General features: G+C 40.2%; 3 protein-coding genes across 13 annotated transcripts in view; 1 reads left to right on the forward strand and 2 right to left on the reverse strand.

Annotated features, from left to right (window-relative positions):
* Positions 1 to 31,479, reverse strand: part of axdnd1 (axonemal dynein light chain domain containing 1) — a 134,046-nt gene extending 102,567 nt beyond the window's left edge. Inside the window, exons 1-6 of the mRNA XM_048602234.1 lie at positions 31,448 to 31,479; positions 27,455 to 27,604; positions 21,363 to 21,482; positions 14,067 to 14,242; positions 6,457 to 6,560; positions 1,772 to 1,892 (exon numbers count right to left, since the gene is read on the reverse strand). Coding sequence (XP_048458191.1) covers positions 1,772 to 1,892; positions 6,457 to 6,560; positions 14,067 to 14,242; positions 21,363 to 21,482; positions 27,455 to 27,572 — 639 coding nt within the window. The 5' untranslated portion in view covers positions 27,573 to 27,604; positions 31,448 to 31,479. The remainder of the gene's footprint in view (positions 1 to 1,771; positions 1,893 to 6,456; positions 6,561 to 14,066; positions 14,243 to 21,362; positions 21,483 to 27,454; positions 27,605 to 31,447) is intronic.
* An 11,526-nt stretch (positions 31,480 to 43,005) lies between these two features.
* Positions 43,006 to 104,531, reverse strand: soat1 (sterol O-acyltransferase 1). Of its 6 annotated transcripts, none has more exons than XM_048602036.1 (16): positions 104,373 to 104,531; positions 102,501 to 102,628; positions 77,180 to 77,238; positions 71,253 to 71,398; positions 70,354 to 70,413; positions 69,974 to 70,081; positions 66,441 to 66,723; positions 65,047 to 65,122; positions 60,351 to 60,432; positions 58,458 to 58,503; positions 55,958 to 56,087; positions 55,227 to 55,324; positions 53,003 to 53,101; positions 51,768 to 51,903; positions 46,994 to 47,139; positions 43,006 to 46,695 (listed from the first exon to the last, which is right to left on the reverse strand). In XM_048602036.1, the coding sequence occupies exons 2-16, from the start codon at positions 102,619 to 102,621 to the stop codon at positions 46,639 to 46,641; spliced, it is 1,647 nt and encodes a 548-aa protein (XP_048457993.1). In that variant the 5' UTR covers positions 102,622 to 102,628; positions 104,373 to 104,531; the 3' UTR covers positions 43,006 to 46,638. The 6 variants fall into 6 exon arrangements, with proteins under 6 accessions (XP_048457993.1, XP_048457995.1, XP_048457997.1 ...); XM_048602038.1 differs by lacking the exon at positions 104,373 to 104,531 and adding an exon at positions 103,902 to 103,998; XM_048602040.1 differs by lacking the exon at positions 104,373 to 104,531 and adding an exon at positions 103,671 to 103,693.
* A 37,245-nt stretch (positions 104,532 to 141,776) lies between these two features.
* abl2 (c-abl oncogene 2, non-receptor tyrosine kinase) overlaps positions 141,777 to 144,179 on the forward strand; it is a 119,249-nt gene continuing 116,846 nt past the window's right edge. For all 6 annotated transcript variants that reach the window (XR_007263061.1, XR_007263060.1, XR_007263063.1 and 3 more), the window contains exon 1: positions 141,777 to 142,352. Coding sequence is in view for 2 of the 6 variants with exons in the window: in XM_048602034.1 (XP_048457991.1) it covers positions 142,181 to 142,352 (172 nt within the window). In the remaining 4 variants the exon portion in view is untranslated. The remainder of the gene's footprint in view (positions 142,353 to 144,179) is intronic.

The following is a 144,179-nucleotide window of genomic DNA, read 5'->3' on the forward strand; positions in this document are numbered from 1 at the left end:
TACATCAATCTTACTTGTGATGACTTCCACCAACCTCACTAAATCTCCAAAAGGAATGTGGAGTGAAGCTGCAAACCAAATACATGGCTGAATAAATCCCCAAGATGTTTGAATTTGAATCTTCATTAGACATAGACAAACACTGAAATCTGCAACATTTTAAACTGGAACTCAATTTGTCCCAGATTCGGTTCTTAGCATATCATTCAAGATTCTTAACCAGCTGTGACAAAATTAAATATACTTAAATTGCAGGGTTAAACATTTGGTTTAATAGAATAGTCCTTATTCCTGGACCCCTGAAATTGACTTAGGTACTCAGAAGACAGCTTCAACATTCCACTGGTGTACCTGATGATTGATGAGGTGTACACTGTGTTCAGGTGATGTATTGGATACCAGAGATATATCAAGGCTTCTGAATTGAACCTTGCTCAATCAGATTAAAGTTCTTGTAAAATACTGGCAGAAGACTAACTGCCTTCATAAAAATTTGCTAGAAAAGAAAACCCTGAAATATAATAGTGTTATAATGATGGCTGCAAATAATGTTTCTGCTCCCAAAACTCATTTCAAGAATGATTTCAATACGCCAGTAACATTTTAAAGGTGTCTTTCAAAAATCTTAAGATGGGAGGATATCCCCTTTTAACTAACAGTCCCTTCTTTATGTGGTAATATGTACTTCAAGTAAAGACCTCAAAAATAACAGTTGTTTCTACAATCAGTAAAGTTTATTTGACAATTCCAAAATGTAACTAAAATTGCATTAGTATCACATTGTGCTGAAGTATTGAAACGATGTTGACTGGATGTAAAATATAACAGACTTTGCCACTAAACCATCTGATATCTAAACAGAGATAGTAGATGTCGATGCTGGAGAATCTGAGATGACATGGTGTAGAGCTGGATGGACACAGCAGGCCAAGCAGCATCAGAGGAGCAGGAAAGCTGATGTTTCGGGTCGAGACCCTTCTTCAGAAATGGGGGAGGGGATTCTGAAATAAATAGGGAGGTAGGGGGAGGTGGATAGAAGATGGATAAAGGAGAAGATAGGTGGTGAGGAGACAGACAGGTCAAAGAGGCGGGGTTGGAGCCAGTGAATGTGAATGTAGGTGGGGAGTTAGGGAGGGGATAGGTCGGTCCAGGGAGGATGGACAGGTCAAGGAGATTGGATGAGGTTAGCAACAAACAACTACACCTCCCAGTCGCGAACCATTTCAACTCCCCCTCCCACTCCTTGGACGACATGTCCATCCTGGGCCTCCTGCATTGCCACAATGACGCCATCCGAAAGCTGCAGGAACAGCATCTCATATTTCGCTTGGGAACCTTGCAGCCCAAGGGTATCAATGTGGACTTCACAAGCTTCAAAATCTCCCCTCCCCCTACCGCATCCCAAAACCAGCCCAGCTAGTCCCCGCCTCCCTAACCATTCCTCCCACCTCAAGCCTCACCTCCATCTCCTACCCACTAATCTCATCCCGCCTCCTTGACCTGTCCGTCCTCCCTGGACCTATCACCTCCCTAACTCCCCACCTACATTCACCTTTACTGGCTCCAACCCCGCCTCTTTGACTTGTCTGTCTCCTCTCCACCTGTCCTCTCCTCTATCCATCTTCTATCCGCCTCCCCCTCTCTCCCTATTTATTTCAGAATCCCCTTCTCCTCCCCCATTTCTGAAGAAGGGTCTCGATCCGAAACATCAGCTTTCCTGCTCCTCTGATGCTGCTTGGCCTTGATATCTAAACGTATCAATGTGACTCACAGTGACAGGTTGTTTTTCACGTTGAGCCCGAACTGCGCTCTTGTCCATGGCTACTGACACAGGAGGTAACGACTCTTCAGAACATTTGGAATATACAGCATCACACAAAAATGAAATATCCCTGCAAATAAGATTGGGAAGAGTAAAATCATTACACAATTATCAAATGTCACAAAGGAAAAAAAAAAGCCTAATCTCTAAATAAATAATAATAAAATGTCACCATCCCTGCACTGAAGCAGGAACAAAGTCCACAGGTAAAATACTCAATTATTTGATTTTTACACATGTGAAACAAGCAGGGAGAACAGGGTAATAAATTCTGGCCCAGCCAGTGAGACCCATAGCCCAAGAAAGAACTTTAACATTTTTCTGACAATTTATTAACCAATTAACACTGCTTCTCGCTACTATTTTCATAGTATTTCAAATGCCACAGATGTTGTTGTAACATTAAATGGTCATATTTCAGAATTTCAAGGCCCTTGTCTCACAAAAATACATGTACATGTACATTTTCTAGGTCCCACTGGTTCCCATGCCAATGCATTGTCCTAAATAACCTCATCCTCACTTTCAACCCCTTTATCGTTCAACCAAGTCCATTGATGTCCTCTAACCATGTGTACCTTACTTACATTCTTTCTTTCCTTATTTTGTGCCCATTCTATACCACAATTGGTCATGCCTAATTTTCTCTGCTCCACAGGTAGTGTTCTGACTCTTGGAGCCATTTCCTAAATTGCCTCTACCTTGTTGCCTCTGTCCTCACTTCTGAAAATCTCAAAATCTTTCTCTTTCATCACCTTCCCTTGTCCTTAGTGCTCACTGTAAAGTATTTTAGCTGTGAGTGATTGTGAAGTGTAATTTGTTGTTGTCCCACCTGAATGTTTACATTTTATTCATTGGTTAATAAATAATAAAACAGAATATTGTTTCACTTCAGTAGATTTAAGTAAGCAAACAAGCATTTGTGGATGTATTCTTTCTTAACATTTACCAGAAAAATGCATGATGGCAGACATTGCAATAAGTTTGGATAGTTTCTTTCAGTGAATAATCAATCACCTCATCACTCCTGTGAATAACAAGTTCACGACAATTATCAGGGCACATGCTCCAACGATGACTACTTCTGAGGATATCAAGGACAAATCCTGAAGATCTGGACAGAACTATTTCAAATACTTCACATCAGGATGAACTCAGTGAGATGGGGCACTTCAGTTCAAGGAATAGAGCGGACTATCTATCTTGGGATGGTGTCCTGGGAATCCCAACATGGGGAAATGGAACAAGTGAACAACTCTCCTAAGTCTTTGCACATGCTGGAATGTTGTCAGCCACCAATACCATCTCCAGACAGAAGGCAAAGTACAAAAACACTTGGATGAAACCAAAGTCTAAATACTGGCAACAGATTGCCATTTTTTCAACACTCAGCAGACAACTATAAAATGATGTTATGACCACCGAGGTTGAGAGGAACAGAGTGCTCTGAAGATGACAAGATGCTGTTTTTCAGGATGAATTTACTCTTCCAATATGCGAAAGTTAAATGTGCAGTGGCTGCCATCCACAAAGTGCTGTAAACAATTCAGGGTCAGACTTGAAGTACATCTGACCTCTAAGGAAGATCTGAGTAAAGAAATGACACGGCACGCTCAATCTTCAAATTAACAGTTCTTGAACTGGGAGCACAAAAAAAAACTACCCAGATTGGCTTTATGAAAATGATAACGGAATTCAGAAATTTCTACGGAAAAACTGCAGCATGTTCAGGGAAATAAAAAAGGCATCCACCGCAAAGGAGTCACTGCTGAAGAACTAAAGTAACTTGCAACAGAATATATGTAAGATGCAAGATGCATGGTTGGCCAAACATGAACAAGCCTAGACATGTTCTGAAGAAGAGTCACTCGACCCAAAAAGTCAACTCTGATTTCTCTTCATAGATGCTGCCAGACCTGCTGAGCTTTTCCAGCAATTTCTGTTTTTGTTTACAAATGAGCCTACACTTATCAGCTTGAGCTACTATGAAGTGCTGAGCATTTTGTTTGCTCTTCCCTCATTTGGCTACTTGCCTGCTCTCAGCACTAATGGGGAATCTCTCCTGATTAGTGGGAAAGTTATTGAAGAGTGTTGAGCTGAGCACTTCAGTGGTATACCAAAATGCCCCTCCAAGTGCAGTAGCTATAGACAAACTTCTTGACTTGCCCAAATGTAGGTACTTATATGGAACACTTTGCTGTGGTGGGTGACAAAACCAACAGATTCCTACCTTCAAGGACAGCCCCAGGCTCAGGCGGGATTGCAGGAGAAATTTACAAATCTGGGAGGCTTAGCTAGCCATCAAAAACCACAATCATATCATAACATATCACAAAACATAAAATCATCCAATCAATAGTCAGAAGTCAAAAGATACTTGGATTATTCATTTGTAGAAAGGAAAAGGACAAAAATCAAAAAGGCAAAGGACAAAAATCAAAAAGGCAAAAATCTTATTGCTTGCAATAGTTGGTAAAATTCAAGCGAAAGTTCAATTTAACAGACAGGTAAGCCACATAGCAGAACATGTACTGCCAGAAAGTCAAAGGTACTTGTGATATGATCTTCACCTTTTCACAAATACAAGAGAAATGTTGCATACAAGAGATTGGACTCCACTGTGCCTTTATTGACTGGTTACTAACAATGCCTTTACTGAAAGCCTTCGACCCAGTAAATACAGATGCCTTGTGGAGAGTCTTAGACAAATTTGGATGTCTTAGCAGAGCTATCCATGTGTTTAGTTTCATGATCGAATGGTTGAAGAGTCACTGACTGGGGCGAAATCATTGGCTCCTTTGGCAAAACAGGTGGTGTGAAGCAGGTATTCTTTGCTACCTTGATTTCTGGGGGATTTGATGGGATTGATGGAATATACATTCACATCAGCACAGACGGTGATCACTTTAACCTGAGATGACTGAAATCCTCAGCTAAGATATCAGAGATGATGACATAGACTTTTTATACTTCATTTGTAGCATGTGGGCATTGTTGGCTGGCCAGCATTTCTTGCCCATCCGTAGTCGCCCTTCAGAAGGTGGTGGTGGTGAACTGCCTTCTTGAACCATTGCAGTCCACCTCCTGTGGGCTGACACACAATGCCATTAGGGAGGGAATTCCAGGATCTTGACCCAGTGACAGTGAAGGAATGGCAATATATTTCCAAATCAGAATGGTGAGTGCCTTGATGGAGAACTTGAAGGTGGTGGTATGCCCATATATCTGCTGCCCTTGTCCTTCTAGATAGAAATGTTTGTAGGTTTGGAAAATCCTGTCTGAGAATCTTTGGTGAATTTCTGTAGTGCATCTTGTAGACAGTACACACTGCTGCTACTGAACATCGGTGATGGAGGAAGTGGATGCATGTGGATGTAGCACCAATCAAGCAGGTTGCTTTGTCCTAGATGGTGTCAAGCTTCGTGAGTGTTGTTGGAGCTGCAAGTGAGGAGCATTCCATTACACTCCTGATTTGTAATTTGTAGATGGTGGACAGGCTTTGGAGAAGGTGGTGAGCTACTTTAGTTAATAACTGTGTCCTGTAAACATAGCCTTCAAAAGGATCATAGATTTTTTTCCAAAACTGCTGATGAATATGGACTAATCATCAGTTTAAGGACGGTCAAAGATACTCCATCAATAAATTTTGACTCTATCCCACCTACTACAACAATCAATGATAACAATACTGAAATTAACCTGCGGATAACTTCACAGATCTAGCATCTCCAGAAATGCATAGACATAAAAACAGCAAACAGAACCACTAAGCATACTCAGAATTTGTCCACTTATGTAAGGATTTGAGGTGGAAACAAGGTGTGCCGAACTGTGGTGATACTTACCCTCTTACATGCCTGTGAGACATAGACTACCTACTCCAAACAAATTGAGCAGTTGCAGAAATTCCACTTGAGATGCATTTGGAACATCGTAGATATCAAATGGGAGAGCAAAGTACCAACTCTGAGATACTTCACAGCAAAAATATCAAACTGAAGCACTGGTTATCAGACAGTAGACATGTCATACGTACGACTGATGACAGAATTCCTAAGGTGGTCACGTATTCAGAATGTAAACTTGGAAACCAACTGAAGGGTAAACCAAAACTATAATCAATGATTTCTTGAAGGCAAACCTCAGGAAATGCCACACATTCATAAACTGAGAGAAAAATGCACAAAAACGAACTGACGAGCAATTTCAAGTAGTGGTGTTATTTACTTCAAATGGTAAAGAACACAGGGCTAAGGGCAAAACTAGAAAAACTATGCAGTCTCAGCAAGATCAGACAATTCATCCTTGGCTGCACTGTGAAAAGTCATACAGTGAGGTTCGGTGATCAAGTTAGAACAATAGATGACCCTATGCATGCAAACAATGGCAATGACTGATTATCAAGGGAAACCGAGCATGACAAGATGAGCAACATCCAGGACATTTCATTTACCTATTTAATATATTTCTCCACATTGACTCTGAATGAAGAGTGTACATTCAGAATTTAATAACAAACAAAATCTTACACAAAATGAATTTGCTCTAAATCCCTGAAGTACACTGCACCTTTCAAATATAGTGCAATATATTCTATGTAAACCTCCTCACTTCAGAAAGTTCTATGGACATACCTTCCACCTTGAGCCAGTTGGACAGGCTGATCTATCAAGTACTTGAATTTTGTTCTCCGAATTGGGTGATGCCACACACGATCAGTTGGTCGGATGCCGTGTATCTGTGGAGACAGAGAGTATGAATCATTTGGTGTGGGGCATAGCACTGTGTAACTGGAATAAATGAATGTACCAGAATAACTAAAAACATGCATTTTATTTTTCCTTGACTATTTAAACAAGCTTTACATAAAGACTTCTTTCTAATAAACCTGTGACTCCCATTCCTCGATCACTATCTGCTTCCTGCCTCTCAGTCAGTTTTTGGATCCAATGTGCCACTTTGCATTGGATCCCATAGGCACTTACTTTCTTGAGCAGAGTATCAAGAGGAACCTTATCAAAATCCTTGTTAAGGGTCATGTAAAGCAGATCAAATGCATTACGCTCATCAATCCTCCTGGTTACTTCCTTAAAAAATTTGATCAACTTGTTAAATGCAACCTTCCCTTAAAACCATGCTAACTATCCCCGATTAATCCATAGTTCTCCATGTGTAAATTACTATTCTTCAAAATTCTTTCTAATAACTTCCCCATCACCAAGGTTAGACTTAATGGCCTGTAATTTTCTAGCCTATTCCTTCCTCCCTTTTTTAATAATAGAACAATATGAATAGTCCTTCAATGCTTTAACACCTCACCTGTGATCAGATAGGTTTTCAAAATTACTGCCTACGCCCCTGATATCTTCTCTCTTTCCCCCCTGAACAGCCTGGAATATATCTCATTTGGATCTGCAGATTTACCTATTTTTAAGGCTGCTAAACCAGCTAGTACTACTTCTAACTATTTGTTAATTTTTTTCTAATATTTCATGGCCCTCTAGCCTGATGTCTGTACTGATACAATCCTTTCTCATTGTGAAGACCAACGTAAAGTATTCATTGAGGACTGTGCCCATGTCTTCCAGGTCCACACACATTTTATCTCTCTGGTCCCTAATGGGCTCTGCTCTTTAAATATTTTAAAAACCCATTTGGATTTTTCTTTATTCTCCCTGCCAATGCTTTCTCTTGCATTCTCTTTGCTTTCCTAATTTCCTTTTAAAGGCCCCCTCCTTGTATCTCATTTTTAAAAAAATTAAACCAAATCTTTATAATCCTTGACATCCAGGGTTCTCAAATTCTGGTCCTACCCTGGAAGCTGCCAATTCTGACTATCTTTCAACCAAGTCTCAAACAGAGTTTTAATATCATGCTGCCTATTTGTGACCTCAGCTTGTCCATCATTCTAATGGTGCCTCCACCTTAAATTGGGGCAGCAAGTTGGCTCAGTGGCTATCAGTGCTGCCTCACAGCGCCAGGGACCCAGGTTCAATTCCAGGTGACAGTCTGCGTGGAGTTTGCACCTTCTCTGTGTCTGCATGGGTTTTCTCTGGGTGCTCCAGTTTCCTCCCACACTCCAAAGGTGTGCAGCTTAGGTGGATTAACCATAATAAATTGCCCATACAGTCCAGAGATGTGTAGGTTGGGTGGATTAGATGGGAAATGCAGGGTTACAGGGATAGGGTAGAGGCATGGGAATGGGTGGAATGCTCTTTGGAGGGTTGGCGTGTACTTGTTGGGCTGAATGGCCTGTTTCCACACTGTAGGGATTCTTCTATGATATACCTCAGGCTCCTTGCATTAAAATACATTCCACTTAGCTTTACTAAACATATTTCTTTCTTATCTAACCTCTGTTTCCTCTGCCTTGCAAACTCACCTACTTGCGTTTTAACTTCTAATTCCATCTAAAATTCTCTCCTCACTGAATGATTTGTCAAAATACCAACTCCCTGCTGATCTAGGTTAAATCCACCTCAATAACATTAGCAAACCTCCCTGGAGGATGTTGGCCCATTCCTGTGCAGATGTAACCGGTCCAACTTGCACAGTTCCCACCTTCCCAGATCTAAAGTCCTCCATTCTGTACCATCTCTCCAGCCATAAGACATAGGAGCAGACATAGGCCATTCAGCCAACCAAGTCTTTTCCACCTTTCAACGAGATCATGCATATTCTGATAATCCTCAATTCCTGCCTTTTCCCCATTGCCCTCAGTTTCCTTACCGATTAAAAATCTGTCTATCACAGCCATGAAAATATTTATCCAACCTTAACAGCCCTCTGTAGTAAAGAACTCAACAGATTCATAACCCTGAGAAATGAAATTCTTCCTCATCTCAGTCTTAAATGTGCAACTCCTTATTCTGAGATTTTGCCCTCTGGTCCTAGATTCTCCCAGAAGGGGAAACAATCTTTGCATCTACAACAAAAGGACTACATCTTCTTTATTCCAATGAGTACAGGTGCTATCTGTTCCACTTCTCCTCACAACACAGTCTCTCCATACCTGGCTTGAGCCGAATGAACCTTCTCTGGACTGCCTCCAACGCCAGTGTATCTTTCTTGAGATAAGGTGCACAAAACTATGCAAAGTATTCCAGCTGTGGTCTGACTAATGCCTTATGATGTTTTAGCAATGCATTCATCTGCTCTATCCTTCTATTCCTACACTCACTTCTATAAGACATTTGAAGTAACATAGAGCTTAGTACCTTTGAAGTTCTGCTTTTCAATTTCCAACCTAACTCTCTAAAACTGCTTGCATTATCTCACTTCTCTTTCTTTCCACATCATAAGTCCCAACACATACCTTTGATAGTTCACCCTCCACTTTCAGAATATCCTGCAGCCAGTATGTGATATTCTTGATCCTGGCACCCCAAAAGCAAAATATCATCCATAGTCACGTCTATGGCCACAAGAAAACCTGTCAGCTCCACTCACTAATGAATCTCCAACTGCCATTGTCCTTCCTCACTTCTTCCTTCACCATTGAACAGCTGGACTACTCACAGTGCTATTGCCTTGGTTCGGGCTAGCCTCCACACAAAAACTGCCATGTTTAACCTTTTCCTTAGCTGAGAAATGGTCTGTAAATGAGATGCACTTGGGGATTTCTCTCAAGATCTGCTTGGTCCCCTTCTTCTGTGTGATGGTAATCCATATACATTCTGTCTGCACTTCCTTAAGCCTGCAGTCCACTAACCTCTCAGCTTCATGAATAAGAACATAAAAACATAATAACCAGGAGCAACAGGAGGTCATCTGGCCCTTCGAGCCCACTTTGCCACTCAATAAGATCACGGCTGATCTTCTGAGATAATAGGAACTGCCGATGCTGGAGAATCTGAGATAACAAGGCGTAGAGCTGGATGAACACAGCAGGCCAAGCAGCATCAGAGGAGCAGGAAAGCTGACGTTTCGGGTCTGGAGCCTTCTTCAGAAATTTCCCTTTCTGAAGAAGGGTCCAGACCCGAAACGTCAGCTTTCCTGCTCCTCTGATGCTGCTTGGCCTGCTGTGTTCATCCAGCTCTACACCTTGCTATCTATGGCTGATCTTCTCATGGCCTCAGCTCCACTTACTCAACCTCTCACCATAGCCCATAATTCCCTTACTGTTCAAAAAATTATCTATCTTAGCCTTTAAGAACACTCAATGATGAAACGTCAACTACTTCTCTGGGCAGGGAATTCCACAGATTCACAACCCTTTGGATGAAGAAGTTTCTCCTCAAATCAGTCCTAAATCTGCTCCCCCTAATTTTGGGCTATGCCCTCTTGTTCTAATTTCACCTGCCAGTGGAAACATCCTCCCTGCTTCTATCTTATCTATTCCCTTCATAATTTAGACCTTTAAGATTCCCCCTCATTCTTCTAAATTCCAATGCATATAATCCCAGTCTACTCAGTCTGTCCTCATAAGCCAATCCTCTCAACTCCAGAATCAACCTAGTGAATCTCCTCTGCACACCCTCCAGTGCCAGTACATCCTTACTCAAGAAAGGAGACCAAAACTGTACACAGTACTCCAGATGTGGCCTCACCAGCACTCTACACATCTGTAGCATAACCTCCCTCTAGCAATGAAGGTCAAAATTCCATTTGCCTTCTTAATTACCTGTTGCACCTGCAAACCAATCTCCTGCAATTCATGCACAAAGATATCCTGTTCCTTCTGCACAGGAGCATGCTGCAATTTTTTACCGCTCAAATAAGAGTCCTTTTTACTGTTATTTCTACCAAAATGGATGACTTCACATTTATCAACATTGTACTCTATCTGCCATACCTTTGCCCACTCACTGAAACTATCTATATCCCTCTGCAAACTTTCAAGAGTCCTCTGCACACTTTGCTCTACCACTCATTTTAGCATCATTCACAAACTTGACACACTATTCGTGGTCCCCAACTCCAAATCATCTATGTAAATTGTAAACAATTGCAATCCCAACACTCATCCCTGAGGCATACCACTAGTCACTGATCACCAAACAGAAAAGCACTCATTTATCCCCACCTTGTGAACATTCAGGTGAAGTGCCTTTATTCTAGTTTTTATACCTTCTTTTCAAATTCTAACATCTCCATTAATAATATCTCCTGAATTTTCCTTCCTTTTAACTTCTTTCATAGTCTTGATGTAGTTAAACGCTCCTGCACACATGTTAACCTGCTGCTTTCTTTTCTATTTATCACTGTACTTCCTGCCATTTTCCCTTTCCCTTCCCCCCCCCACCAAGGTTACTAGTTTAAAGTCCCAGTGACCATTCTATTTATACTTTTCGCTAGAACATTGGTTCCAGATCGGTTCAGGTGCAGACAGTCCCAGTGGTACAGACCAGGTCCTGTTCAAAAACTGATGCCATTGTCCCATGAAATGGAATCCCTCTTTCCCACACCACTCCCTTAGCCGCATGTTTACTTCCCTAATTTTCTTATCCCTAAGCCAATTTGCACATGGCTCAGGTAGTAAACGGAGATTATAACCCTTGAGGTCCTGTTCCTTAATTTTGTTCTTAGTACGTGATAATCCCTGAACAGGTCCTCCTTCCTAGCTTTGCCTATGCTGTTTGCCCCAACATGGACCATAACAACTGGATCCTCGTCCTCCCTCTCCAATATCCTTTCAAGCCAGTCAGAGATGTCCCTCACCCTGGCACAGGTCAGGCAAAAAACCATATGGGACTCTCAATCCTGCTTACAAAGGATGATATCAATCCCCCTAATTATAGAATCCCCTACATTACCATTTGTCTTTTGCTCCCCCCTCTTGAATAGCCTCCTGTACTATGGTGCAGTGGTCAGTTGGCTCATCCTCCCTGCAGCCCTTTTCCTCATCCTCACAGAGAGCAAGTACCTTGTATCTGTTGGACAAGGTCAAGAGCTGAGGGTGCTCTGTTCCTGAATTCAGGATCCACCTATCTGCCTCACTTGCAACCACACCTACTGTCCCTGATCGCTGACTAAATTTGAAGTGCTTAATCTACCAGGTGTGACCACCTGCTGAACTAAAGCAGCCACGTACTTCTCTCCCTCCTGGATGTGCCACAGTGTTTGAAACTCATATTCCAGCTCATCAACTCTGAGCCGAAGTTCCTTGGGCAACCAACACATGCTGCAGATGTGGTCACTGCAGCTCACAATGGGAACTGCCACCTCCCACATCATACAGCGACAGAACATCATCTGCCCAGCCATCTTTACTTAGTTAAGTAGTTTATTAATTTGTATAGTTTCTTCTTTATTGATTTATGGGATGAGGATATTGCTGGCGACGCAGCATTTATTGCCCACCCCTAATTGCCCAGAAGGCAGTTAAGAGTCAACCACATTGCTGTGGGTCTGGAGTCACATGTAGGCCAGACCAGGTAAGGATGGCAGTTTCCTTCCCTAAAGGGAATTAGTAAACCAGATGGGTTTTTCCAACAATTGACAATGGATTCACGGTCATCATTAGAGACTCTTAATTCCAGGTATTTATTGAATTCAAATTCCACCATCTGTCATGGCGGGATTCAAACCGACTCCCCAGAACGTTATCTGGGTATCCGGATTAACAGTCCAGCAATAATACCATTAGGCCATCGCCTCCCACAATTTATTAATGAGTTAATTCATTTATTAGTACTTCTTTGCTGTGTTCTTTTCAAATTTAGTGCATATTTCCTACCAGCCAATCAGGCCACAGTTTCCCTGTGATGTGCCTCCAGATTTGTTTTCACAGCTACAATGCGATCTGAGCTCAATTAATTTTATACACATTCTGTGCTACTGCTCCACCCTCTGACTGCTCCCTGCACACTAGGCCACAATCCCAGAGCTCAGTTTGTTTTATACTCACTATGCTGCTGCTCCATCCTCTGACTGCTCCCTGCAAACTAGGCCATGATCCCTGAGCTCAATTAGTTTTATACTTACTCTGTGCTGCTGCTCCACCCTCCAACTGCTCCCTGCAGATTAGCACAATAACGCACTATAATGCTCCTACTGCTGGTTAAACTCTAAAACTCAGAGCTTAAGTTGCTCTGTCTTAAGGGACTGTATGGTCATCCAGACTGACAGAAATAACAAGGCTTTCACACATAGTCCAGAATGTGCATGTCACATGCATAAACTTCCCACAGACCTCAATCAAACAGAAGGTAAAACATTGTTTTATTTTACCCTTAATCCTCCTTAAGTGTCAACTAGAAATATCTTATCTTGCTTACGTCATGGATCCCACTCAGGTCTGCCACCAGTCTGACTGTGTCTCTGTAAAGGTCCTCACCTCACCCGCTCCTCTCCATGTGCGATCTGTAACATGGTCCCCACATCACCTACTCCTCTCAGTAATGCTGACTGACTGTCACAGGGACCCCACCTCACTCACCCCTCTCAGTGATGCTGACCGACTGTCACAGGGATCTCACCTCACTCACCCCTCTCAGTGATGCTGACCGTCACAGATCCTCATCTCACCTGTTCTTCTCCTTTTAGTGTTTATATCATATCCAATTATTGCCTGTTTTACCTTAAAATTAGTTATGAATTTTCAACTTAATTTGGGTAATCTGTGACTCCTGACCCTAAAATCTTACAGGTGAGGTGGAGGGAGGAAAGCAGAAAGGCCTCAATTTTTATGATGCTTTTCATGACCACCAATTGTCTCAAAATGCTTCACAGCCAACTATGTGATTACTGTCATGACCATAGAATCATAGAATCCCCTACAGTGTAGAAGCAGGCTATTTGGTCCATCAAGTCCAAATCAACCCTTCGAAAAGCATCACACCCAGACACACACCCTACTCTATCCATGTAACTCTGCGTTTCCCATGGCTAATCCACCTAACCTGCACATCTTTGGACTGTGGGAGGAAACCAGAGCACCAGGAGGAAATCGGGAGAATGTGCAAATTCCACACAGACATTCACCTGAGAATGGAACTGAACTCAGGTCCCTAGTGCTGTGAGGCAGCAGTGCAAACCACTGAGCCACCATGATGTAGTAAGGAAGTATAGGAATTTTTTTTAATGCTGAATGAAAAACTGTTTGCTCTGTTGTCACAATATCTATATTGAGACTGCCCAAACTCAATTCAAACTGACTGTAAATATTTGAATATTAAAACATAAGAAATGGGAGGATTAATTAATTTAGCCTCTTGGGGCTAGTTTCTCTTTCAATTAAATTATAGCTATTCAGTATGCCAAATCTATCCACTTGCCCTGGTTCCATATGCCTTGTTCTTACTTTATGATCTTTTCGGGCTTTATTTTTTGTCTGTGGTCTAATGGATTCATCACGACAGCATGTATTTGTCATAGTCGTCAAAGCCAGCAGGATTTCTTCTGGGATAAAATCATTTTGGAGAGATGTTGGTGGACGTTGATCAATGACTTGTAGGTTATCCTCAAGTTTGGGTAACTCTGGAAAGACGGGATTTTAAAAAAAAGACATTAAACTACACACTGTTTCTGTAAGCCAATCAACCAGAAATTCAATATAAAACCTTAACGAGTGAGTAAATCTCACTGTTGGGGATGACTTAGCGGTTGTCAAACAGATTTGCACACATGCTTGAAGAGAACGATGCTTCTTCATCGCTGAGCCATGCCAAAAATTCACTGAATTCCTTCACATGCAAAACCAACCAAGCACTGAGCTTTGTTAGTATGAATAAACTGTTATGTGACTGAACGTGCTACATCAATCTACGTTGACCTTAAAAAAAAGTATTCCACTAAATTACGACTCAGACTGTCACCTATCTGGACTTTTCTTAAAAGTGCCTGAGAGAAGGCAACTGTGCAGAACCTGTTTTTGTAACAACATTTCATAGTTCCACTTCAATAAACCAGACTGAGACAGTTTCCCACAACTAAATCTTTTCCTTTGTGATCATACAGGAGGGAATCATCCACCCAAAGTAATTGCTCATTGACAGCCCAAGGCAAATAGCATAAAACACAAGAAGCTTAGACTGAGGAGACAATATTGCCATCCATGAGGTGGCGCTGCTGTCAGCATTAAGTGAGCATTAAGGACAATGACAGCAGCAACATGGTGTAAATGAGTAAATATTCTTGTAGGATCAACTCTACATGAGTGATTGAATCACAAGGCTTGATGGTAATGTGAGAGTGAAGGATATGCTGGATCATGAGGTCACAGATTGTGGTGGAATACAATTCTGCTGCTCCTGATGGCCACAATGCCTCATAGTTTTGAGTTCCAAGATCTATTATGAACCTACCTCATTTCATGTGGTGGTACTGCCATACAGTATAACTGTGGGTTCCTTAGTGTGAGGACAGATATGTCTTCACAAGCAATCAGTAGTGGTTGTTTCTACCAAAACTGTGTTGAACAGAGGCATCTAAAACAGGTAGAACAATTAAAACAAAATCAAATTGCTTTTTCCTTTCTGGTGAGTCCCTCACTGTCTGCTGTAGGCACAATCTGCCAGATTTGTCCTGCAGGCCCTGGTCAGTAGCTTCTTCCTAGAGCTCTTCACCATGGAGGCATACAGATCAATCAGGAGGTGGTGGTAATCAGTGGGAGGTTTCCCAGTCCATGTTTGATCTGATGCCACAAGACTTAATGTGAGTTGGTTTTAAGGTTGAGAACTCCAAGGACCACATTCCTGTCTTCATGGCACAGTGAAAATGGAGTCCTGACAAAGGTTGACTGGATCTGAAATGATGTGGAGGTGCCAGTGTTGGACTGGGGTGGACAAGGTCAGAAATCACATGACACCAGGTTATAGTCCAACAGGTTTATTTGAAAACACAAACTTTTGGAGCCTCAGACCTTCTTCAGGTGTTAGTGAGAGAGGTATATCAGACACAGAATTTATAAAAGATCAAAGGTTCACACCACTGATGAGGATGTACTAAACAAACCTGAGATGTTGTTAAATCATTAATCAGTTAGATTAAAGATCTAATGTAAATCCCTGAATTCCTTACAAATTATGGTCCTGAGAGAACTAAAGGTTTTATCAGTTTAAAGAAGAGGTGACATTTTAGGTCAGACAATGCATGTTAGGTGTGAAGCCTTGTTTAGAATCTGTTTGTGTTTTAGTTTGGAGTCAGACTGGCTTTATTTCTAAAGCAGGAATTTATAAAACGCCGTATTGACTCACTCTCTCTCTCTCTCTCTTCCCCTTCCCTGTCACACACACATACGTTGTCTCCCCACAACCCCCCCTCACACACACACACTCTCCCTCTCTCTCTCCCCACTCACTCTCCACAAACACACACATTCACCCTATAGATTCGCATATTTGCAGAATCATTTTATTTTTGTTCAAAAAACACACAAATAGACAGTCAATCTTTGATCTTTTACTTATAAATTCTGTGTCTGATACTACCTCTCCCAATAACACGTGAAAAAGGACCGAGGCTCCTAAAGCTTGTGTTTTCCGATAAACCTGTTGGACTATAACCTAGTGTCATATGATTTCTGACCTTGAATCTGAAATGTTAACTGCTTTTCTCTCTACAGATGGTGCCAGATCTGAGAGATTCTCCAACACTTTCTGTTTTGGCCTCAGATTTCCAGCATCCACAGTCCTATATTTTTATTTTGATGATGGGGGTATCTGCGCTGTTGGCCGATAGATGTGATTTTGTCAGACTGTTGCTCAATTAGTCTTTGGGGTTTTTTTTGCCACTTTCAAATTTAAGTTTCTACGTTGGTACAATACGATGTAGATGGATTTACTTGTACTACAATTTGTTTTTGTAGCTGTCTTACAACAACAATGAAGTTTTCTGGACTCTTTAAGAGGCAGTTAAGAGTCAACAACTCACAATAAGTCTGGAGTCACATATAGCCTAGAATGGATAAAAGCAGCAGAATTCCTTCTTAAAAGGGCAATTGCGCACCAGACTGGCTTTACCATAACCCAGTAGTTCTAAGATCATTATTACTGATACCAAGGATTTTTTGTTCCAGATTTATTTAATTACCTCAATTAGAAACCCCCAACTACTATGGGGGAACTTGAACTCCTGCCTCCAAATCTTGGGTTCCTGGATTCTTAGTTCACAAATAGAAGCTACCAGGCTATAGTTGTTCAAGGACAGGCCATTGTTTTTGCTGTGATCCCTTCAAAGGTTTAACTGCTTGTCATTAATTATTATCTTGTGTATAAGGAATGGAATTTTGGGTGAGGAGAATTCATGCTCTTCATACCTGCGAATCCATATACCAACAAGAAAAAATTTCAGGAGGATAGCGATATTTCAGTTTAATTCCGAATTGTAAATGATAAATTTGCTAATCCACTGAAATTTACAAGAGCCCAAGATACGATAGAATTGAAGTTTATCAAGAGGCATTGGCCTTATTGCTAGACTATTAATCCAGAAATCCAGCTAATGTTCTGGGGACTTGGGTTCAAATCTCACTATGGCAGATGGTGGCATTTGTATTCAATAAAAAAAACCTGAATTAAGAATCTACTGATGACCACAAAACCATTGTCAATTGTCAGAAAAACCAATCTGGCTCACTAACATCCTTCAGGCAAGGAAATCTACCATCTTCGCATAGTCTGATCTACATATGACTGCACACCTACAGCAATGTGGTTGACTCTCAGCTGCCCTCAGAAATGGCCTAGCAAGCCACTCAGTTGTACCAATCGCTACAAAGTCTTAAAGAAATGAAACGGACAGACCACCTGGCATCAACCTGGGCACTAAAAAAAAAACAACAGAAACAACCCAGTTGATCCTCAGTAACATCTGGGGGCTAATACCAAAACTGGGAGAGCGGTCTCACAGACTTGTCAAGCATCTGCCAGACATAGTCATAGTCATGGAATCATACCTTACAGACAATGTCCCAGACACCACCATCACCATCCCTGGATATGTCCTGTCTGACCAGCAAGACTGAGCCAGCAGAGGTGGTGGCACAGTGGTATACAGTAAGGAGGGAGGCATACTTGCCCTAGGAGTTCTCAACATTGACTCTGGGACCTCATGAGGTCTCATGGTATCAGGTTAAACAAAGGCAAGGAAACCTCCTGCTAATTACCATGTACCGCTCCCCCCCTTCGCTGATGAATCAGTACGTTTTCACGTTGAACAACACTTGGAGGAAGCACTAAGGATGGTAAAATGTACTTGGAGTGGGGGATTTCAATGTGGCTCGACAACAGCGCTACTGATTGAACTGGTCAGGTCTAAAGGACATAGCTGCTAGTCTGGATCTGCAGCACATGGTGAGGATACCAACAAGAGGGAAAAACATACTTGACCTCAAGCTGCCAGCTGCAGATGCATCTGTCCATGACATTACTGATAAGAGTGACCATCACAGAGTCCTTGAAGTTCTGCCTTCATACTGAGAATAACCTCCATCATATTGTGTGGCACTATCACTGTGCCAAATGGGGCAGAATTCGAACAGATCTAACAACTCAAGACTGGATATCCATGCGGTGATATGGACCATCAACAGCCATAGAATTGTACTCCAGCAAAATATATAACCTCGTGGCTTGGAACATTCCCCACTCAACCATTACCATCAAGCCAGAGATCAACTCTCATTCAATGGGGAGTGTAGGAGGGTGTGCCAGGACCAGCGCCAGGGATCCCTAAAAATGGCATGTCAACCTGGTAAAGCTAACAAACAGAACAACTTCCATGCCAAACAGAATAAGTAGCAAATGATAGACAGATCTAAGCTCTGCAGTCCTGCCACATCCAGTCGGGAATGGTAGTGGACAATTAAACAACTTATTGGAGGATGAGGCTCCACAAATATCCCTGTCTTCAATGATGGAAGAGCCCAGCATGTCAGTGAAAAAGAGAAGGCTGAAGCTTTCGTAGCAATCTTCAGCCAGAAGTGCCGGGTGGATGATCTATCTCAGCCTCCTCTAGTGGTCCCCAGCATTATAGATACCAGTCTTCAGCCAATTCGATTCACTCCACGTGATGTCATGCAATGGCTGGAGACACTGGATACTGCAAAGGCTATGGGCCTTGGCAACATTTCAGCAACAGTACTGAAGACTTCTGCTCCAGAACTTGAAGCTCCCCTAGCCAAGCCCTTACAGTACAGTTACAACACTGGCACCTACCCATCAATGTGGAAAATGGCCCAAGTACGTCCCGTATGTGAAAAGCAGGACAAACCCAACCCCAGCCAATTACTATTCCATCAGTCTATTCACGATCATCAGTAAAGTTACGGAAGGTGTCATCAACAGTGCTATCAAGCAGCACCTGCTCAGCAATAACGTGCTCACTGATGCCCAGTTTGAGTTCCACCAGGGCCACTCAGCTCCTGACCTCCTTACAGCCTTGGTTCAAACATGGACAAAAGAGCTGAATTCCAGAGGTGAGGCAAGAGTGACATCAAGGACGCATTCAACTGAGTGTGGCATCAAGGAGCCCTACAAAAACTGGAATCAATGGGTATTGGGGGCAAACTCTCCGGTGGTTGGAGTCCAGCCTTACACACAGGAAATTGGTTGTGGCTGTTGGAGGTCAGTCATCTCAGCTCCAGGCAATCTCTGAAGTTCCTCAGGGTAATATCCTGGGTTCAACCATCTTCAGCTGCTTCATCAATGACCTTCCCTCCATCATAAGGTCAGAAGTGGGAATGTTTACTGATGATTACACAATGTTCAGCACCATTCGCAACACCTCAGATACTGACACAGTCCATATTCAAGTGCAACATGATTGGATAATAAGAGGTATTTCTGCTATAACGCATGTTTCGTTAACGCGAATTAGCTGTAACACGATTGATAAATAGTGGATGCTGTTTAGATAACACCAACTTTCTGCTGTACAGATATAGCGATTTCCCTATGACATGATTTTCTATAGCGTCATTTTCCATAGCTTGAGATCACACAAGAATGCAACTATCGTGTTAGAGGAGAAATACCTGTATCCAGGCTTGGGCTGACAAGTGCCAAGTAACATTTGTGCCACACAAACACCAGGCTATGACCATCAACAATAAGAAATAATCTAATCACTGCGCCTTGACATTCAATGGTGTCACCATCACTGAAACCTCCACATTTAACATCCTTTGGGCTACCATTGACCAGAAACGCAACTGGACCTGCCACATAAACATAGTGGCTACAAGAGCAAGTTAGAGGCTAGGAATACCGTGGCAAGTAACTCACTTGACTCCCCAAAGCCTGTCCGTTACTGACAAGGCACAGGTCAGGAGTGTGATAGAATAATCCCATTTGCCTGGATGGGTGCAGCTCCAACAACATTCCAAGAAGTTTGACATCATTCAGGACAAAGTAGCCTGCTTGACTGGCACCACATCCACAGACATTCACTCCCTCCATCACCAACAATTAGTAGCACCAGTGTACGCTATCCACAAGACACACTGCAGAAATTCACCAAAGATCCTCGAACAACATCTTTCAAACCCACAAACACTTCCATCTATGAGGATACATGCAGCAGATATATGGGAACACCACCATCTGCAAGTTCCCCTCCAAGGTACTCAGCATCCTGACTTGGAAATATATTGCTGTTCCTTCACTGTCACTGAGTCAAAATCAAGGAATTCCCGACTAAACACCTTTGTGTGTCAATCCACAGTAAGTGGTCTGCAGCAGTTCAAGAAGGTGATTCACCACCACCTTCTCAGGGGTAACTAGTGGCAAGCAGTAAATGCTGGCAAGCCAGGGACACACATTCCACGAGGGAATTTTAAAAAATTAAAAGCAGAAGTTAGCTCAAGGACATTTCCGTTAACTCGTACTCCTCAGATACACTGATTGATTTTGAGTTAAAAATATTACATGGATTTCATTGGGTTAGATGCTGTTTGTAATGTTAATGTAGTTAACATACCACTAAAGAATAAATATAACCTGTAATGCTATATCAGTCTCCTCTTGTATTAGAATGGAGATGAATAGGAATATTGCCTGATTCAAGATCTCCTCCAAGTCACATAGTCTCCTAAATTGGAAAATGTCTCCATTCCTTCATTGTCACAAGGTCAAAATCCTGGAATTCCTCCTGACAATGCTCTGGGCATATCTTCAACGCACAAATTCCAATGGTTTCAGAAATGAGCTTACGAAGACCTTCTCAAGGGCAATTAGAGATGGGCAGTAGATGCTGGCCTTACAGAAATGTTGTATCCCATGAATGAATAATAAAGATTCCACTTCTTCCTGTGGGAATCACTAGATAGTGCTCAGTAGCAGGTACAATAGCTCGAGTCTTTCCCAATCTGTAGTCCATTGGCTTCTATAGTAATTACATCATGTGAGTTCACATCCGGACTTACATCAGCAAGTTCACCTAGTACATGCTGGAAACCAAATCTGTTTTATGTGGCTTAATTGAACACCAGCTAGTATCATTACTCACAAGATCAGACCAAAAGAAAAGTTCTGAAAACATCTAAGTAAACAATATCATAATTCTCTCAAGGGGGTTTATATCAAAATGATCAGGATTGAAACATTACATTTTAAATGTTTGACTTCATACGTAATAAGGTTCAATATTTGCACTTCACCTGTTTGTTCCTTTAAAGGCGTGCAAATCTCAGTGTGTGGTTTGTCGCTCTCCCTGTCTTTCTTTCCATCACCAAAACAAGCACATATGTTCAACATCTGTTCAGAAGTTGGACTGGACTCTATTGAAAACAAAGCACAAGTGTGGCCTTCATTAGTTTCAAAGTTGCTTGAAATCTTCATTCTATATGCAGAGCAGACATTTCAACTATACACCAAAGCCCATCTAGTCTCATATAGGTCTTTAATGCTAGTACATTGATCATAGCTGCCCAAGTCAAATTAAATAATTTCCAATTCAATTTTATTTAAGAGTGAATCATTTTTTAGCTCTTCACACAATAACTTGCTTTTGTTATGTGAGAAGATGCTGAAAAACCTGTAACAGAAATATACTGTAAACAGCTGTGAGATGGAGAAATTATATTCTCGAAGGGATCAATATTTTCATCAGGCAAGAATATGAAAAGATTTGGAACAAAGGCAGTAAAGCAATGATTTAATTGAGCAGCAAAACACTTACTTCTGTTTGAATGCTTCAAGTATTGGATAGAAAACAAGGAAAACATCTTTTAAATAAAATAATGCTATGAAATATTTAACACCATTCTGAAATGATCCAAATTGCTATTTGGGACCCAGATTAAATTTATAGAACATAGGAGCAGGTGTAGGCCAATCAGACCTTCAAGCCTGCTCTGCCATTCAATATGATTATGGTGGTCATTGAGCTCAATATCCTAATCCTGCCCTCTCCCCATATCTCTTGATCCCTTTAGCCACAAGAGCTATATCTACCTCCTGATTGAAGATATCATGATTTTGCCTCAACCACTTTCGGTGGTAATGAATTCCACAGGCTCACCAATCTCTAGGCGAAAAAATTTCTCCTTATCTCAGTCTTCAAAGGTTTAACCCTTCTCCTTAAACAGTACTTCTGGTTCTGTACTCCCCCACCATTTCTTGTCTAGTCCCATCAGAATTTTATAGGGTTTCTACGAGGTCATCTACTCAGTCTTCCAAATTCTAGTGAATACAATCCTAACCAACTCAACCTCTCATCGTATGTCATTCATGCCACCACAGCAATCAATTTGCTAAACCTTAGCTGCACTCTCCCTACAGCAAGAACATCCTCTCTCAGATAAGGAAATCAAAACTTACTGCCTGAAAAAATGAATTAGTTGAAGGTTGGTCTGGTATGTATAATGCAGCTCTCTTTCAGTATTGATGGGAAGGATAATCATGCCAAATGATGCAATCGGTTCAAATAGCACTATCACTTCAGATCATAGAATGTAGTAGAAACTTACAGCACAGAAGAATCCCTTTTAGCCCATCATGTCTGCAGCAACCAAAAAGGATTATTATATAATCCCACTGTAGAGATCTTGGCCGTCTTGTAGGTTATGACATTTTAAGTGCGCACCAATTAATTTTAAATGATGGGCACTTCTGTACCCCTGCACCCTTTCACGCAGTGACTTCCAAATGCAATCACTGTCCACAATTTTTCTCATACCTCTCTTTACCTCACCTGAAAATCTGAATTTCCAATCTTGCTTGTTTCTCAGCTATACGCAGCAATAACTATAGTGTCATAATATTACATGTCTTCTGCAATCTCAGCTATTTTGTCTTATTCCCTAGATATCTTGCATTGAAGTATATGCCACTTAGCACTATCAAACTCTATTATTGTTCAAACTTTGGTTTCCTCTGCCTTCTCAACATGTATACCAGTTCAAAATATCTGCCTTCCATTTCCAACTCTTCCCCCTTTGGAATCTACTTCCAAACTTCCAGCCCCTTACCAATCTAGTTTAAAACCTCCCCAACAGCATTGACAAAGCCACCTCTGAGGAGACTGGTCTTGGATCTGTTGAAATGCAACCTGCCTTAGCTTGGTTCATATCTTTGTGTCGTGTTCCTTCATAAAGATTTACCACTTGCACATTGGATTAATGAGGGCATTAGGTAAATTTAACAGACAAAGTAATGAGTTGCTGTGTAACTGCAATTTACCCACACATCCTTAGTCAAGCATGCCGCTGCTTCAACTCATCGTGCTGCTGGTCTTAACATATGCAGCTTTGAAGCAGTAATTCAATAGTTTGTACAGATCCGACAAGCCCACAAGTGATCACAATGCCTCAGCAATCTAATGCACTTTCTTCTCACCATCCCTCCAGCCACAAATTCATTAACTATTATCTTGCCATCCTCCACTTGCCGATAGCACTGGTAGTGATCCAGAGATTTCAATCTCTTTCTTCAATTCCTTTCAGGGTTCTTTAACGTAGGCTGAAGAGGGATACAGTCCTGTAGGCTGTCTTGATGTCAACATGAGTAAGTCTGGTTGTTCACCCTGCCCCTTCTGAATATCCACCTTGCTATCATCATTTCTTTAATCAATATTATGAAGCCTCATTTTCCATTCCCCTCCCTATTTCATCTGACAACCTTGTAACCACGAGTTCCAAAGAACCCAAAACATTAACTCTGCATTCTCACCGCAGATACTGCCAGGCCTGCTGAGTTTCTCTGGCAATTTTCTGTTTTTGTTTCGGACTTCCACCCTCTGCAGTTCTTTGATCTTTTTTGGAAGCAAAAATGCTCAGCATTTCTGCTTTTGTTTCAACTATTACTCGGTAGAAGCCATAATATATTCTCAAATGTCAAATTTCTTCAGAAAGGGTCCTGACCCGAAACGTCAACTTTCCTACTCCTCTGATGCTGCCTGGCTGCTGTGTTTCTCCAGCTCCGCACTGTGTTATCACTCTTGCAAAGCTTTGTTGTACTCCCTCCAAAACCAATATATCCTTCTTAAGGTGCAGTGCCCAGATGTGCTCTCAGTACTCGAAGTGGGGTCTAACCCAGGGTTTTGTATTACTGCAGCATAACACCTGCATCCTTCTTATCCAAGTCTCTAGATATAAAGGCCAGCATTTCATTAGCTTTTATGATTATTTTCTGCAGACATTTGTGACATTTTAAAGATCAATGCACCTGAATTCCCAAGTCTCTTTGGACATCCACTGTCATTAACTTCATGCCATATAGAAAGTATCCTGATCTGTCCTTTATCAGTCCAAAATGGATAACATCACATTTATTTATATTGAACTCCATCTACCACAGTTTTGCCCATTCACTGGGTTATCACTATCCCTTTGTAATTTTATGCTATTATTTACAGTGTCTATAATGCTCCCCAACCTCGCGTCATCAGTGAATTAGGACGTATGACTTTCTTTGCCATTATCCACGTCATTAATAAATCATGTAACTAATTGAGGCCCTGACTCAGATCCTTGTGGACAGCAGTGGTCACATCCTGCCAATTTGAGTACTTATCCCTACATTTTTTCACCTATCACTCAATCAATTTCCCATCCATGTCAGTAATTTGTCCTCAGTTCTGTAGCTTCTAGCTTAGTTAATAGTCTCTTATGAGTGATTGTAATGTCTTCTGGAAGTCCATATAAACATCTATAGACATCTCCCTGTCCATTACCTAAGTCACCTCTTCAATAACTTCAACGAGATTTGTCAGGCAATACCTACCAGTCATGAATCCATGCTGGCACTCCGTGATTAACTGAAATTTACTCCATCCTTGATTATAGACCAACAATTCTGCACTATAATTCCATGGCTTTCCTCTTTTGCATTTCTTATAAAGCTGTGTGACATGTGCAATTTTCCAATATAGAGGGATGTCTCCTGATTCTGGGGACCTCTGAAAGATTACATACCTAAAATGTGCTCCCCTACCTCCTTGAATGGAGACTGTCAGGGATTTGTCACTCTTGAACTCCATTAATTTCCTCATTACTGATGTTTTACTTACATTAATTTCATTCACTCCCTGTCCCTAATCCACTATTAATTGCCTTGGGACTGCTTGCAAGCTATCCTCCTTTATTACTCAAAAAACGGAGGCAAGGAAATTATTCAACATATCTATTTCTCTAAAGTCAATGACAATATCCATGATTTCAGTCCTTAGTGGGCCAATATTGCTCCTGACCTTTATGTAACTATAACATTTCTTCTTATTGATTTGGATGTCCCTGGCAAATTTCCTTTCATGATCCCAATAGTGGCTCTTACAAGCTGCTTTTTGGCCCTTTGTCTTTGGATCTTTCCCATTTAGTCTGATCTGTGCTGCTTTTTGCATTTTTTTGTAAGCCCTTTCCTTTGGCTTTATGCTGTCCCTTACCTCTTTAGCTGTCTGTCCATGGCTGTTTTATCTGTGAAGTGGAACTTTCCCTCTCAGAGGTATAAACTGGTTTTGTATTATTAAATGTTTATTTAAACATTCTCCACTGTTCTTTAGTTTTTTTGCCCACTGGCAGAATTTCCCAGTTTACCATGGATAGTCTCTACCTCATCTCATTAAAGTTGGCCTTACCTAAATCTAAAACTCTCATGGCTGATTCATGCTTATCGCTTTCAAATGCTACATTGAACTGGATCATGTTATGATCACTATTTAATAAATGCTCACGCAATTAATTAAATCAGGCACATTACTCATTATTAAATCCAATATCGCTCATCGTCTTATTACAACCAAGACATATTGCTATACGAAACCATCCCAGACATGCTTTAGAAATTCAGAAACTCAGAAATTTGATTTGATTTATTATTGTCACATGTACTGAGATGCAGTGAAAAGTATTGTTTTGCGTGCTATCCAGGTAAATCATACCTTACATAAGTACATCAGGGTAATGGAACACAATACAGAATATAGTGGTTCAGCTACAGAAAAGGTGCAGAGAAAGATTAACTCTAATATATAAGAGGTCTGTCCAATAACTGATAACAGCAGGAAAGAAGCTGTTCCTGAATGTTGGTAAATGTATTCAAACTTTTGTTTTTTCTGCCCAATGGAAGAGGGTGGTACTGAATATAACTGGGCTGGGAGGGGTCTTTGATTACATTGGCTGGTATAGTGAAGTGGCAAGCAACTGGAAGGTTAAGGTCATTCCTACAGACAGAATTGCAAAGTGGTCACTCTGTCTGTATTTGGTCTTGTCAATGTAAAGAAGACTAATTATAAGCAACAAAAACAGTGGACCAGATTGAAAATGTTCAAGTAAAATGCTGCTTCATCTACAAAGTGTGTTTGGTGTCTTGGATAGTGAGGAAGGAGGAGATACATTTTAGATTTTATTGTCACATGTACTCAAGTACGGAGAACAAGCGTAAAAAGTGCACATTGTCTCCACATGTGGCGCCATCTTAGGTACAAAGTAGCTAGGTGCAAAAATCTTAGTTATAGGAGTAGAAAAATAAAGAAATAAGTTAAAAAGTCAAACATTACAATCCTTTCTTAAGCCATGGGGCTGCCGACACTCCAAGACGGGCTTTCCCCACGAGGGCTCGCTCTCCCCTGCGCCGGGCATGCTTTCATCTGTGTTGGGCCAAGATCCGCCCGTGCTGCCGACCTCCATTGAGCACGCTGGGTTTCGCTGCCGCTCTCAAGGCTTCAGCTCCCAAAAGCCACCGTCCTTTGCGACCGACCACCACTGCCACTATCTTTTGCCGCCACTGTCGTCATCTGGGCTTGCGCTGAGCCACGTCTGCTGCCCATGTCCGATGCAGTGTTCAACACCTCGTTGCAGAGTCCTCTCTGGTACCGCTGTGGATATCGATGAAGCCGCAATGCCACCGACCGTGACCAGCAACTTCGTGACTGACTGTTAATGTCTCCCAGCCGCGGCCTCCACGACCGAGCTCCCTCCAGGAAGTAAGTAGAGAAAGAAAAAACCTAAAGAACTGGAAGAAAGAAAGAAAGAAAAGAGAAAAGAAGAAAGGAAAGCAATCGGAGCGGATGAACTCCAGTTAGGAACCCTACTCCGCCGCCATCTTGCTTATTTGATAAATGGACAATCAAAAGAATTCCACTCACAATTCATCTCAATACTTTCTTTCAAAACAGGTATAAAACTGATTACCATATATTTCAAGAAAAATCAAATCAATGTACTTCTAATGCAACTTACTGGTTGAGAAGCACTTTGAAATATTCTGAAGATGCAAAAGGAGTTAATTAAATGAAAATTCTTTCTTGGCTTACCTGGTTGCTCTTTCAAATATTTGCACACATTTGAATTGAGCTTAGCGCTATCCTCATCGGGTTTTGGCATGGCAGGAAGAACATCATCGCTAGGAATGTCACTAAAAGAATCACACATTTCCGACAGCTTTCCAGTGTTTCTAGTAAAAACTATAAATAAAATTAACTTTAAAATCAATTCAGTACTGACTTTTTTCCACACACAACAAAAACTCAAAATGCCAATAATTATGTAGATTTGCAGAAGCATTTTTTTGTCTAGTCCTGTGACTTAAGTTTAAGATTAATACTTAACTAGTTTACATACACCTTGTCAAGAGTAAACGAAAACACAATATTCAGATTTATCAATGGTCTATGCTGAATTTTAACCTACCTTAAAGAGATATTTTCACCTCCATAAAATTGCCAAGCCCCATCTTCCCTTAGTCTCTCTGGCACTGAAATCTTACAAAATCTTGATCACCTCCAAATGTGACTATTCTAAACATCTACCCTTGTTGACCTCAACCCTCTTGAACACCTGACTAAATGTCTGGTGCACACATTCTTTTCCACATTACATCTCCCTAATCAATCACTGATCATTCTCCAACCTACATTGTTCCCAATTTCTCAATGTATCGCCTTGACTTTGCAGTGACATTGTTGGAACTGTGCTCAGAGAATGTTAGCGAACTCTTACCATGGATTTTCTCTTTCCTGTGTGGTAGTTTAAATCTGGAACCAAGTTAAGGAATTTTTTTTTGTTTGGCATGTAGTAGTAGTAATTAAGCAATCAACCAACCACACTGAAATTTTCATTGTGTAAACAGCACTTAAATATCATTCATCTTTATTTTAAATTTCAGTTAACTAAATATATTACAATTCAATTTAGACAAAAGCTAAAATTAAACAAGAATTGTATTTATAAAAACACGGAATTTATGAACTTAGACGTTCTAGAAATAAGAATCAGTTATTGAGGGCCAGGGATCATGTTTTGCAGTAATTATGAAATTAAAAACCCAGTTACACCTAAACCAACCATTTTAAAAGGCATTTTATTGCAAAACTATAAGTAAGAGAGAGTGCTCTGGACAATTAACTGACTTTCTGATATTGCAATCTGAGAATCATTCAAAAAGTACAATTGGAGAATTGTGGAATCATTGACAATAACGTCTAGATTTCAACGTAATTCCATTGTGTACTGTTCAGAAGTTGCCTTCAGTTTCACTGGAGCAATGACAACAAACACCGTCAGTTTTGTCATCATGGTCAATGCAAAAACCTGGCCAGAAATTTAAAATCCTCTTTTGTATTTAAATCCCTCCAGGTTTCAGACCCACTCTATCTCTTCAATTTTCTCAGCCCGATCTTGACCACCAAACACAATGGCCCAAATCCTGCAATCTGGAATGGAATCCCTATTTCCAACAAATACAGAATGCTGGAGAAACTCAGCAGGTCTGGCAACATCCAAGAAAAGAAACACAGTTAACATGTCAAGTCTGGTATGGCTCTTCTATTTCCAACCTGGATCAAACAAAAAATTACATACTTACCTTTCTACCATTTTATAAGTCTATCTTCTAACACAAAATTTTTAATTACTGACACAGTACAGCAATCCTCACAGACATCAGGGTGAACAATCTTCAATAGAAGCCACACATCCTTTGACTAGCTGTTGTTTTCCACTAAGCAAAAAGTTTGAAATGCCCAAAGCCTCATTGAGAATCTACAGAAACGTGTAAGATAGTATTGTGTTAGATGGGTGGGTGAGGAGCTTGGGGGCATAGTTGGCAGGTGGGTAAGGGGGTAGAGTGGCAGTTGGGTGAAAGGATGGTTGGAGGTTAGATGAAATATGCCATTGGGATAGTTGGGGAGTTAGAGGGTGTAGTAGGGAGTCAGAGATTTTCAGTAGTGTAGTTACCCCAGAGATAGAACTACTTTTAAATCTTCTAAAAGGTTTCCCAAATAACCATCCAGATACACAAGTCAGAATCCTCCAAAGTCTTTAAAGTCAATCTTCGAGTTAGAAACATTCTCGGAGAACCCAGAAGCAGGGTAATTGCATGTCAGAAGTATAAACTTCTCAGACAATTCTGTTTATAGTTACTGCTTCAGGACATCCAACGGCACGGGGTTCATCTGGTATTCAGGCTATCTGGTGTACAGAAGATCTTGGACATTGTTCTTTCTGATTCTGGCTCTTGTAAGGTCCACCTCCCTTTGCCCAATGATAATACAGCCTTTTGCCATCCCCACGCCAATCTTTGGAATTCCATTCAAAAACCACTTCACTGTACCTCATTTATAGAGTCATACAGCAGGGAAATAGACCCTTCAGTCCAACTCATCCACGCCAACCAGTTGTCTCAATCGCCAGCATTTGGCCCATATCTCTCTAAACCCTTCCAGTTGCCTTCTAAATGTTGCAATTGTATCCACCTCCCCACTTCCCCTGGCAGCTCGTTCCATATACGCACCACTCTCTGCTTGAAGAAGTTAGCCCACAGGTCCTTTCTAAATCTTTCCCCTCTCACATTAAACCTATGCCCTCTAGTTTTGGACTCCCCCATCCTGGGAAAAGGACCTAAGCTAATCACCGTATCCATGCCCCTCATGATTTTGTAAACATTTACAAGGTCATTTGTCAGACTCCAACACTCTAGGGAAAAAGGCCCAGCCTATTCAGCCTCTCCCTGTAACTCAAATCCTTCAGTCCCTATAACACCCTTGCAAATCTTTTCTGCACCCTCTCAAGTTTAACAACATCCTTCCTATAGAAAGGTGATCAGATTTGTACACAATATTCTAAAAGTGGCCTCATAAATGTCCTGTACAGCCACAACATGACATCCAAATTCCTATACACAATGTTCTAACCAATGAAGGCAAGGGTGTCAAACACCTTCTTCACTACCCTGTCTATCCACGAATCCACTTCCAAGGAATTATGCACCTGCATGCCAGAGGTCTCTTTTTGGCAGCATCCCCATGTCCCTACCATGACGTGTATAAATCCTGCCCTGGTTTGCATTTCCAAAATGCAACATCTCACATTTATCCAAATTAAACTCCATCTGCCACTCCTCCACCTATTGGCACGTATGATCAAGGACTCAAAGTACTTACTGTCCACTACATCACATATTTTGGAGTCATGTGCAAATTTACTAACCATACCTCCTATTCACATCAAAGTCATTTATACACATGATGAAAAGCAGTGGATCCAGCACCTCTAGACTTCAAAAAAAATATTTCTGGAGACCCATTTCTTGATCAATAAATAAACGAGCACTAACTTCCTAACTCGTGGGATTTTCTTATAACAGCCCATTGGTGCCAGATTAAAACACTTCTCATTAAAATCATGAAACTATGTCATAAGTCATGGAATATCAGTTTCCAACATTTATTTTCTCTTAAGATGCTATTCTACTTTTGACCTGAACAACTATATGAAAATGCTCAACGTTAAACGTAATAATGAATGCAGCGCACTTGGTAGCTGTCAGTTTCTTTTCCTCATCAACTTGTTTGGGCATGTGGTAGTCACACCGTGAAGAGAGGCTTGAAACCGGACACTCTGGCCCAGAGGTAGGAACACTACCTGTCGCACCACAAAACCCGTAGGATGTCAGATTTGTTTGATGGTTTATGAACCAGCAGTAATCAATGCAACATCCAGAATTGGTGTTTCTCCACTGTATAAAACAGCGGTTCCCTCTTGCGGTGCAGTGAGGTTCAAGTCCCACCTGCTCCTGAGGTGTGTAATAATCTGTAGACAGGTGGATTAGAAAAATAGGTTTTAAAAAAAACAACAGCGACACTTTCTCAAAGGCAAGTTGTAGGGACTGGCATTAATTACGGGCCTACAGCCAGCGATGCTCACACTGGAGGAATGAATTTCGACAACGAAAGAAAACACAACGGGGCAAGAGTAGCGGGTCTATGAGACAGTAAACGGTGAGCGAGCTGGAAGTTAGCAACACTTACAGTAACTGCAAAGTGCTGGACTCAGCCCACACTCACCCTTTCCTCTGGGCCGCTCGAGGCTCCGCCCGTTGCCGCCGACCGATCTCCAGGGACGCGGCCGTCCGCCCCGTTACCATGGCAACGACTAAACATCTCCCTCGCCGTCTGCCGGTTTCCACTATTCACAGCAAGGGCGCTCTTGTCAGTTATAACCATGTTTAACAGGTAACGGCCTGGACTGTGGACACAGGGGTCTTACCCGCAGACATGACCACTCACTTCCCCCTCCTCCCCTCCACCACACCGTTCCCACAGGCCGCTGCTAGGGCTGCCCACCCCCCAAATCCAGGTCCCGGAGGCCCCGGGCCCAGCCCGCTCTGCTGTCTCCCTGGTTACCGACAAGAACTTTTACTGTCAAGCTCCTCCACTTATTTTCTCTCCGTTGGACTCCAAGCAAATTGATCAGAAATAGTTGCTCAGCAACATTGAAGACCCGATAATCCTGAGCACACGAGGACTGCTAAGAGGAACAGCAAGTATTTAATGAAATTTCTTGATAAACGTAATAAGGAATGACACAAAAATACCCTGCAATTCCTTAACAGAGAAACGTGCAAGAGCCCACTGAAGTAAATAGGAGTATACCCAGCGTGTGAAAAAAAAGAAATACAAACGGAAAAATTCTCAAACCATGCAACAGTTTTAACAGGCGAGCTCAATAAAATGTGCCTTCTTATCCCAGATCACGAAGTCGAACAGAAAATAAGGCTTTGAGTCTTCCCCGCCTCCCCCATTTCTGAAAAAGAGCCCCGACCCGAAATTCCCGTCTAAGAACTGGAAATAAGTTTTAGGATTTAAGCCACATTCGTGATTGTCCCAACGAATGGACATGGGAGATCCCACTTTCGAACACTCAGTCGTTAAACGGAGTTCTCGCATTGAATAAGAATGCGGGAAACTGCAGTGACACTGCTCGAAATTCCCTCATGCGTCTTCTGGTTTCATTTCAGATATCCAGATGGGCAGTACTTTTATTAGAATAAAATTAATAGACTTTCATATTAGTTAATAACAAATTTCGATTACAAATGTAAGTAAATAAAGATTTCATTATGTAAAGTTCAACTGCCTCGGTTTTTGAAAGTGGACCAATTTCCAGATGGCCTGATTAGAAGAAAAGGTGTATATTAGTGACATTCCCCAATGAAGGGAGTTTTGGGTGTGAAAGAAAGGGAACAGTTGACAGACTGTTGGCCACTTATGAACGTGAAGCGAGGAAGGATTATTTTTCATGTACTTATCCAAATATCTTTTAAACATTGTGAGGAAGGGTAGTTGTAGGTCCAATTCATAGTTCATTCCCCACACAATACCACAAAAGCAAAATCCATCCACTGTTCTAGATTAGTGGCAGGTGTTATAATGCAACTTGTACATCATGTAAGAGTAGAGTTAAGTTTCAATCACTTCTTACCTGTCTACTTCCACTTTGAAAAACCACCCTCTTTGGCAGATCCCTACAAAAACATTAGTTTCTTTCCATGGTCTTCCTTGATGGGCTTTTGAGTCCCACCCTATGTAAAATAGCTCACCTAAGACTACCTTATACGCATTACATCCACTAACACTCCTAATTCTTGCTGCTTTTCAGTTTATTCTTTTCTTCAAATTTTCCATGGCCAGGACTCTTCCATCACTTAGGTTTGCACTTCCTCCACTGTATCAATGATGACAGTAGGTGAATGATCATGGCCAGAGTGAAGCTAAACACTTCTGTCAGAGCTTGTGAAAATAAATTTATGATCAAATACAAGCATTCAGTGTCCCAATCAATGTGGGCTTAGTCAGAAGCAGGCATATGTTTTCACTTATTGAGGATAACAAGAGGAATAGTCAATGATATTTGATCAGATAACCCACTGAAACACAGCTTTTGTATACAGGAGTCTTGAACCTAGTTCAATAAAACCACACAACCCACAAAAGCCTTTGTTAAAAGTTCCTACGAAAAGCTCTTGTTGAAACATTGCTACCCTGGATTAGAGACACAGGAACCAGATTTAACAAGGACAGACACAACCACAAGACAAAAAGGAACAGAGCTACAGTCCATTTGTAACAAAGTCAGAACTGAAACCTGCAGTTTTAAACAAAGCAGTCCTATAATTTATTAGTACGTGAGAGGAAAGAAACTTCAAAATCCTGTCTCAACTGAGATAGTTTAAAAAATTGGATTTCAAATGAGTGATATATGGATGAACTGAACTGTTTTTTGTGATGGTGTTTAATAATTAAAATCTTTGGTATCATGACTTTAAACCACTATGTATCAGAGAGCAGATGACTGACAGACTTCTGTAATACTCATGGAAGTGTACTTATTTTGCAGGGTTTTACAACAAGAGAAAGAAAATATTAAAGTTAGCCGAAGCTGTGACAAGTAAGCTTTTCTTAATTTAGTTAAAAGCTTCTGAATTCAGTTCAAAGGAAACTTGCCTGAAGTCAACTGCAGAATATCTGAAAATGGAATAGCAGCAGGGATTAGAGCATTTGGCCCCTCAAGCATTCAACAAGATCATGGCTACCTCGGTCTCTACTCCTCTTTCGTGCCTGCCTATCATAGGCCTCAACTCCCTGATATTTCAAAAATCTATCGACGTCTTCTTTAAATACTTTGTGATCCAACCTTCATATCGTTTGGCGTTCTCTACCCCAGATATTCACTGAACTGTGGGAGAAGAAATTCTGTTGCATCTCAGTTCGAAATGTAAGTTGTTGTCCCTTCACTCAAAGTCCCTAGTTCAAGATCACCCCACAAATAGGAACACCTTGTCAGCATGAACCCTGTCAATCCCTCAGTGAAAATGATCATATTCAAACATACAATGAAATCAATCTTTTAAACTCTATTGAATGAAGGCCTAATCTGTTTAGCCATTCTTGACATATCAACCACTTCATCTGCAAAAAAAAAACTCTCCATTACCAGTGTATCCTCTCTTCAAATGGGGACCATAACGGTACACAATACTCTAGGTGCAGCCTCACCAACATCTTGTAGAGTTGTACAAGTCTTCCCTATTTTAAGATCCAACCCCTTCTCAAACAGAATCCTTTATGGGCCCTCTTGTAGCGCAGTGGTAGTGCCCCTGCCCAAGAGCAGGGAGGCCCAGGTTCAAGTCCCACCTGCTTCAGAGATATGTAATAAGTTTCTGAACAGTTGGTTGGAAAAATCATACGTATTCCTTTCTGCCTGTCCTCTCAATGTCTAATATTTAGTTCCGAGCTTTGATTTCCTTGTAACCATGTCTCCGTAATTGCAATAAGATCTTACACATTAACCGCTATTTGTGCCGTTAATCTATTTCTTTTGTTCCAAACATGATTCACACTCGGGGGCCATTAATTTGGATTTTTGTAGCCTTTTGGACTCCGAGTTCAATAACTTTAGATTATTAACATTGCCCTTCACTTTGAAGTATTTCTTTACTCACAGCTTCCCCTACCCCTCCAACTCCATCTTATTTCTCTTTTTGCTTTCAGCTGAGCTCACTTTAAATTTGCATTTAACAATTACTCTATCTCAACCTCTCTACAATTAGTTGTGCTATGTACCTCAAGTTTCTAACCCTGCCAACCATTCTGGTGAATCTCTTTTGCGCCAGAATGCCTTCATATCTTCTCTCAAGTGTGGCACCAGATTTGGATGCAATACTCTAGCTGAAGTCAAACCAGTGCTTTAAACAAGGTTAATATAACTTTTTTTTTGTTTCAATCATGTTCTTTATTAATAAAGTCTAGCATGTTGCAAACTTTATACTTCATCTTTAATCTGTTCTGCCACCTTCAATGATTAATGCACATATACAGCCAGCTTCATCTGCTCCTACACATCTCTAGAACCCACCTCACTATCTACTCCTCTGTACTGCTAATATTTTAAACATTTGATCAAAATCACCCTTTAACTTTCTAAATTCCAAGGAATACAACACTAGTTTGTGTAATAACAGGAGTAGGTCATTCAGCCCTTTGAGCCTGTTCTGCCATTCAAAGAGATCATGAGTGATGAGTGGTTTAACTCCATTTTCTTCCAAATTCATTTCCAGGATATGGATATTGCTGACTGGGCTAGTAGTTATTGCTCAAACACATTGCTAGGAGTCTGGAGTCACACATGGAACAGACCAGTAAGGACAGCAAAGTCTCTTCCATTAAGAAGTGAACCAGATTTTTTTTCCCTAACAATCATTTCATGGTAAATAAAAACCGAAAGAATTGCGGATGTGGTAAATTAGGAACAAAAACAGAAGTTGCTGGAAAAGCTCAGCAGGTCTGGCAGCATCTTTATACTTCATCTTTAGTCTGTTCTGTCACCTTCAATGATTTATGCATGTATACACAGTCAGCTTCATCTGCTTCTGCACATCTCTAGAACCCTTCTCAGAAGGGTCACCGGAACCAAAACGTTAACTCTGAAGTTTTCTTCAGAAATGCTGCCAGACCTACTGAGTTTTTCCAGCAACTTCTGTTTTTGTGTCAGTTGTTTCACGGTCATCATTAGACCCTTAATTCTATCTGCTTTGGTAGGATATGAACTTGGCTCCCCAGAACACAGATCTTCAATCTCTCCCTCCTACAAGCCAAAGTCCCCACCTGCTTCAAGACCACCATTATTCGAGTACCTGAGAAAGTACATGCAATACGCCTTAATGACTACCGCCCAATGTCTCTGACGTCCATAATCATGAAGTGCTTTCAGAGGTTGGTCATGGCCCACATCCATTCTAGCCACCTAGCCTGCCTTGATCCCCTACAATTTACCTACTTACGTAACAAGTCCACAGCGAAACACCATTTCCCTAGTCCTGCACTCATCCCTGGAACATCTGGACAACAAAGGACACTTACGTCAGACTCCTGCTCATCAACTACAGCTCCACTTTCAACACCATTATCCCATCCAGACTGATCTCAAAATTCCAAGACCTAGGTCTCAGATCTGCCCTCTGATTCCTGACTCATTGACAGCAATCAGTGAAGATAATCAACTGCACATCCTCCACAATAACACTCGACACTGGTGACAAAGTCTCTCCTCCTCCCGCCCCCGCCCCCGCAAAATGGATGCATTCTCAGCCCCCTACTGTCCTCCCTGTATATTCACAACAGTGTAGCGAAATTCTGAACAAATGCCATCTCCAAGTTTGCTGACAACACCATGGTAGGACAGATATCAAACAACGAGGAGTCAAAACACAGAAGGGAGATAGAAGGCTTGGTAACATGGTGCAATGATAAGAACCTGGCTCTCACAATGTCAGGAAAATTAAAGAACCAATCATTGACTTCAGAAAGAAAGGAGGAGAACACGCCCCCATCTACATCAACAGAGGTTGAGAGCGTCAAGTTCCTAGGAGTAATGCTAATCGACAACCTGTCCTGTACGTCCCATGTAGATGCAATGGTAAAGAATGCACAACAATGCCTCTTCTTCCTTAGGCGGCTTAGGAAATTCAGCATGTCCATAAGGACCCTCACCAACTTCTAAAGATGCACCATAGAAAGCATACTATCTGGTGCAAATTGGCCTGGTACAGCAATTGCTCCACCCAAGACCGTAAGAAACTACAGAAGGTTGTGTGCACAGCCCAGACCATCACGGAAGCCAACCTCCCATCTCAGGACTCCATTTACACTTCTCATCGCCGCAGAAAGGCTGCCCAACATCAAAGATCCCTCCTACCCGGTAATGTTCTCCTAAAACCTCTTCCGTCAGGCAGAAGATACAGAAGTTTGCACATGCACCAACAGGTTCAAGAACAGCTTCTTGACTGCCATTACTAGATTGATGAACAGCCTCTCTAACTTCAAATAATGTTGATCTTGCTTTGTGCACTTCCAATGCATTGTAACCTGTATGCCTCACTCTGTCCAAGTTCTTTTCATCCTATGATCTGCAAGTCCTTGCTTACTTGCATCCTATGATCTGCCTGTACTGCTCGCAAGCAAAGCTTTTCACTGTACTTAGGTACACATGACAATAAATCAAATCAGATCAAATCGGAACATTACCTGAGCCTCTGCAGTAGTCCAGTGACAATGGAGGAGCCATTGCCTCAAAGGAGGCAATGTACCTACCCTTGGCCCAAATCCCTTAATACATTTGCTTAACAAAAAAATGTATTATAATTAACTCCATCCATTTGAAGGTTGAAGGAAACCCTGAACTTTTAACAGTGGGAACCTTTTCCACTTCAATATCATCAGAAAGAAAAAGGAGTCAGATTGTCTTGGCGACCAGTGAACCAATTTAATTGTTCAAAGCCCTGAATTCTGTCAAAACAGAATTGCTACATTTCTGGTCATCTTCAATTTATGAAGTGGCAGTCATGCGTATGTAAAACGGCCTTTTGAAGCATGTATGACAAGTATCCAGTGGAATAAATCAATCTTAGTTTCAAATTTATTACTGTTAAGATTAGTATCTTCATAAACTTAATTGTTTTAATGAGTACATTTCCACTCCTTATTGCTGCAGGCTTCAAAGTTTCCTTTAAGTTTCAGTTGCCTTAAACTGGTTTGTGACCACAGCCACAGACGAAGATAGATATGCCACCATCCCATAGAAAACAGGGGTAGCTTACATAACTAAAATGTGTGATGAAGAACATGAGATTCAGTTACCTTGCCATAATTTTAATAGGGTTATCAAATATATGACAGGTTTTAAAAGATTTGAATGCCAACATTTCCCCCCATAATATCATAACAGTCCGTTTAAATCTTGAATTGGTACCTGCGATTCACTAATAAAAAGATAGATACCTCAGGAGTATATCCACTCTAAAATTTAAATACAATCTATACAGTCACGTGAGAATCACTAAAAATAACACAAAGCACTTGAGTAGAAACAGCAATTTTATTTGTATTTTAAAAGTACAGTTAAAAGTGACTAGACTGTCAAATGCCCATCCTCTTTCATAGAATAAAATAATTTCTATCGTTATAATAGGAATTCAAACTGCTGATAAAATGAAAGTTGAGTCACTTGTGCTGTTTCCTCATGTTTATAGCACCTGATTGTCAATTTGCCAAAGACCTTCCCACAAAGGTTGCATTCTCTCACCCCAGTTTTGACACCAGTTTTATCTCAACTTTACTTCTCAAAAAACACCAAGCTGAATATATTGCCACATGGTTTTCTGTAGATGGATGATTGGTCCGCAGCTGTCCCCAACATGGAAAACATCCAGACAATGTGCACCATACGAATCTTTGGTCTCCAAATCAGTGTATCCAAGATGTGGTTATATTTCAGTCAAATGCCATACGTAACTACTGCATCAGCCTCAAGATTGGAGAAAACAAATTCATACCGTGACAGCATGCTGTCTAGGGAATGCCACCTTTCATGATGGCATAAGTGACATCAGTGCACAGTCAGCGAGTAAATCTGCCTATGACCATCTGCATGATAATGTCTGGAAACTACATAACAAAATCAAACTCCACTAGGCCACTGTCTTCACCTTACTTTTGAATGTCACAGAATCTTTATTTTCTACAGTCACCACAAGCTTTCAAACATTTACAAAGAAAGCTGATGTCAATCACAAGAATTTAACAGCAGGACATAAATAATCAGCGCGATCGTGCTGCAATTAACAACATGGGTGCAACTTCTTTAATATCGTTTAAGTTCAGTGCCATCAAGGGCAAAGCAGCTCTTATAAATAGCACCCATCTACCATCTTGAACATTTGCTTGCTTGACTAATACAGTGGCAGCAGTGTGTACCAGTTACAAGTTGCACTACATCAGCTCACCAAGACTCCTTCAACAACATCTACCACCTAGAAGGACAAGGGCAGCAGACACAGAAATATTACCACTTGCAGATTCCAAGCTACACACCATCCCGACTTGGAACTACATAATAGTTCCTTCACTATCAAATCCGTAAAAAGGACACATAGGATGAACAACAAAAGCTAGTCTTGCTGGCTGCACCCAAATCTTCCCAAAGAGTATTTTTTATTTTAGAAACAGCAAATAATTTAGCTCATTTTTAAGCTAATATATTAAAGTACAGAAGAACCTAATTTTCTGTGCAAAGACCAGCTGTTTGCACACTGTTTCCAACCTCATTGTATAAACTTCAAAATCAAGGCATGGATTCAAAAATTAATTTCATGCAGTTTTTCCCTTCATATGACCTTTTTGGCCATTGCATAATTTTCTTTAGAAGACAGCTCATTTTGACAATTTGTGCCACTACACCTACCTAAGCCAATAGGTCTCTTGTCCCCAGATGGTTTCCCTTCAAACTTAACAGCAATCACAAAATTCTTAGTTGCGATATTGCAAATTATTCTCACCACAACCATTTCAGGCTGATTAATGGAGTTTTAAACCACATTTAATTTATGGCCCCGACATGGTACTCTACTTTAGAAGACCCTAAAAGCACCAATGAAATTGCTAAGTCTCACTTCAGCAAGTAGTTAATTGCTCCTAGAGTTTAAAAAAAAATCCTTTACATCTGTGTTGTCAGTTTTTGAGGCAGTCCTGCCATCCCCTCTCCTGTTAACAGTGCAAAATAACTATCCTTAAAACTATTATTTCAAAACACAATAATCACTCATTCAAATACTACTGAAGTAGATTTCAATCAAGTCAAAGCACAAGTCAAACCAAAGTTAGGAAAATGTTGTTTGCTTGGAAACCAATTGGGAAGTATGACAGTACAATGCCTTTGAGAGAAATAGGTTTGATCCTGTTTCTCTTGCAGAGGTGTTGCCACAGTGGTACTGGAATGAATCTTCCAGACAGGCAGTTGGTAAACAGCTTTGAGTTTTCTCTGGGTGGTTTTTTTTTTAAAAAATGAAACAAAAAAAAAAATCATGGTGGGTGGGATCAGGGCTCTCAGAACCAGGAAGGCTTTTAGCTTTGCTTTCAGTTAGGTTTCTGCTTGTTGCATAAAATGAGAGCCTCCCTCTTAAAAAAAAAAATCAGGAGGGGTAGGTTTCTTTTTTCTGCACTGGAATGAGATAGCATGTGAGAAGCACAGCCGATTTGCTGGATTGCATTTTTGCCAAAGGATGTATTTATGGGATACTGCCTCTCTTGGAACAGTTGCTGATCAGTGGTTAAATAATACTTTATCTTGTTAAGTATTTCAATACAGTAAAGTTGTCAGTTTTTTTAAAAACTGTATTGTAAGAATAAAGTGTGTTTTGATGAAAGCACAGTGGTCGACCAATCGAATCAAATCTGGAACACTGCACCTTACACTTGCCTTTGAATAAATTTAAAAGTTAGGGTCTCGGCCATCTCCTTACAATACTCTGGGCAGGGTCTTGTCTGGTCCATAGCAGAAGTGTTAGAAATAAAGTATATCTGGGTTTTGTTTTTTTGAAGCATTCTTGAATGGTCTACATAAAATGGGACCATGGCTCATACTGAAACATGGGCATAGATTTGCAATTCCCAGCACACTCTTAACCTCAGTGGTGACCAAAAAAAACTACTCACCTAAACAAGAAGAAAGAGTAAGGTTTTAAATACAAACTACAACTCACTTTAATACCATGAGAACTGAGCCAAAAGGTTTAACAGCTTATGGCACTTTTTTCTCTTCACAACATGACATCTAGAAGAATGTTACCAAACACATGGGAACACCAAGTTGAACTTGAAGGCAAATTGTTCTGACTCAAAAAAAAGTAATATTCCTTGATTGCTTTGGGTCTAGTTCATGGAACACCTCCTACAAAAGCATTATGGATATAACCACATTGGGAAGACAAGGACTGCCATTAAAAGTGTTGGATCTCCAGAGTCAATAAATGCCAGCCTTGCTGTGACACTCATTCCATGATTTTTTAAAAATATGCAATGTAGACCTAAAGTCAGAAGAGTGAAACACCATTCCCAATCACATTTGCATACAAAAATTGAAACCCACTATGTCACAAATAAATGCAGTTATCCCACCCCTGGCACAACGTCACTTGCTACTGAAACTGAACAAACTCAAAACCTTGGTAATGAAATATTTTTGATATGTTCCAAGTTCAACTATTTTGCTGGATTATAAATCCTCCGCTAGTAGGCAATAAGACAAAAACGTCATCCTATTTTTAGTTCTATACATAATTCAAGAGTATGTCAACCCTCAAGGACAAGGGTGAAATAGTGGTAGGTGTTCTATACTGCAAGATTGCGATTAAAGTGAGCTTGTTATTGATCTCTTAGAAGTTATAACAGTTAAAACTTCACACTGGCCTTGGTAACATTCACATGTCTGACAGTTCGAATTCAGGCCCCATTTCAGAACCTTGAACACAAACTGAAGTTGACACTTAAATACTGCATTGTTCAAGGTGCTGTTTTTCAAACAAAAACATCAGAGGTTCTTCCTATTCTTGCATGCCTGCTTTAAAGATCCAATGGCATCATTTAATGAACTGCCGTGTCTTGTTTAATGTCCTGATCAATATTTATCCCTAAAACAAAATCATTCAAGATTTGTTATAGTTGCCCATGTACCTCATTGTTAATTGTGCAATCATGCTTGTGCAAGTTTATTGCTTTAGTTTTCTTACATTAAGACAAAACAGCATCATCAGCTGTAATGCAGGCGAGACATGCTGATGTCATGAAAAGCTGCTAGAAAAATCTAGGTTCCATTGTTTCATGATAACTTAGTCTACTGTTGCGCCATGACAATATTCAAAGCTACAAGCTACCATAAAAAAGACGAGCAGACAACATTCTGAACTCTGAAGTATTAGAAGTAAAATAATTCTGCACCCATTACTAAACATTTGAGACAGCAGCTCTTTGGTCAAATTTTTTACTTCAAATATTAACAGAAAAGGTAATGCATTTTAGAAACAAAATTGTCTTGTGCAGTGATATATCAAACTAATGATACTGCATAAGAAAAGACCCATGTAGCAAATTATCACAATACAAGTTTGGGGTCAGTGCAAAGTGATTTTGGTTTTATGTCAGCACAAAATTTGGACTGCAATTTGGATGGCAAGACCTGAAAAGATACTTGCCTTGCTTTACTCTGGCCCCAGACCAGTCCAGACCAAGCCTCCAAAAAGTATCATGTTGCAATTGCACAACTGCAGGGTCCATGCGAAAGAAAACTGTGCCACAACAATGCCAAATTGGAGTGCATCATCTTCTTACAAATGGATCAAAATTGTTGCTTGCTTGAAGTAAAACAAAGTACAAGATGCCAGCAGTTACTTGTATCTCATCAATCCCCTTGTATGGTCCAGTAACATTTTGCAATGGTCAGATAGGCTTTAGGGCAGAGTGCAAATTTCCAACTCTTCACAAATAGCATCCAAATAATAGTTAGGCAACATCTTTGTAAATCTTTCCCAGATAGGTACAGAACTGTGCTTTACACTGCCCAAAAAGGGAAATGGGACCCATCTTTCAATGGAAGATGAGTTTTTAAAATGACAAACAGAACCAAACTTTTTGTGGTGTAGAAGTTAGTGTCATATCTGATGTTGGAAGACTTTCTTTCTGCACTGTGCAATCGGAAATCAGAGGTTTAAAAATATTTATTTTTTCTAAATAAAATACATGCCAAAATGGCAGGATAGAATCCTTCATTACAATTTGTGATATCCAAAAGACATGGCCTAACGTAATCAACTAGCTTGTTGTAGACACGAATTTGAAATAACTTCTGCTCAAAACAAAAATATAGACAGATTACTCACTGAATGGGCTTACAATATTTCAAATGGGTTGGAAGATCAGTACATTGAGCAAACCCTTCATCTTTCCCCTAATTAACCAGGAATTGTGTTTAAACAATGAACAAATGTCCTCCAAACAATGATCATTTTGACAGCAGTCAAATCCCCAAGAGACCCCACTTTAAAACTGGTTGTCGATTCAGTACCAATTACTCATACATTTATTCGCAACAAAATATTTCACAAGATCCCATTCTTGGACACAATCATCCTTCAAAACAGATATTCCAAAAATAACATGCACTCATTTATAATACATCTTTGGATCAACAACTGTGATATAAAATGCAATCATTTCTGTGTTTTAACTCTGAACATAAAGGAGTACGTACTGTTCTTCAAAACACTTCGCCTTCTAGATACCTTTAATGGCATCTCTCAAATCAAATAGTTCCTTCAGAACATCATAGGCCTTATAGAGGAATAAACATAGCACATGTGAAGAAAGGTTCTGAAGTGGACGGGTGGTTGTTGGTTGGCGAAAGAAATAAAAATCAGTCAACACTAATATTACATGTGCCACTATTCAGATTAAGTTACTTTTTCCAATAAAAATCCCAGATTTGATTTGACAAATGGAATAAATGGTTTTTGAATATGGAACTTTGGGGAAGAAAATCATCACCAACATGCTCAATTATGGTCTTGAACAACCAATTTTACCTTTCCCACTGAAATGCCTTTCAATGTGAAGTAATTCTGCACACAATGAACAACAAGTGCACACCCGTAATCTATCATATTTTGACACATGTTGCAAAAACAATGATTTACCAGAAGCAGTTATTAGAATTCCAAGCACCAGCCTGGAATCCATTCATCATCCCTTTGCAGGTAAAAAATTTGAACGTTTCACAGAGCAAGAAAACCTGAACAATTGCAGCTTGACAAAGCTATAAATGTACTTTTTTCAAGAAATAACCAGTAAAGTTCATAATCTATGTTAGTGTACACAGAGAAAAAAAATTGGCACAGAAGGACTTTTCAATGCAGAATCAAAAGAAATGTGCAAATGCATTACAAAACTCAACTGAGGATTTCTAGTAATTAAAAAAAATATTAAATAGCAGGTCCGTCTAGCTCCATCCATTGCTTTTGGCTGGGCACTAAACAGACTTCACACCAATCAGGAGAAGCGAGAAAATTCAGATGAAAAAAGTTTCTCCCCACAATCTTTTACGGTAAATATTGCTTTTAAGTCCCTTTAATTTTCCCATAGAAATCATGTGAAAGAAAGCCACCTTTGGTCAAGAAAGAGGGCAGACAAGGGTTATTTTGTTTACCAAAAACACTGCCAAGGACTGCTTAACAACGAACAAGAGGTACTTGGGTGAGCTGGCAAGTCAGGTGCTTTTCTTCTCTACTCCTCATCCTTTTCTAGTTGAATAATACAAGGAAGTTGTATCAAGTAGGAAGTTGTGCAGTGTAACAGAACCACAAGTAGTTCCAGGCCCAAAACAAAGTATCCGACCAGTGGTAGGTATGAATTACAGTTTTTAGGAGAAATAATTATGGAATTGTTACAGACCTCATTAATCAAAGCAAAGCATTCTTATGGACTCTACACTGCTGCTCTCTGCACCTAAAGCCTCCTAACCACTATCAAAATGTTAACATGCTTTGGAATGGAGGGTGAAGACACAACAAAATGTGTTTAGACTTTACTTATCATCCATTTCAATTTTTAGGCTTCCAATCCAAGATTTCAAAATTCAGACTAAATCCAGAAAATGTAATACAGTAAGTATATGAAATGTCACTTCTAATAAGCAGTCTTGGTTAACATTTCTGTAGTTAGTGGATTCATAGTTCAAATCCAATATTCAAGATACTGACACCTTAACTTAAAAGCCAAGATGCAGTCTGCCCTTTGAAATAGTTGCTTTGGTACCTTTACTACATTAGGACAGGAACAGGCAAGTGTGTTCTTGTATTATTTCAACTAGAGTAACATAAATGAGACAAAATTAAAAAGATGATCAAACCTCGAAGATTTTCAATTCTGAATCCCAACTCTAACTGTGAATCCAAGTACAAAACTTAGTTTTAGTAATTTCATTTTGAAAAACTCAATTACTCTAAGTATGATTAAGCTAGGTCAAGGCCTCCTAGTGCAGAAACATCAGGTGGATTATTGTAGGGCACCACCATAGAAAACATTCCAGAGCATAATCAATCCTATGACAAAATCAGATAGAATGCTTGTCCAATAGGTGGCCAGTGAAGTTGTTAATCATCCAGAATTTCAACAGTACTGTTCTGATATTGGTCAATTATTCTTGTTAGAATTACAAAGTGAATCAGTAAATGCAATATCTAATGTGCAGAGATCAAGAACCCTGCTTTCATTCCCAATGTGATTAGTCAGTTTACCTCAGTTGGACTGGCCATGAGGGTACAGTAATTGATCTTACTGTCAAGAGCAGAAACACAGGTCAAGGTTCTGTGTGCAGTCTTGAGTATCCAGACCAAGATTTTTCAGGGAGGTACCAGAAAATTAAAGACATCCACAGAAATTCGGGTGAGTGTCTTCAGCAAGACACGGAGAGCACATTAAAAAAAACATGCAAAATCCAAAAACCTATTCAAAAAATTCTACATTGTTCAATCGTGATATCTTCTTTTCAAGTTTTTTTTTGATATAGCCAAATAAACAATTAATATTTCAAGCTCAATCAAGTTTGACAACTTTTTAACTCAAAATCAGTTCCAGCCACAATTACTTTTGCCATTTCTTGAGACCAGTACTTTGGGGTACGCTGAAAGGTGGACAACATCAAAGCAGCTTACCAAACAATTTCCTTGTCAATGGAAAGTTCGTAAATGCCTTCCAAAATTGTCTGAGATAAGGAACTTGGCAGGTTTGGAATGCGCAGAGGGGATGGAATGCTGGCCTTTAATCTATCTCTTAGCACCTTCATGGTGCCACATTACAATGCTAAACTAAGAAATGGTCATCCTCCTATACATTTGCATTTTCATGTGAAACAAGAAAATAATACACTTGCCAACTGCTTTCTGTGCATATGCAACACTTTAAGGCATTACAATTCGGTAGTCAAGTCTAATTTATCCTCAGTTTCTATAGGGGATTTTGGGAGGGAATGAAGAAAGAGTGTGATAAGAAAGAAAGAATCAATGTGAATTAAAGATCTAAAACACCTTCCCCTCCAGTCACTTAACTTTGAGCATCCCTCCCATCTATGATGCAGATGGTGGTTGCTTAACACAGTATGTATAGCACTATATTGGCATTTGTCCTGTGATTAGTGATTCTTGGGAGAACACCCAGCTTGATGACCAAAATTTAAGACAGTTCAGGAAGCAGGCACTATCTGGTGTAGGAGAAACATTCATTTGGTTGATGAAAGGTGCAGCTGCATTCAGACCGAAATGTCCCATAAATCACATCCATTACGAGTGCAAGCGACAGGTCCAGGAACGTGGCTTCAACAAGTCCAAGAAAGAGGGCTGAAAAGATGAAATACAATTTGTTTTCAAAATAGAACAACAGTTGGAGAATATTAATGTGGCTGTAACAATAAGAGATTCCAGTAAAGCTTATCAACACTATGGTTGAAGCTACCAAGCACTCTATAAACGTACTGCCATTTACTAAAAAGCTGATTAAATTATTTGAAGTTTTGCTTCCTTTGTTTGCAAAAACTAGTCAAACTGCAACCCACACTCTTGTATCTTCAGTACGCTTATAAAATATTTGAGTACATTAGAAAAAGCCCATCCAATTCATTTTCACACACGGACTTACATTAGTAAGGGGACAGTGCTGCTGGGCATACCACTCTTGTGAATATAGACAAACCAACATGCCCTGGCCCAGAAACAACGACGTCCACATCACCACGTTCCAGACAGGACCTTTCCGGCGATCATGCAGTACGAAATTGAATGCCACTAACAAGAGGAGATATCCATTAACATTTAGCAGGAACTTCAAAACATCAAGACAGTAAATACTGACTATTAAATGCAAGCCATGAGCTACCTACACAGAATAACACCACCATAACTTGTGTTTGCTTCTGCATAGAAATCATTGAGAACGCTTCAACCAAGTGAACTGCTGAATAATCAATACTGTTCTCACATCATGGACCCAATACACCTTCCATTCTACCATTAATATCAAGGCAGGAAATCAAGTTTGGTACAATGAGGAGTACAAAGGGCATGCCAGGAGCAGCACCAGGTGTACCTGAAAATGGAGGTGTCAACTTGGTGAATCTACCAAACAGGACAAATTGTATGCCAAACAGCATAAGCAGCTAGTGATCAACATAGCTAAGTGATTCCATAACCAACGGATCAGATGCAAGCTCTGCACTCCTGAAACATCCAGTCATGAACGGTAGCGACAATTAAAAAGTCCCTGGAGGAGCAGCATCCACAATTATCCCCATCCTCAAATGGTGGGGGAGCCCAGCACATCAGTGCAAAAGACTGAAGCACTTGTAACTATCTTCAGCCAGAAGTGCCAAACAGATGATCCATCTGTCTTCTCCAATGATCCCCAGTCTTCAGCAAATTCAATTCACTCCACATGAAATCAAGAAATGGTTGGAGGCACTAGATACTTAAAGCCACGAAGCTAGATAACATTCCAGCAATAGTACCACAGACACGTATTCCAGAAATTGCCACACACCAGCCAAGCTTTAAGTACAGCTACAACACTAGCATCTACCCAACATGGAAAAGCTTTCATGGAGAGAGGTCAACCTAATGTTGCGAGTCTGGGTGACTCTTCATTAGAACAGAAATGAAGTGTGGAGAGGACAGCATTTATGCTATAGTTGGAGGGGTGGTGGGGGTGGGGTTGGTGGTGTGTGTAGTGGGTGTAGGGTGCTGGTGGAGAAAAGATGTTGATAGTTCAGATTAAGTTATTGGAATGCGAGAATGGCAAAACAATGGTGCGTCTCCTGCCAGATTTGAAAGGACAGACAGTCCCAAAGGGATGGGGGAGGGGGAAGAGAGGACATGGTAACAAGCTAATAGACAGGGAAGAAATGGTTCATAATATGGAGTTCAACACCTTCAAATTAAGTCCAGAAGGCTGTAAAGTGCCTAGTCTGAAGATGAGATGTTGTTCCTCCAGTTTGAACTGTGATTCACTGGAACACTGCAGCACGCCAAGGACAGAGAGCTCTCAGCTTCTTCCTCAACCAGAGGCCTGAACAATGCCCATCCACCACCACTCTCCTCCACCTGGCTGAACTTGTTCTCTCATTGAGCAATTTCTCCTTTAATTCACCTCACTTCTGCCAAGTCAAAAGGAGTGGCTACAGGCACCCGCAGGGGTCCTAGTTATGCCTACCTCTTTATCGGGTATGTGGAACAATCCTTGTTCCAGTCCTACACTGGCCTCCTCCCATAACTCTTTTCTCAGTACATCAACGACTGCTTTGGTGCCGTTCCATGCTCCTGCAAAGACCATGAAAACTTCATTCATTTTGCCTCCAATTTCCACCCCCCTATAACTTTCAAATCGTCCATTTCTGGCGCTTCTCTTTCCTTCTTTTCTTTGACCTCTGTCTCCATTTTGGGGAATAAACTGTCCACTGCCATTCACTGCAAAGCCACTGACTCCCATAGCTACCTTCACTATAGCTCGTCACATCCCACATCCTGCAAAGATTCCATTTCATTCTCCCAATTCCTTCAGCTACATCACATCTGTTCGGATGATGCCACACTCCAAAAGCAGTAGTGCTGACATGGCTTGCTTCTTCCATCCTGCCCACTGTTGTTGACCGAGCTCTCAACCGCATCCAACTTATCACATATGCTTCTGCCCTTGCCCCTTCCCGTCACTCACAACAGCGTGATCAGGTTTCCCTTATCCTCACTTTTCATCCCACCAGCTTCTGCATTCAAAAGGATCATTCTCTGCCATTTCAGACAGCTCCAGCAGAATGCCACCGAACACATCATCTCCTCACTCTGTTGTCTGCATTTCACAGGGATCTTTCCCTCCGGGACATCCTAGTGCATTCCACAACTACCAACACCATCACACACACCACACACCACACCACCTCCCCACTCCAATGGCACCTTCCTGTGTAACCACAGAAGGTTACAACACCTGCCCCTTTCATCTCCTCCCTGCTCACTGTCCAAGGGCCTAAACAGTCTTTCCACGTGAAGCAGCATTTCACCTTTACTGCCTCCAATCTTGTGTATTGTATTTGTTGCACCCAATGTATTCTACATTGGAGAAACCAAACGCTATTTAGGTGACCGCCTCTGGAACATCTCTGATCTGTGCGCAAGCATGACCCCAAACTTCCTGTAGCCAGTCATTTTAACACAGTCTCCAGCTTGCGTGCCAATGTCTGTTCTCGGCATGCTGCAGTGTTCCAGTGAATCACAGCACAACTGGAGGAACAATATCTCATCTTCAGACCAGGTTACAGCTTTCTGGACTTAATATTGAACTCAACACCTTCAAATTGTGAACCATTTCTTCCCTTTTAGCTTATCATGTCCTTTCTCCCCTCCCCAGGGGGACTGTCTGTCCCCTCAGGTCTGGCAGGAAACACACCATTGTTCTGCCATTCTCACATTCAGATTACTTAAACTGAACTATGAACATCTTTTCTGCACCAGCACTCTACACTCCACCCACACCCCCACCAACTCATGAATGCTGCCTCCTCGACACTTCACTTCAGCTCTGATGAAGAGTTGAGACTCGAAACGTAAGCTTGCTCTCTCTTCATGGATGTTGTCTGATCTGCTGTGATATGCTTGTTATTTTGTTATTTTCAGTACAGATTCCAGCATCTGCAGTAATTTGCTCCAACATGGAAAGCTTCCTTGGTGTGTCCTGTACATATTAAAAAAAAAGGGACAAATCCAATTTGGCCAATTGCTGCCTATCAGTCTACTCTCAATCATCAGTAAAGTGATGGAAGGTATCATCAACAGTTCCATCAACCAGCACTTGCTCAGCAATAACTTGCTCACTGATGCCCAGTTTGGGTTCTGCCAGGGCCACTCACTTACTGACCTTATTACAGCCTTGGTTCAAATGTGGACGAGAGAGCTGAATTCCAGAGGTGAGCTTAGAGTGACTGTCTTTAAAATCAAGGCCACATTTGAGGGTGTGGCATCAAGAAGCCCCAGCAAAACTGGAATCAATGGGAAACCAGGAGGAAAACTCTCTGCTGGCTTGAGTCGTACCTAAGACATTGGAAGATAGCTCTAGTTGTTGGAGGTCAGTCATCACAGCTCCAGGCCACGTCTTCATGAGTTCTTCAGTGTCATGTCTTCGGCCCAGCTTTCTTCAGTTACTTCAATGACTATCGCAATCGTAAGGTCAGAAGTGGGTATGTTCGCCAATGATTGCACAATGTTCAGCAGCATTCAGGACTTGAGATACCAAAGCAGTCCACATTCAAATGCAACAAGATCTGGATAATATTCAGGCTTGGGCTGACAAGTGACAAATAACATTCACACCAGAAAAATACCATCTCTGATAAGACACAATCTAACCATCACCCATGAAAAGTCACTATCACCATGGAATCCCCCCCCATCATCCTGGGGGCTTACCATAGACCAGAAAATGAACTGGAATAGCCATTTAAATATAGTGGCTACAAGAGCAGGCCAGAGGCTAGGTATTCTGCAGCAAATAACTCTCCTGACTCCCTAAAGCCTGCTCACCACCTACAAGACACAAGTCAGATGTGTGAGGAATCTCACTTGACTAGATGAGACTAGCTCCAACAACGATCAAGAAGCTTGACATCATCCAGAACAAAATGGCCCAGTTGACTGGCATCCTCAAACAGCCACTCCCTCTACCACCGATGATTAGTAGCAGCCTGTACCATCTACAAAAGGCACAGAAATTCACCAAAGCTCCTTCGAAAGCATCTCCCAGGAGGGCCATTAACCCTGTTGGCCAGCATAATTCACAGACAATCCAGGGGACTGCCTGTTTAGTCTATCAAAAGGTTTGTGTTTACACGATTATTTCTATTTGAAGAATAAAGAACAATAGATTCATAGGAACATCAACTCCTACAAATTCTTCTCCAAGCCACTCACCTTCCTGGCTTTGAAATATATAATTGTTCCATTTGTGTCATAGGAGGAAAAATCTAGGATTTTTTACCCAAACAACAGCGTGGATTTACCCTCAGCACTGCAGAAGTTCAAGACAGCAGTTCACCATCAAGGCAATTAGGGATGATAATTAAGGCTGGTCTAGCCACCAATGTCCATATACTATGAATAAGAAAATTTGCAAAATTGGGATGGCACAATTGAACCTTAGATACCGAGATGCGTCACATTCCCACTGATACCAAAAGTGTTGTTGGGTTTATTAAGCTTGGACATTGACCAAGGACAGAGTTTTTAAAAAAAAAAAACTTGAATAAACTTAAGTCCACAGACTACTATAATATATTCCTCAAGATGTTTAACATAACCATACCCAATGATAAATAATCAGGACTTAGTATGACTGAACAGTAGGCTCAAACAAAAATCACAAAACTACTTACTTCCAAAACACATGAACAGACAGAAGAGGACTGGATAGAAGAACCCAAAGCAAATTGCCAGTACATACTCATGAACTACTGCAGACACTGTGAAGACTGACAACATAGCAGCGGCCCTAAACCGGTGAGTGAACAACTGTAAATAGATAAAATTCAACAGGGTTGTTAGGCATTTGAAAAATTCAAGTTTCAAGAGTTGCGAATGAACAAGTTAATAAGGAGGGTAATTAACCCTGTTGGCTAGCGTAAATCACAGACAATCCAGGGACTGTCTGTTAAGTCTATCAAAGGCTTGTCACTAACCCAAAATTCAAATTAATTTCAGTATTAAACCATTTGATTCCATTGGATAACCCAAGTCACTATTACAATCTATGCCATTCACTACATCACTCAATAATGTAGGATAACATGGAAGAGCTAAGAACTCTGTCTCTCACTTTCCAATCTATGCCAGGTCTGCTGCTTTCAACTAACATTGTACAAATTTTAAACTAGAAGATACATTTTGAAATTATGTGTGTATATATTCGAAAAGACTTGAAATACTGTCAAAATTTTAATATTGTTCTGAATGTTTTAGTTCTTGTAACTCAATTAACTCAGCTGAATTTTACTGTTTTACAAGATCAGGTATAAATGCACATTTTCACTACTTATAAATGGAGTCCAATTTAATAACCAACATGTCAATAACCAATACGTCAATAAGGACAGTATTTTTCAGTTTGGCCATTTTATTCAGTGAAGGGTTCTTGGGAAGCGATGGTCATTATCCATACAATCAGAGTCATACAGCACAGAAACAGACCCTTTGGTCCAACCAGTCCATGCCGAATGTAATCCCAAGCCAAACTAGTCCCCCCTGCCTGTATTTTAAACATTGTAACTGTGGGGGGGATGGGACAGGGGATGGGATGAGATGTAGGGGGTGTCTGCATGGGATGCTCTTAAGAGGGTTGGTATGGATTCCAAATGGCCTGCTTCCACACCTGTAAGGCTGTAAGGATTCTATGATTCTAAACCAATCCTGATTCGGAGAGTAGTTTTCCAAAGTTTCATACCACAGAACAGAGGCTGCCTGAAGATGCAACATTGAAATGATATTTTTGAAAGCTTTACGGTTTAGGGCCAGCTATTGTTAAAAAACTACAACAAGTGTAATTTATTTCTTCCCCCCCCAACTCTTGAGGGACATGTTCTCATAAATCCAATGATTAAAAATAGCTTCTCACCCAGAGAAAATCCTTATATGCATAATAGTACAGCCAGTCATGGACCACTACATTCCAGGTTCGGTAGTAATTTGCGAATGATGTGGAATTCCACCAGTCCTGAATGAAAATTAAGAAGGAAAATTCAATTTGATGGCATGAAGGAAAATTCCACATGCATTAATCCTTACTGAATTGAATTCAGTCAGCAAGTTCACCAAGATGCTGCAAATTAACAGATTTAGAGGTACATTTTTCATGGCAGACAATTTTCCCAGTTTGTGTTTGGAAACAGCTTGCAAACAAATATTCTGCATAAATTCATTTAATACAACATGAAATAATTATCCAGAAGAAAATGTTTGGTTATGGGGATCAGTCTGCCCTGAAAGTCTATCTCCTAATTTAGCCTCCCTCCCCTCACCTTGCTAGTCTTCACTCGACAGCACCACTAAAATACCACCCAAAAAAAAAGCTGGAAAACAGAAATCAGCACCTGTATCCCAACCATGTATTAACTATATACTACATAAATGTTTATAGAAAAGTTCATCCTTTCTAGCACCTTTATCACTTGCAGGAAGCTCAGGAGAAGTTACTGAGTTCAGGAAAAATTTCTTCACCAGAAAAGTGAGTCTGAGGAATTCTCTGCCACTGAACGTAGTTGAGGCCAAAACACTGAAAAGTTTTCAAGAAGGCGCTGGATACAGTTCTTCAGGCTAAAGGGACCAATTTTATCAAGACAAAGTGGAATAGGATATTGAGTATTCAGCCAGGATCATATTTAATAGCCAGCAAGCTGAAATGGCCTATTACTGCTCCTATTTTCTAAGATTCTACCATCAGTATTTTTGTGCCAGCTTCTGCAGGATGCCATATTGTAATCAGATTTGGTTTGGCACGCTTTTTTCTTTATTACTGAAGGCAGAAAGAAGCAAGAGTCTTCAGTTTTAAAAATAAACAGATTTTCTAGTACTAGTTGCTAAAAACAGGTATCACAAAAAATAAATGTTGGCATCATCTGTAGACATCAACCTTGGTTAACATCACCAAATGGAAAATGCCTGTGTAACGTCTGGAGAGATAGATAAAAAGAAGTGCTAACAGATTTTTTTTTTTTTAAAAATAGAGTCATACAGAATGGGAACAGACCCTTCGATCCAACCAGTACAAGTCGACCATAATCGCAAAGCAGACCAGGCCCACCTGCCTGCGTTTAGTCTGTAACCCTCCAATCTTTTCCTATTCATGTACTTATCCAAACGTCTCTTAAATGTTGTAACTGTAGCCACATCCACCACTTCCTCTGGAAATTCATTCCACACACAAACTACCATGTAAAAAATAAAAATGCCTCATGTCTTTTTTAAAATGCTTCTCTTCTCACCTTGAGAATGTGCCCCCTAGTCTTGAAATCCCCCATCCTAGGGAAAAGACACCTGCCATTCACCTTATCGATATCCTTCATTATTTCATAAACCTCTATAAAGGTCACCTTTCAACCAGTTACGCTTCAGTGAAAAAAGTCAGCTTATCCAGCCTCTCCTTATAACTCAAACACTCCATTCCTGGTGTCTCTCTCTGAACCCTCCACAGCTTAATAATATCCTTTATAAAACAGGGAGACCAAAACTGAACACAGTATTCCAAAAGAGGCCTCACCAGCGTCCTGTATAACCTCAATATAATGTTCCAACTCCTATATAGAAAAGGAGTAAGCAATGAAGACAAGTATGCTAAATGCCTTCTTAACCACCCTGTCTATATATTATGCAAAGTTCAAAGAATTATGTACCTGAACCCCTAGGTCTCTCTATTCTACAACACTGCATAAGGCCCTATTTTTAATTGTTTAAGTCTTGTCTTTGTTTTATCAAAATATAATACCTCACATTGATCCAAATTAGACTCCATTTGCCGTTCTTCACCCCATTGACCCAACTGATCAAGATCTCTTTGTAATCTTAGATAATCTTCTTCATTGGCCACTATACCATCACTCTGGGTGTCATGCACAAACTTACTAACCATGAGAAGAAGTGATTCAACTGCATCTTGTGCTCTATTGTATTGCACTCCAGAAGCTCAACAGTACTCATCTATTGAAGCTCAATAGTATTGTGAATGAAGTGGCACTTAAGTAACACTGATATTCCCTCCAGAGAAGCAACATTTGATACGAATGATGAAAACTGCAGTTCAACAAAACATGGTGGATTTTTACGAAGTTAATCTAAAAGGGTACCTTGTAGAACATCCTGTCTGCAAATTGCAGCATTTCCGCAAAGGCATTGAGCCAGCAGTGCAGGAATGCAAAGAAAGCCAGGAATAGTACCAACACACCTGAAACACAAACAGAAAGAGGTTTAGGACAGTTCCAAAAATTAGCCATGTTGTGATAAACAAAACTTAATATTAAATCTTTTGCCGTTTCACGTTTTACTCTCAACAGCAATCCTTAAACTTCACAAGCTGCCAAGCTAAAGAAAAACAAAAAATAAATATAAAGGTGATTAATACCAGGCAAATGAGTTGCAAAAAGCAACCCTTTCCAGGCAATGAAAATACGGTTCAAATATCTGCACCAGACTCATTTTGTAAAACGATATGCTCAAAGTCTCTGCTGGACTCTAAATTCTCAAGGCAGGACTCAGAAATGACTCACTTAAACTTTCACATGAGTACTCAACATATAGGAAATTAAGTACTCTAAAATAGATATCAGTACCATCTTAATCAACCTGCAGTAGGGTAATCTAACAGGTACAGTACTAGATGAAAGATGCTTTCCAATTGACATGCCTTGCTCAAAAATTTTAAAAGTAGGTTTGGTTTGCTTGTGTGGTCAAAACACATTACTGCATCAGTGCCCTGATTTGATTTTGTTTAATAATATACTCGTTGTATCATGCTGAAAAAGCACTTCCTACATTATGCTTGATGTTTCCACTTTCAGCGTGTAAGTATGATCCACACCTGGCAAGATGGAGTTGAAGATGCAAAGAACGAGGACTTTCAAGCTAAACGGCTCCTTGCTGATATTTCGGAACAACGGAATACAGAGTCGTACAAAGATGTAGTAGGCATAAAACAGACAGCCCAGAACCTGAAAAACCAAAATGTCAAATTAAAAGAGCAACGTGGCCGTTTATGCATGGAACTACAGATGGGTGAGATACTAAATTAATACTTTGCGTCAGTGTTTACTGTGGAGATGGACATGGACATGGAAGCTAGGGAACTTGGATAAACAAATCGCGAAGTCTTGGAAAGAGTTCACATTATAGTGGTGGTGGTGGTCCTGGAGGTCTTAAAATGCACAAAGATAGATAAATCCAGAGACCTGATCAGGTATTCCCCAGAACTTTGTGGAAAGCTAGAGAATAGATTGCTGGGCCCCTTGCTGAAATATTTGTATCATTGACAGCCACGAGTAAAGTGCCAGAAAACTGTGGGGTGGCTAATGTGGTGCCATTGTAGAAAGGCATTTTTGCAGGACAGTGGGTGGGAGGAGGTGTATTCTAGGTAGCTGTGGGAGTCGGTGGGCTTGAAATGGAATGCATTTTTCCTGCAAAAATGCCATCCCCTATTCCCAATTCCTTCACCTCCGCCGCATCTGCTCCCAGGATGAGGCATTCCACTCCCGTACATCTCAGATGTCCTCGTTTTTCAAGGACCGCAACATCCCCCCCTCAGTGGTCGAGAATGCCCTCGACCATGTCTCCCGCATTTCTCGCAACTCATCCCTCACACCCCCTCCCTGCAATAACAACCAAAACAGAATCCCCCTCGTCCTCACGTACCACCCCACCAACCTCCGGATCCAACGCATCATCCTCTGACACTTCCGCCATCTGCAATCCGACCCCACCACCAAAGACATTTTTCCCTCCGTGACTCCCTTGTCCGCTCCACACTCCCCTCCAGCCCCACCACACCCGGCACTTTTCCCTGCAATGCAGGAAGTGCTACACCTGCCCCTACACCTCCCCTGTCCCCCCCATCCCAGGCCCCAAGAAGACTTTCCACATCAAGCAGAAATTCACCTGCACATCTGCTAATGTGGTATACTGCATCCGCTGTTCCCGTTGCGGCCTCCTCTACATCAGGGAAACCAAGCGGAGGCTCGGGGACTGCTTTGCAGAACACCTACGCTCGGTTCACAATAAACAACTGCACCTCCCAGTCGCGAACCACTTCAACTCCCCCTCCCATTCCTCAGATGACATGTCCATCCTGGGCCTCCTGCAGTGCCACAATGATGCCACCCGAAGGTTGCAGGAACAGCAACTCATATTCCGCTTGGGAACCATGCAGACCAATGGTATCAATATGGACTTCACAAGCTTCAAAATCTCCCCTCCCCCTACTGCATCCCAAAACCAGCCCAGCTCGTCCCCGCCTCCCTAACCTGTCCTTCCTCCCACCTCAAGCCCCACCCCCATCCCACCCCCTTGACCTGTCCGTCCTCCCTGGACTGATCTACCTCCTTCCTAACTCCCCACCTACACTCACCTTTACTTGATCCATCCCTGCCTCTTTGACCTGTCTGCCTCCTCTATCCATCTTCTATCTGCCTCCCCCACTCTATTTATTTCAGAACCCCCTTCCCCTCCCCCATTTCTGAAGAAGGATCCAGACTCGAAATGTCAGCCTTCCTTTCCTCCGATGCTGCTTGGCCTGCTGTGTTCATCCAGCTCTACACCTTGTTATGTCAGATTCTCCAGCATCTGCAATTCCTACTATCTCCGAAACACATTCCTGGCCTTACTCTTGGTTACTGTTTACTACATGAGCTTTCTCTGCCCACAATGACCCATCCTCACAGTATGTACAATTTTCTTGACAAATGAATCCACGTGAAAGCTTCATGTTGTGCCTTGTTACGAAACACAACACACCAATCTATTCTAACAAACAATTTATCATTGAAACCCACAAAAGATTCCAAATCAAATTATGTTATTTGCACAATATTTTTACCTGCATTCACATTTCTGGGTTATTTACTCTAGTAGAAGGATTTTAGATGCAAGGAAAGTTAAAACAAATTGGGCTTATTTGTACGTCAGTAACTAGGGGTTACAATTTCATGATTGTCACCAAGAACTTCTTTATTCAATTGTTAGCATTTGGAATGCACTGCCTGGGAGAGTGGTGGATGCGGATTCCGTAGCAGGTTTCAAAAGAGAACTGGATATATATTTGAAGAAGTTTAGAGGGGTATAGAGGTAGGGGTGGAAATTGGGACCATCTGGGTTGCTCTTTCAGGAGTTGTTGCAGGCATGTGTCGAATGGTCTCCTTCTGTACTGTAAAAATCTATGATTCTGAGGGTAAATTGGAGATGCCTAAATATCTGCCAAATTCTAATTGCCACCAGACAGACTTCTATTGCAGTAGATCATTGAAGTCCCGTTCTATTACAGAAATATCACCCAGCTTGTCAGAAATTACTTGGTTTTAGAAAAACTTTACCTGAGCAAATTTTGTAGCAACATAGCTCCACCTAATTGTAGGATTCCTGTATTTTAAAAAAAATCCAACAAATGTCATAATAAATAGCTTGTTTATTTCAATACCGAATTCTTGTTCAAATTCAAAGAAACCGAGCTTTATTTTAAAAAAAATTCATAGTTACTGCAGTTATTCCGACTCAAGTCATGATTTAAAACAGATCCAAAAACACTTTTTGCAACGGCTCATCAATATTTAAGCTGGCCCCAGCTTCCTCTCTGCAGGACACAGGCTAGGAACAGTGCCTACACCTGTATTCCATTGCATCAAATAAACAACTAACAGATGAGGACAGGATCAGGCTTCACCAAGAAAAGTGATATGGTTTCAGTGTAAAACTACAACGAAGCTAGGCTATTGTAGAGTAAATCTTTGAGGTCTACAAAATCTTTAAGTAGAGATTTTACACCATGAGCCTATTGTGACAATGCTGTCACTTTAACAGGTTATTTTGTCCTGTTTTTGTTTTAAGAAAAAGAGATATTGCAAGGCAGAGGTAATGACCGGTCTCTAAGAAAGTAAACAATTTGAGGGGTCTTGGGGTTCTTTATAAAAGTTGGAACAGGAGCAGTAGCCTGGGTGTGGCCAGCTCTCACAGACCAGGCTTTCTAGATTTTATTTTAAGTTTTTAGGTTTCAGTTTTAATCAGAAGTCTTTGGGGTGTCAAGAGAGTTGGAAGCTTCAGTGAATGACTCCTAGCTGCTTGGCACTGAATTTTCTCGATCTTTTTTCCCACTCTTGGATTGGATAACTGCATGCGAGAATCTGTGTCTGAATTTGTCTTTTTGCCAATGCGTGTGTTTATGGGAACAGTTAATCAGCAATAGGCACTATATCTATTATTCAGTTAAGTTTTCCAATAGTTAACTTATCCTAAACTCCTCTTTCTTTTGTTTGTATTTTAATTATAGTGTTTAAATAAAGTGTTTTGCTTAACATCGAGTATTCTGATCAGTTGCATTGCATCTGGAACACAGCACTTCACATCTACCTTTAAAATAAGAAAAAAAGTTATGGTCTAGGCTACCTTCTTAATATATTGACAGGGTCTGGTCAATAACTTGGAATCAAGCTTGTGCAGGGAATCCAGAACAAGAGAACATCATCTTAAAATTACAACTAGGGCATTTCAGAAACAAAATCAGGAACTTAGTTCTTCAAAAAGGCTGAAGACACATGCAATTTCACATATCAAATTTAATATTTATAAGAGTATCAAAGAGATATGTAGCAAATGTAAGGATACGGAGAGGATATACAATCTGGTCATGTCCCAACAGAATGCCACAACAGGTTTTATTAGGTAAATGGTTTACTCCTGTTCTGACCAAAAACACAACTTCAAATGGTTTCGCAGATTACAAATTACACTACGCAGGCAATATTCACTCGGTCAAAGGTCATGTTCCATTGTCCTACCAGACCACAGGGCTGCTCTCTCATTTGAGGGGCACATCTGGTGACGAGTTAAACCTGAGGGTCACCACACATCAGGCAAGGAGAGGGTTTGAGAAGGGGAGTCCTTCAGGATAACCACTGCCGATGCGGTAATTAAATCCATGCCGTTGACAGAACTCTGCATTGTAAACATACCATCCTGGTCCCCAGGGGGCTCGCTAGTGCAGTTGGATGGACAGCCGATTTGTAATGCAGAGCGATATCAATAGCATGGGTTCAGTTCCTGCACCGGCTAAGGTTAGCCTTGAAGGACTCTTGTTAACCTCTCTCCTCACCTAGTGAGCACAGCTGTCTGCCGTGGTAATACTATGGTGACTTCACCTTTACGTTAATAGTTCAAAAAAGATCTAACCATTACTCATTCAATCTTTCTGATAATGGTCTGACTGAGTTTACCTGGGATAGCTGTCCCGATATATAAGTGTAGGGGCAAAAAGAAAGTACAGATAATGGGAAAACTGTGGTATCTGAATGTCACCTAAGGGAAAGATAAAATCAAAAGATTAGGATTTCAATGAAACATTCAAAAGCAAGAAAGCAGCCTATCTGAATGCAATGCTTCTGCAACATACAATAAATAAAACAAGTTTCATGTAAAATATTGAAAATCACTACTATTTGAGTAGGTACATGACACGTGAGGGCATTGGTTTCCTTCACAGTTCTTGATTTTCCTTGTTCTTGGCCAATTTGTCTCAATCAGAGATCACAGATCAAGGCTGCAGGTTGCAAGAGCCATTTTCTTACTTGTAAGAATAACTAAACACACAAAGCAGCAACAAAGAAATAGCTTGTTTCACTTCTGCTAAGGTAAGCTTTGACCCCATGACTAAGAACTAGATCTTAGCCTGAACAATTTTACTGCATCAGCATAATCAATGCTGATAATGATCAATAGGTTGGGACCTTCAACCTGAGCAAAAAATTAACCATAGAGTTTGCTCCTGCAATATCTGTATGGTGAGTTCTTAACTTCAGCCACATTAGCACATATGATTTCCCAACTGAAGTGTACAAAGAAAAGTCTAGCTACCACATAAAAATAGAAACATGGAAAATAGGAACAGGAATAGCCCATTCGACACTTTGAGTTAGCTCCATCATTCAATATGATCATGGTTGATCATCCAACTCAGCACCCTGCTCCTGTTTTCTCTCCTACTCTTTGATCTTTTTATCCCTGAGAATCATAGGATCCCTACAATGCAGATAGAGGCCATTTGGTCCATTTAGTATGCACGAACCCTCTGAAAAGCAAACATCCTATCCCCATAGCCCCACATTTACCGTGGTTAATTCATCCAGCCTGCACACTACAGTACAATTCAGCATGGCTAATACACCCTTCACAACTTTGGATTGTGGGAGGAAACCAGAGTACCCAGTGGAAACCCACATAGAAACACAAAGGACGTGTAAACTCCACACAGGTAGTCACCCAAGGCTGGAAACGAACCAGAGTCCCTGGTGCTGTGTACTAACCACCGAGCCACCCCACAGTGAAGAACTTTGATCAATCGTAGAAAGGATGCAATATATTTTGCTCCACTGCTGGCAACGCAACTCCTATTCGACTGTCTCCCAAAAGTCAGACATCCTCAATCAAATAATAGTACATTACTAGAAGATGTCATTTAGTCCATCAAGTCTGTGCTGGTTCTTTTGAAGGAAAATCAAGTTAGTTTGTTTGATTCTTTCATCCACTTACCAAATTCCCTCTGAAATCTGGGAATTACACAGCAAACCTTAAACCACTTATTGTGTAAAAGAGGTATTATCACATTACAGAAAACAGGAATATGTCAACTGATCCATTGAGCCTGCTCTACCATTCAACATGATCATGGCTGATCCTTCACCTTGTGCTCTCTCCATATACCCCTTGACACTTTTAGACCCCAGATGTCTTATTTTCTCTCAAATATATTCAGTCGTCCAGTTACCAGAACCTTACATGCTGGAGATTCCATAAATTCCTACCCTGTGAATGAAGGCATGTGTCCTAATTCCAGTCTAAAATGCTTACCACATACACAGAGACTAGGAACCTTCATAGAGTTGTAATCATATTGTTGACCATATCCCCAAATGAGAGAAAACATTATCCATGCATCCAATCTATCCAGAATAGCTTTTGTTTGAAGGATATCCCCGCTGATTCTTCGAGAACTGCAACAAAAACCAGCCCGGTCAATCCAAACCCTGGCCTCATACAATAAACCTACCATCCCAGCAATCAGTCTGAAAAACTTTTGCTGCACTTGCCTAATCACAAGTACATCTTTTCTTGTGTAAGGAGACCAGGACTGCAGATAATAATCCACACGTAGCTTCATTAAGCCCTGTGCAGTTGCAGAAAGACGCCCTTGCCCTTGTAATCAAATGCTCATGCAATAAAGGCCAACATACCATTTACCTTCATTAGCACTCTGTTGTTGGAGTGGTAGTTGCCCAACCTCTATGTCCATTGCCTATCCCTCCTAAAAGATAGAACATGCTTTGATACTGAATTGCTAACTTTGGTCATCCCACAGCCATGCCTCTAATTGTTATCACACCATAACTGTTTACAACTAGTTGTACGGTTTGTCTAACTTATTAGATGGAATGTTTGCAAGGAAATATTTTACCATTAGACTGGTCTTTGACATTTTCTCTTTACTTGGACTATGGCCCTAATTGCTGCTTATCCTTGTTTCATCGGACTTCCATTTTTCCTCTCTCGCATTGATATGTTTCACTAATTTATGTCTTTGCACTCAAGTTCAAACTCTTCCCCACATTGTGAAAACGCCCCTGAAAGGATATGGTTCTTGGCCCTGCTGGGGCACAATCTGTTGATTTTGCCCAGAATCAGTCCAAAGCCTCAAGAATATAAAATTACTCCCTCCTATACCATCCTGCCAACTATTCATCCAGTCTGTTCTCTTACTAATGATCATACTAGCACATGACAATGGCTGTAAAGCTGAGATTACTGCCAGCTCTGCTTATAGGACCTGATCCCTCGTTTTGCAAAAGTCACTGATATCAATATGGACCATGACTTCTGGCTGCTCTTCCTTCCCCTTTGGAATATTCTGCAGGAGTTCAGTGACAGCCTTGATCCTGGGACCAGGAAAGCAACACATCATCCTGCTGTCACACTTGTGGCTGCAGAAACATCTGTTCCCCTTTGAAACAGAACCCTCTCTCTCTCATCTCTTATCCTATCTTGTGCAGCTCAGCTACTCCTGGTGCAATTGACTGTATTGCCTTGCAAAACTATCTTCCTCAGCAGTATTCAAAACAGAACAACTGTTCAAAAGGGACACGGGCCCAGGCAATGCCTTCACAAACTTGCCTGATGCTTTTACTCCATCCACTCCTTACCTGGACTGCAATCATCTCACTGTATTGCCATCCAGAAAGATTACGTCCTTGCAGATACTCTACAGTCATTCCACCCACCACTCCAGATCCAAAACATGGATGTTAGTAGCTGTAGCTGGAGACACTTCCTACCCATTACCCCAGGTCATTTTGTCAATCACCTTAATCTGTTCCGTCTCATTAATGACCCTTCAATCATTACAAAATGTCCTCTTATCAAATCTCCTCTTAGCTTTCCCTCCTCCAAAGGGAACAATCCAAACTGTTATTGTTTAACAATCTACTGTGAGCTCCCATATCTGGAATTTCCAGTAAATCTGAGTCTTAAAACCTTCACCCAAAGTCTTAAAAATTCTGACACGCAATGTCTTTCCTCAGTCTTCATTTCAAAATGCATCATCTCTCATTTCTCTGCATTGAATTTAATCAAGAATAGGCTTCAGCTTATAGGTGTTTTCAAAATTCATTGGAAATTATTTGCCTCAGTGTATTAAAAATTCTGCTTTCTGGTGCAAACAGACATGAAACATGGTGTTGTATGTTGATGTGGCCTTGTAATAGTTGGAATGTACATTTCGGAACATTACAAAATAGCTCACTGTCATTGACACAAAGATAAATAAGCACGAATCTGTGTTCTGTCAGCCCCTTCAAAAGCTGATACAAGGTTCTTTGCCCCAGAGTTCTGCTGCACTATGGCACATATCTCTCTTGTCCTTGTATTGGAGCCCTCATGAGTTTATTTACATATAAAGGGAATAGCAAAACACAACTTTAAAAAACTGTCCTCACCTCAAAAATATTTTGTCAGTGCTCTGACCTTGTTTGCAAATAATTTGTCCTCCCCTAGAATGCTGGCCATTTGAAGGTCGAGGGGATAAGACCAGAATTGGAAATTGCTTTAATGCTGTGCAGCTGACTTCAAAATGTATCAGTCTTCTCACTGTCAAGAGGCCAAGGCCATGGTGATGGAAATTCTCTGGTGCCCTTACTGCTACTGATATACAATTCAGGTTTTATTGCAGTACGTGTGTGGTGACAACAACTGCTCTGCACAGTCTGTAGTTGACTTGCAAAGACCCTTGTCATCAAACAGTCACTGCCATAGTTTGTAGAATGCTGAACTAGCAATGCTGATCCAGTATTCGATCTCTTTTGTCAAGTGATCCTTGAGGGGAGTATGGAAAGTGCTCAACATACACCAGGGTCTATCCTTCAGAATATATGGAAAGTGGACTATTTGGGTGACCAAGTATGAGTTAACATATCCGTTTCATTTTAACAACATTCCAGGGCTTGTGGGATTGTGAATTATGAAAAGTTCAATTTCTCGGGAAAGAGGAGACGACACCAGGAATATAAAGTCCTGACAAGAGCTAGGGAAAGTCAAGGGATAAAGCATGATTGGTGCCCAAGTGTTCCCCAAAGTGAGGGAGACAGGAACAAAGAAGCAACAGAAATAATTAATCAAGAAAAACAAAACCAGATCTGACATTCAAATCAGCTGTACAAATATAAGTATTGGATAAACAGACAAGTCATTAACCATAACAAATCTTGATAGGTTATTTTCATTGAGGTTTTCAGGAGATGCAACCTTAGAAAATGCATTATTACAGTACAAGTCACTTTCCAAGTTGTCTGAAAGGACTGAATTTGAGGTGTGAGGACACTCCCACCTCACTCCTTTAAAAGAAAAAGGTCAAACTATAACACTCACTGTTCCTTTCTTTATTTGATATCACTCTGCTGAAGTTTTCCCGTATGAAGGAATGTGCTTTCATCATCAAGCGGACCTGAGGAGATTAAACAGACCATTGCCATGAATCTCAAGCCAAGCCACTTTGGGATTATTATATAACATTTGATTTACACACATTTCACACTTAAGTTACAAATGGTAGGTGCTTGCAATGTCACTGCCAGCTAGACTTTTTGGCTAGAACAGCAATGGATCTTTATCTATTTGAATACTACGGGCATACAACACGGGAAACTGACTAGTACTATTATTCAGTGGGAAAATCCCCTCAAAGTAAAATCAGAAATCTGGAAATTATAGACTGCATGACAAAATACAAGTCTTTAAAAACACAAATAATTCATACAGTCCTACATTGGCTAGGCCAGCATTTATCACGTATCCTTAATAGCCCCCAAAGTGGTAGTGAGCTGCCTTCTTGAATTATCAAACCGAGTCTCCCTTTCAAGTCAGTTCACTGATTCTGCACAAGGAACCACACATATGCATAAAAATACATACGCCTCAAATACCATGTCAGTTTAAATTGCTTATTGTATTCACAGTACATTACCTACTTGCTCAGAGAATTCTCTAGGTGGTACCAGGCTTTGTCCACAATTTTGCAGTTTTAATGTGTGCTGTATGTTCAAGGGAGGGAAGGTGAAGGACATTGATGTGTCCCCACTCCCATAGGAATAGGTGCTTGGATATAATGAGGTCAGGGAAGGGGACTGTTGGTTTTGAACAGCACAATTTGGAAGCATGAATTTCCCAAGATGTAATTATCACAACCAAGCATGATCAAATGAGGAGAATGGAAGAGGTAGCACGTGTATGGAATGAACTTCCTGTGGAAGTGGTGGACGCGGGTACAATTACAATGTTTAAAAGACATTTGGATTAGACCACGAATAGGAAAGATTTGGAGAGATATGGGCCAGGAGCAGGCAGGTGGGACTGGTTTAGTTTGGGATTATGGTCAGCACGGACTGGTTGGACCAAAGGGTCTGTTTCCACACTATATGACTCCACAACTTTTTAACAGTGAATAACAATATCCAGCATAAAAAAAAGTCAGGAAATACTGGAAATGCTTGGGTCAGAAACTTACGAGATGTCATCAACCTGAAACATGAATTCTGTTTAACTCTCCACAGATCTTACCAAACTTGCTGTGTACTTCCAGCACTTCTTTTTTGTATAATGGAATTGTTTTTCTCCTAAAGTTTCTTCAGTATTCTTCCTATGGATCATTAGGTAGTAAACCCAATTCATAAATCCTCACAAACAAGACTTATCAGCATAAATGTCAAAAACAAGCTCAAAAATCTGAATTACAAACGTACAAAATGCTATTAGAGAATACACACCTGTTCTAATATAACAATGAAACGGGAGGCTGGAGGTAGATGAAAATGAATAACTGTGTAGACTGGGGCAGCCCAAAGGCCCACTATCTGGAACAACAAAAACAATGCACCAAAGAACACTGTACGTAAAACTTTATGTTTTGATGCATAGTATCCGAATGCCCATTGCAGAAACAAGCCATATGGAATGATTAGTGTAGACAGGAACATGCAGAGCCAGGTGGAAATGACAATGGGAAATCTCCCAAAGGCATAAACCAACAGATCGAAGTCAAGGACCAGCCTGCAAAAAGAAACAATGCGATCAAGTTAAAGACAACCAAGATATTAGATACATATATACATATTTTGCTTTTGTAATTCAGTAACAGTATTACAGTGTCATTATGTTAAAACTTGATATAACAGTTCAAGTAATAGTTCACCATCAACTTCTCAAATGCGGCAAGGAATAGCAGTTCACATTTTTAACAAAATGTAATAAAAAATGCTATAAAAATTGACACCTAAACCAAATTGTGTACCATTGCATCAACTGTATGATGCTCTACTTCACACTTCAGAGTCCGCCCAGTACTGCACATATCCATGTGAAGACAGCAGTCACCAACACTTCACCTTGGCACTGCGCAACTCAAAATAATACCATTGACATACAACCCTGAACTGAAGGGGATAGTACAAGTTTAGGTACACATCATTACAGAATACTACTGCCAATTTTATGCATGAACACAAAAGATAGAATTTCTTCCACCCAGACCAAAACATCAGTTCAAGGGAAACATGCTATTTCTTAAAAAAAAATAGATGCAACAGAACAGCTATACATCTTCCACCAGTTAGTGGCTCCATTGATCTGATTAATTAGTCATACAGATCTAGGTGGTCCAACTTTTCTAGTTGGTCCAATAGCGACAGCTTGCCTCATCGGTCATTTTAAAATTGGATTGAGACAAAAATATGCAAGGAGGTTAATATACAAAAGAAAAATAGTTGTTTGTATATAGTACCACAGTTGTGAGAGAAATGGTCAGGTACAGCTGAGGGCCCCATCAACCACCTGGTGGGGAATCCACAGCTGAGAAAAAAAAGGTGCAAATTTCTGAGTACCCTCCCATGGAAGTGGCATTAGCAGACAGATGCAACGGAGACAGAAAGACAGGGAGAACAGAATGGAGTCTTTATCAGAAGTAGGGTAAGAGGGTGACCGCCAAGTCAGTGGATTTGTAGTGGATATCAGTGGCCAGTCTATTCCCAAAAATGGGAGCAAAGATGTTGAGGAAGGGAGGAGTCAGAAATAGACCAGGTAAAAGGTGAGGAGTAGAAACTGGAAGCAAAATTTATACATTTTTCCAATTCCAGACGAAAGAGGGAAGTATCACCGATGATGTCATTGATGTACTGGAGAATGAATTGTGGGGAGGGACTCCAAATAGAATTGGAACAGGAAATATTCCACGAATCCCACAAAGAGACAGGGATAACTGGGGTCTGTTCTACACCCATGACCACACCTTTGATCTAAGTCCGCACTCCCCACCCACCTGCATGCAGATCCAAGAGGATTATAAGTCTGCATTTCCATCACCTGCAGCAGGATGCCACCACAAGATGCATAGTTTCCCTCCCCATCCTCGTTAGCATTCAGCTGGGGCATTCCCTCAGACATCCTGGTCCTCTTCTCCTCCACTCCCAACGTCTCAGAGCTTAATTTAGATAAACAGGAGGCGCTGCATTTTGGTAAGGCAAATCAGGACAGGACGTGTACACTTAATGGTAAGGTCCTGAGGAGTGCTGCCAAACAGAGATCTTGGAGTGCAGGTTCATAGTTCCTTGAAAGTGGAGGTAGACAGGGGAGTGAAGGCAGCGTTGGCTATGTTTCCCTTTATTGGTCAGTGCATTGAGTATAGGAGTTAGGCGGTCATGTTGCAGCTCTACAGGATACTGGTTAGACCACTTCTGGAATACTGCATTCAATTCTGGTCTCCGATGTTGTGAAATTTGAAAGAGTTCAGAAAAAAAGATTTACAATGATGTTGCCAGGATTGGAGAGTTTGAGCTGTAGGGAGAGGCTGAATAAGCTGGGGCTATTTCCCCTGGAAAAATCAGGGGCTGAGGGGTGACCTTAAAGAAGTTTTATAAAATCATGAGGGGCATGGATCAGGTGAATAGCCAAGGTCTTTTCTTCCCCTCAGGGCAGGGGAGTCCAAAACTAGAGGGCACAGTTTTAAGGAGAGAGGGGAAAGATTTAGAAGCAGCCGGAGGGGCAACAACTTCACGCCGAGGTGGTGTGTGTATGGATTGAGCTGCCAGAGGTGGTGGTAGAGGCTGTACAAATACAACATTTAAGAGGCATCGGATGTGTTTATGAATAGGAAAGGTTTAGAGGTCTATGGGGCAAATGGAATTAGATTAATTCAGGATATCTGGTAGGTGCAGACGAATTGGACCGAGGGGTACGTTGCCATGGTGTTCATCTGTGATTCCATTACAATTGCAGATGTAACACTTGTCCGTTTACTTCTTCCCTCCTCAGCATCCAATGCCCCAGACACCTTCCAGATGAAGTAGTGATTTACCAGCATTTCACTCACTCAATCCAGTCTACGGCATTCACTGCTCACAATTTGGTCTCCACTACATTGCTAAGACAAACCAGGCTGGGTGACAACTTTGCAAAACATCTACGTTCTGTCTGCAAAAACGACTTGAGTTTCTGGTGCCTGCCACTTCAAAGCATCAGTGTTCCTTGGCCAACATTTCTGGCTTGGGCCTGCTGCAGTGCTCCAGCGCTCCAGCGATGCTCAGTGCAAGTTAAAAGAATAATATCTTATTTTACATTCGGAGACCCTGCAGCTTACAGGTCTCAATAATGAGTTCAGTAATTTCACAGCCTGAACATCATCTTCCAAGACCCTATCCCAAACCCCACATCTGTGGCTTTCATCGCAGCCAATCCATTTTCACCTCCTAATGGTCCCTATTACCAGCTTTTCTTTCTCCCCAGCTCAGCATTGTCCATCTCTTAATCTGCCTAACCGCTGTTCTCTCTTTGGGTTCCATCTTCATCTATCATTTACTTCTTTACCCTACCCAACACCCCACCCTCACCATATATATCACCTTTTCCTAATTACAAATCGGTTCTAAAGGAGGGTTCCAGGACCCAAAACATTGACGCTATCTTCTCACTACAGATGCTGCCAGACCCCTCCAGCAATATGTTTTTGCCTGAGAACTTAAAAGTACACTGTCCAATAGACTTGTACGTCTAGTGATGAAACAGCAACTAAAAGTTATGCTATGAATTCATCAAGGCTTCTAATTCAGTGATGCAGAAAATATATTATTCTAAACTTGTATTCCATATTATCAAGTTTAAATTTGCTCAGCTGTCAGTATTTTTATTTGTTGAGCCCTTATTTGGCCATGTATGCAAGATCATTTGCAAATATACATATGGTTCAAGGTCTTAAGTTAAAGCCAATGTTTATTCTTTCTGCCCTCTTATTATTTTCCTGAATTCTTACCTTCCTTCATCAATGAAGTCCATCACCAGGGTACTGACTATAAATAAGATGAGTAGAGCGATGAACATGTGATAGATAGTCCGGATGTGATTCACTTGAAACAGCTCACTGAATGGGGAACAGAGAAGCACTTTTAATCTGTGGTATGTTGCAACATTGTTGCACTGAGAATTAAAAACAAACAAATTACTTAGGATAAGGGAAACGAAATTCAATTGCTTAAGCACAAGTTTAGAAATGCAAACTCAAGGCAATCGAGAGGACAAGAACTGAAAATCAAGTACATTTCCACTTCTGGCATTTTCAATATTTGGCAGCTGTTTCCAGTTGCAAAAATTCGGAGAGTTAGGAGGGTGGTCACACACAAAAAGTGTACTCACTCAAGCAGAGATCGCCGAGATATGAAGTGCTTTCCCTTCTCTGGAGGTGCCCTTGCCTGTCTTTAACCAGATATATTTAAATTAGAACTTAACAACACAAGACCTTGAATTAAGATTAACTTCAACTGAATTATGTCAAAAGTCAAGGTTAACAATGACAAGTCATCAGAATTTAAAATCCCTTTCAAAAACTAAGAAATGAGTCACCATTCAGCAAATAAGTGCTGAACTTACATCACCCTCTTTACACACTTTACTGTATGCACCACGTAACCATCTCTCCATGGATCCTGAAGCAAACATTTGTTCTTGCTTACTGTTTCACAAAGTAGCACCCACGAGAGACAAAAAAGATGGCACCCCACACTACTCTCCCACAAAATTTCTGGAACCAATGCTTGAAATGTACCACACTGGCACAAACAGTACTAGTTCCATGTCGGTAACGTAGTTTGGAAAACCTCAAGTTCTTCTCCTTAGAGACGAGGAGACTTGACTGCAACGTTAAAAAAAGTCAAATCTATAGAGCATACAGAGGGAAAGCTAAACCTTCTGTCAGCAGGACTAACAACCAGAGGTCATTGGTTCAACGTAATTGGCAAAAGAACCAAAAAAAAGGAAAAACCAAATCACAGAATGATTATAATGTGAAATGCACTGCCCAGAGGGGTGGTGGAAGCTGATTCAATAATGGTTTGCAAAAGGAATAAGTACGTAAAAGGGAAATAATTTGCTGTGCTACAGAGAAAAATGGAAGGCAATAGGTCTAGCTGAATTTCTTATCCAGAAAATTGGCAAAGAGTTAGGTAAAATGGCAGCCTTCTCTGAAGCTGACTCTTTAGCCTGCTTGACCTTTCATGTACATTGCCTCTAGTGTTCATATTTCCTTCATTCCTTACCTGTGAGCTAAAGCTGTCAGTTCTTTATTCACTGATGCACATAAGAATGGAGAAACAGAGTCTAGGCTGGTTGATTCATCGATCAGATTATCCACAAAATGGTTAAATTGAAAATCAAACTGCTTCAACAAGTCTGTCTTCATTTGCTTTAAAAAAATAAAAATGGAATTAAAATCCAAAGTACAACTTTGATTCATAAGATTCTTTTCAATTTAAAAAACCCAAAAGGAACTACTCAGGTGCTATGTATCTCACATGGTTCTCAACACAATTTTAAAAGGTAAAAACAGAAATTGCCAATGAAACTCATCATGTCTGGTAACATGTGTGGGAGTTAACATTTCGAGTATGGTGACTCCTCAGACTGGTAGCAGCTAGGACCAAGTTATTTATGTTGAAAATCAAGTTCCAGAACAGAATGGAAGGGAACTTGTGCCATTGTTGGAGGAAGAATCAGCGAGGATTAAAATCTGTTCCATGAAACATGATAAAATCATGCTGTGTAATGAAGAATTGTTACAAATGTATCAAAAGCAGCTCATGCTGAATTCTTTCATTCTAAAAAAGTCTGCAATATTGACTGTTACAATCTAACACAATATATTACAAACTTTATGTTCACAAAACTTCAGTAACCAGAAAAGCTAGAACTACAATATTTAGTACTCCAAGTGATGAGAATCCAGCAGTGCGAGTATAAAGGAAACCAATCCAAAATTACGAGACCAGGTTAAGGCCACAAAAGGTTGTTAAGAACCACACACATTGAACCATGAACTTGAAGGAAAAAGGAAAAAAGGTCCATCATTAAGAAAGAAATAACAGGACATTCACAAAAACTGAATGCAATCAAACAGTCAACATAGCTTACTGTGTAACGATGCTGTTGCTTTTAAAAAGGTTATTTTGTCCTGGCTTTTCTTGAAGAGAGGTTGTAAAGGCAGAGGGAGACGGCCTAAGTCAACCATCAGAGCAGGCCTTTAGGTTTTTTAAAAAAACAGTTGCAACAATGGAAGGGGAGTGACCAGTTATCTCAGATCAAGCTTTCTAGTTTTTTTTAAAAAGCTGTAGCAGTCAGAAGCTGTTTGGGTCCCAGAAGGTTGGAGCTTCAGTACAGTAATTCCTAGCTGCTACAGTCTCTGAAACCTCTTGATGTTGTTTCCTCCTGGATTGCAGAATTGTCTGTAAGAATCCATGTCTGAATTTACCTTTTTGCCAACGGGTGTTTATAGGATGTTACTATATTGAACAGTCAATTAGAAAAGGCACTGTATCTATTATTTGGTTAAGTTTTCCAATAGTTAAGTTATCTAAATTCCTCTTTCCTTTGTTTGTATTTTAACTATGGCATTTAAAAAATTGTGTTCTGCTTAATGTTGAGTAGTTTGACTAGTTAGATCACATCTGGAATGTGCAATTCACATCTTTCTTTAAAATAAGAAAAAGTTAGGGTCTAGTCTACCTTAACATATTTTGAGGGGGATCTGGTCTAGTCCTTAACAAGTGAAAGACAAATAATGTTTGACAAATTTGCCACTGTTCTTTCAGGATATAACAAGCAGCGTTAATAAAAGGGAAACAGTAAACATAGTGCATTTGGATTTTCAAAAGGTATTTAATAATGTGCGATCAGCTTTTATGTGGCACAAGACAGATGATCACAGTATTAGGCGTAATATATCTGCATGGACCGACACACTGAAGACCAGGTAAGGATTAGAGAGTCTTTTTCAGATTGGAAAGGTATAACTAGTGGAGTGCCACAGGCAAAGTCTGAGGGCATCACTCATTTACTATCTTTATCAGCGACTGAGAGGGGATAGAGTGTACTATATCCAGATTTGCAGACTACACAGAAATAGATGGGAGGGCATGGGGACAGATAGGTTAAGTGAGTGGGCCAAAACTTGGCAGATGGACGTAGGAAAGAAAGCAGTCAGTCAGTCATTCACTTTGGTTGGTAGAATCAAAAGATAGATTAATCATGTAATGGAGAAAGAATCTAGAGCAATCTGTGTTCTTGTGGCTGTAAGTGAGTTAGCATGCAGGTCCAGCAAGTAATGAAATTCACAAATAGAATTTTGAACTTTGGGGGTTGGAGTTTAGAAATAGGGAAGCCTTATCACAACTGCACAGGATGTTGGTGAACTTGGAGTACTGTGTACAGTGTTGGTTTGGTATTTTAAAAGGGATATACTGAATGCAGGCAGTCAAGAGAGATTCACTAGGCTAATTCCACAGATGGAGGGGTTAACTGATCACGAACAGCTAAACAGTCAGGCCTTTATTTTGTAGCGTTTACTACAATGAGGAATGATGTGACTGTTTAGTGTAAAATTGTCACAACATTGAGGGGTCTTGACACAGTAGATTTGAGATAACACTTCCCAACTGTGGGGGAATCTTAAACAATGGTACATAGTTATAGAATAAGGGGTCACTCAGTGAGATGCAAAATCATTCCTTCTTCAAGAGGGTAGTGAGTATCCAGCATTAGCCTCCACAGCTATCCAGAGAAGATAGATCACTGAAAGAATTCAATGAAAAGGCAGATTGACCAGAAATATCAGGGAGTCAAGAGCAATGAGAAGTTGTGGCCTGAGGCAGATGAGTCATGATCTTGTTGAACAGGAGTCAGGCCTGAGGGGCTGAATGGCCCACTCTTGCTCCTATTTCATGCTCCTTATTGAAATAAACTTTATTAAGCAGATTTTAAATTAGATGGCTGGCCTGCGCAGCATTTAGATGCAGACTGGAGAGAAATGAACCAACTGTGGTCAGATAGGAATATGGAATTCACAACTACAGTGATTGAGGAGAACAGAGAAATTTTTCATAAAGTACATCAAAAGGGTGAAATGAACTAAATTGAGTGGTAGGACATTGGTAGAGAATAAAGAAACATCAGAAACCTGCTAAGCCCAAAGATTTTTATTCTGTTGCAAATTTCATACAAAATATCTGTAGCAACGGACTGACCAAGTCAACAAAACATCATGCGGGGCTGGAGAGATATGGCACTACGCTGTGCAGCAAAATTGTGGGGCCACACAGATCAGGTGATGGTGACATAATATTATTATTATTATTATTATTATTATTATTATTAACAACAATAACAACAACAACAACATTAGTGGACTTGTCAACCAGAAGCCCAGGCCAATGGTCCTGAGACATGGGTTTGAATACCATCAAGGCAGCTGAGATAATTTAAACTGAATTAAAAGAAAAACCTGCAGTTGAAAGTTTATGTTAATAATGACCATGAAACAATGGTCAAGTGTTTTAAAAACCTTCCTTTATGCAAGGAAATGTGTTATCTTTAGCCACTCTGGTCTACATGCAATTCCAGACCTACAGCAATTACAGTTGCATTCAAATTAGTTTCTGAAAATGGCCCAGCAAGCCATTCAGTTCAAGGGCCAAGAAAGATAGGCAAATCATTTGAACTACATTCTTCCCTCTCTCTCCTTTCAGTCACACACTTGAATCTTTTCTGATGTAACTTGTTCTGCTCGAGTTAAAAAGATTTTCTTTAGATGCAAACCACGCAGTCAGTAGAACAATGCAACTCAAACCACACGGTTCAAGGGTAATTAAAGGATACCTACATCCTATGAAGCAATGAAGAAAGCAGACAGTGTCCATCACAATTAGAGAATCAAACCATCCGCGCTTGGTATTCAACGGTATTAACATTGCTGAAACCTATACTAACATCCTCGGGGTTACCATAGGGCAGAAACTGAACTATGCAAAGAAGAAAGAGGCAGTGAATTCACCTCCTAACTCTCTGAAATCTGCTCACCTTGTATAAAGCACAAATCAATACTCTCCACTGGTCTACATGAGGCCAATTTCAACATTTAAGTTTCAATATGAAACATCACAATCAAAATCAGCACCCCATCCAGTACCTTCAATATTCAATACAACCACCACTGACACAGGAGCATTAATAAGTCACTTTATACTTCCACAATCACCAAGCCTCTGTTGACAAGACTATGCAAATCTATGACTGACACCACTGAGAAGGACAAAGCCAGGTTTATGGGAAAAACCATCAGCTGTAATGTCTCCTACAAGCCACATACCACCTCAATTACAGCTGCATCAATGCTGCTGGATGCAAATCTTGAAACTCCCAACCCAACATCATTATGGGTATATCTACACTTGTTAGATTGCAGCAAGTTGGTGGTTCAGCACCACCTTCAAGGGCAAGTAGTGATGGGCAATAAACGCTGACCCAGCCTTATCAATGACATTCACATTATAGAAGTGAAGAAAAAGAGAACTAACACAATGAAGGCAGTGTACTAATAATATTTTTTGATACCAGTGAAGAAAATCTAATGGTATGTCTTAAACTGCATTTATGAAGTGCTTAGAGTGTCCTCTGAACACAGGCATTTTTTTAACACTATCTGAAGGTAATTTTGATCTTTCCCACAGCTTCCAACATAGTTTTATGGCTGGTACAGTTTTGCTGCATGGCAGGGCATAAGTGGTAGCTGCAGTGTAAATACACAACACAATTTACACATGTGTGTTTTATTTTATAGCTTCTCGCAATCATTAAAACACTGCATTTAAAAACTGATATGAATACTGTCTGAATCACAGGATTTGTTATAAAATAGTTTCAAAAACCGAAACAACATTCAACGCAGACTACATCATACACTGAAGAATAGGAAACAAACTCTTATTTAATTTTGATGTATTTCACCTCCATAGAAACAGCAAACTGGAATTCAACCGAATCACAACTGTCATGATTTTGAGAAGGAGGTCATTCAGCCCATGGTGCCTGCCGTGGTTCTGTTAGCTAATGCCTAACTCCAGCTGTTTTCCCCCATATCCCTGCACACCATCTCTATCCAAATTATCATCCAATAACTTCTTGAATGCCTCAACTGAGCATACATCCACCATACTTCCAGGTAGTGCATTCCATAACTAACTACTTGCTGAATAAAAGAGATTCAAGTCACATCACCCTTGCTTCGCTTGCGCAAGTTTAAATCTATGCCCTCCCGTCTTGTTCCATTTACAAGAGACTGAACAGCTTCTCCCAAACTACTGTCCAGCATACTCAAGGCTTTGAGCATCATCTTCAAATCTCCTCTCAACCTCCTCCTCTCCAAGGAGAGCAGTCCCAACATCTCCAAACTATCCTCATAGTGGAAGGTTTTCATTCCTAGAATCATTCTTGTAAATCGCTTCAGCATTCTTCAAAATACATTCGCATCTTGCCTATAACGTGGTGCCCACAACTGTCCGAAACACTCCAGCTGACATCTAACAAATGTTATGCAAGTTTAACAGTGCCTCTCTTTTTAACTTTGTGCTCCTATCGATAAAGCCAAAAACACTATATGCTTCATGAATTGTTGTCTCCACCTGTCCTTCCATCTTCAGTGATCTGTGCATTGATACACCCAGATCCCTCTGCACCTGTAACCCCTACCTCATACTGTATGTACCAATGCTCTTCCTACCAAAGTGCACACTTCTCTGCATTGGACCTCACCTGCCAACTATCTGCCCACTCCAACTTGTTCATGTCTTTTGGAATTCCATGCTATGCTCCTCACAGCAAACTTGGAAGAATTGTAAACTATCATCTGACCAACTTCAAAATTGGCTTCTATACACCAAGATCCAGGTCATTAATATACATCAGGAGAAGCAAGGGACCCAATACCAATTCCTGGTGAACTGCATTATAAATCTTCCACCAGCATGAAAAATATCCATTGGCCATTACTCTGTTACCTATTAGTCAGTCAATTTTGTATCCACTAAATGAGTTTAGCACAGTCATGCAAATGCACAGGATTGGCCTAGTTAAAAGGGGAAAACGGCTGAAGTAAATCATGTTGGAAATCATTTCAATCAAATATTAGAAAGCTTACCTCAGCCTTTTGCTTGAGCTGCAATTTTCTATTTATCACATGTTCAGCATCTATTTTTCCTGAAAAGAGAGAGAAATCTTTTTACACTCAAACGGAACAAAATCAGTTTCACCAGAAAAGATCATGTTGTTTGAGGTACTGCACACAAGAGTCTATCAAGCTTGCTCCATCAATGTGATCACACTTCCTGTGGGCTCATTGCTAATGCAATTTCTAACATTCAGCCAGCTGTTATTTAAACTCATAACAGTCCTTGTCAAATTAAAAATTTTCCCAAGAGGTTAGTAATACATTTTCTTGCAATCTTTTAAAACAAGTGACATGTCATACTGTGCAAATTTAGGCTCTGTCATTATATCAAACTTTGACGCAGGAACTTACAAATGCTTTTACTTACAAACACAATCAATCACATACAGGAGTCTAATAAAGATCTGGCATGCAAACAGTCCCTGTACTTACGAATGGCTCCTTTATATTGTGTTCCAACTTGGGTACAAATTGACTCGCAAATGCACTCAAAAACGGAACCTGTTTGCAATACGGGCTAGGGGGTGTGTGCACTGCCTGTAATCTCCTGTCCTCACTGAATCGAATTAACAGAGTTTTAATTGTTTTTTTAAGTAAACGTTAAGAGAAAAAAAGTTATTCTTTGAGAAGTTGCCAAGTACAAGAAGCTGGCTCAAATTGCACTACAGATTGAAATGAAAAGTCATTTGTCATAACTGCCCCCGTGAGACCACACAATCCCTCCTACTTATTGCTTTCTCTCTTCATGACATGACAATAGGATGACTGGCAAAAGCAACTATTCAAAAACAAAGATTAGAATTAACCTAAATTTGTATAACTAAGTTTTAAAGAAATAAACAAACAAACAAACAAACAGTCTGATGTTCCTTATTAAAAAAACAGGATGTTGGGTTCAACATTGGTCCTAATAACTAAGCAATACTTGAAATAATTTGAAGTTAAATGTGATAATTGAAATCCGAGTATTCATCTTGGAATTTCAGCATGCTTTAATTCAGTTGTTCCATACCTAGATTAGCTCCAGCTATTTGTTGAGCATTATTTTGGGAAGTACAAATGAAATTCAGAACCTCAATGGGAAGTTTTAGGCATTCTATGGAACCAGAGTTTGACATCAGTTCAATGTTGAGTGGTTCAATGCCTACAAGTGTTACTAAAATGAAAATCAATGCTTTGTTAGAAAATAAAAGGGTTTGTATACAGATCAAGAAGCTTGGATGTAGTCTTGCTCTATGAAGGCCTGTCTTTTCAACTGTTTTTCTTTCAAGGGAAACACTCAAGAGATGGATGCTTGGTACTCAAAGACTGCAGGAAATGCAGGAGTAAACACTAAGTATAAACAAAAAGACTTTGGCAGCTGTAATTGTATGTTCTGTTTCTTATTTATGGGAGTGCACAAAATGTGTGAATTAAATTTGCTGTAAAACAATACTTTCAATTAATTCCTGAGGTGCAAAGAAAAATTATGAATTCTGTCTGCAAGGATTTAAAAAAAAAAATCATGAAACAACAGCTGCATATATAGAACACAAGGAGATTATTACCACATAGACGCTTTGCAAGTTTAATACATTAGTGACAACCCTAATTTAAGTTAAATCATGATTTTGTTATTAGTGAGTGAGATTGTTATATGACCTGCAAATTGCATTTCCTGCAGCCTGCGTATGAAAATTAACATCATTTCAATTTAATGCCAACAAGTTGACAAAAAAAAACTTAGAGAAAAGCTGCTTAAATGCATTACATCATGTCAAATTAATCTAAACAGTGTGGGGATCAGAAGTATAGGAAGGAACATTTAGAGAGAAGGAATTTATTGCCAAGTTACTTACATATTCTTTATTCCTAGTTACAGATTAATTAATGAAGTCTGCATTAAAAACTGACATGGTGGTTCCCTAATGCAACTCAGATAAATGCTGCTCTATAATTAGAGCAAAATGTTGAAAAATGAGAAATTCATAATCTGAGGAATCAGCCTGGAGGACAAGAATGTGGGAACTACTAAATGGGACAATGTTTTAAATGCTGTAATTTTCCATTCCTTCAAACATAAAATTTTGTATCTATTATTAAAGAAAACATTCCCAACTTGTTAATTTTCCATGAACAGCATTTGACATGAGCTTTATGGGTTTAAGTACCAATTATATAGTTATCTAGAACTCCTCTACAATATCTCAAAATTAAATAAATTTCTACTTAAAACAGATTCTCTGAAATCCTACACCAAGAAAATGTGGAGTAAGAAGAGCCCACAATGCTTCCTTCAAAGTGCAATTGCTGCACACCACTGACATCATGGTTCCATGTTTTGGGTTTATTATGCCACACAAACCACAAAATCCAAATTTAAATTTCAGTCCATTATGGAATCAACTGCTTTCAGTTGGAGTGCAAGTATAACAAGTTCAATTTAGTGTGCTGTGGAGTTGGGAGAATGAAGGGTAAAGAGGGATAATGCTAGATGAGGTCAATCAGCATCTGAACTAAGAACAGCCAATCTTAAATTCGAGAGATGCCTCAAGTACACTAGTGACACTGAAAAGGATATGACTATAACGTCCACTTGTTCGAACAGTCCAGTAACAAGTAACAAGTACCGGTATCTATGCAAAATTAGACAGAAAACTTATTTTTGCCTCAAGCTTACTTTTTCTTGTTCGCTAAAGAAGAAAAAACAAATCTAAAACTAAAAGGTCAATCAAGCAGCAGGAATACATTTTGCAAATTAAACATCCACAAGCTGTTCTAACATTTCCAACAAACTCAATTATGTACAATTCCCAGACAGAATGCATCGAGGGTTGTACTTCACACTAGTCAGCCATTCTAAATCTTGCCTGCAATCCATGAACTCAAAATCATGTGAGATTTTCTGATAATTTTTTGAGCTAAATATTGCTATCTTTTTGAGCCAAGTATAGCCACTCATTTTCATGGAGGAGAGGAGGTTGAAAATAACGGGGAATTTAATGAAGAATAATCAATGCAGTCCAAATGCTGTCATACAGAGGCTACATCCAGGTTCCTTCAGCCTACAACATCATGATGTCATGGCTAAGAGTTAACAATGCCTCTGGAGGACTGAAAAGCATCACACTACGGAAATAATCCACCTTCACTGTAAGCCAATTCAAACCAGTCATTGCTGTGGGAACAGGGAGAGGAAGGGTTAAAAAAACAGTTTCATTTCACTATTCTTAATGACAATCTGCCAGAAATATGTATTTTGTGAACCTGCTCCAAAGAAAGGAAGAAAAAAATTCTACAACTGTTGTTTTGAATAAATATCAATGCCTGTCTTCAACTCTTCTGCTGACAACATATAGAATAGTTACTGTAGTAAATGACAAGAGAACAAGATGTATAGGAATAGCAAACCCATAATTTACAGAAAATGTTAAAAATTGTGCACTGAGTTGTAATTAAAAAGAGGATATAGAAAGTGTTTTTATTGTATGTCATAAGATACACACAAGGCCATCAGATGCACGATCCCCCACAAGTTGAGGCAACCACAAACGATTCATGATTAACTTCTAATTTTCCTATTGCATTTATAGCAGATTTGGGGCTGTTGGTTGAGAGCCACATGCAAGTTACCTGATCTATTTACACTAACTCTTATAAGATTTTATCCTCAATGGTGAAATCAGGACAAATTAGAAAGCAAAATGAGAAGCCCAAAATTGTCAAACTAAACACTGATCTTACCCAGTTGGCACTGTTTTGTCTTTTCAACTGACAACTACCCAGGTAGTTTGATTAACAATAACACTATACATTTAAAACACTTTAAAAAAACAGCTAAAAAGGATTACACAACAGGCTGTTTTACTAGTGCTATTTTATTGAATTGCCACACCTAATCTGATTGAAATCGGTGTTACATGAAGTTGGTTTTTAAATAAAAACAATACACACCTCACAGCTGATAGTAATGAACAAGTCCAGACGTACTGAAAGAGGGACAACCATCTCATTGTTAAGTATGTGTGAGGTTTGTTTAAAAAACATTTTTCAGTTTCCCATTTTCATAGCACCTATATTCCACTTTTACAGTGTTCAAAGTAACTACCCTTGTGTCATACATATGGCCTCCCCATCGACAACACAAAAAACATCTATACATTAAACAAGCATGCTATTCAGAATGGAGTTGAGTTCTGTTCTTCAATTCCAAGAGAGGGAAAGCAGAACACCTAAGATATTTTAATGCCCAAGTTGTAACATAAAGGAAAAGGAGGAGGAGGAAAAGAAAATGAAGACTACATACTGCTGAAAATTCAAAGGGTTAGCCTTTGATACAAATGAAATGCTGTACTCAAAGATAAGTCACCTACTACAGACATGTGGCTGAACGGGAATCCTGACATGCTTAATTGCATTTTAGGAATAAAAAAGACAAATAATACAAAGTCACCGAGCATCATGATATTTGCATTTTAACTGCTGTAATGGCTTATCTCAAGACAAAGAACTGTTAAGAAGCTGCTGGATGTTGCAAAGAAAAGATGGCAGGTGCTGTTACTTTAATAATTAGAGATCAGCCAGGTACCTATCTTTCAAAATTAAGCAAATAACCATCTTTAGGATAAAGCGTAAGCAGATAGCCAATTGGATACAAAATTGGCTTGAAGGTAGAAGAGAGAGGATGTTGGTGGAGGATTGTTTTTCAGACTGGAGGCCTTGAATCAGTAGTGTGCCACAATGATCAGTGCTGGGATCCACAGCTTTTTGTTATTTATGCAAATAATTTGGATGTGAAATATAGGACGCATAATGATCAAAGAACAGTAGAGCACAGGAACAGGCCCTTTGGCCCACCAAGCCTGCACCAACATATGATGCCTTTCTAAATATTTAAGATTTTGCTTCTATGCAGTCCGTATCCCTCTATTCATTGCCTGTTCGTATATCTGTGAACATGCTTCTTAAACTTGCTATTGTATCTACGTTCACCATCTCCTGTCGCAGTATATTCCAGGCACTTAGCACTCTATGCATAAAAAAACCTGCCTTTCATCTCCTTTAAATTTATTGCCTTTTACCTTAAATGTACGTCCCACTGTAACTGACATTTCTACTCTTGAAAAAAAAGAAAGACTCCAACTATTCATGCCTCTCAATTTCGTAAATGTCTATCATGTCGCCCCTCATCCTTGAGCATTCAATAGAAAACAAACGAAGTCCATTTAATCTTTCCTCACAGCTAATACCTTCCAATCCGGGCAACATCCTGGTAAACCATTTCTGTACCTCTCCAAAGCCTCAACATCCTTCAGGTCGCGTGGCGACCAAAGCAGTACACAATATTCAAAATGGTTACAAAATTTGTAGATGACACCAAAATAGCTGTAGTGGACAGTGATTAAGATTATCTTGGAGTACAACGGGAGCTTGATCAGATGGGCCAAGGAATGGCAGTTGGAGTTTAATTTAGATACAGTAAATGTGAGGTGTCGCATTTTTGCATAGACAGACCAGGGCATGACTTATTCAGTCAATGGTGGGACTCAAGCAAGACTTTAGGGGTGCAGGTGCATACTTCCTTGGAAGTCGAGTCACAGGTGGACAGGGTGGTGAAGACAGCTTTTAGCACGCTTGCCTTCACTGGTAGTGCATTGAGTACAGGAGTTGAGATGTCGTGTTGCGGCTTTAGAGGACATTGGTGAGGTCACTTGTAAGATACTACATTCAATTCTGGCCTCCCTGCTAATGAGGAAGGATGTTGTTAAACTTGAGAGGGTGCAGAAAAGATTTACAAGGATGTTGCTAGAACTGGAGGGTTTGAGCTATAGGGAGAGGTTAAATAGGCTGGGGCATTCTTCCTCTGGAGGGTTGAAGGCTGAGGGTTGACCTTATAGAGGTTTATAAGATCATGAGGACCATTGATAGGGTGAATAGCCAAGGAATTTTTCCTGGAAGTGGGGGGTGGGGGGGGGGGGGTAGTCCAACACTAGAAGTCACAGGTTTAAGGTGAGGTGTAAAGGAAAAAATATTCTAAAAAAGGACCTGACGGAAAAAAGGACCTTTTTTCCATGCAGAAGGTGATGTGTATATGGAACGAGCTGCTGAAGGCAGTGGTGGAGGCTAGTACAATTACAACATTTAAAAGGCATCTGGATGGCAACATGAACAGGAAGGGTTTGGGTGATATGGGGCAAATGGGACTAGGTCAGATTGGGACATGTGGCTGACATGGATGAGTTGGTGAAGGGTCTGTTTACGTGCTGTACAGCTCTATGACTTTTAACTATTTTGATAATTAGCTTTCTGGTTGACACATCCTCAGCAGCATTTCTGAGCATCTTGACAGGGAGAAAACCAATAAAGGGGGGGACACAGAGTGGTACGCTAAATGGTAACTTTGTATGCAACAGGAGCAAAAAACAGCCTGTACAACTTGCACCTTTGCAATTATATGGCCAGAAACATGAAACAGCATATTTCAGTTAGTTTAGCATACCTCGATCTCTCTTGTATTTCCAGGTAGAATTAAATAAAATCATTATCGGATAATGCCTTTCAACCCTTGCATCTCAATTAAATTTTCTTTTGCAAATATTTATTAAATTCTTTTAAAAATCATATTCTTCTCTCATCTGTAATGAAGCATTTCATTTCAAAAATTCAACTTCTTCCTTCACTCAAAGCTCATAAAAATAGTACTCTACCCTTGCCAAACTTAAAAATTTTGAAGGGTCCTATAATACCTCAATTAAACATCACCACCTCAACAAAAAGTTCCAATTTGGAATATTTATTATTCCTAATGTTATTCTATCAAGTCTAAGAGAGCATTTAAAAATAACCAACATATTTCCTGTGAAAACCTTGCCTTAAAAATCTTACAGAAACAGCCTACCTTGCAAAATAACTTCGTATTTTGAAAAGGAATTGACAACGAAAATATTTAGCTTCATGTGACCTCCATCAAATGAAGAACATAACTTAAATTGCAACATAAAGGAAAGCATTATTAAACTGTTTATCTTTTTGTACTTTTATCATTTGCAACCAAGTGGAAGGTTATAAGACAATGGATAAGTTCCAATTTTGCTTTCACACTATAAGGTCAAAGCTCAAGTAGCAATATGATGCTAAGATAATGCCTCAGTTCATAATTCAAAAGGTATAATGGTAACATAGTGCGTAAAATGCCATATAATTTTTCTACACAACTGGTCACCATTGTCATGCACCCCATGGGATCTTGGAGGTGCTGAGGGACAAACACCAGTGACTGAGGAACATAATTGATAGAGAAAGAAAAGCTTTCTGGGCTTAGTCACCTTTGGAACTATTCTTCATCCAGATAAGGACGTATTTGACTCATGTAATAGTTCAAGGAATCAAACGCTTTCCAATCACTCCTATTTAAGAATTCACAAGCTAAGCACAACTTAATCAATGATAGTATTATTGCAGAACTGTTCACGCTTGATGCTCAGGCTTTAAATTTAATGCCACAAAATTTCAGTTTGACCTTAAATGTAATTGTCTACTCATAGACATTGCCAGCTTTTAAATTCTTCAATCCTTGGGATATGAAAATAACTAGCAAGACAAATATTTGTAGGACATGAGACAGAGACAGACAATAACATGGTCGTACAGCCTCTAACTTTCAACTGCTGCAGCCTTGTGTTAACATATTCAGGCAATGCTGTTATGGTGGTATAACGAAGAAACACAATCAGATGGTGCGTGATTCAGGGAACAGGGGTGGGGGGGGAGGGATGTCACAGAAAGAAAGCAGTCTTAAAACTGCATGGTTATCCTCAAAGTCCTATGACTGGAAGTAATGACAGCTTGTAATTTGCTTGGATTGGATCTTTGCCTTAGGCATTTCTTGTTAATCACAGTCTGAACAACAGTTCATCCATGCAGCTGTAAGATAAATGGAAAAGCAGAATGGACTGCTACCATTACCTGATTTTGTTCGAAGTTTTATTGAACTTACACTAACATAGTTAGGAAACTGGTATATTGGAATGTCTCAGCTCTTCTATAGGTATTGACACATCTTGCAATGCTAATCTGATCATTTTAACTGATGTGATTTCTCCTCAGGCAAGCTCGCTCACCGTTTTCATCCAATTCCAATAACATCATAACTCATGAGCACAAACCAAACAAGTCAGCATACTTCAAAAAAAGTTACTAAAAATAACCAGAAAATTCTCCATTCTAGACTAGACTCTCTCTTCCCTTTATAGGAGTCTTAATGGTTACTTGCTTCTTCTGAAGAAATTCTCGTTCTGAGTAAAAGATGTCCTTTTCATATGCCAATTCCAATAGTTCTGGGGTCTTGTACCACAGTCATCATGTCTCTTCCTCTGGGCTGGGGGCCAGGATACAAGACCCACTTGCTCGAGATGTGTGTCACAATATCTCTGAACAGGTTGATTATAAAACTGTTTCAAAAGCTTAATGTATTTCTTCTAAGTATCACCACGCCCTCAAGATCTTTTCCAGAGTAAGGTAGCCAACTTTAACTTAAAGCAGAAATTTCTCTTGGTTTAACATCATTTGTTTTCATAGTCATTGCCCCCATTCGTGATTTGTGCATCTGATTTGCTCCTCGACTCACTTCACAGTTTGATCTATAATTTATATTACACACAGACATATATCCTCTTACTCATCCTTACAATACACATCTCATTTCTACATGCTTACATTCATCATGCATCTACTCAAGCCATCATTTTACTGACAGTGCCTAGATCTCTTCAGTTATATCACATTGTTGTGAGTGAAATTTAATATTTTGATCTCAATAAACAAGTCCAGATTTTTAATATTAACCTTGGTCCAGTAGTGGCCAAGTTCCACTCCAGAGACTTGAGTATATAATGTAAACCAAGACTTCAGGACAGCATTGAATGAATACTACAGAGGAGAAATATTTCTGAAGAGACATTATACTCAGATGGTGCCCTCTCGGGTGAGCATATTCCACAGCAAAACCAATTTTGACCAAAACGGTGCCTCAATAGTTTTCTGCCATGTCGGATTTCAAAGATGTCTCACATCATCGCACTAACATCTCTGACTTTATGATATCCACCAATGCAAACTTGATCAAACACTTTGAAAACCTATATATTTTTAAAATCTCCTTGCATCTATTGAAATATCAGAGACCATGTCCACAAATCTACATTGCCAAATAAAGTCAGTGGCAGACAAAGTGTTAACTCTGAAGATTATCAACCCAAGCACATCAGCTATTGATGATCTGAAGAGAGAGAGACCACTAACTTCAATAAGTAAACTTGCAGTTGTTACCCAAATGATCTGTGCAAAAAGGTTTTACACTTTAAACTAAAAAGTTTACGAGACAAGGGAAAAAAAAAACAAGGCAAATACTACTAACTTAATATTGATAAATGCATATAACTGTAACCTGAAATTTTTAACATACTACTTCCTATTTAATTCTTAGTTGCATATGAGACTTTATCAATACTTGCAAACATGCTGAGCTTCTTTCACTTCAGAGACCAAACCAAAAGTCTGTTCTCAGGAAAGCACTTGATTTTCCACAATTTCCCAATCTAGCTCTTCCTCTGTAGGGTACTCGACTACTGTCTTCCATTAGATCTACCAGGTCAACCAGCCAATTTATTAATTTCTTGTAAATTTGGATTTCTCATCACATCGCAATTCCTACCCAGTGAGGAGGTTAGGAATACCCGCAGTTCTCAATAAGCTCCATGCTCCTTGTCACAAATTCACCACTGTCTTCTCACCATCCTCAAGTGACTGCTGTTCCTATGCAAAAGGAAGATTGTTTCCCTGCAAATTTGTGTTTACATCTACCTGTTCAGAATTATTATACCCCAATGGAGACATCAACCCAGGAGAAAGGGACACTACCATTTCACCACAACAGGCCCTTCCCTCCCTGCAATCTTTCCCTGCAGCAATGTGACACAGTTGCCCCAAATAGAAATTTAACAAGCAACTTTAACTGTCAAAACTCATCATTGATTTGGAGGTGACGGACACAGTCGCCCTTTTGTCTAAATGTACGTGAATTATTTAAACACCTTTTGAAGGCAACTGTAAATACAGGTCTTCACCAACGCTTTAAAAAAAGGGCCACCTATTACTCACTGTCTACACACTTCTAATTATAACCCTTTTAAGTAAATACAGACCATCATTTGAATTGCATTCACATTACACTAGATTTTACCAGGTTTCTGAAACTCAGGTTTTACCTCCATTTATCTCACATTTACAATGTCAACTCTTGAAAAGTTATATTTCCAAGAAATATCAAAGATGAAACTACATATTCATAAACTGAACATGCATCTCATTCCATGCGACAAATCCTCAAATGTGGTGCACAGTCGTAATACAATATTAAGATATTCAAAAAGTCTGTCGTCAAGTCTGCTCCAGCTCCCATCTAATGTTTATACATGTGCACATTTCCCAGTTGATTCACTGGATACTGCTCACTAACAGATTGAACCTCCAACGATTCAGAAGTAACAGAACTCACTGTAGGATCCCAACTATCTTCCTAGTAAGAACCTAATAAAATTTTGAATCTAGGAGGTTTCAGTTTTGATGCTTAATGTAGCAGTGGATGGTATCCTTATTCAACATGTTATCAGAAAAGCTAGGATTTACTCAAAAATAAATTTGATTAAAGCAGACAATATGACCTCATTTGAACTTAAAAGTGGAGTTTTCCCTCAACACTACTCAAACTTCTTTATTTCTCCTTTTGTCCTTGTCAAATGCACTGCAAAGATGGAAATCTCTGGGAATCACAAAGTCAAGCCATTTTTGGGCATATTGTCTCCTCAATGAATGACAATTTACCAATCAACCTATTCGAGACATTACTACATACCTTTGGAGCAGGTGGGAGTTGAACCTGTGCCTCCTGGCTCAGAGGCAGGGACACTACCACTGTGCCACAGCGCTCCCATCCCATTGCATTTTTACCATAAGCATGAAAATCACCCAATTACCAACAGGCAGTTGGATGCAGAATCAGTTATCTGTTAATTGCAGATGGGAAATTGCATAGACAAGTTTACACAGCTTTCCAAAATTGTTAATTTCAGCTCAAGTTCATGGCAAAACACTACTTGGCAAGTCAATTTATTCACAAGAATGCTAATAATGAATTACACAACAAAAACTGAATGAAGCTTTGTCTTTTTTTTTTAAAAAGAACATGTTAACAAATTTCAAACTTCTTTTGGAGAAAATACATCAATAGTAGAATGCTAAATGAGGGGCTAAAAAGAACACTTTATCCTTTCAATACTTCGGTAAATGTGCAAGCTACCATTAGTCAGAGCAGAAACGCTTGGTTATAATCCACAATAGATGCAGAATTACTGATGTCATTGAACGTCAACTGTGTCTAATAATATGATTTGATTGAGAACAAAGATTTGACAGGGACAAGGAAGGCATTTTAAAAAAAAAAGTAGCAGCCTGACTTCACACTCCTGGTTGCTAACCCTAAGTAGAGAAAACAGTTGGGGTGTAATCTATAAATGCAAAAGCTTCACAGTTCACACACGTTAAATTTTTGTATGATCAAATTTAAAAATCCAATCCTCTCTGTTCGTACACCAAAATAAAAATCACTGAGAACAAGTTCAGAAAATAAACATAACCATTTAATAGTTCTATTGGTGTACAGCTTGTTAACTTCTAAATAAATGAAAAACTTCAATGCAACAAAATTTTCACAAATTGCATGGCACCCGCACTGCAAAAATCAAATTCACAGAGCCTTTGTGAACTGATGCAAAGTACACAGGATCTCTCAAATTTGAGATGAAGGTGTGACCAGTTTCAATGATGAGACCTAAACAGATGTGTTTGTAAATATCACAATGCTGGCATGATTTTGGGCACTATATTCAGAATTTTGACGATTCTGCACCCAGCAAGTCAATTTCACGTTATACTCTAACCCTTGGTTACTGCTGCTGAAAAGGGTATGGACATCAAGAACGGTCAGCAACAGGCTCAGCTGCGATGTTCCAATGACTTGTTTCAGATCAGACCTTAACAACGACCATAGTGGCAGGCTTCAAGTAAGTCAGCACACAATCTTCCATCAAAGGTTAGGTATCTGGGAAATGAAATCCAAAGGGGCCCTCAAATGAAAACAAAGATTTCATTAAAACCAATACCCACATGGACAAAGTTCACCATATCCAGCAACAACATAACCCAAAGACAAAAAAAAAGTGAACCTTTTCAGCTTGGATAAAATTACATATTACATAGAACACAGAGTTCAACAAATGTTCATTTGAAAAGAAGCCTGCTGAAGTTGTTCAGCAGCGGGAGTCCAGGAGAGAGTGCGAGGGCAGCCAGGAAGGTAAAGCTTTCATTATAAAAGTCATACCTCGCGTGACTGCGGCCTTCAGTTGTTCAGCGGAGAAGGAGTCCCAGAGCGGGTGCGAGTGGTTAGCTGGGTAACAGTTATCTTTCACCCAATAAATTTGGGAAGTAACTAAATTGGGAAGTAACTGTGGCAAAACCGGAGTCTGTTTGAGTATATAACGGAGTAAACTTACTGGCGCAGAGAACACTTAAAGAGACAACATTGCGAAACTAAAAAAAACTAATTAATTTTAAATAATTAACTAAGTAGAGATGGCAGGTCAGGTGATGTGTTGTAGCTGTATGATGTGGGAGCCAGCTGATCCCATTGAGAACGGCAGTGACCACATCTGCAGCAAGTGTTGGCTGCTTGAGGAGCTCCGGCTCAAAATTGATGAGCTGGAATCCAAACTCCAAACACTGCGGCACATCCGGGAGGGGGAGAGATACCTGGATGCTGTGTTCCAGGAGGCAGTCACACCTAGTAGATTAATTAATGTTAATTCGATCAGCGGCCAGGGACAGCAGTGTGTGACTGCGAGTGAGGCAGGTAGAGGGACGCTGCAGACAGGAACACAGGAGCCGCAGCCCTTGACATTGCCCCACAGGTATGAGGCACTTGCTCCCTGCGTGGATGAGGAACAGGGCTGCAGGAAGGATGAGTCAACTGACCATGGCACCATGGTTCAGGAAGCCATTCAAAAGGGGGGAAGCTAAAGGACAGATTGTAGTTGAAAGGGATTCCATCATCAGGGGGAGAGACAGTATCCTTTACAAGCAGGATAGAGAATCCCGCATAGCGTGTTGCCTGCCTGGTGCCAGAGTGTGAGACATCTCTGACCGGCTTGAGAGGATACTAGAGAGGGACAGGGAGGATCCAGTTGTTGTGGTCCACGAAGGTACCAACAACGTAGGCAGGACTAGGAGAAAAGACCTGTTTCGGGATTATGAAAAGCTAGGAACAAAATTAAAAAACAGACCTTCAAGGGTCATAATCTCTGGATTGCTGGCCGAGCCACGTGCAAATTGGCACAGGGAGGCGAGGATCAGGGAAGTAAACACGTGGCAAACAGAGTGGTGTGGGAAAGAGGGTTTCTTTTTCATGGGGCACTGGCATCAGTTCTGGGATAGGAGGGATCTATATCGTTGGGATGGACTCCACCCGAACAGGGCCGGGTCCAGTGTTCTGGCAAAAAGGGTAAATAGGGTGGTCGATAGTACTTTAAACTAGTAAGGTGGTGGTGGTGGTGGTGGTGCGGGTGGTGAGCATACAGGGAGTATAACAATTAATGGAAGGCAAAGCAGCAGGTTAGCAGGTGACAAGGAAGATTCAACTCCATTGAAAATTAGGAAAAAACCTAAAGGGAAGGAGAACTCAAGACCTGTTAGTAATGGAGGTGATAGGACTCAAAAAGAAGGTGCAAAAACTGGCATAAGGGCACTTTATCTGAACACTCAGAGCATTCGAGACAAGGTGGATGAGTTGACGGTGCAAATCATGGCAAATGGGTATGATTTAGTGGCCATTACAGAGACATGGTTGCAGGATGGTCATGTCTGGGAGTTAAATATCCAGGGGTATCAAACTGTTTGGAAGGACAGACAGGAAGGTAAGGGAGGTGGTGTCGCTCTGATTTTTAAGGATGATATCAGGGCGGTAGTGAGAGATGATATAGGTTCTACTGAACAAAAGGTTGAATCAATTTGGGTGGAAATTAGGAATAGCAGGGAAAAGAAGTCACTGATAGGTGTGGTCTATAGGCCACCAAATAATGACATTGTGGTAGGGCAGGCAATAAACATGGAAATAGCTAATGCATGTAAAAATGGTACAGCAATTATCATGGGGGATTTTAATCTACATATCAATTGGTCAAACTAGGTTGGTCATGGCAACCTTGAGGAGCGGTTCATAGAATACATCCGCGATAATTTCCTTGAACAATATGTAATGGAACCTACGAGGGAGCAAGCTATCCTAGATCTAGTCCTGTGTAATGAGACAGGAATAATTAATGATCTCACAGTTAGGGATCCTCTCGGAAGGAGCGATCACAGGATTTAAAATTTAAAATACAGATGGAGCATGAGAAGGTTAAATCCAGTACCAATGTCCTGTGCTTAAACAAAGGAGTCTATGATGGGATGAGGGAGGAGTTAGCTAAGGTAGAATGGGAGCAAAAACTTTATGGTGGGTCAATTGAGGAACAGTGGAGGACTTTCAAAACAATTTTTCACAGTTCTCAGCAGAAGTATATTCCAGTGATAAGGAAGAACTGTGGCAAAAGAGATAGTCAGCCATGGATGTCTAAGGAAATAAAGAAAAGTATCAGATTGAAAAAAAAACACATACAAAAAAGCAAAGATTAGTGGGAAACTAGTAGACTGGGAAATCTTTAAAGGCCAACAGAAAGCCACAAAAAAAGTTATAAAGAAAAGTAAGATAGATTATGAGAGCAAACTAGCTCAGAATATTAAAAAAGGCAACAAAAGTTTCTATAAATATGTAAATCGCAAAAGAGTGACAAAGGTAAACATTGGTCCTTTAAAAGATGAGAAGGCCAATTTAATAACTGGGAATGAGGAAATAGCCGAGGCATTAAACAGTTATTTGGTGTCGGTCTTCACAGTGGAAGACACAAATAACATGCTGAAAACTGATGGCAAGAAGGTTATAGCAGGTGAGGACCTAGAAACTATCATTATCACTAAGGAGGCAGTGCTGGGCAAGCTAATGGGGCTAAAGATAGACAAGTCTCCTGGCCCTGATGAAATGCATCCCAGGGTACGAGAAGAGGTGATGGGGGAAATAGCAAATGCACTAGTAATTATTTCCCAAAATTCACCGGACTCTGGGGTGGCTCCTGCAAATTGGAAAACAGCCAATGTGACGCCACTGTTTAAAAAAAGGAAGTCGATAAAAAGCAGGTAACTTTAGGCCAGTTAGCTTAACCTCGGCAGTGGAGAAAATGCTTGAATCTATCATTAAGGAAAAAATAGCAAGACATCTGGATATAAATTGTCCCATTAGGAAGACCCAGCATGGGTTCATGAAGGGTAGATCATGTTTAACTAATTTGGTGGAATTCTTTGAGGACATTACTTGCATGGTGGACAATGGGGAACCTGTGGATGTGGTGTATCTGGATTTCCAGAAGGCATTTGACAAGGTGCCACACCAAAGGCTGCTACATCAGATAAAGTTGCACGGGATTACAGGTAATGTATTGGCATGGGATAGAGGATTGGTTGACTAGTAGAAAACAAAGAGTAGGGGTAAATGGGTGTTTTTCTGGTTGGCGGTCAGTGACTAGTGGTGTGCCTCAGGGATCAGTGTTGGGACCGCAATTGTTTACAATTTACATCGATGATTTGGAGCTGGGGACTAAGTGTGGTGTGTCAAAATTTGCAGATGACACTAGGATGAGTGGTAGAGCAAAGTGTGCAGAAGACACTGAAAGTCTGCAGAGGGATATAGATAGTCTGAGTGGGCAAAGGTCTGGCAGATGGAGTACAATGTTGATAAGTGTGAGGTCATCCATTTTGGTAGGAATAACAGCAAAATGGACTATGTTTTAAATGAAACAAAATTGGAGGGGGTTTGAGGAGATGTGAAAGGCAATCTTAATGCAGCTGTGTAGGACCTTGTTCAGATTACACTTCGAATGCTGGTGCACTTTTGATCTTCTTATGCAAGGTGATACACTTGCTATAGGTGGAGTGTAGCTAAGGTTCACTAGACCGATTCCTGGGATGGCAGACTTGTCCGAAGAGTAGAGATTGGGATTGTATTGATTGGAATATGGAACTGTGAGGAAATCACATGAAGTGCACTAAGATTCTGACAGGGCTGGACAAAGTGGATACAGGAATAATGTTTCCCCAACCAAGGCATCTAGAATAAGTAGTCACAGTCTATGTGGTAGGCCATTTTGGACTGAGATGAGGAGAAAATTCTCCACTTAGAGCATGGAGGAACTCAAATTCTATACCTCAATATGCTGTAAAATCACTGAATATATTTAAGAAATAGGTTTCAGAAGGGTTCAAGGGATATGGCAAGAAAGTGGAAATATGGTATTGAGGTAGAGGATCATCAATGATCATGTTGAATGGCAGAGTGGGCTTGATGCTCCCTATTTACTATTTCTACGCAAAATATAAACATCAAAATGATGTTACATTCATTAAGCATAGTCAACTTGAGCATTACCACCTTTCCAAGGAGGGACAAACTCCAAAGTTGAAGGGGTAGGAAGGGGAAGCAAGGAGAGTGGTCTGGAAACCCTGACTAAGAATCAACATGATTATCACTTCTTATGGCAAAGGTATGTCCCAAGATGTTTCAAAAGAAGCATTAGACAGAAATTGGCACCAGGTTAGGAGAGTTAACCAAAATTATGGTCTCAGATGCAGACCTTAAGTATGTTAAGAAATGAAGAAACAGATTTGGAGGGAATTCCAAGACCTAGCGCTGAGACTGATGAAGACACTTTAACCGATGGTTTGGGGAAAGGAATAAAGAATATGCAAAAAGTCAGAATTGGAGGAGTAAAGATTCCATGTGCTGCAGGGCTAAGAGGGATTGCAGACATCCTAAGAGCTGTGGCCGTGAAAGAATATTAATAGAAGAGGAAAATATTTGATTTGAGGTGCTGGAGAATTAGAACCAATAACATAGATCAACGAGCAGAGGCTAGTGAATGACAAGACTTGGCACAGGTTAAAACATGGCTTCAGGTATTTGGATAAGTGAGAATTTGCAAATGGCAGAAGTTAGGACGTTGTTAAGGAAAACACTGGTATTGTTGCATCTTGGCAAGGAACAAACATAGCACAAAAAGAAAACTGAAGTGGTTTTGTAACAGACCACTGAAGGGCAGAAACTTTGTGACGGTAGTGCCCAGGTGTTTTCATCACACTATATTAGATGAGGAACCTCAAGCAGAATTAAAATGAAGCTTACAGGCTCACTTGCAGTTATAGCAGTGATTAAAATTTCTGACTAACATAAGACACAAGTGATGTTCACAGAAAGATTATACTAAAACACTTCTCCATACTAAACAGTTGTACAAGATTTGAAAGGGTAATGCGTACACAGGTCATATAGCAGACAGAAAGAATAAAGGAAGTTGCACAATAGGAATTCTGACTCCATCTCTACACTACATTGTGAACACAAGTGAAATTTCAGTAGGATTGAGGGCTTCAGCTTGCATGAACCACTGGCAACTTTTGCTTAAACAAAAGCTTTGAAATAAAATTACTAACTCCATAATTTAGTCAAATTGCTCGTACAAACAATAAACAATGAGAACAGTCTGATGGCAACCTCATCCAAAATATTTACCCCAACATTCACTGACCTGTTGTACATGTCAATCTTCAATTCTACAAAATGTCCAAATATTGATACAAGAGGGCAGAATAAAATGTAGCTACTGTGAAGCTGCCTGGAACAGGCAGGAAGTAATTATTTGTTAAGTTTCCAGTCAGGATTCAGGACAGAGAATGGTCAGCCTTTTTATTTCTCAAGTCTCTTTCCTACTTTTGGTTTCCTTCACACATTGACTTCACATGGGAGTTTGGCAGTCACTGAATTAACACCCACAGTTTTATTTGCTCTGTAACAGTTTTTTTTTTAAAAAAAGAACTGCTATGGCATTCTGGAATTAAAAATGAAAATGCCTTTAAATACTTCAGTGTTCTTATCTGAAGTCCTGTCATAACCCACAAGTATTAATAAAATTCTTGCACAAGATAACCAGACCTAAGGCAGCCAAAAAAAAAATTTACGCACATTCAATTCTAGGATTATAACTAATCGGTCAGGATTCTCAAACAGGGATCCGAGAGAAAATTACGAGTCTGCCAAAACTTCCAGATCATTACTGAAATGATTACACATACATTTCTTATCACTTTTGACAGTATTATCACAACTGTAACAGTATCACTAGTCAATTACAAGATTTCTTAGAACTGATTACCTCTCAGCTTTAAATGATTGGTAATCACCAACTCAAGTTCAGATAGGTCTTAGCATGTGACATAGAAGAGATAAGTTTATGAGATGGCAGCCTACAGCCTGGGTGGATGAAGGAAACAATATCGCCAATCCAGTCAAGCTTGTCTTTCAGTACACCATCATACTGAGACACAGACTGGGGAACAATGAACATTGCTTTTTTGGGTAACATGTTATACAAAATGATTAACTCCTGAATATATGACAGATGCAGAGGGAATCACCAAGTGTCTTATTCTGACAAGTGCTGTATTGATCACTTTGAAGTTTTACAAAAACACAATCTTATTTCTATATACAAACCAAATGCCCACAAAATAATTTACCAAATCTGCCTGTGTAATGCAGCACCACACTGTCTGGCTTTAAACTGAATAGCAATACCAGAAGTATTGATTGTGTGCTAACAGTTTGACAAATGTTGGAGCACAACTGTCTAGTCTCTGACAACATGTGGCCAATATAAAAATAGGTTCCTTCTGAAAAAATTAGTATCGCATTTCTTGATATGAAGAACACGAATTCTTGGCCAATTAAGCAACATACCACAATCTGCCTCAAATTATCAATCCTACTTTCACATCACCCCATTTAGCTCTCGTATGGTTTGGTATTCAGCATAATTTCAGACACATGCAACAGAATCCGAATTTATTATTGTGAGACTGCTACAATGGGACAGAGTTTAAAATCTGAATCACTGCAAGAATTCATAGCTGTTTTGCAGTCAGGTATTAATAAAAAGGTGCCGATTACTAATTCACAAATTGTCAGGTTTATCTTTATTTTTGCTCGTGTGTCTACTTAGTGAAAAAGTAGCAAAAGTGGTGTTCTGCCACGTGTGTTAACAAAGCCTTTTATTTTTAAAACAGATTTACAAGCAATATTTGGAAATTTAAGGAATTTGAAGTGATATCAATATTGTACTGCAAGTCAAATATTCCTCTCCCATCCTGACCTGAATTTACTAGAATTTATCAAATCTTGCAGAAATTATGTACTGTCTCTTCATGGAGGCTGAGCAGTTTGAGTTAGTTAATTACATAAATCTGGAATAAGCAGCTAATACTGGTAATGGTAACCACGAAACTACTGGATTCTCATGATACCCATTTGGTTCATAAACATCCTTTAGGGATGGACCACCTGGCACTGAACATAAAAATAATCCCTTCTGTGAGGACTGTGTCTTTATTTTTCTGTATTTTTAAAATGGTGGACGGAAATGAGTAAAGAACTATGTTGAAACCAAGGATTGCCAGAGGATTCACGTACCTTTGGAAAACCAGTAACCTGATGAGCTAGAGCCAAGGTACTATGTATAGGTGAAGCTTAGTTTCGTACAAGTAGCTGATTGATAATTGGTCACCAGTCCATAGACTAATGATAAAGGCACTGTCTGGCAACAACTGTGATTCGGTCTCCGAATGGGGCTATGAATAAGATACAGAAGTCAACAGACCACCACTAGTTCAGGAGCTCTCTGCTCTCTGGAGTGAAAGCCATTTCAAATCTGAAGAAAACTAATTTGCTCTAAGCCTGACTTTTACCTAATTAGTCAGAGACCTTTCTACAAGTACGAACTGGTCTCATGTATCTACTGCAAACCAGTAAAAACATCAAGAAGGAAGACGGAAAAACAGCATTCTGGCCAGCAGAAGCAGCATAATTATCTCAGCAAACACGTAAACAGAAACTACTAATCTGCCAACCCAGTCTTTCCCCGCCTCAAAGAAACAGCCATCTTTTTTGTTTCATGTGTGTATGAGGAAGAGTTTGGTGGGGTGGGTGGGGTGGGGGTTTAGAGATTTAATGAGTTATATGCTGATGGTTCATAATTGATTACCTGTAGCTAGAGTCTATTTATTTCTAAACACAGAAAACTGGTCTCTGCTTTCTGTAAATCTGGGTCTGCAAACCAGGCGAGTTAAAAGAATTGTGCATTTAAAAAAAATGAATCTAATTTCTGTGATGAGCCAGGAACAGCAAGACTTGATTTTTGGTGTGCTACCTTTGAGGCATAACAAAGTCCAGTTAACCCTGCCAAATTCTCTTCAGTAACATTTTGGGATTTTTCAGTTGTGAAATTATGTTGTGCCAGAACTGTGCAAACACTTTATACTTTACCAACAATGTCCCAAACTCTTCCATCACCATTCCTGAGTATATCATGTCCTGCAGGCGGAACAGCTCCGTTAGAAGTGACAGTGTAATTGGATAAAGTCAGGACAGGATAGCGTTAGAAGTTTTCAATATTGGTCCTGGCCCCATGATATCGTTTGGTAGCAGATAGCACAGGAAAACATCCTGCTCGGAACACCTCCTGCCCTCACTTAGCTGATGATTCAACAATCCATGTCGAATATTATTTGTAAATTTTAAAAAAAAACTCAGTGACAACAGCAAAATTTATTTTCAGTGGGGGGCTTGAGCATCCATGATCAGCAATGACTTGGTAGCACCACTGCTGATCAAGCTGGCAGAGTCATGGCAGACAGACTGGGGCTGTAGCAGATAGTGACAGAATTAAATTAAAAGGAATATCTACTTGACTTTATCCTCACTGCAACTGCCACAGAGACATCCTCCTATGACAATAATGGTAGAAGTCATCACCACACATTCTTTGCAGATACAAAGCCCTATTTTCATACAGATGAGTGCACTCCAGCTTGTTGTTTGACACTACTACACTGGTAGACTCAGAAGTTCTCACAGCTCAAAAACAGACATCCACGGGGCACTGTTGGTCATCTTTAAGAACACCGAATACCACTAAAATGTAGTCTCATGGCCCAATATATACCTCACTTTTTCATTACTAATCGAGTGAGGAGACTGTTCTGGTTCAACGAGGATACAGCAGTGTATACAAGGAACAACACAGGTATACCTCCAAATTGAGTTGACAGCGTACTGACACAAAAATACTGAATGACACAGGTGCCAAACTGCAGAAGTAGTAAGTTATAAGCAGGCCTTATCTAATCACAACCAGCAGTTCTAATCTAATTTCTTGTGGTACTGCCACATGCAAATGAGTAACACCGGACAACTCAACAAATAACCAAGGGAAACAGCTCCACGAATATCCCTGTTCTCAGACTTCGGTGTAGCCAGTATGTGGTTATAAAAACAAGGTTGTAGGGTTCAGAAATTTTGAATTGATAATCCATGTCAGTTTCCTTCCAGGGACTCCACCATCACACGGACTAGTCTTCAGTCAATTCAGTTCACTTCCCTTCCCAAGATAAAGAAGCAACCAAGCATGTTGGAAACAAAGGGTTGTTCAACATCTTAGCTGTGCTGGTGGATAATGTGGTCTCAAACTTATCATATCTCTAAACAAGCAGCCACCTGCCCAGCAAAATGGGAAACAGCATGGTTTTGCTCAGAGCACAAAAGGCTGGGCAAATATAATCCACCTGAATTATTTCCTTGTCAGTCTAACAACAAAAGGGCATCACCAGTGCTATTAAGCTGCAAGTACTCAACAACCACTTGGTCAATGAGGTTCAATTTGAGTACAATCAGGACATCCTGCTCCTTATGTCCTTGGTCTAAACATGGATAAAATGGCTGAATTCCAGACAGGAAGGCAGCATTAGACCAAGTGTGATAACACAGAGCCTGAGCAAAACTGAAACCATTGAAAACAAAAAGAGAAAACCTCTTCACTGGCACAGCAATCACCTAATCCCCAGTATACCACTGCAAGAATTTCTCAATGTTCACAGCCCAACATCTTCCACTACTTTAATCAACAACCTTCAATGTGAGGCAATGCTGAGTACATCAACTGACGGCTGCAGTGTTCTGTTCTTTTCACTTCTAAGATATTAAAGTAGTCTATGCTTGCATGCAGCAAGACCTGATCAATATCAAACTTGGGCTGATAAGTAACATTTGCACATACAAGTGCAAGAGAATCCTGATCAACAAAGTCAAAACGCTTTCCTTTCAAATTCAACTACATTACCACTGCCAATACTCCGTTACCAATACTTTAGGGTCACCATTGACCAGATATGGAAATGGGCCAGCCACATAAATATTGTGGTCACAACAGCACAGCAGAGGCTGGAAATTCTGCAAGAAACTCCCCAAGTCTTCCCACCATCTACAAGACAAGTCACAGGTGTGACGTAATATTTCCCATTTACCTGAATGGGTGCAGCAACAATAGCATTCATGAACTTCAACATAATCCGGGACCAAGTAACCCTTTTCAATGGCACCACAGCCACTATCTTCAGCATTCACTCCCTTTACCACTGAGAGTGACTGCACTGCAAATTCTTAATGCTATTTAAACTGCAACTTTGAGATGGAGCCTCTGCCATCAAAAATAAGGGCAGCAGACACATAGCAACATCACCAGTTGCAAGATTCCCTCCGGGTCTCACTCCATCTTAACTGGAAACTAAAGTACCATTACTTTTTGTCACAGAGTGAAAATCCTGAAATTTCCTACCTCACAATAGGAGGTCCGACACCATACAGACTGCAGAGGTTTAAGGAAGGACAGCTCACGACCATTTTTCCCTCAAGGGCAATAAAAGCTAGCATTACCAGCGACACCCCAAACAATGAGCATTTTTTTTTAAACAGAAAAACTTGCAATAAGTTTCAAGCAGTATTGTTCACATGGGAGGAGTAATTCAAAAGCAAAAAAGTGTTCAGAACCCTTTCCATAAACCACTCCAATATCTGAATTGTGAAAATAAACATATTTCACAATACTGAAAAGCATGAAGTCCACCAGATCTAGATAGAGCTCCATTCTAGTACTTCAGTGTGCCATGGCTAGTAAAGTATGTGGTACATAAAATTATGCAGTACCTAAAATTCTGAGGGACGTAGATAGGATAGATCGTTAGAATCTTTTTCCCATTGCAGGCACGTCTGCGACCAGAGGTCATAGGTGTCAGATATGGACTATATTGTAGAGAGATCAGAGGAAGAATTTTTTTCACCCAGAGGGTGGTAGAAATGAAACACACTGCCTGAGAGGGTGGTGGATGCAGGTATCTTCAAAATTTTAAGCATCTGGACATGCACTGAAAATGCCAGGGGATAGTAAGCTATGGGCCAAGTGTGGGTAAGTTGGATTAGCATAGCTTGGTGTTTGTTGGCATAGACATGGTGGGCCAAAGGGCCTGTTTGTATGACTATAAATTCTCAATTTTGAACACTGGCATCACTAATTAAAGTTTGGATTTTAAAATTCATCTGCTTTATCCAACAAGATGGACTTATTTTAAACAAAGCAAGGTGGATACAAAATTGATTCTGGCAGGAAATAAACAGTTATTGTTGACTGGTGTTTTTGACATTGGAAGGCTGTCCCTAGTGGCATTCCACAAGCCTCAATACTAGCCCCTACTTTCTGCGACATTAACAACTTGGGACATGATTGACGACACAGAAATTGGTCATATGGCTGCTAGCTAGGAGGATAGCTTCAGAAAGATCAATGGACTGGTCAGGTGGACAGAAAGGTGGCAAATGGATTTCAACTACGAGAAATGATGCATGCCAGTAGGTCAAATAACGCAAAGGAATACACAATTCAAGAGTAGAGAAATGGAAGGGCTTTGAAATGTACATCTGCAGATTCTTCAGTTCTGAAATGGTTAAAAAGTATGGAATCTGTCCCTTTATTAGCTCAAGTATAGCATATATAAATATGGAGTTTATGCTGGATCGGTCCAAATCAATAATTAGGCTACATTTAAATACTGTTTGCAATCTGGTCACTTCACCACAAAAAGGATTAATTGCAGCAAACAGGGTACATGGGAGATTTCCGAAGATGTTGCCAGGACCAAAAAACACAGCTATGGGGAAAATTGAATTGTCTACTGTTGTTCACCTTGAAACAGTAGTACCCAAGGAAGATTTGATTCAAGATGTACTGGGGAGGGGGTGCTGGATACAATGGACAGGATGGGGTCCACTTATCTTAGTAGAGACGTCAATAACAAGGAGATATCAACTTTCTACCGATCGTTTAAAAATTAGAGGGGAGTTAAGGCAAAGTTTTATCAATGGGATTGAATGAATCAATTAATGATTTTACTGTCACATTGTATTTTATAGTGAGAAAAACAGTAAACTAGTGAAAAATGTTGCAACTGTCGCTAAAATCTGGTGCCAATGGAACGTTCTGTCTCCAAAGGGTGCTGTAGCAGAAACCCTAAGCTTATTAGCCTGCAGACAACAGCCCAAGTGGCTTCTTTCTGGGCTATAAACTTTCAAATATTCTACTTTATGATTCATATATAAACAGTAGTGTTAGCCAATATATCAACCGCTGCAGCTAACTTGGAATCCACATATGATTAGTCGCACTTCTGATTCAATACATAAAAACAGAGCAACAGTTTTGAAGCATGTGATCTTACTACTCATAACTTCCACGACATGAAGCACGCTTGTATTTGGTGCAGTTAAAATTAAAGATAACTTTTTTTTAAAATTACAGCGTTTCAATTTCCTTGATTAATAAATTAAATATATTTAGTTCTGCATACAAGTAGATCCTTACTGTAATGAGTGAGTGAATAAAATTGTTTCTCCTCGGTAGTTCCGATTGAATGCTAGTCTGACAAAGGTGACTGGTACAACTTCAATGATTTTCACTCGCCAGAAGTCGTATGAAATATTTTTATGGATGGCCGCCAACTGCACTGACGTCGTATACCTCACCTCCATGACATAAAAAAAATCTTCCCCCTTCGGTAACACTTCTCATTCTTTTGTAAATACAGGGCTTACAACGATCGCAACAATGTGACGATGGCAGTGGATGTAAAGCTAATCGCCTCCATTAGAAAGGAGTCTATCGTGGAGGAAATTACTCACCATTGCTGTCTGATCGGACATAACCATCATCAGGCCCCTCAGAACTCCTCGGACTGTCTTCGTTCGTGGATTTCGCGGAACTACGCCGACCCCTCAGCGTCACTCCCGTCTCACTCGCCATTAGCTTCCTGCCAATGGGCAAAGAACAACAGAGGAATCAGCGACAGAGCAAAGAAATTGACAAAGGAATTTAAAATCCTTAACAGATCGCACTTAGTCCTTAAAACTGAGCACTAACAATCCCGTTGGATGTAGAATTTTTTAAAAAGCATAATTCAATGTTAAAATCTTGTATTTCATCCAAAAAGGACGAGAATAAATCACAAGGATCAAAACAATTTTAAAAGATGACAAGACGACAAAAAAACACATTTTCTCTTCAACCGGATCTTTAATTCTGAGTTTGAAAAGGAAGTAAGTGGTATAAATGTCTCAACTAGCTGCTTAGCAAAACAAGCCCTCAGTGAGAAACTCCTCGACCAGTTGGAACTTCTGATCCTGGGCCAGAGAATTGAGGGGAGGGGGAGCACTAGAGTACCCCAGAGCCGGCAGACACATCCTGTCAGCCGCATTAGAGTAGTGCGGAGCGGCTCCTAAAATGTGAAAGAAGGGGAAATGAAACAGGACCGGCGACAACATCCCGCAATAATCAAGGATTCGACTCCTCGCTGCATCTGCTGTGTAATATCTCGATCCCACTGTTAATAGCTAGCGCTCTGAGCGGACCCCCACCGCAGTGAAATGCAGGTATGAGAGCCAAACCCCAGGAGTCTACAAGCTGCCTTCCCTGCTCACCTGCTCCGGCAGTCGATACAAACACCACCGCAAGTCCCCGCGTTCGGAAAGGGAACGTGACCTGAACAGCGTGCGCCGCATGACGCGCTAAGAAAGGAAGAGGGGGTGGAGAGACGTCAATGCGCGTGCTTCTGTGGGGCTGTCTATCCGCTTGTCACCCCGTCTTCACGGATACAAATGTACACGAATATCGGCTGTGTGAAGCCGAATCAAAGGGAAACGGGATAGAAGGAAGAGGTAAAACAGCAAACGAAAAGGAAGGAGAAAATTTTAAAAACTGAATAAACATACAAGTCCTCTTTACTGCAATAATTAACGTTTACTTTTGAGAAATCAAATTTTCACTCCAAAACCGCGTTTCACTCGGTCTCTTACTCTGAAGTAATATTTCTCCCCCAACGGCAGAACTCCTTTTAATGACTGCCTTACTCGTCCCTTTTTATGGTTCTTGTTTCCAAGAGGTTGAACCGAGGTAGGCAGCCTTTTTAATCACCTTACTAAAGATTGTGCAGAATAAACTCTGAAAATGCTCAAGTGGTCAAACTTCTGTCCTCTTGCTGGCTGACTGATCCAGGATTCCCAGTTTTTTTTTTCATTTTATATTACCTATATTCGCGCCTTTTTGCTTCAGAATTGTCAGAGAATTTGAAGTCCTTAACACAGAAAGCAAAGTGGTACCAGAACGTTGGGGCATTTAAACCTCGACGATATTGAAGAGAGGAATCAAACAACGAAAAACTGCGGATGCTGGAGATCTGAAACAAAAACAGAATTTGCTGGAGAAACTCAACATATCCGGGACCATCTGTGGACAGAAAAGAGAGTTAACTATCCTTCTTAAGAATAGTTTTGAATAAAGAGAGGGAATAGTTTGCGCACATCAAATCTTTCTCTTCCACCCAGAGACGAGAATTTCTGTAGCAGGTACATTTTCCTCGTCTGACAGAAAACTAGTTCTGAGGAAGGGTCACTCGACCCGAACTATTAACTCTGATTTCTCTCCATAGATCCTGCTAGGCCCGCTGAGCTTTACCAACAATTTCTGTTTTTGTTTCTGAGTAAACTAGGGTCCTTGACCTGGTAAAGCCATGCTAATCCAACAAAAAGGTCAAGCGTTCCTTGGTTTGACAGAGGTCAGGAAAACGCATTTTTTTTTCCTGTTTTCACGGATAGAATCAGAGGTTTTCCATTGGCGAATGGAGAGCAGGAAGTGCTGGACATCAGTGCTATTTCAGCTTTCCAAAGCATCGAAGATTTCGACGGTCCCAACTGCCTGGACATGGAATTAAATATCACACATGCGCATGTGACACAACATTCAGTTGTGTTAATAACAGTGTGGAGCTGGAGGAACATAGCAGGCCAGGCAGCATCAGAGGAGCAGGAAAGCTGACGTTTCGGATCGGGACCCTTCTTCGGAAAGGGGGCTCTGAAACAAATAGACTTGGGGGGGACATTTGGGGTAGGAAAGGTAGGTGGGATGGTGACAGCAGGTAGATAGTGCTGGGGATTGGTCAGCGGGGTGGGAGGAGCGGATAGGTGGGAGAGAAGACGGACAGGTCAAGGAGGCAGGGATGAGAAGGAGGGTTGGTCTTGGGATGAGGCCGGGGGGTGGGGAGATTTTGAAGCTAGTAAAGTCCACACTGAGGCCATTTGTGTTGGTTTGATATCAACAATAATTGAAACATGATCATAGTACCAAGTGGCAACATTCTTGCCCTGCCACTATCCATTCATCTTTTTTTGCCGGGGCCTACAAATGTGCATGAGCGGATGATGGACATTGCCAATGAGGAACGCTAACAGGAGCTGATTCCTTCTGAAGGTCAAACGTCACAGGATTTGGGTTTACAATGCAACAATAGAGATATTCACACTTCAGTGAACAAGGTCAAAAATCACACGACACCAGGTTATAGTCCAACAGGTTTATTTGAAAACACAAGCTTTCGAAGCTCTGCTCCTTCCTCAGGTGTAGTGTGGAAATGGAGGTATACCAACACAGAATTTATAAGCAGAAAGGTAACAACCCTAAAAATGAGATAACAAGGTGTAGAGCTGGATGAACACAGCAGGCCAAGCAGCATCAGAGGAGCAGGAAAGCTGATGTTTCGGGTCTGGACCCCTAAAAATGGCTCACTGACCACCTCCTGTTGAATCTTTAATCAGTTCGAAAGGAGATGCAGGGTCACAGTCTGAGGTTTCAGGGTAGACCATTTCGGATGGAGATGAGGAGACATTTTTTCACCCAAAGAGTGGTGAGCCTGTGGAATTCATTACCACAGGAAGTAGTTGATTCCAAAACATTGAATGTATAAAAGAGGCGGCTAGATACAGCACGAGGGCAAATGGGATCAAAGGTTATGGGAGAAAGCAGGATTAGGCTATTGAATTGGATGATCAGCCATGATCGTGATGAATGATGGAGCAGGCTCAAAGGGCCAATTGGCCTCCTCCTGCTCCTATCTTCTATGTTTCTATTGATTAAAATGCAAATCCCAGAATTTCTTTCAAGTCATTGCCCCAATCAGTGTATACAAAAGGTAATGCCGCAGGTCAGACAATGCATTTTAGGTGTGAGGCCATATTTAGAATCTGTCTGTGTTTTAACCTGGAGTCAGGCTGGGTTTTTTTTAACACAATAGAATGTATCTGCAAATACACTAACATATTGGATGAAATAATTCACCACATAGATTTATATGTATGTGCATCTGTATGCGAATGTGTGTGTGTGAGAGAGAGAGAGTGTGTGTATGTGTGTGTGCGCTTGAGAGACTGTGTGTGTGTGTGACGGAGTGTATGTGTGTTAGGGTGTGTGCGCAAATGTGAGAGAGGGTCTGTGTGAGTGCGTTTGTGTGAGACAGTATGTGTGTAAGAGTATATAGTGTGGTGGGATCACCTGCAGCGTGACATGAACCCAAGATCAAAGGCTGTCCTCATGGGTACAAAACTATCAGCCTCTGTTCAGCAATTTTGCGTTGTTGTGTATTTCGAAGTCCACCTCGGAGAATGCCTACCTGAAGATAGGAGGCTGAATGCCGTTGACCGCTGAAGTGTTCCCTGACTGGGAGGGAACACCCCTGTCTGGCTATTGCTGCGTGGAGTCCATTCATCTTTTGTCGTAGCATCAGCATGGTCTTGCCAATATACCATGCCTCGGGCATTCTTGCTTGCAGCATATGAGATAGACACCATTGGCCGAGTCACATGAGTATCTGCTGTGCACGTCGTGGGAGGTGTTCCTACTTGTGCTGATGGTATACATGTCAATGATCTGACATGTCTTGCAGAGGTTACCATGACAGGGTTGTATAGTGTTGTGGTCGATGTTGTCCTGAAGGCTGGGTAGTTTGCTGTGAACAATGGTCTGTTTAAGGTTTGGTGGTTGTTTGAAGGCGAGAAGTGGAGGCAAGGTGCTCATCGTCATCGATAATATTTTTAAGGCTGCGAAGAACATGCCGTAGTTTCTTGGCTCCGGGGAAGTACTGGATGACAAAGCGTACCCTATCAGTCGTATCCTGTGTCTGTCTTCTGAGAAGTTCATTACGGTTTTTCGCTGTGTCACATCGGAACTGGCAATCAATGAGTGGAGCATCATATCCCATTCTCACGAAGGCATCCTTGAACACCTTTAGGTGTCTGTTGCTGCAGGTAAGGATGCCCTGAGGCATGGTATATTGGCGAGACCATGCAAATGCTATGACAGTGGATGAATGGACACCGCACAATTGCCAGACAGGGGTGTTCCCTCCCAGTGGGGGAGCACTTCAGCGGTCAAGGACATTCAGCCTCCAATCTTCAGGTAAACATCCACCAAGGTGGACTTCGACGTACACAACAAAGCAAAATTGCTGAGCAGAAGCTGATAGCCAATACCCCATAAGGACAGCCTCAGTCATGATCTTGTGTCTATGTCATGCTACAAGTGACCCCAGCACACTATATACTCTCACACACAAACACACTCGCACACTCACATACCCTCTCTCTCACACACACACACGCACACTCTCACACACATACACTCTCACATTCACACACTCTTTTTCAAGCACACAAGCACATGCGCGCGCCTGCACACACTCTCTCTCATACACACACATGTATGCACATGCATATAAATCAATGAAGAGAATTATTTCATCCAAGATGTTTGTGTATTTGCAGATACATTCTATTTTGTTCATAAAATAAAACCAGCTTGACTCCAGGTTAAAACACAGACAGATTCTAAACAAGGACTCACACCTAAAATGCAGTGTCTGACCTGAGATGTTACCTCTTGTATATACTAATAAAACCTTTAATTATCTTCGGGAAATGACTTGAAAGAAATTCTGGGTTTTGCATTTTAATCAATAAAAAGCTGTGTCTCCTTACTAACTGATTAAAGATTCAACGGGAGGTGGTCAGCGAGCCATTTTTAGGGTTGTTACCTTTCTGCTTATAAATTCTGTGTTGGTATACCTCCATTTCCACACTACACCTGAGGAAGGAGCTGAGCTTCTAAAGGTAGTGTTTTCAAATAAACCTGTTGGACTATAACCTGGTGTCATGTGATTTTTGACCTTGTCCACTCCAGTCCAACACCAGCAGCTCCACATCACACTTCAGTGAGATCAATCATACGGATTAAAACAGAAACTGCTGGAAGAACTCAGCAGGTCTGGCAGCCTCTATGGAGACAGTTAACGTTTCAAGTACAATGTGGCAGTTCCAAAGAATCATAGAATTGTTACAATGGAGAACGAGGCCATTTAGCTTATCATGTCTGCACTTTCTCTCTGAGCAATTTACATTTCTACTAATCCCCTGCCATTTGCTCATAACTCCGCACATTGTTTTTCTTTAAGTAATCACCCAATGCCCTCTTGACTGCTTCAATTGAACCTGCAATCTCCACACATACGGGCTGTACATTCCAGATCTTTTTTTCTCTATTCATTTGTGAGTTGTAGGCGTCGCTGGCTTGCCAGCCTTTCTTGCCCATCCCTAGTTGCCCTTGAGAAGGTGGTGGTGAGCTGCCTTCTTGAACTGCTGCAGTCCTCCTGCTGTGGGTTGACCCACAATTCTAATAGGGAGGCACTTCCAGGATTTTGACCCAGTGACAGTGAAAGAACAGCGATATATTTCCAAGTGAGGATGGTGAGTGATTTCGAGGGGAACTTGCAGGTGGTGGTGTTCCCATATGTCTGATGCCCTTGTCCTTCCAGATGGAAGCGGTCGTGGGTTTGGAAGGTGCTGTCTGAGGATCTTTGGTGAATTTCTGCAGTGCATCTTGTAGATAGTACACACTGCTGCTACTGAATGTTGGTGGTGGAGGGACTGAATGCTTGTGGATGTAGTGCCAATCAAGCTGGCTGCTTCATCCTGGATGGTGTCAAGCTTCTTGCGTGTTGTTGGGGCTGCACTCATCCAGGCAAGTGGGGAGTAGTGCCTCCCAAACATTTTTCTATTGTGATCTTATTTAATGCTTCAAACTTGGTGAAAATCGAGAGTGACAACTACAGAGGTTGAGGGAGAGAGCAGTGCAAGGGTTCATACAACATGGGTGCAGACACAGAACACAACACTAATAGTTTGCAAGCTCTGTCATTGACCAGGCCTCAAAACTCTTTGGATTAGACACCATGCCCACAGGAAAAAAAATGCCTTTAATTGGGTCTTACAAGATCCCTACTCCATAGTGGCGGAGTAGCAGTGTTGCTCCTGGCCTGGAGCTCGTCTGCTTCTAACCATTTTCTTCATGTTGTTTTCTTGTTAATTTTACTTTTTTCTTTTGCTCCTTTCTTTTGCTCTATTTTTTCTTTCTTTCTCTCTTTAAAAAGCCTTTTCAGCGTCTTTGGCAGGGCAAGGGTGGGCGCAGCCTCCCGAGCATGCTTGGGGAGATTGAGCCAAGCGAGCCCAATGTGGAGGACAGTGAGCCCTTAGGAAGCTCGCGACAGCAGTGAATATGGGCCCAGCGGCAAAAGATGGCACCGGAGTGTGGCGACTTCAACGTTGGTAGACACAGAAGTGAAGAACTCAAAGCAATGGCAGCAACACCAGCTTTCAAGATAGCGGCAATGGCAGAGTGGCCTCTGCGGTTGGTGGAGAAGGTGGCATCCATGGTCAGTGTTAGAATCAGGATGCTGGGCTTCAGTTGCAGCGATGTGATAGGCCTGAATCAGTTTTCTTGGCGGATCCATGGGAGTGGCATTTGCATCGATGATAGTGTGATAGGCCCGGTGTGGTACTCCTGGAATGCAGTAGTGGCCATTGTGGCCCTGGAGTGAGACCCCTGGAATGGACTATGATGCGAGGGCGTTGGTAGGCCCAGAGCCCGTTGTGGAGACCCCCATCCACCCCCGTACCCGTTGTCGAGCACAGCACGAGAAGGGAGGAATAACTCTGTTTTTAGTTATAGTCTGGTTATATCTTAATATCTTCTGTAAGTCAAAATGGCACCGGAGCACGGCAACATATTACACTTTTCACTGTATTTATTTGTTAAATACAAGTGACAATAAATCATTCATTCATTCACCAGCCTGTATATCTACCTTTGAGCTCGCAGCCCCATCCCATGTCCCCACTGGGTGACACAACTCATAGTTTGGGAACCACTTTCCTATAGGCATTAAAAGGAAAAGATTAGAAAAGAGAAATGTAGGTCGATTGGAGGCAAAAACATGAGAATTTAGAATAAGAAAGAGAAATAGTGTGCAAGTCCATAATTACCTTACAATTGTTTTCACAGCAGAAGTTTCCGGGGGTTCACCTACATTATTCTTTAAAATTTGAGTCACAGGTAGACAGGGTGGTTAAGCAAGCATTTAGAACGCTTGCCTTCATTGCTCAGACCTTTGAGCACAGAGTTGGGACATCATGTTGAGGTTGTACAGGCCGTTGGCGAGGCCTCTCCTGGAGTACTGTGTACAGTTCTGGTCACCCTGTTATAGGAAGGATATTACTTAACTGGAGAGAGTTCAGAAAAGATTTTCCAGGATGTTGCCAGGAATGGAGGGTTTGAGTTGTAAAAGTAGGCTGGACAGGCCGAGTCTTTTATCACTGGAACGTAGGAGATTGAGAGGTAACCTTATAGAGTTTTATAAAATCATGAAAGGCATAGATAAGATGAATAGCAAAGTTCTTTTCCCTAAGGTGGGGGTGTTCAAAACAAAGGGGCATATTTTTAAGATGAGAGGAGAATGATTTAAAAAGGACATGAAGGGCAACTTTTTTTTACACAGAGAGTGGTTAGTGTGTGGAATGAACTGCCAGAGGAAGTGGTGGATGCAGATACAGTTACAACATTTAAAAGGCATTTGGATAAGTACATGAATAGGAAAGGTTTGGAGGGATATGGGCCAAAAGCATGCAGGTGGGACTAGTTTGGTTTGGGAACATGGTCAGCATTGACTAGTTGGACTGAAGGGCTTATTTCCATGCTGGCTGAATGACTGCATAAATAAAGGCGATTCAACTAAGAATGAGGAACTGAAATAAATTAGTATTAGTTATAAAGGTAGCATTGGAGAAATTAGTGGGACTGAATGTTAACTAATCTCATGGACTTAATGATCTACATCCCAGATTGTTGCAAAGGGTGATTGCATTCATGGGTGGTCACCTTTTAAAATTCTACAGACGCTGCTCAATGCCTGTAGATTGTAAGATTACAAATATCACTACACTATTTAAGAAAGGATAAAGGGAGAAAACAAAGGAAAACAGACCTGTTAGCCTGACATCAGTAGTCAGGAAAATACAAGAATCTGTTACACGAACATACAAATGAGGTGCAGAAATAGGCCATTCAACCCCTCTTCAAGTAAATGGTAACTGGCCAATTAGAAAATTATTATCTGATTGTGCACAGCCAACATAAATTTATGATTGGGAAATCATGTTAGACAAACATTACAGTTTTCAGAGAATGTTACTAACGTAGCAGTTCAAGGGGAACCAGTAGATGTGGAATATTTGGATTTTCAGAATGCTTTCAGGAAGGTTACATGCAGGAGATTAGAAAATAAAATTAGGATACATGGGACACTTCAACGTACAGCCACAGTTTGAGGATTAGTTAATAGAAAGAAACAGAAAGTAGGAAAATTGGTGCAGCATGGTGGCTCAGTGGTTAGCACTGCTGCCTCACAGCACCACGGGCCTGGGTTTGATTCCCCCTCAGGCAACTGTCTGTGTGGAGTTTGCACGTTCTCCCCATGTCTGCGTGGGCTTCCTCCGGGTGCTTCAGTTTCTTCCCACAATCCAAAGATGTGTAGGCTAGGTGGATTGGCCATGCTAAATTGCCCATAGTGTTCAGGGATATCTAGATTAGGTGGGTTATAAGGGGAATGGGTTTGGGTGGGATGTTCTGAGGTCAGTGTGGACCTGTTGGGCCAAAGGGCCTGTTTTCACATTGTAGGGATTCTATGGGAATAAATAGGTCATTCTCAGATTGGCTGGCTATAAGCAATGGAGTCATAATATTGAGTGGCACTACCACAGTGTTATATGGGACAGATTTTAAGAAAAAATTAATACCCAAATTTGGGCATCCATGAGGTTCTTTGAGCCATTAGTAGCGGAAGAATTACACTCAACCACAATTTTTAACTTCATGGCATAGTGTATCTCACAGTCTATCACTACCATCAAGCCAGGAGATCAACACTGGCTCAATTAACATGACAGAGGGGCATGCTAGAAGCAGCAGCAAGCAAAATTTTAAATAAATTAATAAAGTGGTGAAACTACCACACAGAATTAACTGCATTAATTGTAAACTGTGCAGAGGACACAAAGAGGCTGCAAAGAGATACAACAGATAGGTTAAGTGAGCAGCAAAATGGGAGGTGAGGTATAATTTGGGAAGTTATTCACCTAAGAAACGAATCATGAGACCATAAGAATAAAAAACATTTTTTTTTAATGAGTAATTTGTAAGCATTGACTTTCAAAGAAATTTGTATGTGCATGTACAAGGATTGCGGGAACAGCAAGCAATTTAGAAGGCAAATAACTTGCTGGTCATTTATTACAAGAGGATTGGAGTGCAGGAATAAAGAATTCTTGCTACAGAGCTTTGGTGAGACCATATCTGTAGTATCAGGTATATTTGTATTGGAGGTGGTGTTGCAAAGGTTCATTAAATTGGCCCCTGGGATGAGGAGGTTGTCTAATGATAAGAGGCTGAGCAAATTTGGCCTATATTTTCAAGGATTCAGCAGAATGAAAGATCTCATTGAGATAAAAACATTTCTGAAAGGGCTCAGTAGCATAGATACCAAGAGGTTGTTTATGTTGGTCTCAGAGTCTTAAACATGAGGATCAGGGGCTGCTTGCTTAGGACTGAAATGAGGAAAATTTACTTTACTCAAAGGACTATGAAATTTTAGACTTCTCAACTCCAATGGGTTGCGGATGTTCTATTGTAAAATATATTTCAGGCTAGAAAAGACATATTTTTGTTCTTTCAGCAAATACAGGGGAAGGGGGCAGAAAAGTGAAGTTGAAGCCCAACATGAACCATGATCATGTTCAATGGCAAAGCATCTCAATGGGCCATATGAGCTTTCCAGCTTCTACTTCTTGTGTTCTTGTAGAAAGATCATATTCATTACAATATCCCATGCAGTTCATTAACCTGTCAACACCCATGCTCTAACATTTACACATTATGAATAATCACTACGCCAACAGCAACGCACAGTTGCAAGACAATATCCCAACAAGTTTCAGGAGTGCAAGCAAGAAAGATCTGTGTACACAGAGGGAAAATTGGACAATGCTGACTCAACTGAGCCAATGGTCTTCTGTCTTCCTGGTTCTGAATCAGGACGTTTTTGTCCATCCCACGTTAATAACAAATAATCTGTGATACAGATGAATTTAAAAAACAAAACAGGGAAAAAACCTTTAGAAAACAGCAAGTGCAACTCCTCCAAATAATTCATGAGAGGACATTTAATGCTGATCCTATATGAATTGCCTAGAATTGAAATTCCCCAATGAAAATTGGAAAATTGAATTTCTCACGATAGTAAGTAACTACAGAACAAGACTCCATTCTCAGAGAATTGCAGGTTTTAAAGTTACAGGATTTGTAATTAAAACAAATTTACAATTCTTAAGGTAAAAAAGTCCTTTGTTTTTACTTCTTGTTGAGATTTCTTGTAAAAACTACAATGGGCTCAATAAATCAATGAAATAAATAGCTGTGAAAATTTGCTTGCTAACCCTTGACAGCAGGATATCCTAGTCGTGTATCACTAAAGATTGGCCCATATTATCTGAATGGAGCAGTTGCACTGTTTTTCTTTTGGCTTTGGCTCGAATAACCTCCACTAAAAGTTACTGTTACACGGAGCAAGGATTAACATTGAAAATGTTTGTCAAATCTGAATTCAGATTATTTCAAATGATGAACTCTATACTGTATTAGGTTAGAATGCAACTGTTTCACTTCTAGGATTTGTCACTGAGTCAACTTGAGCAGAGGAGAAGGTGTGGGGAAATCAGGCATTTGTGGTACTTTACCTGAGAACCTGGATTAAACAGTTGGTGATTAATATTGTTCTACATAATATAAGTGAGTCATATATTCATCTTACTTAGCATTAGTATTGAAGACTTGTGCTTCAGAAATAGAAAACACCAGAAACTAGAAACAATACTAGTGGTCCTGAACCAAGGTTCACAATCTTTGGATACAAGATAGGCAATATAGGACTGAGATGAGAAGAAATTTCTTCACCCAGAGTGTGGTGAACCTGTGGAATTTTCTGCGACAAAAAGCAATTCAGGTCAAAACACTGAATGTTTCCAAGAAGGAGTTAGACATAGTTCTTAGGGCTGGGTCAAACAGTACAGAGAGAAAGCAGGAACAGCAAGCTAAGTTGGCCAATCAGCCATAATCATATTGAATGGCAGAGCAGGCTTAAAGAACTGAACAGCCTACTTCTTTTCCTATTTTCTAGGTTTCTATATTTAATACAAACCAGAGTTGAACAACAACTGTGAATGAAACATCTTTGAACAAAATCTCTTCCAGAGAAGCTACTAGAACACTCTAAGTCTCCAAAAATGTTTTTTACGGCCAGTAATTGGAGAAACAAGCTTTAAAAATTGCACTAACCGTAAAAATATGAATATTTGAATTTGAATTTATCGTCATGTGTACTTTTACAAGAAAAATACAATGAAAAGTGTTATAAGTTGCCTTACCATGGCTCATGTATTAATGACAGAAATCAGAAGTAGAGGAAAGGCAATGGCCTAGTAGTATTATCGCTAGACCATTAATCCAGAAACTCAGCTACTGTTTTGGGGACCTAGGTTCGAATCCTATCAATCTGAATTCAATAAAAATCTAGAATTAAGAATCTACTGACGACCATGAAACCATTGTCAGAAAATCCTATCTAGCTCACTAATGTTCTTCAGAGAAAAAAATTTGCCAGCCCCACCTAATCTGTCCTACATGAAACTCCAGACCTGTAGCAGTGGGGTTGACTCTCAATTGCCCTCTGAAATTGCCTAGCAAGCCACTTGGTTGTATCAATTGCTATGAAATCTCAACAAAAAAATGATGTGGTCTGTAATGGCTCAAGAAGACAGCTCACTACTACCTCCTCAAGGGCAACGAGGGACAGGAAATAAATGCTGGCCGGCCAGCCCTGTCCCACCCGTGAATAAAAAAATTCACTTGCAGTTAAGAGGAGAATTCTGGACTGAGTTCATTAGAAAAGATACTGATTATCAGACACCCAAGGCAGATTCGATCTCTTGAGGGAAGGGATATACAGTTCTGTTTGTTCTGTTGGCAAACTGGTCTGAGCACAGTTAAGACTGCAAGCAGTGAGCTAACAAAATTACTGAACTATTTACTCAATCACAAAATTAAAACAATGAGTTGAGACAAGTCTTCAGGTACAAGCTAAAGAAAGTCAATTGGAAAGAGGTACAAACAGGAGCAAAAAATTGTTATTGCAAATTGAACTGTCAGAAAACTAACAGTGAAGTTAGTAAAATTTATTAATTCAATGGTTTGAATCATAAATTCAAGTTTTATTCAACAACTAAAAAGTTTTATCAATTGCATTTATGAAAATACCAAAAAAAAGTTAAAGAAACAGGTATATCTTTAATTCAACTCTGTGAAGATACCATATTAGTAAAGGAAAGCTGAACTTTACATTAAGAACTGCAGAAACAGCTTTTAGTTTTGGTACTACAAGAAGGAATACAACAAAGCTGCAAAACAATGCAGTATAAGGAGATCAAAATCCTAACAATATACTTCCAAATCAGAAAAACAATCAAAAACTTCATGTGCATATCAGTAATTAAACAATACAACAAAAATTTCCTTTACTAGTCTTATCACCATACAAGGTTAAGCTTTTAGATCCAATTGATAGATCAACAAATTGGCAGATATGACAAGCATAGTTCCAAAGATTTTGAACAGCATTAGCATTAGACACAACATCAAATTCAGAATAGGATAGCGCCATCTCAACGACAGGAGAGGATCATGAGATCATGTGTTACACAGATAACAGATAAATGAGAAGCAAATTATGTTTTACAACCTTCTAACCTTTGATCATATTTCACTTCATGAGAGATAGGACACTGGCGAACTCATTTTTCCAGATTAGATACCAACTTTCTGGAGGTGGCCTGATTAATGACCTGCATGTATTATCTGAATCTTGCAGCAATGAAAACTTACAAATGCTCATTTGTGAGCGAACTGTATAACCCCTTAGACTGATCTATCGCTGGATTTCTTCAGTCTACAGATATACTAGGTCTAACTTATATTTAGATCTGTTAAGGACTAATCTATCTACTTTGTGGGTCCATGTCCATATGTGTTTCTGAGTCTTCCAGCCTCATTTCATTAGATATGGCCAAGTAATTTTCATCAACAACATTAGACCAGTGAGACTCTTTACATCCCAACTGAAAAGAAGGATAGTGGCAGCAAATCTATCGACTATCTGTCACCAAGGTGACTGTTGTGAGTCCACCACTTAACAACCTACTCCAAAAAGCAATGGAGCATGAGTCACTGAATTTATTCAAGGTTGAATCATAAATTTTTGAGATGCAAGGCAGGTGAGATAGGAAGGTAGATGTTGAGACCACAATCAGACCAGTAATCTTATTGACTGGCCTGTTCCTGCTCCTGTGGTATGCTTCTAACTCTTGAAAACTCTGTAGTCTCTGTGCTATTTTTCAAGAAGTTCCATTCAGCAGACCTTGCTTTCATCCCTGAACAATATTACGGCCTGGTTTACCCATGCATTACATATAAAATTTTAATTATGTTTAAATCTCTTAATGACCTCATTCTAATCCTTGTACTGCCACTGTTGCTTGATCTCTGGACTCATCTACATGCCATTCATTCACCCCACCAGCAACGGGATTGAAAATCATTGCAACCTTCCACTAGGAACTATGAAAGCGAGGCCAAGTGAGGAGAAGACCTGTGGCAGTTTACTGCCTTGGAGATTACAACTCCAAAATTTTTACTTTGTGACCTCATTTGTGACCAATTTAGGAAGCTCTGGATCAATGAGTCTCAAAGTATGATCAACTTTCACACCAGACTGATGAAAATATCTTTGGGACCTGTATTAATCCATTCAAACACAATTATAACTGGCAGAGAAGAGATATTCTTATGCCATTAATCCAGGTTGATTTAGAACCCTGACGATGAAGCCACAAGGACTATTTTAGTCAATTGCCAGAACTTGCCAACATCACAGAATCATATGTTGAGATGCCAGTGTTGGGCTGAGGTGGACAAGGTCAGAAATCACACGACACCAAGTTATCGTCCAACAGATTTATTTGAAAACACAAGCTTTCGAAGCCTTGCTCCTTCTTCAGGCGTTATTGAGAGAGGTAGAATCAGACACAGAATTTATAAGTAAAAGATCAAGGGGTCACACCACTGCTGAGGATGTATTAAACAAAAATAAGATGCTGTTAAATCTTTAATCAGTTAGAAGGTTTTAATTGATTAATATGTATATGTAAATCCCTGAATTTCTCTCAAGTCACTGCCCTGAGAGAAGTAAAGGTTTTATCAGTGTAAAGAAGAAGTGACATTTTAAGTCACACAATACATGTTAGGTGTGAGGTCTTGTTTAGAATCTGTGTTTTGGTTTAGAGTAGGACTGGTTTTATTTCTAAAATAGGAATTTATAAAATGCCACATTGGCTGACTGTTTATAAATTGTGTGCTTTTTGAACAAAAAAGAACATATCTGCAAATACAAATTCACCCCATGGATTTACATGTGCATGTGTGTGTGTGTGTGAAGGAAAGAGTGAGTGGATATGTTTGAAAGGGAGAGACAGAGACAGAGTGTGTGTGTGTATGTGTGTGTGTGAGACAGAGAGACAGAGAAAGAGTGTGTGTTTGTATGTATGTGCGTGTGTGCACATGTATGTGAGGGAGAGAGAGACTGTGTGTGTGTGTGTGTGTGTGTGTGTGTGTGTGTGAGATGAAGGGAGAGAGAATGTGTGTGCATGTGTGATCCCGCTACATGATACACACACACACACATAAACACACGCATACATTCACACACACTCACTCACACACAAACATGCACACTCACACAGATCCTCTCTCATACACACACTCACTCTCTCTCTCTCACACACATACATGCAAACACACACACACGCGTGCACTCACATGAATCTATTGGGTGAATTTGTATTTGCAGGTACATTCTATTTTGTTCAAAAAGCACAATATTTATAGACAGTCAGTCAATGTGGCATTTTATAAATTCCTACTTTAAAAATAAAACCAGCCTGACTCCAAACCAAAATGCAAACAGATTCTAAACAAGACCTCACACGTAACATGGATTGTGTGGCCTAAAATGTCACTTCTTTACACTGATAAAACCTTTAGTTCTTTCAGGACACTGACTTGAAAGGAAGTTAGGGATTTACATATACAAATTAATCAACTGAAACCTTCTAACTGATTAAAGATTTAACAGCATCTTATTTTTGTTTAATACGTCCTCAGCAGTGGTGTGACCATTTGATCTTATAAATTCTGTGTCTGATTCCACCTTTCTCACTGACACCTGAAGAAGGATCGAGGCTCTGAAAGCTCATGTTTTCAGGTAAATCTGTTGGACCAAAACCTAGTGTCATGTGATCACAGAATCACCTAGTGCAGAACAGTGACATCTAGTGGTAACATTGTACAAAACTGACATCACACTTCAGTGAATTACGACACAGCTAAAAATACACATGACACCTGGAAGAACAATGGTAAAAAATCAAAATGCTGGAATGGGCCACTTCAACTAGTTTTCCTAGCAATCTAACTTTACCCAATCAGTATCTGACTGCACTTGAAATTCATTACCTTACCGGGAAGATTGTGTCAAACATTTATCATGGTTAGGTAAATAAATAATTTCTAAATTCAAATTGTCTAATATCATTCAACAAACTAATGGGGCGAAAGGCAGATAAGTCCCTGGCTCTGAAGTGTTGCATGCAAGGATCCTAAAAGAAGTAGCTGTAAAGTGCATGCATTGGTCGTAATTTTTCCAAAAATCCATGAATTCTACCAGAGGATTGGAAAACAGCCAATATGGCACCCCTATTCAAAAAGGGAGGAAAGCACAAAGTAGGTAACTATAGTCTGATTAGCCTAACATCTATTATTGGAAAAATGTTGGAACCAAAAGTTAAGGAAGTAATAGTAGCACATTTAGAAAATCCTAATCTAATCAGGCAGAGTCAGCATGGCTTCGTGAACCAGAAACTGATTAATTTACAAGTTTTTCAAAGAAGTCTAAACCAGAGTGGATAGAGGACAACCAGTAGATGTGCTGTATTTGGACTTCTAGAAGGCATACAACAAGGTACCCAACAAAAAATTAAGCCCTGAAGGTCCATCTTGTTGGAGGTGGTATATTGGCATAGATAAAGAATTGGCTAATAGGCAGGAAACAGTGAGTGGGGATAAGCAGTTCTTTTTCAGGTTGGCAACCTGTAACCAGTGGGTTTCCACAGGGATCAGTGCTGGGACCAGAACTGTTTACAGTAAATATTAATCACTTGGAGGAAGGAAGGGAATGTACTGTAGTCAAATTTGAAGATAGAAAAATAGGCGGAAGGGGGAGTTCAGAGGGGGATATAAACAGTTTATAGACAGATAACTCAGTGGGCATAAACTTAGCAAATGAAGTATATGGAAAAATATGAAGTTGTTAGTTTTGCAAAGGGAGAACAAAAGAACAATATTATTCAAATAGAGAAAAACTGCAGAAAGCTGCAACAAAAAGGGATTTGGGGATACTGTGCACAGTATACAGAAAGCTAGCTCACAGGTGCAGCAGGTAATCCGGAAGGCTAGTGGAATGTTGGCCCTTATTTCAAGGGGGTTGGAGAATAAGAGTAGGGAAATCTTACTGCAACTGTACAAGGTGCTGGTGAGACCACATCTGGAGTACTGTGAGTCATTTTAGTTCCCTCATTTAAGGAAAGGCAGTTGAGAAAGGTTCATTCGGATGATCCCTGGTATGGAGGGATTGTCTTCTGAGCAAACGAGTTGGGACTCTGCTCTCCAAAGTTTAGAAGAATGAGAGATAATCTCATTGAAACATATAGGATTCTTAAAGGGCTTGACAGATAAATGTTGAATGACTCCCCTCATGGGAGAGTCTAGGACCAAAGAGTGCCAATTTAAAACGGAGGTGAAGAGGAGTTTCTTCTCTCAAAGTGTTGTGAATCTTTGGAACTCCTTGCCACAGACAGCTGTTAGGAAAGACTCCTTGTGTACAGTTAAGGCTGAGATAAATAGATTCTTGACCCGCAGGGGAATCAAAGGTTTTGGGGAAAATGCATGAAAGTGGAATGTAGGATCAGCCATGATCCTATTGAATGATCGAGCAGGCTCAAGGGGCTGCACAGGATACTCCTGTTCCAATTTTTTTGGTCTTATCTACTTTGAATTAAATTTGAACTAATTTAAATTCATAACCACTGTTTAAACTGGCTTAATTATTTTTGAAGTAATATCCTGAATTTGTACTGCCGGTTTTCTATTACCCAGTGTTTGTCTTAACATAAAAATCTATTGAATAACTGTTGCAACTGACAATATCACACACTTCATTAAGAACCTGATTTTTAGCTGAAAGTCTACTGCAGCAAAGACCAGTGATTTATTTCAGCAAAATCTATTCACTTATGAAGGGTTAAAATCTGGCCCAAGGAAAAATCGAATTAATTTTTTAAAAGAAATATAATATCACTCTACAGTATTCCAAAATTCCTATCATTATTGGGAAAGGAAGCTTCATTTTACTTTGAATTGGCCTGGGGTTGATGCACCTACAGAAAACCGTATCAACACCACTGTAGATCTGATAAATTTACAAAGCAGTCCAGAAGCTAAGCTAGCCCTCCGGTTCTGAGGAAGGGTCACCAGACTCGAAACGTTAACTCTGATTTTCTCTTCACAGATGCTGCCAGATCTGCTGAGCTTTTCCAGCAACTTCTGTTTTTTTCCCTCCAGAAGCCACTTCTGCTCAATTTAATTTGCCAGACCTTGCAACTGATTCACAATTTAATAGTTACATCCTCATGCTGATCAAGCTGCTCTTTTTTTCAAAAACGTAAACACAAACACTTAACACTTATGAACAAAAGAAAATGGAGCAGGTCAGATCCCTTGAGTCTGCTCTGCCATTCAATGCTTACTGAGAGTGCACACAAAAAATGAAGAGGGAAAGAAAATTTGGATAAAGACAGAAAAGAAAGACAAAGGAAAGTTAGAGAGTGTTGGAAAATTACCAATATAATACCATTTTTCAAAACTGGAGGGAAACAAAAATACTGGTAAACAGGCCAATTAACTTAGCATCTGTCATTAAGAAAATAATAGAATCTATTGTTAAGAATGTAATAGCAGAACATTTAAACAACATAACCAAGCAATTCTGCGTGGCTTCATTAAAGGGAAATCATGCCTGACAAATTTATTATAGTTATTTGAGGGTAGATAAAGGCATTTGATAAGGTACTGTATATAAGGCTACTTCATAAGATCCCAGGATGTTGGGGTGGTATATTAGCATGGATAGAGGATTGGCTAACTAATATAAGACAAAGAATTGGGATAAAGGGGGCATTTTCAGGATGGCAAACTATAACTAGTGGAATGCCAGGAGATCAGTGCTGGGGCCACAAATATTTACAATATATATTAATGACTTGGATGTCAGAAGTGAACATACTATTGTCAGTTTGTGGATAAAACAAAAATAAGTGGGAAGGTAAATGGTGAGGATGACTAAGGAGGGATACAGACAGGTAAAGTGAGTGAGCCAAAACTTAAGAGATGGAATCTAGTGGGTAAATGTGAGGTAATGCACTTTGGCAGGAAGAAGACCTAAATATTATTTAAATGGAAAAAGACTGCAGAAAGCTGCAACACAGATGAATATACAGGTCCTTGTGCATGAATCACAAAAACCTGACATTCAAGTTTAGTAGGTCACAGAAAAGGCAATGGAATGTTGGTCTTTAGTTCAAAGAGAATGAAGTATAAAAATAGGGCTGTTTTCTAAAACTATATGGTGCACTAGTCAGATCACAGTTGGAATACTCTGAATAGTTTTGGTTCCCTTATCTAATGAAAGATGTATATGGCTTTAGAAGCAGTCCTGAGAATATTCATAAGGTTGATCCCAGGTCCGAAGGAATTTCTATATGAGAGGTTGAGTAGGTTGTACTTGTACTCAGTGGAGTTTAGAAAATGAGAGGAGACCTTATTAAAACATAAGTTTCTCAGAAAATCTGTCAAGGTAGAATGTGCAAAGGTTGTTTCCTCTTATAGACGATTCTAGGATGAGAGGGCATAATCTCAGAATAAGGAATCGCACATTTAAGATGGACATAAGCAGGATTTCTTTTTCTTTCAGAAGATAACGGATCTGTGGAATTCTTCTGCACAGAAAGTTGTACAACTTGGGTGATTAAGTAAAATGGAAAATTTTAACCCTCTGACCCCTTAAAGACCAAACAAAGCTAAGGCTTAATTCATGCAGCTCAGTTTTCCAATGAAGAGGTTACACATTTACAAATTCTTATCTCGATCCAACATTATTCATTCTACTCTATATTCTAACTTAGTACACATGATTCTATTATCCAATCATATTCAAATATGTGCATGATTACAGCGTTAAATCAAATCATGACATGTTCACAAGTATATTATCTAAGTAAATCATTTCATGTTCCCACCTATTGAGTGTAAGTATGTACTTTGTGATTATAAAAACTCGTTACTGTCCTTTTACTCCCTTTCAGGTAATTTCAAGGCTGACAGACAGATCTCTAATCATTAATGCAGTCAAGGATTGGGGGAGTATACGGGGAAAGTGGAGGTGAGGATTATCAGATCAGCCATAATTGAATTGATTGGACAACGGGCAAAATGACCTACGTCTGCTCCTATATATTATGGTCTTATGATTTAATCTTTTGGGATTTCTGACCCATCTTTAGAGCATTGGCCTGTTGTCATTTGAGGAAAATAAAGAAATCTTGACTGATGTTGTAACTTTTACAAGTACTGTTTGTCTCAAAGCACCTTACACCTAATGAAGTACTTCTGAAAATGGCACCACTGTTATAGTGTATGTGAAATGGCAGCCAATTTAGACACAGTTAATTCCTACAATGAGCAGTGTGATCAACACCAGGTAATCGATTTTAGTGATACTGATTGTGGGCTAACCTCAGAGCACTTCTTTGAAATAATGACAAGGCAACTTCTATGTTTTCTTCAATATCTCATCTCAAAAATGATACCTCTGAATGTATACCTACAATGTTCTAAATCAGTGATGATCAACCGACCAGAACTGATGCTTGCTATCATATTGACTGACAGTTCCACAATGAGTGTTTTATAACACTTAAGTATATATCACAGCCTTTTGCTAACTCAAGTGGTGTACTTTGATGGAAACAAATGTTTATTCATCTATATGCATTTCATCATTATGGAAATATTTTCTGTGCCACAAAAAAAAACTGACATGCTTTGGACTTTTATTGTTTTAAAAGTACTGAGTTATATGAATTACCATCTCATTGAATAAGGTGTGCTTTGATATTGCTTCAGTTTGAGTGTATTTATTAATAATCCAATTGCATTCAGCTTCAGGTATACAGCCTGCTGCAGTGTTATTTTTCATCATTTGCAAGGATTCAGAATTTCTGAGAGTCATCTATAATTCCACTGAGTAAGTGAGCTCATCTCTTTTGCTCTGGTTTTAAGTAAATCAAGAATCAATTCCCACAAACTCAGCTTCCCTGCAGAAGCTATCTTGACATTCATTCAACATTCAAAAAGGTATCTGGATTGTACCCTTATTGTAACAATCTGTAGAATAATCAGTGATGTTGCATTGTCAGAAGCACAGTCTTTTGTTCAAATAGGAAGTGCAGGTGGACATTAAAAAGCTGTACAGGGTAAGCTGTCATATAGTTGCTATTATGGAACAAGGAGAACAAATAGGTTGAATATTTCTTTTATGAAAAGACATGAATAGCACAACAAGGGAGAAGTAACAACACCTGTCGAACTATATAGGGCATGAATCAGTGTCTTTGACAGAGACGACAAGCATAGAAGAAACTGTGTCTACTCTGGTTGAAATCAGTGGTGCAGCTGCTCCCCTTAATATTCTGTCTCATTGCAATGTGGTTACTGTTCAAGTTTAAGTCATGACAGTGACTGTTTAGCAGGTTAGACAATCATAAAGAAAAGTTGTAATTGATCCTGCCCTAGCTTCATGTCATGTTTGCACTTAATGGATGCCGATTACTAATCCAGAGCATGAATTTTTCCCTCCCGAGCCTACAGGCACTGTCTTGCTCAATCAGTGCTGCCCAAGGATTGAACCTTGACAATCTTGTTTTGTATTAATCAGCTTTAACCATCCTGATGCAGCACTGACAATACTAATTCAACACTCAATTATCAACAAACATAATTTCAAATCAATTGCTTTTTGTGAAGCAAATGCCAAATACTCCGGTAAGGCAGAAGGTATAATTATTGTGACTTCTGCCTGTTGTGGTTCCTTAATAAATAACCAGTACAATTATGTGAATGGTAAAACAAGTGTAGGATTAAATGAGTCAGTCTCAAATTGGCAGGTTGTTACTATTGGGGTAATACAAGATTTGGTTATTTAGCCCCAACAGTTCCATAATAATGATTTGGATGGAGGGAAAATATATAATATTTCCAAATTTTGGAATGACATAAAACCAGATGAGGATGATGCAAAGACGCTTCAGACAGATTTGACTGGCTGTGTATGAAAAAACATGGCATATTGAATGTAATGTTCATAAGTTTGACATGATCGACAATGACAGAAGGAGTGAAGGAGCAGGGTATTTTTTACATAGTGAGAGATTGGCAAATGTTGACATCAGGAGTATCTTGAAAATCCTTGTTAATAAGTTTGACGGCTAATATTCATGCAACAAGCAATGAGAAAGTCAAATTGCGTCTCCCCACCCTGCTCCTGTGTTTTGATCTCGGTAGAGTTGACCTAATTTCTGCTATTAACACCAGCTTTTTTATCTGTAACTCCTCTATATTACCATTCATATTCTTCTTGTCTTTTGCTCTGTAGCACCCTACCATCTATTTCGTTTGCTCCTCTTTCCCTTTTCAACAAATTCTCCAACCCCCTTTAGTTCCAAAAAAGAGTGATACTGGACTTGAAATGTTAAGTCTGTTTCTTTCGCAACAGATGCTACCATATCTGCTGAGTTTCTCCAGCATCGTAGTACTAAGCTTTTCTTTAAACCAAATGGTATGTTGGTCTTTATGATGTCTTTTTGCTCAATTATATAGAACCTTGATGTGACTGCACATTGAGTACTGTTAGGAATTTTGTCCCCTTAGCGAAGGAAGAATATAGAATTATAGAATCCCTACAGTGTGGAAGCAGGCCATTCGGCCCATGGAATCCACACCGACCCTCCGAACAGCATCCCAACCAGACCCACCCCTCACCCTATCCCTGCATTTCCCACCCTAGACACTATGGGCAATTTAGAATGGCCAATCCACCTAATCTCCACATCTTTGGACTGTGGGAGGAAACCGGAGCACCTGGAGGAAACCCACGTTGACACGGGGAGAATGTGCACCTCCTTTAAAATCTCAGATGCAACCCTACTTGTCCAGATGTCCTATCAGCACTTAGGCACATTAGTTTCCCTCATCATAGTTAGTGTGTTCATTTCCTCACAAACTGCGCCTCCCAACTTTAGCCTCTTGATTATTTAGTATTTCTACCGTACAGACTAATGTAAAATTTTTGTTAAACTCTTTTGTCATTCAATATTATTTCCCAGCCCCATTCTGTAATGGGCCTTTGATTACCATTGCCTCTCTTCTCTGTTATATGTTTAAAGATGCACTGCTGATATTACTTGCAAGTTTACCCTCAAAGTTTATCTTCTCCTTCTGTAAATGCCTGGTCATCTTTTGCTGATTTTTAGAACTTTCCAGGCCCTGTGGCTCACTACTAATCTTTGCCATGTTTTATGTTTCTTCTTTCAATTTGTTGCTATCTTTAACCTTCCTGGTTAACTGAGGTTTGCTTACCCATTCGTGGAATTTTCCTTTCTTATGCCAATGTGTCTATTGAGCAGTGAAGATGAGCTGTTGTTGGACAGTATGAAGAAAACATTTAGCGGATTTTCCAATCAGCACATTGAGTGAATTGGAAAATGGGACAGAATGCATTCAGGTAAATGAAGAAACGCCAACAGATTCAAGGGTCACACAAGTATTGTCTATGTTTTGGAAATATTTGCATGGTAGGAGGTTACCTGTTTCCGGTGGAAGTGTTAGGAAATGCTGGACCTCGTATAGGGATCTATTTAGGCAGTTATGTCCGGACAGCTGTGACATAGGTTGTGCAAACGTCATTAACTTCCTGCAACAGAAGTTTCGTGAGTAAGCCATCACCAAATGAGTACACAGACAAATCACTGCTATCAATATGTATGTTGGATATACTTTTAGCATTTGACACTTGGATTTTTGGAGATCCATATCTGTCATATAATTTGCATTACCCTCATCAACCTCTGTATCAAAAACACAATCAAGTTAGTTAATAATCTGCACTTGTTGAAGTGATTGCTAATTTTCTCCTGAACTACCATTTCTAAACAGTTTCACACTACTGATGTCAAACTAATAGCCGTATCATTTCCAGGCTTACACTTAGATGTCTTTTTGAACATCATAATATTATACATTAAAACAGCTGCAATTCTCCAGTACTCTAGAAACTGCCCATAACTAAGGAGGATCTAAATAGTATGCCAGTAATTCCATATTTACATCTCTCCATATCCTCAGATGCACCCATCTGGTCCTGGTCCCTTGTTAACCTGAAGCGCAGGAAGTCTTTCAAAACTCTCCTCTCATAGAATTTTTATCTCAAGCAATGTCTCAATTATCTCTTTTTTTATGATGACTTCAGCACTTTTTCCTTCATTGATAAAGACAGATACAAATTACCCATTTAATACTTCAGCCATACCTGTGCCTCAATGCTTAGATCCCCTCATTGTAGAAATTATTTCATTTTTAATCACAAAAGCTACTCCTATTTTTCAATAGATTCCCATCCTTCTATAAATTTTATATTTTCTTCTCCAACGTCCTCAATTACTCAAGAGTCACAGAATCATAGCATATGCTGCTGCTTGTCTATAGGTCAAGACGAAGATGCAGGCTCCAATTCCACCTCAGCCAAGATGAGGATCAAACTCAACACTATTGGCATTATTCTGAACCACATACTAGCAGTCAAATGAACTGATCCAAAGGTCTCCCATAGATGCTGTAATCTGATATATTCAGCTACCAATCCTGGCTGTCATATAGCCATATCTCAGTTTAAACGGCTATCGTATAGTACCCTGTAAGTTTAGTTTGCACCTGCACTTTATTCCATTTGTTCATTTACTAGGTCAAAGATATAGGTAAAGATATAACAATTTAAGGAGGAAATCCAGAGTTTAGGGTGTCAGCAGCTGATGGCATGACTGTCAATGGTAGAGTGATTAAAGTCAGGGATATGCAACAGGATGTGTATAACTTGGAGACACACAGATACAGAAATAAGGAAAAAGAGAGATGGAGGGATTTGAATTCAAGGGTAAGAATTTTAAAATCAAACTGTTGCTCAGTTGGAACCTAATAGAGGTTGAAGAGCTCAGCAGTAACTTTTGAAAATGACACCAAGTTCTGGATGACCCAAAGTCTACATCTAAGATGTTAAAGGAGATTTCATTGATGGCCTGCCCTCGCCATGAAGTTAGGAACTGTTTCTTTCTCGATGATTCTACAGTATTCAACTTCTCTCAGAATTATTTTGAGAATGAAATAGCTCAAGCCAATCCACCATGTAGACACCATCCAAATTAGGCTGATATTCATACCAGGTAATGTGTATCTCAAACAAGGTAAAACCTAGCTATCTCCCTGATTTTGAATGACATCATCATTGGTGAGACAGGCAACAGAAACATCTTTGATAGGAGGGCAAAGGCAAACCAGTCAAAGAATCCCTAGAGTGTAGAGACAGGCCATTCGACCCAGCGGGTGCAAACCAATCCTCCGAAGAGCATCCCAACTAGACCCAGCCACCTACCCTATCCCTGTAACCCTGCATTTCCTATGACTAATGCATCTAACCTACACATTCCTGGACACTATGGGGAATTTAGCATGGCCAATCCACCTACTCTGCACATTGTTGGACTGTAAGAGGAAACCGGAGCATTGGGTGGAAACCCACGCAGACACGGGAGAACATGCAAACTCCACATAGTTGCCCGAGGATGGAATCGAACCCGGGTCCCTGGTGCAGTGAGGCAGCAGTGCTAATCACTGAGCCACCATTCCCAGTCATGAGAAGCTTAACTGGATAAATCATGTAAACACTGTACCTAGAAGAGCAGGACACAGTCTGTATAATACGTAACAAGTAGACCTTCCAAACTTCTCTACCAAGTTTAGGTCATGGGTGTAATCATTTATGTGAATGAAGATCTCAGAAAGCCACTTCCTCAGTGGAAGTAGGCAGAAGCAAAATTCTGGAGCAAGGGTCATTTGGAAATTGGAACCAACTTAGTCACATGCATGCTGTAGAGTCATAGACGTTTACAGCACATTAAAAAGGTCTCTGAGTCTGTGCTGGTCAAAAACAACCACTTAACTATTCTCATCCCATTTTTCAGCACTTGGCTCATAGCCTTGTATGTCTTGGCGTTGCAAGTGCACATCCATATTCTTCTTAAATGATATGAAGGCTTCTGCTTCTACAACCCTTTCAGGCAGCTAGTTCCAGATTCCCACCACGCTCGGGTGAAAAGTGTTTTCCTCAAATCTCCTCTAAACCTCCTGCCCATACCTTAAATCTTTGCCCAATCATCACTGATCCCTCCGCCGAGGGGAAAGATTTCTTCCTGTCTCTACCTGTCTGTGCCCCTCATAATTTTATATATCTCAGTCATGAGCCCCCTCACTCACCTCTGCTCCATGTAAAACAAGACCAGTCTATTAAATCTTTCTTCGCAATGATAACTCTCCAGCCCAGGCAACATCTTGGTAAATCTTTCCGCACACTTGCCAGTGTAATTTTATAACGTGAATCCCAGAATTGCACACAATAGTCTAGCTGTGGCCTAACCAATCTTTTATACAGTTCCAGCATAAACTCCCTGCTCTTAAATTTTATGCCTCAGCTCATAAAGGCAAGTATCCCATATGCCTTCTTAACCATTCGATCTACCTGCCCTGCTTCCCTCACGGACCAATGCTCATGTACACCAAATGCTTTTAATGTTCCATGGCTTCCCAGAGTCCTACAACTCATATTCTCCCTTGCCTTGTTTGTCCTGCTCAAGTGCATCATCTCACACTTATATGGATTGAATTCCATTTGCCACTGATTAACCTATTTGACCATTTCTACACCCACTCATTAGTGGACACGGACATAAAGCATTCATTTAAATCCCTACTTAGGTTCTCCAGCTTCAAGCACAAATTACTACTGGGGTCCTTAATAGGCCTACTATCTTCCTAGTTATCCTTTTATCCCTAATGTACTTGTAAAATAATTTAGGATTTTCCTTTATTTTACCTGCCACTAGTCTTTCATGTGCCCTCCTTTTGCACTCCTGATTAGTGTTGTCAATAGTTAAACATCTGCTGCTTCTTGCAAGAACTTATTTTGGCTATGTGATGTGCTGTTCAAAAGCCAGCTATAAAAGGTGTGCATGCATGATTCTTGATCCTTCACCCACAGCCTTGTAACACCACAGATGTTTACAATAGTTGCAGAATAATTTTAGATCAATATTTTCTCACAGTACTATTTAACAATAAAACTCTTCACTTGCTGTGGCTTCTTGTTCTCATTCTGCTTCAGCCTGACGGCTTCCAGGATGAGAGGCCACCACTTCATATAATAACAATGGTGCTGCTGTACCCAATTCAGATTCAACAGCATGAGGCTAGGTCCAAGACTCAAGTGCCAGGTACCACTTCTCCTTGCTCCAGCTTCCTAGAGCCTTGACCATGCTGTTCGGAGCCTGGGTGGCACCCTCAAGAAGTCCAGCACCTCACTTGACTCTCCTCATGCTCCAAACAAGATGTTCCAGACCACACTCTTACCTAATGACTCTTACCAAAATAGCCCTGGCTTCAATACACTGGGCACCATCACAAAGATAATTTGGATAGCATCTGAAGAAACAAAATACAAGTTAAAACAGCATCAGAAAGTCATTCAGCAAGAAGCAAATAGATCAGCGATTGAGAGTCAAGAGAAGGAACCATGTTAACTGACCAGATGCCAAAGCAAATATAGAAGCGGTGATTACACTGGAGAGGATGCAGAGGAGATTTACCAGATGTTGCCTGGGCTGGAGAATTTTAGTTATGAAGAGACATTGGTAAACTGGAATGAAAACAGAAGTTGCTGGAAAAGCTCAGCAGGTCTGGCAGCATCAGTGGAGAGAGAACAGAGCTAATGTGACCCTTCCTTAGAATTGGATATACAGGTGTTGTTTTCCCTGATATAGCGGAGACTGAGGGAGGACACAATTGAGATTTATAAAATTATGAGCCTCCACAGGGTGGAAGGAAGGAACTCATCCCCTCGGTGGAGGGATCTATGATGCGTGAGCATAGCTTTAATATGTGGAGCATATGTGGAGGTTTAGAGGAGATGTGAGGAAAACATTTTCACCCAGATGGTGGTGGAATCTGGAATTAACTACCTGTAAGGATGATAGAGGCAGAAACCCTCACAACATTTAAGTATTTAATTGTGATGGCAATACATACATACAAGACAATAGGCCAAGTGCTGGAAAATGGGGTGAAAATACTTAGGTGGTTGTTGTTGACTGATGCAGACCCAATGGCCTTTTTCTGAACTGTAGACCTGTATGACTCTAAACCAAAGAATGACAATGTCAGATGGAGAAGCAAAGCCCAATGGGTTGGAAGTTGGCACCACTTGTTGCAACAGAGTGCAATCATTAAAGTTAACTATACACAGAACTGATGGGAAACTGTTCACCTTACACTACCTTCGACCTAAAATCAATCAAATTCCAAAACACAGGTAATGCTTACGTGTGCCCTCACTGTGAAAGTGAGCTGCAGGTCATTTCTGACTTGTTCTCCATCGCATAGTGTTTCCCAAACTTATTCCCAGAGTGATTCCATTTTGTGGTTTCAAAATTGTTAGACCCCTCTGTGATTAGTGGATGGGATGTCAGGCTGTGACAGCAGGGCCCAGATGGTGCAAGAGGATAGCTGTTATAATTGAACAGAACTGCCTTTGCTTCTTCAGACCTTGTGACTCCAAATGGGGTTCCAATCCTCATTTTGGGAACTGCCACCCTCACATATGAGAAAATGGGCCTTTCAGTTAGAAAATTGAAGTCCTTGTCCAATCAACTCCATAGCACACGAATGTCCCTCATCTATTGAGATCAACAGTGGAATCCTGGAATAATGTCGACCATTTTCCATAATTTGGAGGCCTTTTCTCAATGGAGGCAGGCAGAGGGAGCAAAATTCATCATCGCCTTCAATATGTTAGCTCAGCCTTCAGACAACTGAGCAATGACCTTGAGAAAAGATGGTGTCAGAATGGTTGGCAGAAAGCCTGAGCAGCAGCAGTCTCAAGAAGGGAAACGTGGTGAAAGGAGGCCAGACAGAATACCACCACCTCGTGAACGACACTTTGATAAACATGTTGAAGTAAAAGCTGACAAAGGTGAAATCTCCTCTGTGTATGTGTAAAATGTCCCGAAAGTGGTTCAATATGGTTTGTAGAAGGAGATCAATTACTGTTGCAGGTTGATGTTTCCAATAGAGTATGGTTAAATTAATTTAACAGCATACATTTCTGTGTGCCATGGATGGTTAAGATTCATCTATTTATGCACACCAGTATGCATACTTTACCTGGTTCAGTGAGACAAAGCCTTCAGATTTTTCAACTTATGCTTGAATATATGCCAAATCGAAAATACAGTTGGTGAAGCCAGTCAGTTATTGTGATATCCTTTTTGTTACATTTGTTCCCAAAAATCTGCTGGAGACATGCTGATTCTTTTAGACTTCCAAACAGTGAACCAATGGTACTTAGCCTATTAATAGCAATAGATGTGAATCTGATGTAGTAATGCAACATAGTTTACAGTGATTTGCAATCATGAATAACTAAAGGATGCCTTTTCAAAAAGTTAATAATCTCTGACCCCCATCTAAATGATGCATACTATGACTATATAGTAAGTGTTGCATGTCAGACTCCTGATCCTCGCTGCAGTGTCTCTTTACTATCTTGATATTTGACACTGACACTCTGTTCTGAACTTTTAGTGTACTTTTTATTCGTTGTTAGCATGATATTTCACCAACATGTTATTCAGTGACTTTTACAAATTCTGAGTCCGCTGCAATAGATGTAAATTTTTGTTCATGAAACTTACCTTGCTTAAGTGGTTAATGGACAATTGCATCAACTTATCTCCTGTTTTCTCTTTCTAATTAAGAAATCATATATACTGACTTAGGAGTTGTGAAATACTCCATGGAAGAAAAATTAAAATTTTTAATTGCCATGAGATGGTAATGCCACTGTAAAACTAACAGATGGATTGCAATCAGAAGTATTAATAGTAGCAACTGAGATTTACTGAGATGTGTAACTTAGCATGGTCTAACCTGCACTGCAGATGTGAAAAAAAATCTTGGAGTAATCATCATAAGTCCATGTGGATAATGTTTGTTAACAGCACCAGCATATTTGCAACTCACTTCCCATCCCTGGAGTAGTAATATCATGGTACACATGGTATTGAATGGTGTGAGCAATGATCCATGTTCATCAAGAATAATAAAGGGATATACTAATCAGACTCCAAAGATGCAACACCTGGTCTGGGTGGATTGCATCCATGTATTTTAAAACAATTGGAAGAGGTAACAGAGGCAGAAAGGAATAGCGTTTGAAGACTGTTAGATATCTAACATAATTCCTATATTTAAGACATGGGAAATAGAACATGCCCTGTAGACAAATAAGTATAACATCAGTTCTGTGAAAATAACAGCATCCCTACAAAAGAAGTGCTTAAATTGAAATATCAGCATGGATTTCAAACGTGACAATTTTGTTTGACACACCTTAGTGTTTGTTTTAATAAGTTAACAGTCTAGACAGTGGTAATGCAGTAAATGCAATTTATCTGGAGCTTGGTCAGAGAATGTGGAATTGGGGAGAAGTAGCAAAATGGATTACCACCCGAGTTCAAGACAGTAAGTATTTGTGGGAGGAAAGGGTAGTTATTCAGACTTTCAGAAGGTAGATGTGCTTTTCAGATAAAATAAACCAAAGAACTGCGAACGCTGAAAATCTGAAACAAAAACAGAAATTGCTGGAAAAACTCAGAAGGATCTAAAGGATCACTGGACCCGAAATATTAACTCTGCTTTCTATCCACAGATGCTAACAGTCCTGATGAATTTCGCCAGCAACTTCTATTTTTGTTTGTGTTTTACAGGTATTTGCTGGACCTCTGCTCTTCATAAAATGATCTGGATATGAATATAGGAGGTATGATTAGTATCTTTGCTGATGACACCAAAACTGATGGTGTAGTGGATAGTGAAGAAGGTTACCTCAGGACCTTCATCAAATGGACCAATGGACCAAGGAGTGGCAGATGGAGTTTAATTTAGATAAATGTAAGGTGTTGCATTTTGGTAAGGCAAACCAGGGCAGGATTTATGCAGTTGATGGTAGGGCCATGGGGAGAGTTGCTGAACAAACAGACCCTGGGGGGCAGGTCTATAGTTCCTTGAAAGTGGAGTTGCAGACAGACAGAGTGTTGAAGAAAGCGTCTGGCACACTTGCCTTCATTGACCAGTGCATTGAGTGTAGCATTTGGGACGTCACGTTGCAGCTGTACAGGACATTGGCGAGGCCACTTTCAGAAAACTGCGTTCACTTCTGGTCTCCCTGCTACAGGAAAAATGTTGTTAAACTTCAAAGAGTTCAGAAAAGATTTACAAGGATGTTGCCAGGATTGGAGGGTTTGATCTATGGGGAGAGGCTGAATAGGCTGAAGCTTTTTTTCTCTGGAGTGTCAGAGGCTGAGGGGTGACCTTATAGATGTTTATAAAATCATGAGGGGCATGGATGGGTGAATAGGTAAGGTCTTTTTCACAAGGTAGGGGAATCCAAAACTAGAGGACATAGGTTTAAGGTGAGAGGGGAAAGATGTAAAAGGGACCTGAGGGGCAACTTTTTTCTGCAGACAGTGATGCATGTGTGGAACGAGCTGTCAGAGGAGGTCGTGGAGGTGGGTACAATTACAACATTTAAAAGGTATCTGGATAGGTACGTGATTAGGAAGGATTTAGAGGGATATGGGCCAAATGCTGGCAAATGGGACTAATCAGTTTAGGATATCTGGTCGGCGTGGACGAGTTGGACCAAAGGATCTATTTCTGTGCTATATAACTCTTTGACTCTATGAATAGAGCTTTTGAGAAGCAAATGAAAGATTAAGGCCACATTTTACATGCAGTAGTTATCCCCACACTCCTTAGTGACTTGGAGAAGCTAGATCATGTAACTTAAGCACTGGAGATGTATGATCTGAGGTGCCTTCACAAGATCCTCCAAACCCTGCAGCAAAGAATGTGGCCCAATAGCACCTTTATCTTTCAAATCAACACTTCCACAGGTATCACAGTGCTAATCACTCAAAACTGCTCCCCTGGGCAGAACTTGTTGGTCACATGACTAACATCAGACTCTCAAAGTTAATAGTCTACTAAGACTCCTATGACAATGGAAATGCTTTCAGGAGGTTCTTAAATCACGTTTTCAAAACAATCCCATGGGCACCCCTGGCTTGTGACCGACCAACCGACTGGTTGTCAGGAATATAAAATCAAGGCACTGAACAGAACGCACAAACCTTCCATCAACTCAACTACCTGATCTTCAAGTGCCAACTGCCTTGAATGTGTAGGATCTGCAGATCACACTTTGGATTTATCAGCAATCTCAGACCCCACCAAAGTGGAATTTGATCTTGATTCTGAAGGACTGCCTGAGTATCATGTTTCATTAGTTAGGAGATTTGTGTACAGGAGTGCAAGCATTGTACAAGGAAGTATAGGAACAGGATGAATCACAGTTCCAGAAAATAGGAAAAGTTTAAAATATGCTGGGCCAAATCTTTTTGAAACAGTGAATTCACGATGCACACTTTTATTCATGCACAATTTGAGCTGCAGGTTCCACTGCAGAAAGTTGTGCGATGCATTGCAAATCTCCATAAACTTCTGGTTGATTTGCTTCTTACAGACAGCAGTTTAACCATCCTGTTACTGTCAAGTATTTTTAAGAATGGATTTCTGCATTAATTGCCCATTGGATGCACCAAAGAAAGTTTGGCTTTGAACTCGATAGTCTAAGTATTCTTTTAATGGCATGGTAATTGTTGATGTAAGGCCAATTAATCTCTCTAGCCCAGAAAGAAAGCAATTCAGATTGTTGACTCTCAATCTTACTGAAAGCAAATTCTTCTTTGATTTCAAAACTTCGTGTTTCCTTCCTTTTCCAGTCCTTTTTCATTCATTCTTAATCCAACATTTCTTTTTCTCTATTTACTTCTCTTTCTGTATTTGATTTTATTCTAATTCACCCTCCTTCTCTGTCATTCATGTGCCTTGTTCACATTTTGAACTTTCACCTCTGGAAGGGACAGCATGGTGGCACAGTGGTCAGCACTGCTGTCTCACAGCACCAGGGACTCGGTTTTGATTCCAGCCTCTGGTGGCTGTCTGGAGTTTGCAGGTTCCCCATGGCTGTCTGGGCTTCCACTGAATGTTTTGGTTTCCTCCCACAGTTCAAAGATGTGCAGGTTGAGTGGATTGGTCATGGTAAATTGCCTCATTTAAGTGGATTAGCAATGTTAAATGCAGGGTTACAGGGTAAGATGTGGGTGGGATGCTCTTCAGAGGGCTGGTGTGGACCTGATGGGCCATATGGCCCCTACCTACCTGAAGGGATTCTGTGAAGTTTCTACCCACATTATACTCAAAGTGAAGGGTGCTGGAAACAGTCTAATGTGAACATGAATTAAGGAATTAGTTCCCCAAGAACAGCCACCGGATCTGAAAAGTTGATTCTGCTGTCCCCAGCAGTTTCTATTTTAGTTTTTGATTTCCAGCATCTGCAGTTCTTTATTTTTTATTTTATGAATTAAGTAATATTTTCCCTTGTAATTGGAGCTTCTTAGGCATTTGAAATAGGACAATTTCAACTTTTGCTTAACTTACAAACTGGAGGGTTTTTTTTTATCTTTCCTGTAATTTCTTACAATGTCTTCTGAAGATGCTGACTGTTATTGATGTGTGGTTTTAAATGCACTAGTTGTCACTCATATACCATGTCCAAATCCACATTAGGATCTGGACATTAAATATCACGTAAAGATCACAGGCAAGCACAATCTTGTTTCACCTCTATTTTTTCTGAATCTTTAGGAGAAACCAGGCTTGATTCCAAATGATCATGTAATTGCTTCACTGGCTCAGATACTAATTGCTGATTCACTGATTTTGTTCAATTGTTAAGAAAGTCTACTCCGACAAAAATAAATTGATATATTACTGATGCAGATAAGTGTTCAGTCTGAGCAATAAATAGCTGTGTTCTTGGATTGACGATTAAGCAAACTGTCACTGCTTCAGCAAACCATTTCTCCCTGGTTCAAGAATCTTGGCTGACTTGTATATTCTTTAGACCAGAAGTACTGATGTCAACAGCATGAGTCTAGCTGCTTCTCTTTTGGGATATGCTAAATCAGAAATTCTCAAACTGTGGCTGCAAGACGAAATTCTGGAGTTGTGAGCTCCATGTTAGTAATGTCTTCCTCTTGCAGCTCTGACCGAATGTTAACAGCTGTGAACCCTCTTTAATTCCTTACATACTTTTATGGTTGGCATGGCCTAATTACCTGGTCTTTGGCATCTGGTTTTTGATTAATAAAAAAGCCAGTGAAAAAGTGGGTTGTTAAAAATCCCCAAAGATCAAATATTTTGCTTCTTTTTTCCATCCAAATATCCTCCCTGCTGCTTGGCTTTACAATTCACACGAAGGCGTCATAGCAAAACCTCTATGTGGTGTCACAGAGGGAAACATTTGGGAAGCACTTTGCTATCTCATTGCAAGTCAGGAACTTAAATGTTGCACCTTCTAGATTTTTACACTTTAGTCTTATACTGAATGATGTCTTCTTGTACTGTGCTATTCAAAATGATGCTGACACCATTGGGTCCACTTTAGAAAAAAAAATTAGACCTGATGACAATTCAGTGCACAATAGAAGCTGGAAAGCATCAGCCCTCTCCTTGTAGTTCTGACTACAGCCATCCTACACAACAATTTCTGTGCCTTTTCCATAATCTTTAGATTTGGCTATAATTTTGAATCTGAAAATCATTGTTTCTTTGGAACATGAAGAAAGAAATATACATTGGAAATATGATGTCATCAACAGTTTAAAAACTGACAAACCCTGGTCAATTCATTTTCACTGCATTAAATGGGGAGCTTATGTCATGGAACCAGCTCTCGGGGAATATCTGGCTCCATTATACAAGAGCTTTTTCTTGCAGGAATTAGCTGGTTTCATTCAACACTGATTTTACTCACTAATCTACCGTGGAGAGGAGTTTCCAAGTCATGCCTAATTCAATATTGATCAATTTGAAGTTCAGTAAAAGTTCTGTGTATGTTGTACATACGAGGTCTAATGAACAGATACACATGATTCCAAGAGAATCAAGTGCCATCAAGGTAAGTTTCCTGCAAGTTTGTCAATTAGCTGCATTAAGTGAAAACTTGGACAACAGTAATGTCTCTCATTAGTCTTGTGATCCCAGTGAAAAGGTCACTACAAGCCAGAGTTCCACAAATGCACAGTTGTCATGCAAACATCACATAAGAGATAAAAGAAGGACATTTTTTGTTGAAAGATATCGGTGTCAGTCATGTTGATGGGGGCAACCCTTGCAAGAGTGAACAATTGTAAAATTAAATACTGTATAGAGAATATTATAGAAACAAAGACAAAAAAAAGCAATATGAGTGATTAAGGAGAACACATTACCATCATAAAAAATATATTTGTCTTGGTGGGAGTAGAATATAGATTTACAAGAATGACACCTGAACTTAAGGGGTTAAGTTGTGAGTAGAGATTGTACAAATTAGGCCTCTTTTTCCTAAAATTTAGAAGATTACAGGGTGATCTGACTGAAGCCTTCAAGGTATTAAAAGGAAAATACAGGGAAGATAAAGACAAACTATTTCTACTGGTGAGGGAACCTAGAACTAGGGGACATAATCTAAAAATTAGGGTCGGACCATTCAGGACAAGTGTTAGTAAGCACTTCTACACACAAAGGATGATAAAAATTTGGAACTCTCATCCACAAACAGTAGTTGATTCTACATCTGTCGTTAGTTTTAAATCTGAGATAAATAAATTGTAAGTAAAGATATGAAGAGTGACATGGGCCGTAGGCAGGTATATGGAGTTAGGCCATAGATCAGCCATGATCTCATTGAACGGAGGAAGGGGCACGAGGGGCTGAATGGCTTATTCCTGTTTCGATGTTCCTGTGTAGGTGGCTCATTTCCTCATAAGTTCATTTAATGTAGGTTGTTATTCTAACTACCCTTGCCTTATGACATGAGAAGACAGCTCAAGTACATGGCATGTAAATGAAGGTTTTGGCTATTGTTCTTCTAAGGCATTGATTGCTCAAGTAAAAAAAATTGCCTGTGTCACCAGATAATTAGCGTATGTAGCTCATATGGCACATTTAAATTAATCCACCAGATAGTGTGGTCCACTCCAATTACTCCATTTGTTTCTTAAATGTGCACTTGTTTTTGTTTTCTCCAGTAAATCTGCTGAACAGTTGATTGTGTGTTCATCACTTGATATCAGATTTAGCTAGTTCAGTTTTCTTCTCCCTTCTCCAATGTGTGGAATCTATCTTAGCCTAAGATGTCAGATTTACTTGTTCCATTCCCTGAGCTATCTTATGTACTTAAATTTAATATTATCTCAGGCACTTCTTTTATTGGCTGAAAAGCCCCAATTTATCCAACCTCCGCCCTCTTGTCTGAGCCTGTTGAAATTTGCTCGGGTTGTCTCCAGTGCTCAAATATCTCACTCTATCTTTGGCACAGATTGTTCACTGCATTCAAACCCTACCAGATTACACTATCATTTAGTTATGATTTAAAGTTGACTGTCTGCTTAACATCTGAATGATACCATTTTGCCAGTCAGCTCTTTGAAGAAGCCACCCAGTTGATTCCATGTTCCTGGTTTTTCTCCAGAGCCTTGCACTTTTTTTTTTAAAACCTTTTCAAGTATTTATCTAGATCATTTTTGAAAATCATTATTGAACCTGGTTCCATCTCTCTGTCTAACATTGCATTCCAGCTTTTCTTCATCATTTTAAAATGTCAATTTTGTTTCCTTAAACTGCAATTTTCTCCACTAAAAAGAAGCTCAAGTTCGAGTGTAATTAAGAAACCCCAGATCATGGAAAATGTCACAAGTGCACCCTGAAAGATTTTCAGATCCTCTTCCCGATGCAGCCTATATAACATTATTATTGTTCAGCATTGATTGGGTTTTGCCTGCAACTCCAGCTCTGAATTAAACTAATATCTTTGCCAGAAGAAAAATAAGTTCATGTTCTTTGTCCAAATGAATTTGGAAAGTATTGGTACAATACGACAAAATACAAACTGCTCAACCTATTTTTATAAGAAATCCCTCCACACCCAGAATCAACCTAGTGAAACCTCTCTGGATTGCCACCAATGTCAAGCTACCTTTACTTACAGATGGGGACCAAAGTATTCCAGCTGTCATTTATCTTGTGCTTTGTACAGGTTTAGCAAGACTTCCCTATTTTTATACTCCATTCTCTCTGAAATGAAGTCCAACAGTTCATTTGTTTTCCCTATTACCCACTAAAGTGAATGCTAGCTTTTTGCGATTCATACACAAGGACCTCCCAATCCCATTGTGATGCAACTTTCTTCTGTCTTTCTCCATTTAAATAATATTTATCCCTTCTTTTCTTCCTGTCAAAGTGGGTAACTTCACATTTTCCCACATTATATTCCATCTGCCATGTTTTTGCCCACTCAATTAACCTATCTATATCTTCTGTCGACTGGTTGTCTTTCACCTATTTTTGTGTCATCTGATAGTACATTCAATTCCCTCACTCAAGTCATTAATATGTTACAAATAATTGTGGACCCAGCACTGGTCCCTGTAGCACTCCACAAACTACAGGTAGCTATCCTGGAAGTATCCCCTTATCCCAATTCTCTCTCTTCTACCCTTGCTCATATACTACCCCCAACACCATGGGCTCTTATCTTAATAAAGTAGCCTTATGTGCAGTACCTTATTGAATGCCTTTTAGAAATCCAAATATATTAGCTCTATTGTTCCCTTTCATTCATCCTGCTTTTTACCTCCTCCAATGAACTGTAATAATTTGTCAGGCATGATTTTCAATTCAGTTTTTTTTTCAAATTGTATTCAGGATAACATAAATCTCAGATACTATTGTACAGCCTGAAAGAATAAAGTCTTTGAGAAGTAAAGGGATGATATCTTGCAAATCATATCCAATATTACAGCTTCTGGATTGCTAGAAACTATTTTGAAACCAGAATCTGATGAATATAATGATACGCCAGTGACTTCATCTATTCTGTACGTTTTTTGGAAATATTATTTTTGTTGATATCATCTCTTAGGAAAGTAAATGCAGCATAAAAATAGGAAGCACTCGAAGTACTCGGCAGGTCGGGCCACATTCATGGAGAGAGAAACATTGTTGACCTGTAATTGTAACTGGTTCTTTCTCCACAGATGCGTTTTCTGTTCTCACTTCAGATCTTCAGCATCTTGGTTTGATCACTATTTTATCGGATACGTTCATCCTATGGATTAATAAGATCATTCAACACATCATTCGAGGCACTTTGTTTTCTGGATGAATGGCACAAACAAAAACAATGTCGTAGTTAAATGTACCTTTTAGCTGCTTTTTCGACGATGCCAGTTCATGCTCAAGACAACCGTTTTCTTGTCGTTATAGTAACCATCACTGGATTTCCAGAAAATTATTTGTCAAGTTCGTCCAATTATTCTTGAGACGCAATAATGTGACATGGGAAAATAGGTTTTCCACATCATCGAGAAATGATTCATTACCATTGAAGTGTTACATCTACGATGGGCTAACTGAAAAATTTTGGAAATATATTTGCTGTAAAAAAAAGCCGTCAATTCACCACAAGTGAAAAAATTAAGCCGGATAAACTGAGCTGAGGCTTCCCTTCTCTGACTCCAAACCCTTCCGACCGATCATTTAGATTTAGCAGCAGGACGGTATTATCTTCTCAGAACTGTGTTCAGTCCTCTCATATTCAGAAACATCCATTCCTGTCGTTAAATCAGCTGAAACACTGGCACCTGGTTCTATCGATGTTCGACAGCAGAGAACAAAACTCTCGCAGGACCAGTGCCAAAGAGTCTCGGAGGACCAGCGCCAGAGAGTCTTGGAGGACCAGTGACGGAGGAGTGTCTTGGAGGACCATCGCGGAGGACCTGTGACGGAGGTGTGTCTTGGAGGACCAGCGACAGTGTGGAGTTTTGGAAGACCATCTTGGAGGACCTTGAATAGAGCGCCTCGTTGTGGCTTGGGGCACAGGCGTTTGCAAAGGGACAGCGGGACGGGGGCGGATGCGGAGTCGGGGGGGAAGTGAGCGGCTTCTGTACCGGAGCTGAGGAAGAGTGATCGCCCGCCCCTTTATCTTTTCCGCCGCGGTATCTGCAGGGACGGTGCTTTGCATTCGCTTTGAAGAGACAAGAACCCCCGACCCTTCTCCCTCCCCACTCAGCCCGAGGGAAGGGGACCGGGCGGCGACCCCAACCTGTGAATCTATATCAGGCGGAGAGGAAGCCGGGCCGAGCCGGCCGGGTAGGGCAGAGAGCGACACAATAAATCTGCCGAGAAGCGGGAGAGCATAGCGAGTGAGAATGTAAAGGAAAAGGCTCCGAAAGACCGGGATTCGGGACGGACGCTCTTGGAAAGACCGGGGATGGGGCAGCAGCAGGCCCGCGTTGGCGGAGCTGCTGGTTTTGGTGCGGTTGGGGAGGCAGTCCAGCCCGGCAGGGGTAGGGTTGGCACAACGAGGCCCGGACACGGGGCCAGGAGGCGAGACACAGCAGCCAGGAGTAACGAAGCCGCCTGTAACATTTTCAGTCACCATGGTAAGACACACAGTGAACCGCAAATAGGGACCAAGATAAAATCCTTTAATTATAGCACAAGTATAGGCAAATCCATTCCCCATTGTTTTTATTCCATTACTTTCTCTCTTTGCTGTTCGTCAGTTGGTGAGAAACAATAAGATCTCGCATCAACATTACTGTAGTTCACCTCAGGTGATAGCAGCGATTACCAAATCAGCACAGTCCATGTTCCGAGAATAATTATTTTATTTCCAAATCCGAGACTCTGCATATCGCACCTTTTGGGTGGTCATCAATTTCACTTGGGCTTGTATTGGGACGCACACGGGATTACAAATCAATGTAATTTTCTGCCGTATGAAAATCATGGTTTAATCAATAGATTAAGTTGTGGTCTGAATTGCCCTGTAACATTTTCAGTGGTATAAAGTGGTATTCGCACACCACTGTGTCATCATCAAGACCTATTTCCACAACTAGCAATGCTGCATTCTGCCTGAATCAGCTCATCCGTGCCACTGTTACTTGAAGACCTGACGATTCTGGTGTACTTTTACCTAACGTTTCATTGTTGTACCAATGCTTATGCTTACCAACCTACTCGAATGTCTAGTTATAGAATGCCTGAATTTTAAAATGATTGTCCTTCACTTTTTAAATCCCTGTGTGACTGGTCCCCATGCTATCTATAATGTGCAGCCCCATCACTCACCAAAGTATCCCTGCTGCACTTCTGACCTGTTGAATGTCTTTGATTACCTTCCTGATCATTCCCTGAGCTGTGTGGCTTTAAGTTCAAAACTTCATTGTCTTTCAGTTCAAACCTTCATTGTCTTTTGGCTTCTGTTTGCATCATTACAATGTTCCTTATCATTGACCTCTTTCACCAAACTAATGACCACCAGCTTGAATATTTCCTATTTTGGCTTTCTACCAAATTTAGGTTATGTACTCTGGAACATTGTGTGATGTGAAATGTGCAAAATCAATCCAAGTTGTTCTGCAGATTTTGTTAACATCCTTGAATTATTGAGATAAGAGCACTTCACAAGTTTTTGTTATTTTACATGATGTAATTTCTCAAAAAATGTTGATTTCTGGGCAGCTGAGATTAGCTTTAAGGTGGAACAGTTAGCATCCACCTTATGCTGTAATTTCATTGCATTTGTGCTGCGTCATAGTGTGGTTTTGGAGTGATGAGCTGAAAATAGATGTGAAGGCTGAAAAGAGCAACTGCTTCTTGTGTTTGTTCAAGAAGCTGAATTAAGGTGTTCATTGTGATTCTGGAGAAAGACCAATTGGTCTGTCTTGAATTGCATGTTACTGGGTTTTGCTAAGTCTGTCCAGTGGATGTTTGTGGTTTGCAGGACCACTTCCCTTGCAATAACTATTGTTTTCATGAAGCCTGTGAAATATCCAATTTTTTTTCAATGATGTAATAAACCCTGGCTAAATGTGTAATTGAGGTTGTACTTCATTTGAACTGAAATTAATAAGCATTTGAGTTTTAAAAGAGCAGTATGGATCTAAGATTCCCAGAATCACAGCAATCCAGAATTGCATTTTATATTTGTGCCTAGATATCTTTTGCTGCTGAATTTCATTTAATTTATTCAGAAATTTATTTCTTAAGTCTGATTTTATCCCCCATTTCTTCTTCTTCACCCTTTAAATGGCTACCAACCTTACTTGCAAATCTCTGTCAATTTTGTGAATACCAAACCACAAAGCCAATTGATAGCTGCCTCATTTGCTGAGTTGAAGGTTATTAGTCCACTGCCTAGCCTGTAGAGTGGATATTTTTGGTCTTGTGCAACGTTATTTGCCTTGCTTCATAAGTGTAAA

This window comes from Rhincodon typus, chromosome 10 (genome assembly GCF_021869965.1).
Source record: "Rhincodon typus isolate 14 chromosome 10, sRhiTyp1.1, whole genome shotgun sequence".
Lineage (NCBI taxonomy): Eukaryota > Metazoa > Chordata > Chondrichthyes > Orectolobiformes > Rhincodontidae > Rhincodon > Rhincodon typus.

What these genes read in the sequence shown, in the direction of transcription:
- soat1 (XM_048602036.1), bottom strand. Translation starts at nt 102,621, where the DNA reads ATGGCGAGTGAGACGGGAGTGACGCTGAGGGGTCGGCGTAGTTCCGCG. An exon ending in CTTCAACTCCATCTTGCCAG is followed by an intron (nt 55,325 to 55,957) that starts GTGTGGATCATA and finishes TTTGTGTTTCAG; the next exon opens with GTGTGTTGGTACTATTCCTG. An exon ending in AGCACTGTCCCCTTACTAAT is followed by an intron (nt 46,696 to 46,993) that starts GTAAGTCCGTGT and finishes TCATCTTTTCAG; the next exon opens with CCCTCTTTCTTGGACTTGTT.